Consider the following 121,896-nt stretch of genomic DNA (forward strand, 5'->3'; position numbering starts at 1 on the left):
TCTTTAAAGTAATATGTTATTTCTAATGATTTGTATTATAATCTCGACTAATATTCAAATATACAATCAGGAATGAAAAAGAATTATGTAATAGGGTTTTGGTGAATGATCACATCACATAAGTGGATGTGGGAGAGACATTGTTCTGGGAAAAGACATTTTCTATTTGCTTAGGGGGAGTCTGGAAGCAGCCTTTTATCAAAGACTTTCTAGCCATTGCCAGAATACCTTCTTGTTTAAATCTGGGTGATTGTGGCACTGTCATTCTATCTTTCTGGTGGTAACTAGGGATGAAGGTCTCATTCACCCACAATAGTAAAGTAAAAAAGGGGGAAGGATCAGCTTCCTTTCCCATTTGGTGCCATGGCCCTGAAAGAGATAAGCTTGGGGTGTTGTTTCTGTTTCATTTGTCCTTTGCAACCCTACATTTAGGCAATAGATTCCCTGATGTGGAAAAGCTTGATCATGGGAACATTGAAGTCCAGAATTCCAGGCCAGATATTCTAACTGGCTCAGGGTGAAAAGTCTTGACAAGTCAAGAGGGAGGGGGCAATTTTGATCTTGGAAATTGGAGGGGCTAATACTATATAGCAATTGAGTTTAGCTGTAAATCTAATACCCTTCTGCCTCTCAAAAATACTACAGGATGATGTGTAACTGGAGAATGATTATTAGCCCTGGATAGTGGGAGAAACATTTTGATGTAAGGAATTATTATACATTATAAGTAAATATTCTTGTGGAAAAGTTAATCCGATTGTTAAGTAGTTAAAAAAATCTAGGTACTTGGACCTCCTAAAATTAGGGTGGAAAAATTAATCAATAGTTAAGTGAACCAGGGCCTTGAACTCCTAAAATTAGGGAAATGTTATCAGAGAGGGCTTGAGTCAATGGCAGAGAGGCATGATTCTTATCTTCCCCAAGCTACTTAAGGGTACTGGAAATGTAACTGTTAATGTAACAAAGCCAGTCCTCAAGAAGAGGGATTCAGAGTATTCAGTGTAACAATTCAAAAGCCCCAAAGCTATAAATTTCTTTTATTTAAATACCATTATAAAATAGAGCATAAATGTTCTGTAATTCTGACTTTTCCCTCATTCAGAAGGCCTTCTCTCCCACTGAGAGCAAATTAATAAGTAGCTAGTTTGATCTCTATCCAGCCGTCAGAAAGAGCAATATTTATTAAGCTGAAGTATCTCAGTGAGACTATATACTTAGCCTAGCTAGAGGCCTTTTGGAATTGAGGGCCGCTGTGTGACAGCTATTTAAAAAACACCTGCCATTTATATAATGTTTGAAAGTGTGACTAGCACTTTGTACATATTCTTATTACCACCTCAACAACCCAATGAGGTGGCAATATAGGTTTTATTATTTTCATTTTTACAAATTAGGAAACCAAACCTCCAGAAAGCTAAGTGATCTGACCAGGGTCGCACTGGTATAGAAGGCAGAAAATTCAGCCCAGAATGTTGGGACTCCAGGTCCAATATTCTACCCATATTGTCTCTCCAATGTGGTCATTCATATTGGGAAAAGAAGGTCTTTAGGGAGTTGGTTTGATACAGTACCATCTATTACCACCTCCCCTGCCTGAAAAATCCTAGCTGAGAAAATTTGACAGCTTTGCTTGTTTTCCTAGGCACCTGTCCTTTAGGTTTTTACTCCATAGCAGAGATAAAGTAGAATCTGAAGAGGAATCCAACATTCATATTCAGTGTGTATGCCTAGGTGCTGGCAAGCAGATGTCTCTGGCTTCAGTAGCTGGGCAGCCTTTCTTCTATCATTTGTGTGAGAGCAGTGCTCCCAGCCTTTGTCCCTACAACCTGATAGCAGGGTTTCTTTCCCCAAGGTCTGAGATGGGAAATCCCATTCTTCCCCAGATTCCTGGGAGGAGCCCACCCAATCCATCATCATTCTCTTCTTCTTCCCTTCTCCCCTCCCTCTCCCCACCTCCCCCCATAGGGAGCAACCCTGGGGCTCCCAGAGAAAGCCAGCTGTGGAAGGAAGGTGTGGCCTTCTCACAGGATCTCATTATGGAGCTTGTTTTAAGTAGATACGAAATCAATAAGGCACAGAAAATGGAATCAATGGCCAGTGTTTTATCTTCTCATAGCCACAGGAATTCCCCTCCCAGAAGTGGGAAGTCTATCCAAGAAAGGGATGAAAAGCACACAGAACAGCCATTTCAAAGAGAAAGCCCCTAGCGTGCACAAAACCCTCGTTTGGGATAAAAGATGGCAGCTGCAGAGCTGGAATGGTAACCGGTTGTCATGGTTACCCTGTCTTGGATTCAGACACCACATGCCACCTGGCGGTTGTCATGCTAAATAGGTGGCCCCTCCGAGTCCTGGGGGGAGGGGGGGGTGGGCTTAATGTCCAGAGAGTTTCCAGTGGCTTTAGACCTGAAAACTGGTAGGTGTAGGAGGATGGAAGATTCCTGGACAGAGAAACAAAGCCTGGAGACCAAAGCAGATAGTGATGGAGAGCAAGATGGCTTCCCTTCTTTCCTTGTAAGGAACTTCCAATCCTGGGGAACATCATAGTAATGGAAGCTGGCATCTCTGCCTGGGGTAAATCTCTGTCATCTGGTTAAGATGGATTTCACATCCAGGCTAGGAACTTTGATAATCTAGATAATCTTACAATTAGTATAAGACACAGATTGCTAGCTAGAAAATGACTATAAGACACTAGCTCCATCCTCTTAAAGGAACATCCAGCCTGGAGGGGGTTAATGTTGTCATCTCATCTAAAAAAAGGGTCTTCTAGCAATTACTTATTTTTAAATGAAAATGAGTTAAAATAATCTCATTTGTAAAAAATAAATATTGAAAATTTCATGTGGGCTCTTAAAATAAATGTAAATGCCTTAGAATATATAAAAACCTATTCTGAGAATCACCATATTAATACACGAAATTACTTCCCCTAGTTTCTTATAAGCTCTACAAGATTTCTTCTAATTCAATGTAATTCAATTATCAATTGAGCAAGCATTTATTAATTTCCTATTGTGCTAAGAAGGACTAGGAAAGGGAAAAAAAACAACCCCAGAATTTGTTTTCAAGAAGGGTAAAACATCAATTTAGAATAATCTGTAGGAGGGTAAAAGGAAGATAGAAAGGTATAATAAAAGGAAGATAAAGATATAATAATTGAGGGTGGGAATGGGAGTGGTAGTGAGAAGATAGCTAATGGTAGAGAAGGAATTTGGCAGGAAAGATCTGGTATAGCCAGTAGAGGTGAGGAAGGAGAGAATTCCAGGCTTGGTGGATAGCCAGTGCAAATGAACAGATGGTGGAAATACTCAGGGGGAAGCAAGATGGCCAATTTGGCTGGAATGGAGATTCATGAAAGAGGAGTGATGTGAAATCACTCTGGAAAGAGAGACGGGAGCCCAGACTATGAAGGATTTTAAATGTCAAACAAAGGAACTGGCATATTATCTTAGATATCAAAGGGAGCCATAAAAACTTCTTGAGGTGGGGATTGACAAGGTCAGGTCTATATTTTATCAATATGACAACCGTGTAGAGGACTGACTGTTTAAAGGAGAGACCAGAGGTAGGGAGAGGTGCAGAGGACCTCAGTAGCCACTGAATTAACAAAACTGAATTTTTGTATGAGGTCTTATGGAAATAAATGTGACAAGATTTGGTGGCTGACTGAAAGAGGGAGTTGAAGGAGAGATGGTGAATTTGGGAGACTGGAAAGATGGTAGTTTAAACTGTAGAAGTAGGTAAATTAGGAAAAGGAGCAGGTTTAGGGAGAAAATAGGTTTGGGTATAAGTTTTGTTTTAGAATGTAAGTTTATCATCTCTTTGAGATTTATAAATTCAGCTTTCAAGAGTTTTATGTACTGCTCAGAATAGTCAGTCCTATAATCTTGGCATTGTTGTTCAATCATTTCAGTTGTGTACAATTCTCTGGATCCCATTTAGGGCTTTCTTGGCAGAGATGCTGGAGTAGTTTGCTATTTCCTTCTTTAGCTCATTTTATAGAGGAGGAAACTGAGGCAGACAGAGTTAAGTGACCAAGTTCATGCAATTAGTAAGTGTCTCAGCCTGGATTTGATCTCAGGAATATATACTGCCATAATGCAGAGGGAGTTTTCATAAATGAAGAGGCTTAAAATCATAGCATTTCAGTATCAGAAGTTAAGGTCTGAGATAACTTAGTCCATTTTACAGATGAGGATAATGAGACCTAGAGAACTGAAATGGCTTTATCAAGGTCAACTCCCTAGTCAGCGTCAGAATCAGGAATCAAACTTGTTCTCCTTGACTCCAAGGCCAGTGCCCATTCATTGACTTTATACTGCTTGTCTGGCAAATATGAGTCTATAAAGTATATAGGATGACACAATATGTCTCAACCCCATCCCCTGCAAAACTATAGTTAAAAAAATCATTACATGATAAATTCTTTTACGTTTAAATAACAGAGCCTTGGCATTCATAATTTTGTATACAGAGCAAGAACTGATTTCATGATTGGGTCATAGATTTAAAGCTGAAAGAGCCCTTTGAGACTGTCTAGTCCAATTCTCTCATTTTTCAGTTCAGAAAATGGAAGCCCAGAGATGTTCGTTAACAGTGATGTACGTGAAGAATTTAAAATGTGATGAACTGCTTCTCTTTCTCTAGGATAGGAAAATGAAGAAATATTAATCTGTTTGACAGCTCATTTGGTTAAATATGAAGGTTAGAAAAATTGAATGTGTCCTCATATAAGCCATTTATCATAATAGCAAAATCTTGATTTTTGTGTTTCAATTTTTTAAAAAGAAAAATGTCTCTGTTAATTTAAAAAGGTGTTTTAATTTCTTTAATTTTATGATTAAAAATAATATCCCTTATAAGTTGAGTAATAAATGTTTTTCTTTTCAGTTTATACCTTAATGAAATATGCTATGCGTACCTATCATACAGGCTTCTTCAGTCATCAATTTTTTAAGGAGAAAAGTAATTATATTTGGAATTTAGAATTGATAAGTTCCCTGTTTGAAAGGTAATAATCTATGATGCAAGCTTTTAAAGAAAATAAACATTTGTTATCTAATTAAACCTTAACTATTATTATAAGTTTGGGTTTTTTTTGACTGGGGTTAAGTGACAGCTAGGTAATTATTAAGTACTTGAGGCTGGATTTGAACTCAGGTCCTCCTGACTCCAGGGCCCGTGCTGTATCCACTGTACCACCTAGTTGTCCCTAAACCTTAACTATTATTAAGAAGGAAAAGACTGTAGTCAAATGTAGTCCTGTCATTTCCCCCTTTGTAACATCTCTATTATCAGCTCCCTTCTTTCAATGCCACCAGTCTAGTGAGGCCTCTCACCACTCTGTGCTTGAACTATTGTGGCAGCCAGCTGACTTGCTTCCCTGCCTCAAGTCTCTTCCCACTCCAACCCAAGCTTCTTTAACTCTCAAACAAATCTTCCTGAAACAGAATTTAGAAAAACTCATTTCTAGTTTTGATTCTGTCAACAATTGGCTTGTGATCTTTTGAGTGTCACTTGGAAATTTAGAGATCATAAGATTTATAGATAGAAGGAACTTTAGAAATTAAGCTTAACATTTCCCAGGTCCAGTTTTCTTACTTAACAAGTAATGAGGCTGCTCTGAGGTCCCTCCAGTTGTCTATATATTCAGATAAACCTCCAGGTTGATAAGGTAGGATCTGAGACTGCTGCTGTATCAAAGATATGGTTCATGCTATCTCAGGAAGGGCTTATTATCATAGATTTTTTTGTACTGGTAGGCTAATGACCAGTTGAGGAGGTACCATGTTTAGCCAAAGCAGGTGACATCCAGCAGAAAGAGAGACACAGACATCACTAAGTAGTTTCCTTAACCTCATTCCCAAAGGTTAGTATATTGAATGCCACTTTCAGAAAAATACCCACATCCATCCAGGCAGGGAATCCCAAATAAAGTAGCCATAACTTTCCTAGGCTTTCATTAGTCTGAGGCATTCTTTCTGAGCAACTTTGTCTTCCACAAAGCTCCACAGTCTTAATTACTAGTGGGTAGGTTCCATTTTTCCTCTTCCTTAAGACTTCCCATCACATAGTACCCCTTCACATGAGATGATGTTGTTGTTTAGTCATGTCCAACTTTTTGTGACCCCATTTGGGAGTTTTTTGGCTAAAATTCTGGAGTGGTTCGCCATTTCCTTCTCCAGCTCATTTGACAGAAGAAGAAACTGGGACAATCAGGATTAAGTGACTTGCCCAGGGTCACATAGCTAATAATTATCTGAGGGATTTGAACTAAGGTTAATACCTTTTAATTCTTTCCTACTTCCCCCTCCTCCCACCCACCTTCATCTAAACATTTTATCAACCAAAGTTGTAGTAGATGGGGTGGTCTGATAAATACACACACACACACACACACACACACACACACACCTATATCATATGCATGAAAGGGGAGATCAAAAACATTTTTCTCCAGCTGTTCTTCTCTCTTCTTCTCCCCCAGGAAAATGGTCCTCTGTGATTCTTGAACCCCAATCATTTTTCTCCAGGAGGGAATAATAATAGTTTATATTCATATAATTCTTTAAGTTTTGTAAGGAGCTTTACATAGATCATTTTTTTTTTTTGAGTGGGGAGGGAGAATGGGGGAAGGGTAGACTAGCCAGCCAGGCTCACAATCTACTTATTATTATCAATTTCTCATTCTCTCTTATCCTACCATATCCAATTAGCTATCTAGTTTTATCATTTCTCCATTTGTAACAACTCTATTATAGTCTCCCTTCTTTCAATGACACTTTCAATGTCACCAGCCTGGTTGCTAAGCTTGAACTATTGTGGAAGTCAAATGACTTGTCTCCCTGCCTCAAGTCTCTCCCCACTTCAATCCATTCTCCTCTAACTCTCAGATGGATCTTCCTGAAATAGAAATTAAAAAAACTCATTTATAGCCCTGATTCTGCCAATAATTCCTTTCTTGAAATGCAGATTGGACCTTATTCTCCCCTATTCAACGAAGTCTTACGTTTCTCTGTTGTCTCCAGGATTAAAAATAGAAATCCTTTGACTTTTAAATCCCTTCTTAGCCCGGACCCCTTTCTACCTTTCTAGTTTTCTTATACCTTATTTCCCTCCTGTTGCTGATGGGATTTGGGGTAACCAAATAAAGATAGAAATTGAGGGTTACTGAAAGTTGAAGAAATTCATGTGCTCCCTGGGATTTTAAAACTGCTCAGGATTTATTGTAAAATATTGCAAAGTAAACAGGTTAAAATTCCTAGAGAAGCAGTAAGCACTTAGGCTAGGTAAAGTCTGAGTGAGAGTGAGAGAGAAATGAGAGAGAGAGAGAGAGAGAGAGAGAGAGAGAGAGAGAGACAGAGACAGAGACAGAGACAGAGACAGAGACAGACAGAGACAGAGAGAGACAGAGACAGAGACAGAGAGACAGAGAGAGACAGAGACAGAGACAGAGACAGAGAGAGACAGAGACAGAGACAGAGACAACAGGATACAAACAGGGATCAATTTATATCTCTGGAGCAAATAGGCTTCCGCAATTAACAAACTTTAACAGCATTAAAGATTACAGAACTTATTTCTGATTATAAATTTTCTGCATTCATAATTCTTTGCATCACTCCTACTCCCATTCTCCTCCAACATTGATCTCCTTGCTTTTCTTCTCACTATACACCATCTCACCTTGGAACATTTTCCCTGGCTAGTCATAGTCCAAGAAAAGATCTTCCTCCTCTTCTCTGCCTACCAGCTTTCCTGACTGTCTTTAAGATTCAACTAAAGTCTCACCTAACATAAGATAACATAAGAGGCCTTTCCTACTCCTTAATCTTAGTACCTTCCTTCTGAGGGTACCCTCAATGTATCCTGTATATATCTTGTTTGTTCATAGTTGCTTGCAGACTCTTCCCCATGAGACTGAGTTTTTTTAGAATAAAGATTGTTTTCGCCTTTCGTTCTATTCCCAGCACTAAGCACTATGTCCTCTTTATAAATGATAACTGATTAACTGACTGATTTTTTGGATAATCTAGTGAAATCTATAGGCCCCTTCTAAGAATAATATCTTGTAAATGCATATGAAAAAATACATAAATTTATGCAAGAAATTGATTATACTGAAATAAAGATAAATTTTTTTCCCCATCTGTGCTTATGAATCACTAGGAAATCTATACATGAATCCTTCCATGAATCTCTAGTTAGGAACACCTCTATTGATGATTTTGAAAACCTTGTTAGGCAGATACTACAAATATTATATCCCCCATTTTGCAGATGCAGAAACTAGTCAGATCTCTTCATTCAATGACTTCATCATGTAGGATTGCATCTTGCAATGCATTGGATTGAGTGTTTGGACTTATTGTGACAGTCCAAATCCTGTCAGCTACATTCACTAGCTGTGTGACTCTGCACCAGCTTTCATATCTATAATAATCATAATAATAGCACCTAAGACAACATAGAAAGAGTATTATAAAACTTAGATAAATGCTAGCTATTATTAAACTAAAGGATCCTGGAGAGGGTGTGACTTTGCCTCAACTCTCATTGATCTCATTTAGGATTTTCTTGGCAACGATGCTGAAATGGTTTGCTATTTTTTTCTCCAGCTCAATTTACAAGTGAAGAAACTGAGGCAAACAGGGTTAAGTGCCACTTAGTTTCATTAACTTATGAAGAGTGTAACATATGAGGCAGTCTCTGGGGGAGCTGAGTTTTGAGATTGGGGTCAAGGAGAGCTATATAGGTAATTGCATCTTCTGTTGTCCAGGTAGTCCTCATGATAGCTCCAAAGAAAGTCTCCTATACTGGAGATATCAGTTTTCTAAATACTTTAGAATGGGGTTTTCTCTCTTATTAGTTGATAGGCAGTTTTCTCTAATCATAAGGAAATTGAGTCTGATTGGAAACCAACAACAAAAGGTTCCAGAAATGTTGAAAAGCACAAAGAAATCCAGGAGTGAAGATTCAAGGTAAGTTAGTTTTTCTAAAACCTGGGGGGTGGGGATAGGGTTAGATTAATCTATACTCCCCTAAAATATGTGATTCTAAAAGCTACACTTGAAAACTAAACCAAGGTATGGTTTGAGTTAGCATCTAACCAAAATCATAGGTCATAAGCCCCCACCAATGTTTCTCTTTTCTCAAACCAAGCCAAAGAACATATTAATTAAAATTAAAATGCCTTGCATTAAAATAAAGACAAAGGAAAAATCCTTTCAAACCTGTAGAAATATCCTTTTGTACCATCTCCCATGCTATCAGATGAGAAAAAGAGCCCATGAACATGAATGGGATAGGGAAACTCATGGATCTTGAAGAACTTATCATTTCAGGTTACATGCCTGATACAATAGTTCTCTGCATTTAAAGCAGCCTTTGCTGCTCCTTTATCTGCCAACCTAGTGACATCATCTGCTTTGTTGCTTTCTCTGCCCAGCTCTAAATTGTGAGCTATTGGGCCAGTTCCTCTATTCTATTGCCATCTACAGGGCTGCCCTGAATTGCAACTGCTGATGACATTTTCTGGGTTGATGTCTTTGCTAGGTTTTTAAATTCCTGCTGCTAAATTGAAGCTGCTATATAGTCTCTTTTCTCCTAGAGAGGGCTCACAGCTCTTTTGAAGAAATAGTTCATAGCATAGGACCATCTCAATGCTTTTGTGGTAAAAGACCTATAGAAGTAGCTTTAGATCAAGTCTCTTTTGAACCTCCTTGCTTTATCACTAGTGTTATCACTAGTGTTCACCAAGCCTTTAGATCTGTTTTGCTGCTGTACCATTCCGTTAGTCCCATGGCTGAAACCTTCCATGTGTGTTGTCTCCCTCATTAAAATATGAGGTCCTTGAGAGTAAGGATTGTATTATTTTGAGTTTGTATCTCTAAGCCCTAGCTCAAATCTTTGCATATAGTAAATGATTAAAAATGCTTCATTCATTCATTCATTCATTCATGCTCTCATCCAGGTCTTTGTCCTATTTGGGTTGAAGTAAGAATATTCCTTTTAACTGCTTTCATGCCTCTTTAGCCAACATTAGCTAGCTGGAGCTTGTGAGAAATGATTCATTTGGATTCCTACATCATTCCAATGAGTATTAATCAGTTCAGTGTGATTCCAAAAGGAGTAATGATTATTAGCAGAAATTAGTATTATTTAGTAATATACATTTAGTCAGTCATTTAACAATAGTAGAAGAATAAACATGTAGAATATATGTTTTACACAAATCACATAAGGATAATTAGATATAGTAGGTCTCAAGTTTTAATCCACCATTCACCCTTTGTTTACCAGTTATGAAGCTCACTTATACAATCACAAGAATGCTGATAAAGATTTCTCCATCCTATTTTGCTCAAATTCCATGTCTAAGCCTAATGTGGATGTATGATACAGAAAATTCTTCAATTTGTTTTTGTACCTCTGAACCCCTCTTTCTTATCCTTAGCATGAGTAGGTGTCCCCCTCATGACCACTTGCTTAGACACTGAAGATGACCCTTGCCTTGCCCACTTGTGACCACTCATGCTGATGCAACCTTTCTGATCCTCCCAGTCAGACACTCCTAGAGTGTCAAAATCAAGGTCTATCAACCAATGAAATTCTGTATTTTACCATTCCTTCTTTACAAATTTGGGTATCAAACTCTATATACTGAAGCCTTGGGAAAGGAAGAAGATCTGAGTTCAACTTCATTAGAGGGGGGCCATGGATATTTTAATAAAGTGCTATTGGTTTGGAGTTCTGCTTCAATGGTTTTTCTTGCAGATTGGACCATTTTGGACTCCATTTGTCTTGGATTCTTATAATTGCACCAGAATTGATGTGTTCCTAGAAAAGAATGGAAAACAGTTGGAGATTACAGAGCAGAAAAATACCTAATTATAACTAGTATTTTTAAAAATCTTACTCTAATAGAACATAATGATTAGTAATCGCTTATTCTTAGCTGTTTTTAATAGAATTCTTTGTAAACATAATTGAATGAAAAGCATGATGTAATAGCAAAAAAGCCCTCATGTTTATATAGTTTACACCTTATGAAACATTTTCATACTTTATCTCACAGACAAGAAACTATGTAGAAGTGGAAATTTAAAACATATTGAAAGAGAATTGAAGAAAGAGATGGAAAATGGCAGGTAGAAGTATTCAGCCCTCTCAGTCATAACCAGCTGTGCTTAGCTTCTGTTGGTACCAGCGTTTTGGCAGGAAACTGTTCATTTTTATTCAAAAGCAGACTAAACAGGCAGCTAAATGGTATAGTGGATAGAGCACAGGCCCTGGAGTCAGGAGGACCTGAGTCCAAATCCGGCCTCAGACACTTAATAATTACCTAGCTGTGTGGCCTTAGGCAAGCCACTTAACTCCATTGCCTTGCCAAAAAAAAAAAAAATCTTAAAAAAACTAGATAATTTTGGGGTGGCTAGGTGGCATAGTGGATAAAGCACTGGCCTTGGAGTCAGGAGTACCTGGGTTCAAATCTGGTCTCAGACACTTAATAATTACCTAGCTCTATGGCCTTGGGCAAGCCACTTAACCTCTTTGCCTTGCAAAAACCTAAAAAAAAAAAGCAAAAAAAAAAAAAAGCAGACTGAACTAGCCACATCTCTCAAGAAAAGGAGAGAAGACCTTAATCAACAAATAAATCCTCTCTTAGGAGAGTGACTAGTGAGGCTAATGGGTGTACCCAAACAATTTGCCATAGGAATTGGGCTACAAGAACTAAGTATTATTTTAAAAAAGGAGTGTGTGTGTGTGTGTATGTGTGTGTGTCGGGGGGTTGATGAGCTTGCTTCCAACAAATTTGAAGGGCAAAGGGAATTCTGTAGTTTGTGATATTTGTACTTTTTTTCCATTAACAATTAACTACTGTTTGCAAAGTACAAATTGACCTCTCTACTGAAAGAAAAAGGGATTGACTCAGAAAAATGATTTCACTCTAAATGTTATCCAAAAAAATGGAAGCAGTACTTCGAAGTAAAGACAAAGAAGAAAAAGGATTGCAAAAGTCAGAGAAGAATCTTGACCTCTGTCAAGACACTGAAGATATAGGGAAAAGTGAGTCATGGGTGATGGAGGAAAGAAGAAAGAATATTGAATACTCAGAATTAAGCAATGCATTTGAATTTCTTCCTGAAGAATAGGAATTGAAAAGGACACACATTGAAGAAACCTGTGAACAGGGAAACCAAGTATCTAGGAAAAACTTGTACTTTCAGTGCTGTAGAACCATAAAAGTACTCTGAGATGTCATCATACTGCTATTCTCTGCTGCCATTTGCAAGTTTTCAAATGTGTTTTCAAGTCTTCAAATGTGTTAGTTTCTTTCCTTTAGGAGGAGGTATTTACTAGCAATTTAGCTTAAAGTCCCAGGGATTCTATTAAACTCCTTTATGATGCATACCCTAGACAACTATATCCACTCAGCTAGACAGGGAAGCACTTGGCCTTTTTAAGCCTATCTTATGAATTTACACCTTTTCACCTGTTATCACTTGGGCTCTTTCTGTCTGAATTCTTGATTGACTTAGAATGAGAAAATTATTTCTCTTTTCCACTCCCATGATGCCAATCATGTAAATCATAGGAACTGAACGGAAAGGACTAAAAGGGGCATGCGATCTTTGTCCTATTTTTCTTTGGCTCTGCATTCTTGACAGAAATGCAATTACTGTCATCCCTTCATAAATATTGCTGCTAGGAATATTTTTGTACAGATAAATCTTCTTTTCCTGCCAATAATATCTTTAGGGAATAGTCATAGAAGTGGGTTCACTGGGTTAATAAGAACTATAAAATTGTTCAACTGAGAGCAGTCACAGTATTGTAGCTCTTATTGCATAATTTTAAATTGCATTTGAAAAAGATTGCCCAATTCAGAGCTCTACTAGAAGTCTAATAGCATTACTGTTTTCTACTGCAATATTGAATTTTATAATTCTAAGCTTTTTTTTGTTTCTTTGATAAGTACAAGGTAATACCTCAGAATTGTTTTAATTTGAATTTCTCTGATTGTTCATGATCAAACTCTTTCCCACCCTGATATTGATAATTTGTGATTCTTCTTATAGAAGAAGCTTGTTCATGTCCTTTGACTACTTATCACTTAGCTATTTACTATTTAAAATTTTTGTCAATTGTTTATGGATTTTTGGTTGTCAGACATATTGTTTACCATGATACTTTTTTCTTCGGTCTTTTTTTAAGAGTTAAAACAAAATTTATCATATTTCAGTTGACTAAAAATTATCAGACATTTCAGGTAAGCCAAAAAAAATTAAGTTGAGAGAAAAACAGGGAAGCTATAAGAAGAAACAACATCAGGAAATGTGTATACATCAAATGGCATAATGTCAAAGGTCTTTTTGTTTCACATTACTACAAAAGTCATGTTGTGAAGGTAAACACAATCCCCCCCCCAAAAAAAGATAGAGAAACCTCAAGAAAAATGAAGAGAAAAACATGTGCTTTAGTCTGTATTCAGATATCATCAGCTCCTTTGGGATGGATGGCATTCTTTATCATAAGTCCATAAGAGAAGTTGCTTCAATATTTTTCCCATAGTTTGCTATTGCTGGCTATATTTCCTTCCATCTATTCCTCCCCACCCCCATTTATTCTATTCTATCTCTTTTCACCCTTTGCCTCCTCAAAAGTGTGTTGTATTTGACTACCCTTTCCCATGATCTTCCCTCTCTTCTCTCATCTACAGAACCCCCCACCCCTCCCTGACTCCTTTCTCCCATCCCTTTCCTTTCCTTTTTTTCTTCTAAGGTAAGATAGATTTCTTACCCTATTTAATGTGTATGTTATTTCCTCTCTGAGTCACTTCCAATGAAAAGGAAGACTCACTCATTCCCCCTCACCTTCCCCCTTTTTCACTCCACTGCAAAAGATTTTTCTTGCCTATTTTATGTGAAATATCTTAGTCCATTCTACTTCTCCTTTCCCTTTCTCCCAGCGCCTTCCTTTCTCATTCATTAACTGTCTTTATATCATACCTTTATATTCAGTTACCTCCTATTCCTTTTCTATATATGCTCCTTCTAAATGTACTAAGAAATGAAATTCAAATGAGCTATCAGTATCAACTTCCCTTACAGGAATACAAACAGTTTAACATCATTAAATTCCCCATAATTTGCCCTTCTCAATCACCAGCAATCTATGCTTCACCTGAGTTCTGTACTTAAAGATCAAACTCTCTATTCAACTTTGGTCACTTCATCAGCAAAGTTTTAAAGTCCCCTCTTTCACTGCATAGCCATCTTTTCCCCTGAAAGAGGATGTTCACTTTTGCTGGGTAGTTGATTCTTGGTTGCAATCCAAGCTCTTTTACCTTCTGAGATATCATATTTGAAGTCCTACAAACCCTTAATATAGATAGATGCTGCTAAATTTTGTGTTACTCCAACTACAGCTCTGTGATATTTGAATTGTTTTTCTGGCTACTTGCTATATTTTTGTCCTTGACTTGGAAGTTCTGAAATTTGGCTATAATGTTTGTGGCAATTTAATTTTGGGATCTCTTTTTTTTTTTTGCAAGGCAAATGGGGTTAAGTGGCTTGCCCTAGGCCATACACCTAGGCAATCATTAAGTGTCTGAGGCCAGATCTAAACCCAGGTACTCCTGACTCCAGGGCCAGTGCTCTATCCACTGTGCCACCTAGCCACCCCTCGGGATTTCTTTCAGGAGGTAATCAGTGGATTCTTTCAATTTCTATTTTACCCTCTGTTTCTTTTTCTTTTCTTTTACTTTTTTTTTTTTTTAGTTTTTGCAAGGCAATGGGGTTTAAGTGACTTGCCCATGGCCACACAGATAGGTAATTATTAAGTGTTTGAGGCTGGATTTGAATGCAGGTACTCCTGACTCCAGGCCCAGTGCTCTATCCACTGTGCCCCTTACCCTCTGTTTCTTGGATATCAGGCAATTTTTCCTAGATTACTTCTTGAAAAACAAAGTCTAGACTTTTTTTTTTGGTCATGATATTCAGATAGTCCAAAAATTTTTATCTCTCCTGAGGGCAGTGAGGTGATGCAATGGATAGAGACTGGTCTTAGAGTCAGGAGGACCTGAATTCAAATTCAGCCTCAGAGACTTAATACTTGCTTAGCTGTATGACTTTGGGCAAATTACTTAATCCAGTGCCTTGCAAAAATCCAAAAAAAATTTATCTCTCCTGGATCTGTTTTCCAGGTCAGTTGTTTTTCCAATGAGATATTTCACATTTTCTTTTAGTTTTTCATGTTTTGGTCTTGTTTTATTATTTCTTGATTTCTCACAAAGTCATCAGCTTCCCTTAGCTCCATTCTACATTTGAAGGAAGTATTTTCTTCAGAGAGTCTTTGTATCTCCTTTTCCATTTGACCAGTTCTGCTTTCTAAAACATTCTTCTCTTTGTTGTACTTTTGGACTGCTTTTTCCATTTGACTTAAACTAGTTTTTTTTTTTCCTTCAGTAATTTTTTTTTGGTAATTCCCTTACCAAGTGCTGATTTATTTTTCATGATTTTTCCGCATTGTTCTCATTTGTCTTCCCAATTTTTCCTCTACTTCCCTTACTTGATTTTCAAAACATTTTTTTGAATTCTTCCATAGCCTGAGACCTTTTCATATTTTTCTTGGAGGTTTTGACTTTATTATCTTCTGAGTTTGTATTTTGTCTATAATTGTATTTTTCTCCTGTTGTTTGCTTATTTCCCCAGCCTATGACTTGTTTTTAAGTCTTTGTTAAGGTGGGACTTTGCTCCCAGGGTGGAAGATGTACTGTCTCAAACTTTTGAGGGTTTTTCCAGCTGTTTTCAGGGATACTCCCTAAGGACTTCAGTTCCTCCAAGGTCTTATGAAAGGCTCTGACTGCTCTTCTGGCCTATGAATGACCACAAGCACTCTTTTCTGCAGAGAGTCCCTGCTCCACAATGGCAGTAAAGTTCCTTTACCTGAGACTGGGGGCCCAGACTGTGACCTGGATCTGAGTATGGGTAAAGCCACAGTGTCCTGCTTCAGGGATAGCAAAAAAGACCTCTGAAATCTCCCCTGAACCCCTTACCATCCATGGGCTGAGCAATCTGGAAGCAGCAACTCCCTGCCAGGTTGCTTTCTAGGTCTGCTTCTGGTGCCTAGGGCTGGGTCTACACTGAGGCTTGTGCTGGATGGGGCTCCCCTCTCATTCTGGTGCAGCAGAGTTTTCCTTCTGAGCTTCCAAGTTGTCCTTGGCAATAGCTGAGAGGTCTGGAACTACCACTGCTTCCATGAACCTAGGTGCCCCTAGGAACCCTGGAGCTCCACCAACTGTTCATGGATGGCTGAAATCAGTTTTCTCTGGTCTGATCAAGGTTGTGCTAAAGGCCCTTTCTAATTCTGATGTAACAGACCTTTTCCAAGGATCTTCCATGTTGTCTTGGGTTGGAAAATTGTTTTACCCAGTCATTTGTGGGTTCTACCACTTTAGAATTTGGTTAGAATTAGAATTTAAAGGTATCTGGAATAGTCTGGGGGAGAGCTTGTGGGAGTTCCTGCCCCTACTCTATCATCTTGGTTCTGTCTTGAGAATCTAAATTCTTTATTTTTTGGCAAGGCAGTGGGGTAAGTGACTTGCCCAAGGTCACATATAGCTAGGTAATTATTAAGTGTTTGAGGCTGGATTTTGAACTTAGGTCTTCTTGACTCCAGTGCTGGTGCTCTATCCACTGCACCACCTAGCTATACCCTGAGTATCTAAATTCTATTTTTTTTTTTTTAGTTTTTTGCAAGGTAATGGGGTTAAATGATTTGCCCAAGATCACACAGCTGGGTAATTATTAAGCATCTGAGTGCTCTATCCACTGTGCCACCTAGCTGTACCTCCCCACCCCAAGTATCTAAATTCTTAAAGGAAAAGCTAACTGGAGCATGGAAAGACATTCATAGCAATGATTATTATATAGATATTAATATTTCTATTTTGGACATAGATAATTCTAACAAGAAGGAAATTAAAGAGTTTTAACAAAATATTAGAAAAACATTTGAAAGATCTGTGTTGATTTTTGAATTAAATAATGCAAGTATTCTCTTCTCACAAAAATGTCTTATTTGCAAAAATTAAATTTGAGTTAGAAATCATAAAAATGTGAAAAGATAGGAACAGGATGCATATTCTTTGTAGATAATGGACAGAACAATCTATAAAGGAAACTGTGCTAAATGGCACAGTGTAGAGAGTACTGGGCCTAGACACAGGAGGATCTGAGTTAACATCTAGCCTCAGATACATTCTAATGCTGTTACCCTGACCAAGTCACTTAACCCAGTTTGTCTCAGTTTCCTAATCTGTAAAATGAACTAGAGAAGAAAATAGCAAACCATTCCTGTGCCTTTGCTAAGAAAATCCTAAAAGGAATCATGAAAAATTAGACATGACTGAAAAATGTCTAAACAGAAATAAAGGAAACTTGAACAGAAATTCAAGACATACAAAAGACATAAATTATAGATTATTGACATAAAAAGTCCAAGCATTTGATGATAGATACTTCTGCCAATCATACTTATTAACATGCAGAAACATTTTAATAATGAGATTATTATATGCTCAGAGCATAGACTCATGATAGAACCAAAAAAACCCAGTGTGCCCCAAGTCTGTTTTCAATACTCTAATGTAGGTTTTAGTTTTGACCCCTTAAAATTTCATTCTTCTCCTTCATACTCAAAGAGAACAACAAGTGATAGCATGTTGTTAGGTTCAATGTACAACTATGATTATTCAGACAAATATGACCTCAGGAGATTCTACTGCAAGTATTGGATACCAAATCAGCAGAATGGATTAAAGGAATTTGATTTTTAAGGAACAAAGAGAAAGATAAATATTTATACATAAAAAATAAATAACACAAGGGAAAGATATGCATCAAGTAAAATTAACTGGTCAGTAAACACTAGGAATACACATAGAATTTTCAGACTAACCATTAACATTGGGGTTATACTTATTTACTTATTTTGCTTGTCTTAGTTAAATTGAGGTAATGAAGTTCAGTCAGAAATTCTCTTGTCACTAACAAGTTAACCACTGGAACCCTGCTCCAGATTCAGTTGTTCTCAAATTATTCTCTAAACAACTTTAAATTAATGCCTCAAAATGAATTTCTGGAGTGATAGAACTCAGGAAAGAGCGAGGAGAAACAATTTTGTAATCAAACATAACTTAGAAAGTTGGCAGGAAAATATGTCACAAAGAAGTAAGAGTGGAGTACAGTCAAGTGCAGGTAAGTCAACAGCAGACCTCAGGGGCAACTGAATCTACAGCAGTGGTTCTGGAGCTATCAGTACACAGATGATATTGGTATTAGACAAAAGGTCAGAAAGAGATTATAGGACCTCTTTCCTGACACTGAGTGCAGGACTTTGTTGCCTTGCCCATAGGAGATTCAGGTCACCGTCCCAGGGTGGGGAGGAGCATTAGCACACCAGAACTTGTGACCATGGGGAGCAGACAAACTGGTGCAAGTTCCAGGAAGCAGAAGAGTGCTCCTGGTTGTTCACATATCAGAATGCCATCAAGACCGTTATATGCAAAGATTCAAAGAAAAATGTGAATTGGTCTTAGGCCCCAAAGTAATTTCCAGAAGATCTCAAAAGAATTTTTTATTTTATGGTTTTTTTTGGTTGTTGTTTTTTGCTAGGCAAATGGGGTTAAGTGGCTTGCCCAAGGTCACACAGCTAGGTAATTATTAAATGTCTGAGACTGGATTTGAACCCAGGTACTCCTGACTCCAGGGCCAGTGCTTTATCCACTGCGCCGCCTAGCTGCCCTCAAAAGGATTTTAAAAATCAAATAAGAGAAGCAGAGTAAAATGGGGAAAGGAAATGACAATGATGCAAGAAAATAAAAAAGAGTCAATAATGAGGCAAAGAAGTCACAAAAAAATACTGAAGAAATAACACCTTAAAAATAGAATAGTCTAGGGCAGCTAGGTGGCGCAGTGGATAAAGCACCGGCCCTGGAGTCAGGAGTACCTGGGTTCAAAGCCAGTCTCAAACACTTAATAATTACCTAGCTGTGTGGCCTTGGGCAAGCCACTTAACCCCAGTTGCCTTGCAAAAAAAAAAAGAAAAATAGAATAGTCTAAATGATAAAAGAAGAACAAAAATTCACTGAAGAGAACTTAGAAAGAACTTAGAAACTTGGCCAAATGGAAAAACGTTGTACAAAAATTCATTGAAGAAAAGTCCTCAAAAAGTAGAATGGAGGGGTGGCTAGGTGGCACAGTGGATAGAGTACTGGCCCTGGAGTCAGGAGTACCTGAGTTCAAATTTGACCTCAGACATTTAATAAGTACCTAGGTGTGTGGTCTTGGGCAAGTCACTTAACCCCATTGCCTTCCAAAAACCTAAAATAAATAAATAAGTTAATAAGAAAATGATTTGTCCATTAAAAAAAAGTAGAATGGGGGGAGGGGATGAAGCCAAAATGGATGGAGAAAAGGCAAGGACTTGATTAAGCTCACCAAAACTTCTCTTAAAACAACTTTTAAAAATGTCTCAAAATGAATTGTAGAATGGCAGAACTCACAAAAAGGGTGGCATTTTCTAGTCCAAGACAACTTAAATGGTCAGTAAGAAAGGTTCTGTCTCATTAGAGTGAGAATGGAGCATAGTCCAGCACAGTCTGAGCCAGCACAGTCCAGTCCTGGCCCCAGCAAACTAACAGCAGGTCTACATGGCAACTAAAGCAATGTGATGTCTGCAGTTCTCAACCAACAGATGGTAAGGGGACTGGAAAACCACTCAAAATGAGCACTGGATGCAGGACTGTTTCATTGCCCATACCTAGATCAGGGCTGAAGTCCCAGGGTGAGGAGAAGCCTCATCACACCACAGCTTGTGTATGCACCAGGTTACAGGAATGTTTGCTGTCCCTCACAGACCAGATCACAGGCCAGGAGAATAGTAAACATCTCCCCTTAGATCATATTACCTTGGATGAATTAAAAATTTACAGACCCCAAAACTAGATCTGAAAGCAGCTCTATAAGTAACCTGAAACTTGGGACTTTGTATCCTCTACCCTAGGAGGATGATCCCAACTTTAACATTAAGTTAGAAGTCAAGAAATAGACTTGAAAATGAGCAAACAATATTGAAAACAAAAACCTTGACCATAAAAAAAAGCTACTCTGTGATAGGGAAGATCAAAACACAAATTCAGAAAACAACAAAGTCAAAACTACTACTTCTAAAGCCTCAAAGAAAAAAAAAAGTGGATTGGTTACAGACAAAAAAGTATTTTAAAAATCAAATTAGAGAGGTAGAGAAAAAATGGGAAAAGAAATGAGTGTGATAAAAGAAAATTGTGAAAAAAGAGCCAGCAATTTGGCAAAGGAAGAACAAAAACATTGAAGAAAAAATACCTTAAAAAACAGAATTGACCAATGGTAAAAGAGACTTAAAAATTCCCCAAAGAAAAGAATGCCTTAAATAACAGAGTTGTCCACTTAACAATTACATACAGTACAAGTATACTATAAAGGGATATAACACAAATACTTAGATACAATTAATTCCCACTGTGTTAGCAAAAGTTAATATTCCACAATTTTAACCAGGTACACAATTAAAGATGTTAATTTCAACCGGTTCAATGCATATAAAATCAACCATGTAAGTAATTCTTGTGCAAAAATTTATACATAGAACAAATAAAAACAAAAATATAATGTTTTAAAAACAGCAAAAGCTTTACCAATCTGTGTTTAAAATAACAGGGAAAAAAATGGGCTTACCCAGAGTGATCCTGGTAAGGAACAGGGACTCTGGAACATTCTTCACAATGAAAGACTGCTTGGGTCTGACCATGGAGTGGGAGTCAGAGCACTGAACTTTCCAGCTTGGGACTCTGGAACAAGGTTTCCAGTGAATTCAGTTTCAGTTCAGATACTGGAAACTCAAGGTATTCTCTTCCATGAACACTTCTTTAGAGAACCACTACTACAAATTAATAATAACAGAATTTTTACCCAACCAGTTTCTAACAGGTGAAACAGAACACAGCAAAGGTAGAATGCCAGTAATCAAGTAGCAGTTTAATTAATTGCTTTCACTGCAAGAACAGATTTGCAAATCTTGGGATTATTCCACTGATTGAAGCTACTTGCGTGTCCATAAAGGGAAAGGGAGATAGAAGGTAGGTTATAGAGCAATCAGTTTGGGGGTTTGAGTGATCCTCCTGGTACAAACCCACCAGCATAGGACAATACAACAATTGCAAGTTTTGGCCAGTGGGAATGATTAAGTCGATTGTTGTGTACAGAACAGGTTAGACATTATTCTGATTCACTTCATTTAATACAGGCAAATACAGTTTGGGGGGAAAATGCAAGCCTGTCAGGATTAAAACAATTTACTTTGGCTGCTTTGTTCTCTCTATTCTCAGGTCAGAGTCTGCCTATGAAAATGATCTCTAAAAATGAAATCATTATTATTAAATTCATTATACATATCATATTGATCTATATAAAAATTAAGGCCAAATAACAAAAGAAGCATAAAATACACCAAAGAATGCCTTAAAAAGCAGAACTGGTCAAATGGAAAAGGAAATACAAAAGTTCACTAAAGAAAATAATTCCTTAAAACTTAGAATTCAGCAAGTAGAAGTTATTGAATACATGAGAAATCAAGAAGCAATCAAATAAAAACAAAATGAAAAAAAAAGAAGAAAATGGAGAAACTGACCTGGAAAATAGGGAGATCATTTAAGAATTATTGAATTAGGGTTTGGCTAGGTGGCGTAGTGGATAAAGCACCGGCCTTGGAGTCAGGAGTACCTGGGTTCAAATCTGGTCTCAGACACTTAATAATTACCTAGCTGTGTGGCCTTGGGCAAGCCACTTAACCCCATTTGCCTTGCAAAAACCTAAAAAAAAAAAAAAAAGAATTATTGAATTAAACCATTTTTATTTAATATTGTGTGAGAAATGTTAGTTTTTAGCTATAAGCAAAAAAGAAAGTGAAGAAATTATAATAGGCAATGAAGAAACAAAACTTTTACTCTTTTCAGATGATATGATGGTCTACTTAGAGAACCCTAGAAAATCAATTAAAAAGTGACTTGAAACATTTTAGTAAAGTTTCTGGATATAAAATAAACCCATAGAAATCATCTGCATATCTATATATTACCAACAAAGGCCAACAGCAAGAGATAGAGAAAGAAATTTCGTTTAAAGTAATTGTAAACAACATAAAATACTTAGGAGTCTACCTGCCAATGCAAATCCAGGAAACCACATGAACACTATTACAAAACACTTTTCACATTAATAAAATCAGACCTAAATAACTGGAAAAATGTCAATTGCTCATGGTTAGGCTGAGCTAATATAATAAAAATGACAATTCAACCTAAATTAAATTAATCAGTGCCATACCAAACAACCAAAAATTCTTTTATAGAGCTAGAAAAAGAGGAACAAAATACATTTTCCTATGTTTTTTAGCTCTATAAAGTAGGAGCAAAAGGTAAAAACATCAAGGACATTACTGAAAAATACATATTTACATATATAAATATATAATTGTCTGGCATTGGTTAAGAAATAGAGAAATGGAATAGATTAGATACAAAATAAATAGCAAATAACTAAGGCAATATTCTATTTTACAAACCTAGAGAATCTAATTTTGGGATAAGATCTCACTATATGACAAAAACTGCTGAGAAAACTGGAAAATAGTATGGCAAAAACTAGGCATTGAAACCATGATAAGATTGAAGATGGGTACAGGACTTAGAAATAGAGGGTGATACCATAAGCCAATTAGGAGAACAAGGAATAGTCTATCTGTCAAATCTATGGAATGGAGAATTTATAATAAAAAAAGAGAGAACATAAAAAAATTTCAAAATGGATTAATTTTGACTACATTAAATAAAAAGATTTTGCACAAATAAAACCAATGCAAGATTAGAACCAAAACCAATATTAGAAAAAATGCAGAAAGATGGAAACAATTTTCACAACTAGTGTTTCTGATAAAGGACTCATTTCTAAAATATATAGAGTAACTGAGTCAAATTTATCAGAATACAAGTCATTCCTAATTTGATAAATGGTCTAGGGATAGGAACAGGCAGTTTTCAGATGAAAAAGTTAAAGCTATCTTATAGACATATTAAAAAAAATCTCCAAATCATTATTGATTAGAGAAATGCAAATTAAAACAACTCTGAGGCACCACTTTACATTTATCAGATTGGCTAAAATGCCAAAAAAGGAAAATAATCAATGTTGAAGAGGATATGGAAAGATTGGGTTATTAATGCATTGTTGGTGGAGTCCAACCATTCTGGAGAGCATTTTGAAACTAAGCTCAAAGGTCAATAAAATTGTATTTACTTTGATCCAGCAATTCCACTATTAAGTCTGTATCTCAAAGAGATCATAAAAAAGAAGAAAAGACCCACATGTACAAAAAATATTTATAGCATCTCTTTTGGTAGTGACAAAGACTTGGAAATTGAGGGGAATGGCAAGCTATGGTATATGAATATTCCACATTCATACAGTAAATAAGAAATCATGAACAACCTGACTTCAGAAAAGCATAAAAAGACTTGCATGAACTGATGCTGAATGAAGTGAACACAACCAGAAGAACACTATGCACACTAACAACAACATTGTGAGATGATCAACAATGATCAAAAAAACTCTTCTCAGCTGTTCAATGATCAAGGACAATCCTGAGAGATCCGTTAGCGAAAATGCCATCTAAATTCAGAGAATGGATTCTAAATGTTGAGTAAAGCATATTATATTCACTTTTTAAAACTTTTTTTGTTTTTTCTTTTTTTCTCATGTTCCTCCTACACACCTTAGTTCTAGTTCTTTCACAGTTTGACTAATATAGAAATATGTTTAATACAATTTGACATGTACACCTATAATATTGTTTACTGCCATGGAGAAGGGGTGGGAAGGAAGGGTGGTGGAAAAATTTGAAACTCAGAAGCTTGCAAAAGGATGAATGCTGAAGACTATCTTTGCATGTAATTGTAAAATAAATAAATGAGGGAAAGATAATTATTGGATTACTTGAAAATCACAATCAAAAGAAAACCCTGGATATCATCTTTCAAGAAATCAAGGAAAACTGCCATGTACTATAAAGTTAAATAGACATTGAAAGAATCCACTGATCGCCTCATTAAAGAAATCCCCAAAACACCCACAGATATAAATCCCAGAACTCCCAGGTCTAGAGTAAATACTGCAAGCCCCCAGAAAGAAACAATTCCAGGATTATGGAGCCACAGTCAGTATAAACATAAGATTTAACAGTTTCTAAATTAAAGGATCAGAGGACTTGGAATATGATATTCCAGAATGCAAAAGAGTTCTTTTAGTAGTGCCGAAGAATTGAAAATTGAGGGGAAATTGGGGAATGACTGAAGAAGTTGTGCTGGATGATTGTAATGGGGAAAACTATTGTGATATAGGAAATGACAAGGAGGATAATTTCAGAAAAACCTTGAAAGACTTACTTGGATTGATGCAAAATGAAATGAGGAGAACACCAAACACTGTAACAGCAATATTGTATTCTGAGCAACAGTGAATGATTTATCTATTCTCAGCAATACAATGATCAAAGACAGTTCTGAAGGACAAAAAATACTATCTATTTTCAGAGAAAGAACTGATGGAGTCTGAACACAGATCAAAGCATATTTTTTCCCCTTGCTTCGTGAATATGTTTGTATGTGTGTTTTTCTTTCTTAGCATGACTAATATGGAAATAAATTTTGTATGATTTCATATCTATAAACTATAGCAAATTTCTTGCTTTCTCAACGTGGAGGACATGAAGGGAGGGAGAGAATTTGGAATACAAATTTTTTTAAAAAGAAAGTTAATTGTTATTTCATAGTATTGGGGAAAATTAATTTTAAAAAGAGATCTTGCAAGCTGATTCTTTGCTTTTTTTCCTTAATGCATTTTTCTGATCAAAAATTATTCATTTTTATAATGATCAAATTATTTTATAATTTTTTCTATTTGTTAAAAATGCCAATTTTTTAAACCTTTTTAAAGCTATGAAAACTGTTATTTTTATCATCTTCTAATAGTTCGAGATTAAAAATGCTTGCTCTAGTTGGAATATATTATGGAAATATATCATCTGAAATTTGACTGAATTTCATTTTCCTGACATTCTGCTGTCTAAAGTTTTGTGAACTTCAATCTATGAAACAATAATATCTTGTTCATATGTGATTTTAGTTCAAAGTAATAGGCAGCTTGGTGGTGCAGTGGATAGAGCACCAGTTCTGGAGTCAGGAGTACCTGAGTTCAAATCCGACCTCAGACACTTAACAATTACCTAGCTGTGTGGCCTTGAGCAAGCCACTTAGCCCCATTGCCTTGCAAAAACTAAAAAAAAAAAAGATCCAAAGTAATCAAATTCCTTTTACTTTACTGATCTTTTTTGTTCTTTTAATCAAATAGTCAAATGGATTTGTGGTCTCAATGCTTTGGATAGTGATTGCTGCATATAGCCATTCATCCATATTTCCCTCCCTTCTTAATAATGTTGTCTGACTCTTGTCCAAGTTCTCCCACAAATTGACAAGAGATTAACCCAGTGTTCTTCATTTCCCCTGATATCACAAGACTAATAGTGGAAACTCTTTCATTCTTTGCCTTTGACAATGGCATCTTTTGAAACTATATAATTTTTCTTTATTATAAGCTTGATAGCCACCAACAAATAAGGAAAATAGAAGAGGGATAGAAGGGTAGAAACAATAGAAAAGAATCCGATGGATAGAAAAAGAAGATTGTATAAAAATGCAAAAGTTTCGTGTACATCTTGTTTTTGAAATAGTAATCCACTAACTTGGTAGTACCAATAGTGCTCTGTTTGCCTCTGTTCCCTTATGGACTTCCTTATGTTACCTTCTGTGAATCTTTTTTTTAAATTTTATTTATTTATTTCACATTACTACAATATTCTTATTGTAAAAGTAAACATAATCCCCCCCCTTCCCAACATAAAGAAACCTCAAGAAAAATAAAGTTAGAGAAAATAGAAGTGTGCTTCAGTCTGTATTCAGATGCCATCAGTTCTGTCTTTGGGATGAATCGCATTTTTTATTAAAAGTCTATCAGATAAGTGGCTTCAATATTTTTTCCCCACAGTTGCTATTGCTGACTATCTCCTCCCATGATCTTTCCTCTCTTCTATCATCCCCTCCTCCTCTCCCTGTCCCCTTTCTCCCATCCCTTTCCTTTCCTTTTTTCCTCTAGGGTAAGATAGATTTCTATACCTATTGAGTATGTATGCTGTTTCCTCTCTGAGCTACTTCCAATGATAATAAAGGCTCATTTATTCCCCCCTCACCTTCCCCCCTTCCACTCCATTGTAAAAGGTTTTTCTTGCCTCTTTTATGTAAAATATCTTAGTCCATTCTACCTCTCCTTTCCCTTTCTCCCAGTACATTCCTTTTCTTGCCCATTAGCTCCATCTTTATAATATATTATACCTTCATATTCAACTCTCTCCTATTCCTTGTCTATAAGTGTTCCTTCTAACTGCCCTAAGAAATGAGTAGGTTCATATGAGTTATCAGTATCATATTCTGATGCAGGGATACAAATGGTTCAACATCATTAAATGCCTCATAATTTGCCCTTTCCAACTACCCTCTCCATGCTTTATCTGAGTTCTGTATTTGAAGATCAAACTTTCTATTCAGTTCTAGTAGTTTCAACAAGAAAGTTTGAAAGTCCTCTATTTTATTGAATATTCATCTTTTCCCCTGAAAGAGGAAAATTTTTTCTGGGTAGTTGCATCTTAGCTGTAATCAAAACTCTCTGCTTTCTAGAACATCATATTCCAAGCCCTACAAGCCCTTAATATAGACACTGCTAAATCCTACTGATTGTAGTTTCATGATATTTAAATTGTTTCTTTCTGACTGCTTGTAAAATTTTCTTCTTGACTTGGGAGTTCTGGAACTTGGCTATAATATTCTTGGAGTTTTTATTTTGGGGTCTCTTTCAGGAGGTGATAGGTAGATTCCTTCAGTTTCTATTTTATCCTCTGCTTCTAGGATATCAGGGCAATTTTCCTAGAGAGTTTCTTGATGAAGTCTAAGCTCTTTTCCTGGTCATGAGTTTCAGGTAGCTCAATAATTTTTAATTATGTTTCTTGGATACGCTTTCCAGGTCAGTTGTTTTTCCATTGGAATAGTTCACATTTCCTTCTAGTTTTCATTCTTTTCATTTTGTTTTATTGTTTCTTGACCTCTCACAAAGTTATCAGATTCCCTTAGCTCCATTCTACATTTTAAATAATTATTTTCTTCAGAGAGCTTTTTTAATCTCCTTTTCCATCTGACAATTTCTGCTTTTTTTAAGGCATTCCCCTTATTGACTTTTCAGACTCCTTTTTTTCATTTGACCTAAAGTAGTTTGTAAGATATTATTTTCTTCAGTACTTTTTTGTATCTCCTTCATTAAGCTGCTGACATGGTTTCCATGATTTTCCTGCATTGCTCTCATTTCTCTTCCCAATTTTTCCTCTACCTCCCTTATTTGGTTTTCAAAGATAGTTTGATCTCTTCCATAGCCTGGAACCAATTCATATTTTTCTTGGAGGTTTTTCTTACAGAAGCTTTGACTTTGTTATCTTCTGGGTGTGTGTATTTTGATTCTTTATGGGACCAAAGTAATTGTCTTTGGTTAGATTCTTTTTCTTCTGTTTGTTCATTTTCTCACCTAAGACTTGATTTTAACTCTTTGTTAAGGGGGGTCTATTTCTAGAGTAGAGGAAACACTTTCACAATCTTTTAAGGGTTTTTGTAGCTGCTTTCAGGGACCTCCCCCCTCTTATCCCCCCCCCCCCCCCAGGACCTCAATTCCTTCAAGGTCTTATGACCTTATGACCATTAGCACTCCCCTCTGCCCTGGAGTGATGAGCAGGGTTCCAGTTCTATGGCAGTAAGGGGACCCAGACTATGACCTAGATCTGAGTATGGGCAAAGCAAAAGCACTCAGTTTTTCTATGGATTCCACCACTCCAGAATTTGATTAGTCATAATTTAAAGGCATTTGGAGTGGTTTGGTGGAGAGTTTCTGTAATTTTCTGCCTTTACTCGGCCATCTTGGCTCGGCCCCCTCAGTTGACCTTCTGTGAATCTTAAAATATGCTTCACTGACACTGTTCTTTTTTAAAAAATCACTATAACTATCTCTATTCCTCCTCCCACCTGATATTCTTCCAAATAAAAGTCTTGCTTTTAAAGAAGTAGATATAAACAGATTTGTGTTGTGTTGGTTGCAGCTCAAAATTTATATCTCATTCTACACATTTAACTTAACCAATTCTCTGCCAATAGGTGGGAAACTTCATATCAGTTTTTTTGAGTTGTGATTAGTTATGTTATTTATCAAAGGTTCAAAGTCTTTCAGAGTTGTCTTTTACAGTGCTGTACCCAATGTATAAAATGTCCTCTTGGTTCTGCTCAATTCACTTTGCATCAGTTCATGCAAGTATTTCTAGGTTTCTCTGAATCAATCTCTTTGATAATTTCTTATGACGAAATAATATCGCTGTTCATTTGCAAATAATAATTTATTTAGCATTCCCAGGTTGAAAGGTAACCCCTTACTTCACAGTTCTTCTTACAAAAACTCCTGAAACAATACAGATATCTGGGGTAGATTTTAAGACCCATATGATTTGAGAGGAGAACACAAACATCAAATGTTATCCCTCTGTGAGATTTTTGCTCTTTTAAGGAGTGGTTACAGGAGGATGTGAGTAATCCTCAGGGGGATACTTAGAGATCTTGTACATAGGAGCCATTAAAAAAATAACTTGTTGATTGATTGCTCAGGAGGGAGGCATGGTGCTTGGGTGCACAGTATTGGCTATGCATGACTATATGGAAAGAGAGATAGAATTCATGGTATATGTGTTTCATTTGAGAATGTTTAAGTGTAAAAGTGAAGTCTGAACCAATATATGTTAAGGATTGCCTTAGTTCTAGGCTGGTCCTGACTCAGGCTGGGCCCTGGTAGTTTAGGTTTGAAATTTGAACTAAATGAAATTTGATATTTGAACTAATAGTCATTCAACCATTAACAAAAGGGGATTTACTTAAGCATAGCATGAAAAGGATATTCAGTGAGGATAGACACATGTAGTATATAGCAATACAGAAGCAGCAATGATGAGGGCTTGCCTCTAGATTTCTAATATCGAAGGAGTTTGCTCAGAAAATTATCTAGAAATGGATGAGGTTCTTTTTATAGGGTGAGTTAAATCATCTAATTTGATTCACAAAAGAATTGTCAGTCAAAAATGCTCAAAATAATGGATCTTGTTTTAAGTGCATTTTGCCCTCATATAAGGAAAGGTGATTCATTTTAGGTAGCCAGGAGTTTGTGGAATCAAAGAAAGAACAGATAATGATATATAGGGATCACAGTCACCTAGGAGTCAGGGACATATGCATATAATACTGGTAGTGGGGGGTAGTGGTTAGGTCTTGAGTAATATAATCATGATATCACAGTGAGAAGAGAAAGGGTGTCTAAGTATGTAAGAGGCAGGTAATGATGCAAGGGCTCTGCCAATAAGGGTGGGTGTTGTAAGGCTCAAATGAGATAATGTTTGTATTTTGAGGTTTGCATTTTGAAGCTTTAAAACACTAGGTAAAGGGCAGTCATTCTTATCATTTCATTAGCCTACAGTCATCAAATCCCCAAACTGACAATGACTTTATTTCCTTAGGCTTCTGAACTTTTACTGAGCTCAGATAATGTTTATAGAATGATGTGGGAGTGTGCTGGCAAGTATTCAACTACCAATTCTCCCCCACTAATGTATGAACCTACACTCCAAAGTTTAAGTTCAATATGCTTTATTAACATTTATCCATTACATTCTTTAGTTCAGGTCACCAGCAAAGCAATCAAACAAAACCTAATTTGTAGTGTATGCTATTTTCCCAGTAAAAATTTTTCATTCTGAATATTTAACCATTGGTTCTTAGGAGCTGGTCACTAGCATCTCTGGTTTCTTTTCTTTTGTTTTCTTTTTTTAAATTGACATTTTATTTTTCCAATTACATACAACATTACAACCTTCATTCATTTGAAAATTTATAAGTTACACATTTTTCTACCCCCCCCCCCTTCCTCCTCTCTCCCCACCCCTTTGTGGTGAACAGTTAAAGTTCATACCTCTGGTCTTACTTCACATTCACAGAATAGGGAATGTCATATGTTAGGAACTTGGAAATTTCCTGGAATGAAGATTCTAAGTAGGTGGGTGAGAATAGCAGGAAAGAGAAGTCTATCTATAACAAAAGCAGGTTTGTCCCTAGGAATAGCTAGCTTCCTAGTACCAGAGGGTTTTTCAGGCTGCCACCAAAGGTCAGCAACTGGACACATGAAATGGGTCCAGAGTTTCAATAAAACTCTGGGGTAGAAAACTCTCATTACTAGATTAGGTTAACACCTTCTCCAAAACTTATAGCCCTGAAATATTTGCTCTGCAATTAAGTACTTAATTTAATTAAATAAATATAAAATTAAAATTAATTTAACTTAAGTATTTGTTCTGCACATAAGTGATGGCTGAGTGCCTCAGAATCTGTGATTTTACTGAGTCACACAGCCAGGACAAACTAGAAACAGATCTTGAATCTAGATTTTCCAGAGTTTACTGTCATCCACTCTATCCACTAAGCTAGTGATACAGGGGAAAGATGAAGAAAATTGTGAATGTAGAAAATGGATGGAAATGTAAATTGACTACCACCTACTTTTGAGATGTAAATTGTCTATCATGAAAAAGATATAGAGAATTATGATTGTAACAGAAACAAAATTTGTAATCTTAAAGGCTGCTAATCTTGTCAAATTGGGTGGAGATCCCCATTCTTGATGTAAAATTTGTATCCTGTTTTCCTTAGGCTTCACTTTCTACCTAATTCCAGGTCTGCCCAGTAAGGGAAAGGGAGTTCACCTTTTGCCCTCTGGATGAGAGGTAAGACATAAAAACTTGGGTTGGACTCCCACTCATGGCCACAGTCTTTTTTGACCTGCTGGCCCAGCAAACACTGCTTGGTTGTTCTGGTTGTTCTTTTATCTCTCTCTCTCTCTCTCTCTCTCTCTCTCTCTCCCCCCCCCCCCATCCCTTCTTATGTGTTGCAACTTCTTCTAATAAATTTTTGTTTTATTTCCACCCTTGCTTTCCCAAGTCTGAATAATGATTCCTCATAGGCAGAATTGAACTTAAGTAGCCAGTGGCTACATGACTAGGTGAGTGTTCCTGGCTCTCTCTCATCTTCAACAGAGTTTGGGGCTAAGGATTATATCTCTGTTTTACACATCAGCTATTTGAAGTCTTAGGATATGGATATTTATGGGGAAGAGAGGGAAGTTTGGGTGAAATTACTTTTTCTGATTACTCCAAGGAGGAAGTAGCTCTGCCCTATCTGGGAAGTTACCTTCCCTGGAGGGTAAGAGCTTAATCTTGGCTGGTTCAACTTCCTCTCCCCAGCATACACATATTACAAAAAAGGATAATCATGAATACTAAATAAACATATTTATCAAAGTAAGCTAGAAAGTTGAGTTGATAGAATACTTAAGAGTTAGGGAATTCTGTGATCTGGAAATAAGATGATTCTTTTAGCTCAATCAAAGGAATCACACCCAATGAATTTTCTCTGTTCTTTGGGGATATAAGAGCTGAGAATCAAGACACATGGGGAGGTGCTGACTTTTTTCACCCACTTTAGAAGCTCTCCCATTCTCTATTCAGAGTCTGTGACCTACTTTCTCCTAATCTCTCTTCTCCCCACCTCCACCCTCCCCCTCCCCTCTCTTGATCTCTCTCTCTCTCTCTCTCTCTCCATCTCATCTCTCCACCTCTATTTTTGTCTTTGTTTAAGTCTCTCTCTCTCTGTCTCTGTCTCTCTGTCTCTCTGTCTCTCTGTCTCTCTGTCTCTCTGTCTCTCTGTCTCTCTCTCTCTGTCTCTCTCTCTTATTTCTAAGTCAAAAAAGGGGCCATGCCTCCTAGTCTATACATAGCATGACTGGTGTCCTTCAGAAGACAGTTAAACCTATCATAGTTATACTACTGTATTAATCATGTATTGTCTTATGATTTTGACAAATTCAAATATGAGTCTCCAATTAACAGTAAAAAAAAATCAGAACATGTGAAAGAGAAGTACAGTGTTATTGTTTTTTTCATTCAAACTGGAAAAAAATTATATTAGGTGTCTTCAGGTATCAATATTCATCATGAAAAGGGTATTCAGGATGATCAGCCCACCTGTCAAAATAATTTTCCCAATGAAAATTCTTATTTAATGAAAATTATACCAACATAACCTCCCATGGTAACTATTAACTACCACCCCTTTATCCTACACATACTTTTCTCTCTTGGCTACCTGCTTACTCACTCTCCTCAAGAACCATTCATCTCTCCATTTACTTACCCATGGCCTCCCAACCAGCTCATGAACTCTCTTAGCTTTTATTTCCATCTACAGGATTTTGGCTAGTCATTTAAAAAATGACATTCAGTAGTGGTAAAAGCAACTAGATGACACAGTGGGTAGACTGACACTGGAATCAGGAAGATCCGAGTTCAAATCCAATTTCAGACATTTACTAGCTGTGTGACCCTGGGTGAGTAATTTAAATCCAATAGACTTGAAAAAAATCACTACAACAAAAACTCCCACACAATACTGGTAATAGATAATAGCCTCTTAAATGTATATTGTCTGACTTTCTGCCTATTTCCCTTTTCCCAAATACTCTAAGGTTCTCAAGTACTCAGACATTACTTGGTCAGAGTTCAATTTTCCTCCTGGTCCAGTATTTTTCTCAAGTATTAACCTCCTTCAACCTTGTTTTGTACAGCTACAACTCCCTGAGCAAAACTTTTTCTTCCTAAAACTTCCTATTCTCCCATTTCAATCCATTATAGTCACTTCTCCTATTTCCTTTAGTTTACTTTCATGAATTCTCTTGAGGTTTACTATTTTTAGTATGACAATCCCAAAACCCAGATCACCTCCATCCCTTGCTTTCTCTACTCCTATAGAACAAAGAAAATTCCTTTGGAAAGATACAGCATTGGGGAGGCTCAGTCTTTTAATTACAAATGAATTCTGAAATCTTATTGTTAATCTTTTCTAGCTTCCTTGTTGTTCTCACATTGGCTATTTCAAATCTTAATTTTCTTATGTAAAATAAGAGTTGAAACCATTTGCTGAAAGTTATGCAAGTGTGGCATCGAAGTCTTAAAGAGAATGGAAAAAATCTAGATCAGTTTCTATGGGCAATTTAACTGCATCAATAAAGGATGAATAATGGTAATAAGGACTTAGTTAAGCTGTAATGAGGTAAATTTATCTTTGACCCAATGAGGATGATTTGGTCACTTTCTCCAGCAACACTAGGCAACTTAGATATGGGAATGGAGAAAGTAGATAAAGGGGATCACACAATCACAGATCTGGCAAAATGGTAATGGTGGAAAGTTGGGCAGGCAAAGGGATGTTAGAATATGAACAAGGACATTACTGAAACGTCCAACTATCGGGGTCAGTCCACATAGAGATATAGAGACAGAATGAAGTAGTGATGAATGAGAGGCAAGGAAAGAATCATGCAAAGTAAAACAACTGATGAAAGAATGGACTCTCATTTTAATTTTTTAAAGGTTATAGGTAGCAGCAAAGAAATCAGATTGATTAATTAGGATAGTTATATGCAAACTAAAATAAATTTAAATGAATTATACGGAAAAATAAATAGTAAAACTATTACTGGATGAATTAACCAAAAAATAAGATGTTAAAAACCTAAATATAATTTTTAAAAAATAGATAAGATAAACCTCTAATGATTACTGAATAGAAATAGAAAGAAATTTAGTTATTTCTCAGCTGTGCATAGTAGTTATGAAGGTTGATGAAGTATCCAGGCATAAAAACCTAAAAACAATTACAGAATAGCAAAAATATTCAATATATTGTATGTATGTAATATATGTAGCTAAAAAAACAAAACAAAGGCCAACAACTAGAAAAAACAACCAAATTACAAAACAGAAATCAGGAAAATTGAGGAAAATTGAAAGCAAGAACCTTTTTGAATTAATAAATGAAGTTAGGAATTATTTTGGGGGGCAATAAAATAGAAAAACATAAGTCAGTTTGACTTAAAAGAAGAAAGAAGATAACCAAATTACTGCTGTTAAAAATTTTAAAAAGAAAATGACAACATTAGAAGAAGAAGAAATATTATTAGAAAACTAAATTTTTTGTTTTTTTAAAAGGCAATGGGGTTAAGTGACTTGCCCAAGGTCACACAGCTAGGTAATTTAGAAAGTGTCTGTGGCAGGATTTGAACTCAGGTCCTCCTGACTCCAGGGTCAGTCTATCTACTGTGCAATCTATGTGAGGAATGTAGGGTGTTGGTCTTCACAGGGTGGAGGGGAGCCCTTAGGGCATCCATAGGGGGAATGGCCCAGTCAATCACAAAACTGGGAGAGTTTTCCTGATTCCATTCCTGAAATGTCAAACCCTAAACTAGCTCTCAACCAGTCAAGAGTGACCTAGATGGGCAGCTAGGTGGCACAGTGGCTAGAGTACTGGCCCTGGAGTCAGGAGTACCTGGGTTCAAATCCAGTCTCAGACACTTAATAATTACCTAGCTGTGTGGCCTTGGGCAAGCCACTTAACCCCATTTGCCTTGCAAAAACCTAAAAAAAAAAATAAGAGTAACCTAGAGATCTTGACCTAATGCAACTGAGTTTGCACAATTAGGTAATTGAATATTAACCCACACACCCCCTGTGACGATTGGGGTTCATTAGCAAATCATGTGTCCTATGATGTGGGAGGGGATCACATTAGGGGCAAGTCATGGAATGGGTGGACCTCTTAGATTGCAACTGGAACTCTGAGAGCCAATGAAAATCCAAGAGGGAGGGGAAAGAGTTTCTGAAGACTATAAATTACGTGAGTTCCAAGGCCATTGTATGCCTCATGCCAGGTGAGGTACCCCTGTCTTGAAAGGTTTGTGAATAAAATCTACAATTTTCTCTCACTCGAGAAGGTTTTTCTTTCATTCATTTATAACAATTTGGGGGCTCATTACCGGGATCCACAGAACCCACTTGAGGAAGTCCCACAAGAGACGGGAGGAAGGAACACTCATAGCTTGATTTCAAGCCAGATCCCTGTTTCTTTTCAGGAGTTCCCTCGGGTGGATCTCTGAATGGACCTGAACCCCTTCCATTGACATGGAGAGTGATGGAAAATTGTGGAAACGACCCAGAAAGGTAAGGAACCTTTCAGGGCTTAGAAGTCCTCATTCTAGATAATTCCAGAGAAGGAAAAACCTTGATGGGAGGCCAAGGGTCAAAAAAGGTGCCTAGGGAGGGAAGGAAGAGACCCCTCCCTATCAAATACCCAAGGAGAGGTTCTTTGAGTAGAAAATTAGCTAGCTGGTATGGCAAGGATGCTGTCTGGAGGTACCTTTAAACAAAGAGGAGGTAGGATTTGCAGCATGCTGAATAATTGGGTATACTAAATTATTTCTTACTTATTACTTCTTATTAAACTTAAATTATTTCTAAGTAACTTAGAAGGACATAAGAAACATAGCTGGGATCCTCTGGCAATATTGCCTCTGCCCCATACCCCATCCCCTGATTCTCAGTGTAGTCCAAGTTCTACAACTGCTCCCAGAGAGGAGGAGGCTAACAGTAAAGTCCAAGAGAAAAGGGTAAGTTCGGAAAAAGGAGAAAAAGTCAACAGGAGGACAGGGAGGAGAATAGGTTTTGTGAATGAAATCAGGGCATTCAAAAAGGAGATGAAATCCTTAGTAGAGGATCCAATAGAACTATCTGACCAACTGGAACAATTCTTAGGGCCCAACCTCTTTCACATGAGGAGAATTAATGTCGATCTTAAATGTTCTCTTCACAAGGGAAAGAAAGGGAAATGAAGTGGAAAGAATGAGTGTTTTAAATGTGGAAAAGCTGGATACTTTAAAAGAAGATGCCATGAGTTGGAGAAGGAGGCACAAGATTGTGCCCCTCATGACCTTTAAGGAAGAGGACTAGGAAACTCAAACTCAGGGGCTCTTGTTCCTCAAGCCCAACCAAGAGTTCCTGGGAAACCAGGGGGTTGGGGACTCCAAAGAAATGTATGTTTGTTCTATGTCCTGCCTGGTGTAAATGTCCCTGTTGAGTAATTTCTGGGTCTGAGGACCCAGCTTGTTTTAAAAGAGGGATAGCTGGGAGTTGGGCCCAGGAGTTTCAGAAAGTGGGGGAGAAGGAAGTAGATGTGAAGCAGCCCTCACGTGGAAATCAGACCCTACCTCACTGAGTCAGTGGTAGCTGGGCTAGGTATGTAGAGTTAAAAGAGAAAAGGGGAGGGAGATTCTTAAGAGAAAAGGCTGTGGTTTGGGGAGAGTTCAGAAGAATTTAAGAGAAGAAAGAACCGTTAAGGAAAAGATTGAGAAGTTAGAGGAGGGAAGATTTTTTTATCCTTATGAATGTCTGGGAAAGGTCCCATGCTTTTTCTCTGGGGTGGGGGAAGGGGTGATGAGTTGACACGTGGGGTAGTCTTGATCCCATCCACCATCTTGTTAAGACTTGAACCCTAGACTGAGTCTACCAAAGTGCCCCACCTGCCCAAGGAGGGAGGGAGTGGGGAGAGAAAGGAGAACTCAAGCACTTAAGCCTTAAAGAGAAAGAGACCCCTCCACAGGTGGGATAGGTGATTGGGAAAAAAAAAATCAGGAGTTGCCCAAGGTCACACAGCTAGGTAATTATTAAGGGTCTGAGACCAGATTTGAACCCAGGTACTCCTGACTCCAGGGCCAGTGCTTTATCCACTGTGCCACCTAGCTGCTCCTCAGGAGACACCTTTATTGAAAGGAAATCATGTTTAATGAATCTGCTGGCCACGTGGCCTAAGTGATGACTCTCACTGTTTTTAAAGTTTCTGAATTTTGGGAAGCAAGCTGAGGGTTTTAAAAGAGGGATACTAGTGTTGTAACATTCTGACAAAATTTGTACAGAATGGGAGGAATTAAATAACCTGGACTGTTAAATTAATTTGGGATTATAAACTATTTTAACACTATTGTAACTATTGCAAGGAATTATGTGGTTTGGGATTTTAAACTCTAGTGTAACAACTTTGGGTTAAAGAAAAGTGGTATTATGTTACTAAGAAGAAAAATACCTATGTTGCCAGGGATGTTTACTGATTTGTTTTGGGAAAATTGGTTTTAATGTTAAGCCTGATAATGCTAACAACTGTATTTTTATTTTGTTTGGGTTTTTTAGGTTTTTTTTTTTTTTTTTTTTTTTTTGGCAAATCAATGGGGTTAAGTGGCTTGCCCAAGTCCACACAGCTAGGTAATTATTAAGTGTCTGAGGTCAGATTTGAACCCAGGTACTCCTGACTCCAAGGCCGGCGCTTTATCCACTGTGCCACTTAGCTGCCCCGTATTTTTATTTTAAATAGAGAGTTTGGAATATGAGTGCTGGATTCTCTGTGTAAGGCACTCTAAAGTTTTTACCAAACCAAAAGGTTGGGAAGTTTAGTTGTAATTGCATTGGTTTTAAATGTATCATGTATAGGATTGGATTCTGAGAATTTGGGTAAAGAGACAAAAGTGTAAAGATCATGAGATATTCATTTTGCTCTTGTTCTAAGGGAAACGAGATGTTTAAGAATCTTGTGATTCATGTATATTAATAATGTATGTTTAATTTTAAAGAAGTCAAGAATGTGTACTTCTCTCTTGGTAACTGCAGACAGCTGGGGGTCTCTGAACAAATTATGATTGTGGGCCCTATTTTAAGGTAACTTATTGATGAATAAGATGTTTTTATCAGTTATGTGATATTCTTTTGTAACAGCAAAGAGATTATATTTGCAATATTTAGTTATCTCTTGTGAATGTTATTTAAATACTGTATTATTAAAGCCTAGGATTAATGTGTGATTGCTTTGAAGGACAATAAGTAAAATATGAAAAAGCATGAGATCTGTGGGTTCATGAATATTGTAATAATGGAAGGATTGTTTTGTGCAATCTAATAATTTGTGTGTTACTGTTACTCTTATTGCTGTTCTGTTATTTATTTTATTTTATTTTATTTTAGGTTTTTGCAAGGCAATGGGGTTAAGGGGCTTTCCCACTTAAGTATTTGAGGTCACATTTGAACTCAGGAGGGTCGGTGCTCTATCCACTTTGACACCTAGCCACCCACGAATGATGTTCTGTTGAATTGAAATTAATAATGCATGTTGGAAATTTAAAGCTACCTAAGTTGTTCTAATGGTTTTAAAGAATTCTGAAAAGTAATTTGTATGTTAGGGGGCAGCTAGGTGGCACAGTGGCTAGAGCACCCGCCCTGGAGCCAGGAGACTTGAGTTCAAATTAGGCCTCAGACACTTAATGATTATCTAACTGTGTGATCTTAGGCAAGTCACTTAACCTCAATTGCCTTGAAAAACAAAAATAACCATTTATATGTTGAGGATGGCTAATAGGTAAACAAGTTTATGTATAGACATTTCTAACTATATGTGAATTGGGAATATTTATATATATATATATATATGTATATTCCAAAGAGGTGGTTGTTTGATTTTGAAGCAAAAGCATGTAACAAGATAATTTGAGATTTTTCTGTGCAATCTCCTAGACAAAGGAGGTATTTGTTGTAAGATACAACAGGCTAGAAGGTTTCTCTAGCCAAGGGGACTCTGATATACCATCTTTATATACAGATAGAGTAGATATGATTTCATACAAATGGATGTCTCTAGTAAGAGGTAGGAGATGAGACCCCTAGGGCCAGGCATAGTTAGAATACTGGGTTTTAGGCAAAGACCCAGGAAGGATAATCTGAGCTTTAAGTAGGGGTTTCATTAATTGGGATTCCATTAAGATTATAATTGGAATTTAGTGAATTGTATTCACTGGAAGTTCTAACTAGGTAAAATAACCATTTTAGATCACAGGACTTTTAATCAATTTTTTTCTTATGTCAGATACCAGGATGGTCAACAAAAGAAAATGCTACTGGGTAAATGTCATGTTCTTGGAGTCAAGGAAGCCAAAGGGCTAAAGATGTCAGATGACAGGGATGGGCAGCTGAAGGGGTGGCTTCTCAGTATTACTGAGGTTGGACCCCTTTGACTTGATTTCCCCAAAATGATATTTGGATTCCATTGTCTAAAGCAGAGATAGGACACTCCCTAGATAGGATATACAGACCTATGTGATATAATCATGCCACCCAATAATCTCCCTTTCTCTCAATGGAGAACATTTTTACCCTGCTTCCCCTCCTCCTTTCCACAAGGAGAAGGGCATAACTAGGGGTGTCACACATTTACAGAGTCAAAGAGAAGTTACAGATAAACCATGTACAAATAGGTGAAAGATGGTAGAGGTGATGTTCTAATGGGGTTTTTTTAGGTTTTTTTTTTTTGCAAGGCAAATGGGGTTAAGTGGCTTGCCCAAGGCCACACAGCTAGGTAATTATTAAGTGTCTGAGACCAGATTTGAACCCAGGTACTCCTGGCTCCAGGGATGGTGCTTTATCCATTATGCCACCTAGCCACCCTTGTTCTAATGGTTTTAAAGAATAAATCTGGCCTAAGACATTTGACTTACCCATGTGACCTACCTGAACATTCAATACTTGTATCTATAAATAAATTTTCTTTTAATGTCCTGGATCTTTATAGTTAGTTACTAAGCAAACTAGTAAAAGAAGTTTTAGGTGAATTGGATCTAAAAGCCAGAGATAGGTTAGGTGTCTGGCTCTGATATCTGCTATCAGTTACATGCTAAGATAGGAATTAAGTTTCCTTAGTTTTTGTGTTAGAGTGGATAGTTAGGTAAGAAAAAGAATGGGAAATTCTTAGAATAATTACAGTTTCAAGTTCTAATTTAAGGAAAGGAATGCAAGTTAGATAAATACACCAGGAAAAGGAAAATATGGCAATATTTTGGGAAAAAATTCATTTTGGCTAAGAATGTTGGAGTCATTAAAGTAAGGAAAGCAAAGGTTAAGATTGTTTTAAACCAGATACTGGTATATTGTTACAAGCTTGAGTCAATGTGATAATTCTCATTGGGAGTTTGCTCATGTAGTAAAACACTAATGGAAGTTTATTGTGTTAAGAGTAAAGTATGTGTCAGTATGGCAATAAGGTGAAATGATAAATTGTAATAAGCTCCAGAATGTCATTGTTTTGTGATGGAAACATGTTCTGATCTGAATAGGATGTTAAACAGTCTCTTTACCAGAAGACAAGGTCTCAACTAGTCACCAGAACTGGAGAGGACTTTTTGGAACAGACTCAGAAGATGTAGAAGGACATGGGATGTTTCCGGGGAAAAGGGAAGAGAAAAAAGAAGAGAGACACCTCCACCATCTTTTGCCTATGTGTACATGGTTTATCTGTAACTTCTCCTTGACTCTGTAAATGTGTGACACCCCTACTTATGCCCTTCTCCTTGTGGAAAGGAGGAAGGGAGGCAGGGTGAAAATGTTCTCCATTGAGAGAAAGGGAGATCATTGGGTGGCATTATTATATCATATGAGTCTGTATATCCTATCTAGGGCGAGTCCTATCTCTGCTTTAGACAATGGGGTATTAGTAAAGGTGGGAGGAGAGTCTAGCTGACAGAAGTCAATGCCCAGTCTTTTGATGTGGCTAACTTTTGGACTTGTAGTAGTTCACAGCAGTTTGAGAATTGGCCTTGGGTGACAGTACCCCTGGTTCTGGCCTAGATTTTCAGTTCCTGGTCAGAGGTGCACTGTGGCACAGGATTGTGATCCAGAGGAGAGAAACACCAGTGGCAAATGACTGATCCAGTTCAGAGTGACTATTGTTTATAACTGACTGGCCAGGATATTTGCCTGGGGAGTAGCAAATGTTTGGACATGTTCAGAAGAAGGGTACATATATTCTGGACTGTACAACTTAAAAATAGGTGGTCTCAGACTCATGTGAGATTAATGATGGTACCTGGATCCCTTGTAAAGATGCACAAACTGGGACATTTGTCCAGGGCAACTGATTATGAGTTAGTATGGACTTGCAAGGAAAGTGTTGAAATGGTCATTTGCAAGAAAAATAATTTAAGGAACATCACTAGGTATAGTAACTATTCTTGGGGTTGGTCCAATGGCACAAAATCAGGAATTTATTTTGATTGATTTTGGAACCAAGAAGACATTTCTAAAGACACTGGTATAAAAACTTGCCAGTGGAAGGAGGTGCAGCAACTTTGGAAATGTACCTATTATCATGATGATTATATGATTATATGGCCTATTTAAGAGGGCCCCTTGGAAGTAAGGAGGAACAGTTTTGTTCAAATGTTGGAAACTATATTCCTGAAAGACTAACTAGCACTGGAAGGACATTGGATTTATAGGATTATTGCCTACCCAGTTGTCCAAAGACTTGGTTCAGGGAGTCATTATCTAGACTTAAGAGTCTGCTGCCTGGGCACAGTATGGGAGTTGTGGCCATGGAAGCCTAGTTCATATCCTGAATAGAATAATATGACTCCAAGCTGTAGTGGAATAATTACCAACCAAACAGCTAAGGCCTTGGACTTACTGGCTGACCAAGCCATGCTAACAAGAGAGGCGATTATTCAATATAGATTGGTATTAGAGTACCTTTGGCTAAAGCAGTCTGTGGTACACAGAACTTATCAAATTGTTGTCTAAAGATAGATGACAATGGGCAGGTAAAGGAGATAACCAGGGATATCAGAAAGTTGGCACTTGTTCCAGTCCAGACCTGGACAAACCCATTTAGTATTTCTTGGATGAGTTATTTTACTGGTGCAGGGTGAAAACAGTTGCTAGGTATCTTACTATTGGCCCTTAAGTGGGATAATCCTATTACCCGGGTGTGTTCCCCATGTACATCCAGTTAATAAATTCTATCAGTAAATTAGTACCGGTGTACAACTCTAATAAAGAAGAAGTAAAGATATTGACAGGGAAAGTCAGTAGTCCTATCAAGGATGAGGATTATGAATTAATTTGAGGAAGACACTGCTGGTAAAGTGTGAAGACCAAGTTGTTATTAAAAAGAAAAGGGGGAAGTTGTAAGGAATGGTAGGGTGTTGGTCTTCACAGGGGGAAGGGGAGTCTTAGGGAATTCATTAGAAAGGGGGAATGGCCCAGCCAAAATACAAAACTGGGAGGGTTTTCCTAATCCCATCCAGAGATGGCAAATCCCAAACTGGTTTTCAACCAGTCAAGAGTAACCTAGAGGGCCAGCTAGGTGGGGCAGTGGATAGAGCACTAGCCCTGGAGTCAGAAGTACCTGAGTTCAAATCTGACCTCAGACACTTAATAATTACCTAGCTGTGTGGCCTTGGGCAAGCCACTTAACCCCATTGCCTTGCAAAAAACCCTAAAAAAACTCTTTAAACAACCTCATCTTAGAGGGAAAAATTAACAAGTCATATATGAATTTCTGAAAGGGGGTAGGGAGAGAACCCAGGACCAGATAGATTCAAGTGAATTCTTTCAAACACTGAAAGAAGAATTAAATCCAACATTATCTTAACTATTTTCAGAATTGCAAAAGCAAAAATCTTATCAAGTTCCTTCTATGATAGAAATATTGAATTACCTCCAATTGGGAAAGTTAAGAAAAGGAAAGAGCAAAAAATTGACCTTAATGAACCTTGATACAAAAATTTTATATAAAATCATAGTTTAAAGTAAAACAATATATTACAAAAATTATACAGTGATCAGGTAGGGTTTATACTAGCAATGTAGAGCTATTTTAATATTAATAAAATTATAATTTTAACTATATTAATATAAAAATGACATAATTATATCTATTGAAGTTAAAAACTGTTACTATATCACACATTCATTCCCATTAAACATACCAGGAAAAGAGGAATAATGCAATTATATATTTATATATATATATATATATATATGTATGTATTTCTTTGTGTATCATTTCATTCAAGTCTTTCCTTATCTTTTTAAAATCAACTTTTTTTCTTTCTTTCTTTTAAGGTTTTGGAAGGCAAATGGGATTAACTGGCTTGCCCAAGGCCACACAGATAGGTAATTATTAAGTGTCTGAGGCTGGATTTGAACTCAGGTACTCTTGACTCCAGGCCCAGGTGCTCTATCCACTATGCCACCTAACTGTCTCAAATCAACTTTTTTTTCTCATCTTTTCCAACACAATAGTTTTATTCCACTACTTTCCTCTAATAAAATGTTCAATTGTTCGCCAGTTGATAGGTATTTATTTACTTTGTTTCTAACTCTTTGTCAAACACAAAAAGTGGCCTTAGATATTTTTGTTCACATAAGAACTTTGTTTTAATTAAGTCTAACAACAACATAGTTGAATTACTTCCCAGAATGGTTGCAACCCATTCTTAGTTCTAGCAATTGCTCATAAATGCACCTTTTATCTTGAAGCTTCTACCAAAATTTGTAAGTTTTTTTTATTTTTTTCATTCTGATGGTTATGTGATAGGATCTCAGAGTTCTCTTATTAATTATTAGTGATTTGGAACATTTTTTTTTGTATGGCCAAGGATAGCTTAGGTTTCTTCCCTTGAGATCTATTTGCTCCTTTCCTTAGACCATTTATCAATGGTTAATCTTAGGAATTTGAATCAGTTTCTTATATATACATAAACAAAAATTTTATCAGAACTTACTGTAAAGATTTTTTCCCCAGTTAACTTATTCAATTCTAACTTCAACTATATTCAGTGAAATTATGTTAAATAAAAGAATTTTAAATTATTAAAATCAACTGTTGAATAAATAAATTAGCCCTAAAGAATTGATGGGCTAAAGTACAAATCATAGAAAGGAGAATTCTTTTCATTAAAAAGTGACAATAATGAGACTATATAGAATACCAATGTACAATAAATCAACATACCAAATGATCAATTATGATTACCAAAATTTGAAAAGAAATACCATCCACGTTTTTTTTTTGCCCAAGGTCACACAGCTAGGTAGTTAGTAAGTGTCTGAGGTCAAATATGAACTGAGGTCCTCCTGACTTCAGGGCTGGTGCTCTATCCACTATACCACCTAGCTTCCCCCTACTGTCCACTTTCTGAAAAATTTAATGAACCAATATGAAAATTCTTTGCTTTACTATAATTAATTTCATTTTACATATGAGTAAACTGAAGCTAAGAGAGTTTAAGGACTTCTTCAAGGCCAAATATCTGATTTATATCCGACTTAGACTCAAAGGCTAAATTTCCTAAATCAATGGAACTTGGAACTTGTTAGAAGAGCCCCCAGAACTTACATAAGTAATTGCACAAAGCGAATATTTTTATTCAAGTCTTCTAGGTTCTTCATTTCTTCATCAGTGAGTGAGAAGTCAAAGATCTAATAGATGGAAAATAAGAGTGTGATAATTTCAGGAGCATCATAATACACACTGAAGTTTTTAAGCAGGATGGCAATTCATAGTAATAAAACAATGAGTGGCTAATCCCATAAATTTCCATAGAATCAAAAGTTCCCCGGAAAGTCAAATATAATCATTATGTCAGTTTCTAAAGAATCAATGTTTTGGCGTGCCAATGGGGAAACTTTTGGAAGTTCTAGTCCTTTCCTATGATCCCTTTCAAGTCTTAGTGCTTTTCCCTACTTTTTTGGCAGCTGAAAAGTATAGGAAGTCATAATTTTGCATATTGTTGTGTTGGTAAATGCTTAACAATCAACTCTTCCCTCTACCCCAATGGCAAACTTTTAAGTTTATTTGCATTATTAATATTTTCTCCCTCACTTTCTTAAGTCTAGATAATTATCAAAAAGAGAAATTCAGTACTGGATTTTAGTATTTATTATTTCTCACTGAAAATTTAACAATTAATTCTTGAAAACAGTGAGCTGGCTTTAACACACCCTTGAACTCTATTTATATCCAGTCAAGCATTTGAATAGCAGTCTCCAAGATTGGTGAAAATGTTGAAGGAGAAATATTTGTCTAGACTTTCCAAGAGTATTGGGGTATTGTTATCTGTGCTGGTCTGACATTTTCTATGGGCTATTGACTCCCTCTCTGTTGTTCAGTTTAACCCTCTTCTCAAATGTAAATTCAATAAGATATTAAAGAACAACCTCAGCCCCTTCTTCTTACCCCTCTCTCCACTTGTTTGGCTCCTAGCCTTCCAAGTCACATCCAGGTGGGTCACTCCTTGATCCCCTCTCCCTGACTCCTCCCTCAAAGGAGGTGGGCTAAGCTCCCTATAAAGACTTAGCCAAACCCCTACTCCAGGCTGGATCCATGTGATCTCACTTCAGGTGCTTGTGGACCCATATGGTCCCAGCTCTACAGATTGAATTGGTTGAATCTTTATTGATTTAAGCCCAACCACTGTTTGGTGGCTGTTTCCTTTTTTTTTTCTTTAACTGTTTCTTTTGGTTTAACCTTACAACCTTTTTAGAAACTCAGTTTTTAAAATCACAGCCTCCCTTTTAGTCTCTCTATCCCTTTAGCTCACATTAATACTAAAACTCAACTATTTTGCTGCTTCTCCAAAGAGTAACCTGTGAATTACAACCTATATCTTTCTTACCCTCCAGAGTCTGGTGATTTCTTCACTCAAAACAAACAGACCATAGTGTTCTTGTTCTCTCTCTCTCTCTCTCTCACTCTCATCTCCCTACTCCCCATCTCAGATACTCTAGCAACATAAGAGTGATTCAGTTATTGGTCCAGTTTTCACATTCTGAAGTCATAGCATAGTCATTTAATTTGGCTAATTCTTTCATTTTTGTTTTTACTGCAGAAAAAGAAATTGTCATTATAAGTGGTTATCGGTTGCCTATATTGAAGCAGACACAGGTGGCTGAAATCTGGATAATCTCCAAACCTCATTGATATCTATCTGCCTCTGCCTGCACTAAACTTTTTTTTAAATCCACAAGTTCTAACAATTAGAAAAATTGAATAGTAAGTTTCATGTTTTTCCCCAATCTCATTATCCAGTGAGAATTTTCCACTTCTTGCTTAACAAGCATTGGCAAGCAATGACTGAACAAGAAAGCAAGAAAAACAATGAAACTGGATAATTCCATTGAAATTTTGTCCCTGAATAATTGATCATTGGCTATTTTCAATTAGATTAAATTCAGACACAGAAGTAACTCTAGCTAAGGGGTCCCTAAGAAAATAAAGACGTCACTGCCAGTTGAATATTGAAGATTCACTTCATTGCCATCATTATTTGTAATCTCCAGATAGCATTTTATGCAGTTACACAAACTACTTTCTTACCTGGAAGTTTTCTTTTATCCTTTCAGCATTAAAACTTTTGGGAATGACAACAATCCCTCGTTGGATATTGAAACGTAGACAGATTTGGGCTGGTGTCTTAATGTATTTCTGACTCAAAGAAATTAGCAAAGACTCTTCCAATAAGGGAGGACAATCTATGTTTACCCTTTAAACAAGAATGGAACATATGTGATATTTGGATTAGGATCATAAAATCAATTGAGGAATTTACTATCTTCTCTCTTCCCACTTGATCACCTACAAAGAGAATCCACATTAACTAAAACTGGATTTTCCTAAATTTATGGTAAGTTCTTGATAAATACCTATTTATCCACTGACCATTTTTTTGTGAGGGAGGTCAAGTTCATGGAACTATCTGGGTCTCTTCTAGTTTTTCTTCCATACTGCGGGATGATGATTCTTGTATGGTTTTCTTCTATATCCTTGATAGATGAAGCATCCAGCTTTTGGAGTTTTTGGACACAGTACTGAAATTCTTTGTTATTTGTTTTAGCTCAGTAACTCATATAGATTTCTGTTATTAAAATTAATGTTCAAGTTCTCAAAACATTTATGAGGTATCAAATCAAAAGATGAATTTGTAAAGTTCCTGGCATAGTAGGCACTTAAAAATGTTCCTTTTCTTCCTTCTTTTCAATATAGTATAATGGATACAATGGATACCCTTACCTGTGTGCTCTGACCAAAGGAAAATAAATGTTGATTGCTGAAACCTGGTGAAATATCTTGGGTTTACCAGTCCCCAATCACTCTGGTTGCTTAGCCAATAATAGGTCCCAGGTAAACCCCATATAGTCATTGTTTGGGCCCTGACTGATTCAGAGTGAATGCAAATAGCCATCATTTTTGTTTTGGTCCAAAACCTTGAGGGTCTTCCCCTCCCAGATAGATTTTTTTTAACTACACAAAAAAAGGTCATCCTTTGCCTCTTTTCTTTCTTATCTAACCCTAATCACTGAATGATGCTGTCTCAGCCAAACTGAGTACGGCTAAAGACCTTTGCTTAAAAAAAGGCCAACGTCTCCCCCTGCATCCAGGGCCATCTCCAGTCATCCTGATCCTTATCTGGCCAGTGGCCCCAGATGGTTCCAGAAGAGAAAGGGAGAATGTTGAAAAGCATTTCAGTCCCCTCCTCTCCTTAGATCCAATTTACTTGCATGCCATAGCATTACCTCCATGACATCAGGGTCCTCTTCCAGAATGAAGGAAAAACAACAGGAATGGGCACAATAATGAGTTTGAAAGTGTATTCAAATCCTTTATCTGTACTTATTGGCTGTGTGGTCTTATACAAATTACTTAACTTTTATGTCCCTCAGGCAACCATTTAGGACTGAGCTACCAAGTCATAGATGGTTTGTCATCTTGTATTGGTAATAAAGGAATTTCCTACACAGTGAGTTTTCCATCTTCAAATCTCAGTATGTATGTTCAAATTGAGTATGCATCTCATCTCTATTGATCTCTAGTCATCTACAGATTGCTATTTATTATCATTACTAATTGTATAGTTTTCTATACTATAATAAAAGGACCTGGGTTGACATTCCAGCTCTGACACAGAATTGTCAGTGTTACCTTAGACAAATCACTTAACCCTCCCTAGACCTCAGTTTTCTATTAGTTAAATAAAGATGAATTAGATGAGTGTTAAAGTCCCTTCAGGGACTGTTAGATGGTGCAGTAGATAGAGTACTGGGACTGGAGTTAGAAAGACCTAGTTTCAAATCTGTCCTTAGATACTTACTAGCTGGGTTACCCTGGGCAAGTCTCTTAACCCTGTTTGCCTCAGTTTACTCAGGAGAAGGAAATGGAAAATCACTTCAGTATCTTTGCCAAAGAGTCACAAAGAGATGGACATAACTAAACAACAAGAATGCCCCTTATGGATACACAAACAACAGTTATGTCCCTTATGGTTTTTGAGATCTGTGTTGCTGTGATTCTTAACATTTAGCACAAATTTCCTGATCAAGAATGCATAATTAGTAGGCAGCGAGGTGATAGACCACCGGCCCTGGAGTCAGGAGGACCTGAGCTCAAATCTGGCCTCAGATATTTAATAATTGCCTAGCTGTGTGACCTTGGACAAGTTGCTTAACTCCACCACCTTGCAACACCCTCCCCCCAAAGGATGTATAATGGGCTTACAGTAAAACAAAAAAGATATTGCCCATCTTGTACTAAGAAGCCATTAGTGATAATAATGCTTTAAAATGAACATCATTAACTTCATGCAAGAGTTCCTCCTTATTCCAAACTGCAAACAACAGTTGCTGGTTGTTGACCCTTCATTTTCTTGTGAATGGTAACATGGTTGTTTTCTGACCACACTGATGGTCATGGTACCTGAGCTCAGTCTTTTTCTTTTCTCTGTGTCCTTCCTGCCTTTGAGGATGTGATCAACCTAGGATATATAGAAATTCAGCCCCAGATATTACAAAAGCCAGAGATGAATAAGATGTAATCTTAGGTCTCAAAGAATAGTTAAAATGATACAACAATTTGACACTTCCAGCCAAGATGGCGGAGAGAAGACAGGCACAGTTCTAAAGTCTCCTGATCTCTACCCCATCTATCACATGAAACAAACCTCTTAAAAGAAACCAGACCCACAAAACCCAAAAAGAAAAGCCAGGAGAAAGAACATCTACCTTGGGATTTGTCTCCCACAGCAGCTTTGGTCGAATTCAGGTGGGTGAGTCTGGGCTCAGAGGGAGGGTCAGCCCAGGATCAACCAGATTAACAGGTGAATTTGAACCAGGAGTCTGAGGGCCTGAGAGTTGGACCTGCTGGATCAGAGGTGGAGTTGGACCGCAGGGGCGTGAGTCTGTGGGGGAGCAGAGGCACTGGTGTTGGACCTGGAGGGAGAGTTCTGGAGCAGGAGAGCTGCGGACACCATCCCTGGGCTCCTTGGGTCTGAGTCCCATTACACCTCAGACTTCTTCCCTAACAAACAAATGCAAACTACTTCTCCCTCAGGCCCAGGTGTGTGAGCAGAAGAACCACCCAGCTGAGGAATGACCTCAGGCCAGGGTAAAGCCCAACACTGATTGAAGGCAAAAGGATTCAATAGCTCCAACCCCTCCCTTCAAGGAAAGGGAGAAGACCTCAACCAAGGTCACAGACACTCCAGAGAAAGCAACCAGTACCTGCTACTGGCCAGCCAGAGAAACTGCACTCAGTGAATTTAGCAATCCCAAGCTCCTGTGAACCAGCCCCTCCCTAACTCAGGTCTTAGCACAATGAAGAAGGGTCAGTGGAAAGGTGGAACCATAGAAAAATTCTTGGAAGAGAAAGACCCTAACTCAGAGAGACCTGGAACCTCTGAGGAGAATACAATCTGGTCTTCAGAACAGAAAGACTTCCTTGAAGAAATAAGGAAGGAGTTTAAAAATCAACTGGAAAATTTGGGGGGAGACAATTAATACCTTGCAACAAGAAAACAAAAACTTAGAAAGTACAATTGGACAAATACAAAATGAGAATAAATGGCTCAGATCTTCAAATGGGCAAATGCAAAAAGAAATTAATTCTCTCAAAACCTCAAATGGTCAAATGGAAAGCTCTTTCAAAAGTAGAATTGACCAATTGGAAAAGGAGTTGCAAAAGGTTGATGAAGAAAACTCCCCCCCCCCCAAAAAAAAGAATGGAGTCTACAGAAACTAATGACTCCATGAGACAGCAAGAGTCAGTTAAACAAAATAAAAAAAATAGAAAAAATAGAAGCAAATGTAAAATATCTCATCAACAAAACCACTGACCTCGAGAATAGATTGAGGAGGGGCAACCTGAAAATTATAGGACTTCCTGAAAACATTGAAGAGAAAAAAAGCCTGGACTTAATATTACAGGATCTAGTGATGGAAAACTGCCCTGATATCATGGAATTGGAGGGCAAAGTAGTTATTGAAAGAGTACATCGATCCCCACAAGAAAAAGATCCTAAAATGAAAACACCAAGGAATGTTGTGGCCAAACTCCAGAACTATCAGATAAAAGAGAAAATCCTGCAAGCAGCCAGAAAGAAACAATTTAAATATCAAGGAGCCACAGTAAGGATTACACAGGACCTGGCTGCATCAACATTAAGGGATTGAAGGGCCTGGAATGAGATATTTTGAAGAGCAAGGGAGCTTGGAATGCAGCCAAGAATCTACCTTCCCGCAAAGCTGAGCCTTCTCTTCCAGGGAAAAAGATGGACATTTAATGAAATGGAAGAATTCCAAAAATTTCTGATGAAAAGACCAGAGCTAAGCAGAAAATTTGGACATCAAACAGGAGGTTCAAGAGACACATGAAAAGGTAAAAAAAAATAGTGGCAGTAAAAGAAAAAATAAATGCAATCCAGTAAGTTGAAACTGGCTATATCCTAGCATGGGGGAAAAAAAGATTCTCATAAATCTTGAGAATTGTAACTCTAACAGAGAGAATATACCTAGCCAGAAATGATGGACATTCATGACCTATCCATGAGACTTCTATCTAAAGGGATGTAACTGGCTTTAACCTCACTTGGGAGAAAGACCCTAATAATTCTCAGGAATTTTGACTCTATTCGATAGAATATACTGAATTAGAAGGGACAGACACTCAGAATTTTCTATGACTTAGATAGAATGATCTAAAAAACACTACCTCTCTAAAAAGGGGGACAGGGAAGAGCCTGGAAGAGGGAGGGGAGTGAATGGGGTAAATTTCATTACACTAAGAGGTACCAAAAACCTATGGTAATAGAGGGGAAGAAGGGAGCATAGCATAAACTCCTGAATCTTCTTCTCATCAAACTTGGCTTAAAGTCAACCTACACATACTCAGTTAACTTATAAAACATCTAACCTTTCAAGTATTAAAAGGGGAAAAGGGGAGGGAGGGACGGAGAAAGGGAAGGGGAGTGGGGGAAAAGGGGGTAATAACAAAAGGAAGGGAAGGGAAAAGGGAAAAAGGGAAAGGGGAAAGGGGAAAGAAAGGGGAAGGTGTAATATAGGAGGGCAAACACACTGAAGGGGGTGGTATTCAGAAACAAAATACTGGGGGAATATGGATAAAGGGGGGAGAAAGGGGGAAAATACAAATGGAGGGAAGATAGCATGGAGGGCAATAAAGAATTAGTAATCATAACCTTGAAGGTGAAGGGGATGAACTCTCCCTTAAAACGTAAGCGAATAGCAGAGTGGATTAAAAACCAGAATCCTACAATATGCTGCTTACAAGAAACTCATTTGAAGCAGAGAGATACATATAGAGTAAAGGTAAAAGGTTGGAGAAAAATATATTTTGCTTCAGCTGAAGTAAAAAAAGCAGGGGTAGCAATCATTATCTCAGACAAAGCAGCAGCAAAAATAGATAGCATTAAAAGAGATAAGGAAGGAAACTATATCCTCCTAAAAGGTACCATAGACAATAAAGTCATTTCAATATTGAATATATATGCACCCAGTGGGACAGCACCCAAATTCTTAAAGGAGAAGCTGAAAGAACTACAGGAAGACATAGACAGCAAAACTCTACTAGTGGGAGACCTCAACCTCCTGCTATCAGATCTAGATAAATTGAATCATAAAATAAACAAGAAAGAAGTTAAGGAGGTAAATAGATTGTTAGAAAAATTAGATATGGTAGACTTATGGAGGAAACTGAATGGGATAGAAAGGAATATACCTTTTTCTCTGCAGTACATGGAACTTATACAAAAATTGACCATGTACTAGGACATAAAAGCCTAATGATCAACTGCAAAAAGGCAGAAATAGTGAATACATCTTTCTCAGATCACAATGCAATAAAAGTCATATGCAATACTAGGCCAAGGAGATATAGACCCAGAACAAATTGGAAACTGAATAACCTCATTTTAAAAAAATGAGTGGACCAAAAAACAAATTATAGAAAGAATTAACCATTTTATCCTAGATAATGATAATAATGAAACAACATACCAAACCTATGGGATTCATTCAAAGTGACTCTCAGGGGATATATTATAGCTCTAAATGCTTACATGAATAAATTGGAGAAAGAGGAAATCAATGAACTAAACATGCAACTAAAAAAATTAGAGAAAGGACAAATCAAAAATCCCCAATTAAATACTAAATTAGAAATTCTAAAAATTAAAGGAGAAATTGATAAAAGCAAAAGCAAAAAATCTATTGAATTAATAAATAAAACCAAAAGTTGGTATTATGAAAAAACCAATAAAATTGATAAAAATAAACCCTCATAAATCCTCAAATAATAAAATTGATAAAAGAAAGAAGAAAACCAAATTGCTAGTATCATAAATGAAAAAGGTGAACTCACCACCAATGAGGAGGAAATTAAAGTAATAATTCAAAATTATTTTGCCCAACTCTATGCCAATAAATTTGATAATCTAAGTGAAATGGATGAATATTTACAAAAATATAAGTTGCCCAGGTTAAATGAAGAAGAGATTAAATACCTAAACAACCCTATCTCAGAAAAAGAAATTTAACAAGCCATTGTTGAACTCCCTAAAAAAAATATCTCCAGGGCCTGATGGATTCACAAGTGAATTCTACCAAACATTTAAGGAACAATTGGTTCCAATTCTATATAAACTCTTTGGAAAAATAGGGAAAGATGGAACTCTGCCTAACTCTTTCTATGAAACAAATATGGTACTGTTACCTAAACCAGGAAGAAGTTAAAACAGAGAAAAAAAATTATAGAGCTATTTCCCTGATGAATATAGATGCAAAAATCCTAAATAAAATCTTAGCAAAACAATTACAACAAGTTATCACTAGGATAATACATTATGATCATGTAGGATTTATTCCAGGAATGTAGGGTTGGTTCAATATTAAGAAAACTGTTAGTATACTCAATTATATCAACAACAAACCCATCAGAAATCATATGATCATATCAATAGATGCTGAAAAAGCTTGTGACAAAATATAGCATCCATTCCTATTAAAAACACTCTCTAGTGTAGGAATAAATGGACTGTTCCTTAGAATAATTAGGAGTATCTATCTGAAACCATTAACAAGCATTATATTCAATGGGGAGAGGCTAGAGGCATTCCCAATAAGATCAGGGGTGAAACAAGGGTGCCCATTATCACCACTACTATTCAATATTGTATTAGAAATGTTAGCATCAGCAATTAGAGAAGAAAAAGAAATGGAAGGAATTAGAATTGGGAAGGAAGAGACAAAACTCTCACTCCTTGCAGATGACATGATGGTCTACCTAGAGAATCCCAAGAAATCATCCAAAAAACTACTGGAAACAATTAGCAATTCTAGCAAAGTAGCAGGTTATAAAATAAACCCTCATAAATCCTCAACTTTTCTTTATATGTCTAGCAAGATACAGCAGGAAGAGCTAGAAAGAGAAATCCCATTCAAAGTAACCTCAGACAATATAAAATACTTGGGAGTCTATTTGCCAAGACAGACTCAGAATCTTTTTGAAAACAATTATAAAACACTTCTCACACAAATTAAATTAGATTTAAATAACTGGGCAAATATCAACTGCTCATGGATCGGTAGAGCTAATAAAATAAAAGTGACAATTCTATAAAAACTAAACTATCTGTTTAGTGCCCTACCAATCAAAATTCCAAAAAATTACTTTAATGAGTTAGAAAAAATTGTAAGTAAATTCATATGGAGAAATAAAAAGTCAAGAATTGCCAGGAGCTTAATGAAAAAAGTGTAAAAGAAGGTGGTTTAGCCCTACCTGATCTAAAATTATATTATAAAGCATCAGTCATCAAAACTGTTTGGTATTGGCTAAGAAATAGAGTGGTGGACTAGTTGAATAGACTAGGTGTAAAAGCAGGAAATGATTACAGTAATCTGCTGTTTGATAAACCCAAAGAATCCAGCCATTGGGATAAAAACTCCCTCTTTGATAAAAACTGCTGGGATAATTGGAAGTTAGTATGGAAGAAACTTAGATTAGACCAACACCTCACACCCTTTATCAAGATAAGATCCAAATGGTTACAGGACTTAGACATAAAAAACAATACTATAAGCAAATTAGAAGATCAAGGATTAGTTTACCTGTCAGATCTATGGAAAGAGGAGCAGTTTATGACTAAGGAAGAGTTGGAGAACATCACCAAAAACCAATTAGATGATTTCGATTACATTAAATTAAAAAGCTTTTGCACAGATAAAACCAATGTAACCAAGATCAAAAGAAATGTAGTAAATTGGGAAATAGTCTTTACAACTAATGATTCTGATAAAGGACTTATTTCTAAAATATACAGAGAACTGAGTCATATTTTTAAAACAAAAAGCCATTCCCCAATTGACAAATGGTCAAAGGATATGCAAAGGCAATTTACAGATGAGGAGATGAAAGCAATCCATAGCCATATGAAAAAAATGCTCTAAATCATTAATTATTAGAGAAATGCAAATTAGAGCTTCTCTGAGGTACCACCTCACACCTCTCAGACTGGTCAATATGACCAGGAAGGATAATGATCATTGTTGGAAGAGTTGTGGGAAATCTGGGACACTATTACACTGTTGGTGGAGCTGTGAACTCATCCAACCCTTCTGGAGAACTATTTGGAACTATGCCCAAAGGGCAACAAAAATGTGCATACCCTTTGACCCAGCAATACCACTACTGGGTCTATACCCTGAAGAGATGATGAAAAAGGGTAAAAACATTACTTGTACAAAAATATTTATAGCAGCCCTGTTTGTGGTGGCAAAGAATTGGAAATCAAGTAAATGTCCTTCAATTGGGGAATGGCTTAGCAAACTGTGGTATATGTATGTCATGGAACACTATTGTTCTATTGGAAACCAGGAGGGACAGGATTTCAGGGAAGCCTGGAGGAATTTGCATGATCTGATGCTGAGTGAGATGAGCAGAACCAGAAAAACACTGTACACCCTAACAGCAACATGGGAGTGATGTTCAACCTTGAAGGACTCGCTCATTCCATCAGTGCAACAATCAGGAACAATTTTGGGCTGTTTGCAAAGGAGAGTGCCATCTGTATCCAGTTAAGGAGCTGTGGAGTTTGAACAAAGTTCAAGGACTATTCCCTTTAATTTAGAAAAAAAAACAGATATCTTATTGTCTGATCTTGTCACCTCTTAGACTTCTCTTCTTTAAGGATATGATTTCTCTCTCATCACACCCAATTTGGATCAAGGTACGACATGGAAACAAAGTAAAGACTGACAGAATGCTTTCTGTAGGGGGGGGGGAAGCAAGATGGGGGGGAAATTGTAAAACTCAAATAATATCTTTAATAAAAATTAATTTAAAATAAATAAATAAATAAAAGAATTATATGCAGAAAAAATGATGCAACAATTTGACAAGGTTAAGTATATTGAATTTCTTTTCAAGCATGAATAAAATGCTATGGAAGTTTGGAATGGGATTCCAATTGGTTGGGTAAATTGAAAAAAGACTTCTTATAAGAGGTGTCTAATGAATGAGGTCATATTTAATAAACCAAGATGGGATGTCAGGAATTGGGGATGTTATGAACAAAGCTATGAATGGAGAAATGTATATCATATCTTTGAAGAAGGCCAAGTCATCTAATTTAGCTGTATTATAGTGGAAAGGAGGAGGCAACATGGCAGAATGGAGAGAGTGCTATGCTTGGAGCAAGGAAGATCCCAATTCAAATTCTGTCTCTAACTGTTTCTAGTTATGTTGACCCTCAGTAAATCACAAACTCCAGAGCCTCAGGAAATGAAGATTTATCTGCTAATTTATAGATGGTTGGTGATAATGCTTCATCATAGATTTCTCATTCTGATGGAAACAGAAATGATCATTGCATGTATGTTGGGGTCATTTTTATAGAAGATTCTTATGTCTACTTTCTAGATCCTACAATGGTGTCTCCTTTGGGTCCTTTAAGACCTCAAAGCTAGAAGTTGGAGAGATTCTCTAGCTCCTGCTAAAAGATGATGAATAGGAACAACTTGTCATCATGCATCAGCCCAAATAGTGCCATTAAGTTATTTTAATATGTTTTTCCCTGCAATAACTTAATTGTGTGGCATTCTTTTTTTTTTTTTGCAAGACAGTGGGGTTAAGTGGCTTGCCCAAGGCCACACAGCTACGTAATTATTAAGTGTCTGAGGAAGGATTTGAACTCAGATACTCCTGACTCCAGGGCTGGCACTCTACCCACTGCACCACCTTACTGCCCCTGTAGCATTCTTGTTGGTGGCTAACTTTATCTTCTGGTGAATGATTTGACACCCTGAATGCCAAACTGCCTCTAGAACTTATGCTTGTGACAACAGGTAATAATTTTAGGCTTCTACTGTTGTTTTATCAAAGGAATGATTTTATCAGACTTCTTTGTCAATAGAATTGAATAGGGAAAAGAGATTATAGAAGCGATAACATGGATTTTAAGTTTAAATCAGGCTCTTTTTTAATGTAAAATAGTCAATGTTTTTTAGATCAAAATAGTAAAAGTAAGTTTTGGGAAATATTGATATAAAATAGATATTAGAAAACTAGAGTTATATTTGATTAATTTTGGGAATGATTATCCATGCATTTTACTTTCCTTCTTTCCTTGCCTTTTGGTTCAAAACTGGCCATCACAAAGCAAAGGTGAATTTTCCCATTTCTTGCAGCTCAAATTTAAGGTTCCTTTTCTTTGTCATCTCAGGTTCTGACTTAACATAGCTACTTAAAATTGGTTATTGCTTTTGTTCAATTATATCATTGGCTAAATCTTTCAAAGAGGAGGAATCATTTAAATTCCTTGAAAATGTCTATAATCTTTAATATGTCTGACTCTTCAACTGTCTGACTCTTTGTGACCCCATTTGAGATTATTTTGGCAAAGATACTGGAGTGGTGGTCCCACAGCTAATAAGTGTCTGAGGCTAGATTTGAACTCAGGAAGAGGAGTTTTTTCTCCCTCCAGGTCCAGTACTCTGTTTACTTCTCCACTTGGCTATCATCAAGAATTGACTTGAGAGAAGCAAATTAATTTAAAATTTGAATCCCTAGAAGCAACAGGATATGACATTACATGTTATTTTTTCATCATATAAATCTCCAGTCATCCTGGTCTAGATCTTGTCACTGACCTAATTCAACTCCAGAGGAGAGAGTGAGGCTGATGACTTTGCACAGCCCTCCCCCACTTAAATCCAATTCATTTACAAGTCATAGCATGACTTTCCTGATGTCACAATCTTCTTCAAGGAAGAAGGATAAAGAATAACAAATATGACACACTATTTTCTTTTTTTGTATAGATATTGTTAAAGTGGGATACAAAGATTGAAAAACATTCTGTCTTATATCATTTAAGATGAGCAACATATGTTAATTAAAAAATGAGTTTCAATATAAAAATGCTTAAAAACTTCTAAAAATCAATTTTCTCCTCTTTATTGACATTGGAAGACCTTTTGGAGAAATATATTATTTCTGGAAGTTTTTAAAAAAAATTTGATCTATTTCAGTTCATGACCACATTTTTTTTAGGTTTTTGCAAGGCAAATGGGGTTAAGTGACTTGCCCAAGACCACACAGCTAGGTAATTATTAAGTGTCTGAGATTGGATTTGAACCCAGGTACTCCTGACTCCAGGGCTGGTGCTTTATCCACTGTGCCACCTAGCCACCCCTCATGACCACATTTACTTCAATTTCTGGTCAATTCATGGTTAAATTTCAAAAGGTATGATGTCAGGATATTGTCTCTGTTTCAAGCTCTGAAATATTGAAGAATATTATAAACTTTTTCAAGGAATTTAAATGATTCCTCCTCTTTGAAATATTTATCCAATGGCATCAATTCAAGCTGTTTTTTCTTATTTCTATGATCTTTCCAATTTGTGGAAAATATTCTTCAATAGTAATAGCCAATCAGGTAAGGCATGTGGAAAATTATTTTGTCTGAAATATAACATTAAATATATAATTAAGCTTCTTAAAATAATGGAGGACATTTTATCACTTTGCAAGAAATCATTTTACTCAAATCACTTATCCCTTTGTTCTTGTACTTATCACTTGCATTAAATCACTTATGACTTTCCTCAAAATGAGATTTCTGTTCCTCTAATTTTTCAATAAATATATATCTGAAAATGATTGTCAGAAAATTGCTCAAGCAATATTTTGAGAAATATATTTTTTAGCTTAATACCCTAAAAGATATCCATGGGATAACCTTCATCTATAGCATGCTAGGTCAATGATCAAACTAATTTTTGGTCTAATAGTAAACATTTAATGACTGTCTGTAGTCTTCAGCATAGATGGCAATATCTGCTGGTATTTTTTGATAATTGCTCTAAGAATAAAATTGATAGGTAAACCTTCAATAGCAGGTAGGGGTGTTATGACAGTGATACTGTGATTAAACTGCTTATGTGTAATTCTTATGAGTTTCTATTTATAAAAGTTACAAGGTCCATGAAGAACATTTTGTAGATAATTTCTGCAAAATGTGTTGGAACATGTTAGTAGTCAACAGAATGTATTCAGTATTCTATATTCGATATACTAGAACAAATGTAATATTCATCCTCAAAGTTATATATTTACTGAACTTTAGAAATTTCACTTTGGCAGTTAAGAGGATGGATTGTAGTGAGGAGAGACAGGAAAACCAACCAGCAGGCTATTTCCACAGTGTAGTCTAGGTTAGCTTTCAGCCTTCACTTAGCTCTCTTCCTTCTCAGTTTTCCCATAAGGATATTGGTAGGTCTTTGACTATTTCAGTTCAAAACTAATATATGTGCCTTATCTCTGCCCTTGTCATCTTTCTATTCCCATCTCCAGTCTGGTATCAGGGTGACTCAGTTTCATAAGACTGTTCTCACTGGTAGAGAGATTAATGTCTTGATACTGCATATCTGCATGAGGGGGCAGAATTAACAAAAGAATTTTGGAAAGGAGAGCTGTCTTTCTTAATTCTTGTTCAAGCATCGACAGATAAAGTTCTAGAATTCCTTTGGGGAGAGATTCTGGTGGAAGGAAAACAAACTTTGGAAGGAAGACTCATAAGATAAAATTGACTCAATAGGTTCCTGAATTCTAAGTTGCATCCTTAGAAAATGAGGAATTTCCACTTGGGTATGATCTAGGTCTCTTTGCTTAAACTAAGATGGGTCATTTTCATCTAGAGAGTGTATTTTCTGGAATACTATAATCTGTACAATTTCTCTGGTTTCTGTTTTCCGTCTGCTTGGATAAATGGATTTACTTACTACTCACTATCCGTGATGGTTGTGAAAGTAACACTTGATAGGAAGGATTGAAACCTAAGTTTTGATTACTTTTCTTCCTTTAAGGGATTTTCTTTAAGAATCAGGAAAGAGACTTGAACCCAAAATATCATTCCACTCGATGGCAAATATCTAGGAAGCAAACATAATCCTAGTCCAATTTTGGTTTTTTTCGGAGGAAAACAACAAGGTTAGCCTTGTATAGCTTTCTTCTTTTTCCTCCCCAAATAGGACAAAACTTTCCTTGGAGAGGGGTGGGCAAGATTCTTCACATATTTATTCATTCCCTTCTGTAAACCGAATTTAGACAACCTATGTGGATATCCTACACAGACTACAAATCTACCCTATAGAACATAGACTAATTAGGAGGTTATGACAGTTTTTAGATCATCTATTAACATGAATTTACCCATTAGAATTCTAAATGTGAGAATTTTGTCCAATTCCTAATATATTAGCATATTTAAATAACTGAACCATATCCATGACAAGAACCTTCTAATAATTGATAATTGAAGACAGTGGAGTTATAGGACAAGTCACAGAGTCTCTTTGGAGAGACAAATGAAGGAATATGTAAAATTGGTTTTATAATATACCCAGAGACAGTCTGTAGCATCATTTTATGGGACAATTAATCTTCATATCTTAAGGTAATAACAATGAGACAGTTTGGTGATATAATGCATAGGGTACTGGACTTTAATGTAAAAAATAGCTGATTTCAAATCTTGCCTAAGATACTTTCTAGCTGAAATTTGTTTGTGTAATTGTAAGATGATGGAATTAGGCTTTATGGCCTCTAAACTCTAGGTTTATGATCCTATGAGAACAAACAGAAAGACTATCATGAAGATATTTACCTTCTTCTGTACCATATATTTTAAAAAATCACTGGATTTCCTGAAAGTCATGACCAAAAAAAAAAATGATCCAGGATATCTTATTTCCCAAAATCAGGGAAAAAAAACCACTTATCAAAACATAATAGAATAAGAGTATGAAGTGATAGAGAGAATACCTTAGTCACTTCCTGAAAGAAACCCCTAAATGAAAACTCCCAGGAAGATAATAGTCAAAATCTAGAACTTCCAGGGCAAAAAAAAAAATTAAAGTCCATCAGAAATAAAAAATTCAAATATAGGATTATACAAGATTTAATTGTTATCAATTTAAAGGAGCAGAGAACATGGTATGATATATTCTAAAAGAAGACTTAAGTTTATATAAAAAATAACTTATCCAGAGAATATAATTATATCTTTCTATTATATAACATATATAAATACATGTTATACACTTATATTTTTCTATTATATAACATATATAGATATATGTTATATAATTATATCTTTCTATTATATAACATATATAAATATGCATAAAAATAAACAAAGGCAATCAGGTGGATTCAGAAAGGGACCCAGAAAGCATCTGTTAATTTTTTGGATGGTATTATGGATAGTTTTTACTCTTCAATTTTTACTCTTCAATTTAACTGGATGTGTTTTGGTTGATGGTTTCAGTAATAATGCACAAGTAGATTATGTTATCTCATAGTGAAATTTATACTATGAAAAAAGGACTATAACTAGCCTGAAAATTCTCAGTAGCTTTTATATTAAACATTTTATATAGGTGAGTGAGACCTTTTTTTCTTGATTTGAATATAGAGGTATATTTGCAGGGGTCCAGCCTCTATGGAGTCCTTGGAACCTGACAGGAGGGATAGAGTCAGTGAAACGAGTTGAGTCAACAAAGGGGTAAAGGCAGGAGCAGGTTGACTGACTGTCAGCTGCTTAGATTTATTTTTATAGTCTCAGAATCATATCAAACAAGCAAACTAAAATCATTTCCTTGGTTACAAAAGTGTACAATTTTCATCATTAATCATATAGTTCATATGGTTTTGAGTCTTATCATGTAGTGGTTACAAGTGTGATTATCAATCAGATAGTTAATTTTCTTGTCCCTGCTCAGACCGTGATGACCTCAACCTGCCTGTTGCCTAGTTTGTTGCTGCATAGTAAAGTTATTAATTAAGCAGAACTTTCCTGATAATAATCTTTGATATAATTTGTTACATGGAATGCTTTTATGTTTTTGTGCTGCATATGTAATGGTTTTTGAAATGCTCCCTTGACAACCTATAGTGAGGGTGGTTATGTTTGTCCACCCATCCTTTAACTCCTTCAATAACCAAATTTCCTTTCAGCCCTTGTTGGTAGATGCTACGGTTTCTATGACTTTTTATTCTTTCCCAATAAACTAAGGTTGTTAGAGTTCACATATTAGTCACCTATACTAACTATTCTCCCACCGTCTTTATCATATATTCCTGTATATGATAAGGGGGGCAAAACTGTTAATTTCCCTGGAATTCTATCTGACCCATATTGTATCTGTTTTCCCTGTATATATATTCTGACGTCTCTCTGGAACTCCCAGTGCTGTATTTTCCAAAGATTTCATAATGTTGAAGCCTTTTGTATATCTCAGGGAGAGGCAATCCTGTTAAATTTGGACAGAGTTCACAATCTGTTTTATTCAAGGAATTTCTCTGAAATCCTTTATAGTCAAGCTGATAATGACACCATCCTTGACTGGTAGATGACTGACTAATCCTAGCCTCCATTTGAAAACTTGGCAAAATACATCTAATAATTATGCCAATGACTGAGCCCAAAGGGTTGTGACTATAACCTCCACTCTCTCTACTAAGGGGCCCCTCATAGACACATCTGTTCAGAGGGAGCATGGCTTCTAATGAGATAGGTTAGGTTCATTTTCTCTTTTTTCTTTGGCATTTTACACTCTGAACCAAGGGGAAAATTACTCGAAGTTTAGATTTGGATTCATCTTTAGTAGCATTACAAAGCAGGGACTAGAAAGATACTCAATGGACAACATGAATGAGATATGAGACAACTATTTACTTTACCTAAGGAAATATTAAACAGAAAAACTCACATAAGTCTTGACAGGGGAAACTTGAAGAAATGACAGTAATCATTTATATCACTTAAAAAGCAAGAGTAATTACTGTTATAATCAGTGGCATGGATAACTGGCTTGCAATGGTGAACCAGTGATGATTGTTAAATAAATTTTCAGGATGTTTTTGAGCCAGTTCAATATTCTCCTGCACTAGTAATGTTATCTGCTGCTTAAAAAAATTGGTGTAGATTGTATTTCCAATACATTACATTTGTATTTCCAATACAACACAATACTCTAACTCTAACCATAAATTTTAACCCTATACCTGATATGAAAAATTTTACTTACCAGGTTGGATCTCTACTGGTCCCTAAAGGGCTATATGCCACAATGACAATGTCATGACTTTGACAAAACTTCAAGAGCTTTTTCTGGGTGAAGTATGGGTGGCACTCAACCTGGGTGGACAAAGTATAAAGTTGAATGAATGATTGAAATCTATACTATTGAAATAATTGGTATTCTTTATCAGCAGAACAAAAAAAAAAGAGATACTGTTGACCAAATTGATAATCTGAATGACTTCTGAGGCAATTGTTAGTAGTCTTCTCTTTACTTCTTTCCATCTTATGTTAGTCTTTACCTTCTACAAAGTTAGAAAGGAAGCTTTGATTCTAGACTTAGAAAAGCCTGAGATTTCAAAACCTTCCAGCTCATATCTCCCCACCCATGGTGAATTCTCATAGATTTCAGTTCACATGTCTTTCTACTGGACCCATAGATATTGGTTTCTTCCCACCAAAAACATTTCTGTTGTTGCAGTACATAGCTGTACCTGGTTACAGACTGGCTTATACTTTAGTCCTGGTTTATTCAGGATGCGCTCCAGCTGTTTATGGTTGAAATTAGACACTCCAAGAGACTTCACTAAGCCAGCATCTTTGCATGCTTCCAAAGCCTGGGATAAAAAAACATCATAGTATCAAAGATTTAGATTTGTAAGGGTCCTTAGATATCATTTGGTCCAAACCTTTCATTTTGCAAATGGGGAACCTGATGCCCAAAGCATTTGACCTAAGGCAAATGGTGGAAGAGAAAGGGGTTGGAAAAATGGTAGGGTTGACTCCCCTAGAATACTGCTGAAAACAGAACTGGTTATGAGATGAGGATGCTGCTGCTGCTGCTGCTGTTGCTACTACAGAAATAGGATTGTCAGGGGAGGAAATGTCTTAAAGGTGGTTTTACTTGGCAATCTATGAATTCCCCAACCAGAGGCAAAACCCTGGGTGTATCACCTAGCTGTGCTTCCCAAAGAGCAGTAGTGACTTTAATGTCACAGAGGTAACAGGTTGAAAAGGGAAGCTAGGTGATGCCACAGTGGATTGAATGTTGGGCCTGGATTCAGGAAGACTCATCTTCCTAAGTTCAAATTCAATCTCAGACATTAGTTGTGTGACCCTGGGCAAATCACGTAACCCTGTTTGCCTCAGTTTTTTCTTCAGTAAAATGAGTTGGAGAAGAAAATGACAAATCACTCAAATATTTTTGCCAAGAAAACTCCAAATGAAGTCATAAAGAGTCAGATATGGCTGTAAATCATCCCTTCTCTTCACCTATTCCAGTCCCTTTCTTCCTTACCATATCTCTAAATCTCATTCTCTATCGAATGAAAGGGATCTTAATTGCTGTCACCAAATTTATTTTCCCAAAGAAAGCAATTTAAGGAGCAGCTACGTGGCACAGTGGATAAAGCACCGACCCTAGAGTAGGGAGTACCTGGGTTCAAATCCAGTCTCAGACACTTAATAATTACCTAGCCATGTGGCCTTGGGCAAGTCACTTAACTCCATTTGCCTTGCAAAAAAAAAGAAAAAAAAAGAAAGCAATTTTAGAGAGGAAAAGAAAAAATTCTTCTTTAGGAGTTAAAAAATGGAAGAAAGAATTTCTTTATAGAAAAATTTGGAGAATAGACTTTCAGGAAATCTATGATCTTTCATGTAACAAATATTTTTTTCTTTGAACTGAAATCCTGCTTTGTACTTCAGAAAACTATTTTATTTTATTTCATTTTATTTATTTTGCAGAAAACTTATAAACAAAATTTGAATCTCTGAAATTTATTTTCAGCAAGATGATATGAAGACCATTTTAACACAGATCAGTCTGTAATAATTGTATTTTCAGGATGACTTACAAAGGAGTCACTAATTACTGAAATAAAACATAAAAGGTCTTGTGATAGAATTGAGAACAACTCTAGCCTGATGGTACCAAATGATTTAGCAAATGCTTTGAAGCAGAAATTCCATTCTTTCTCCTCCTTTTTGTCCATGGACAATCATTAACATACAATTAATCACTACTCAATCTTCATTTTTCCTGACTTGAACTAACTATAACTGCTCCTCTGCCCTCTCTCAAAAAAAATGAGGAAAACAAATATTTAGCATTTTTGTTCTACTATGCAACTTCTAGAGTGTCTGAGATAGATATTCACTAAAGGTGAGAAAACAAATGAGATGGCTGTGACTAAGTGGTGAGAATGTGTGTGTGTGTGTGTGTGTGTGTGTGTGTGTTTACTTTAGCTTATCCACTTGGTAGCCTCCCACAATTACAAGTTTGAGGCCCTTACAGATTTTTTTTTTAAAGAATCTAACTCTCTTTTACCTGAATATCTTTAAATATTTCATTTGTGTTTTCCCCCTTCAATTCTTTCTTTTCTTAGATTTTTGCAAGGCAAATGGGGTTAAGTGGCTTGCCTAAGACCACACGGCTAGGTAATTATTAAGTGTCTGAGGCCAGATTTGAACTTAGGTACTCCTGACTCCAGGGCTGGTACTCTTATCCAGTGCTGCACCACTTAGCCACCCCACGCTTCAATTCTTGACCACTTATGTCAATATCTCTGCAAGTCAGTCTATTTTATCCAAATTAATATATGATAGATCCTTTGCATTTTTGGAAGAAGACAAAAGTGAAAAATCAGAGTACAGAGTACAAAAAAGCCTGTTTACATAAAGCAAATAGGTATTACATATCCCCAATGGTAGTTGCTCCACACTATTCTGTCAGTATCAATCAGAACACCATCACATCTTGCTTCCCACTAATAATCCCCCAGATCCAAAGAGAAAAGCAAAGAGGGACTTAGGCAATGAGGAGAAGTATTTAGTCTTACCTCCCAGGTCTGACACAGGTTTACCTCATGGAACAACCATTTACCATTTTCATCCTTAGGATAAAAGCCATTTCCAGGCTGGAGGTGGAGAAAGAAGTTGAGTTTTTTGTTATTCACTTCTTTATGTTGTAATCGGACAATTTAAATTAATATATCATAAGATTTTAGAATTGAAAACTGGATAGATGAGATTTAGGAAAAAAACTTAACACACCTAAATCAGTGTTCTGGCTCCTGATCTGTCTCTTTAATCTATCAAATCATCTTCAAAGTTCTGACCTTATCATTCTACTTCTCTCCACTCTCAGACACTTCAGTAGCTCCCTGATGTCTTGAGGGAAAAAAAAAGTCTCTATCACTCCTACTTCTCTTCCCACCCCCTAGTAATTTGGATACAATTTATCTGTCTCTTTTAAAAAACTGGACCTAGGATTTCTTTGATAAAAAGATATTTCAGTGAAGAACTCCTTCTAACCAATGCAGGTTGGCACCAGTCATGCAATTTATAGTCTCAGAGTATTGTCTGTAGGCACCAAGTAACTTGCCCAGTATCCATTATGGACAGTATTTGAATGTAGATCTTCCTTATTCTAAAGCCAACTCTCTTCAAGGCTGCCTCTCTCTCTAACCTATCTTTTCAGCCTTATTTCATATTATTCCTCCTTCTCACACTCTTAAGTTCCCTTCATCATGGCCTAGTTGTTTTTCTTTCTTAATATGCCATCTCCTGTTTCTGTGCAATTTTACATGATGTTTCCCATGAAAGCACTCCACTCCTTCCTTATCTCTTTTAGAAAATAAGGATAGAGATTTGGATAATGCAAGATGATAGAGTAAGGGGAACATTTGTAGCCTAGTTACCCCCATATCTGCTCCAGCAATGATTATAAGATGTCAGATTGAGAAATCAAAAGTGAAGCTACAAAGAGTCATTTTTTTCTTGTCTAAGATAACAAATTTGAATCAATGAATTATCTGAATGTCCATTCTCACTGAAAGAGCAAGGAGAGAAGGAGGAGGGAAAGAGAGGAGAGATGAGAAAGGAGAAAGACTGGGTGTCATATTTCATGAAATCATGAGAGGAAACTGTCTAGACAAGAAGGCAAAATGAAACAAAGAATTCACCAATTATTTCCTGAATGAATGATCAAAGTGAAAACTCCTAGGAATGTCATAGCCAAAATCCTGAGCTTCTAGATCAGATGAGAAAAAAATACTGAAAACAGACAAAAAAAGAATTAAAATACCAAGGAATCAGTCAGGATCACATAAGATTCACAATCACCACTCTAAAGAAGTAGAGAGGCACAAAAAGTGCCATATGTTCTAATAGTCAAAATTCTAGACTTATAATCAAGAATAACATAATTAGAAAAAGCTGAGTATAAGCCTGTGAGAAAAAATGGGTCTTTAATGAAATAGAGAACTCATAAGCATTATTGATGAAAAGATCAAAATTGAATAGAAACTTTGAAATACAAATATGGGAGTTAAAGAGAAACATATAAGTGAGCAATTGGAAAAGACTTGATAAGGATGAATTATTTATATTCTAATGGGGATGTGTGGGATACAAGTATTTCCTAAGAATTATAATGCCATTGTGGATTTTAAGAGCAATAAAATCATATACATGGCCCAGAAGTGATTTCTGTCATGTTTTTGATTATTTTAAAAAAAGGAAGGGAAAAAAAAGGGAAGAAAAGAAGTATGGGGGGAATTTATCAAGTGTGTAAGTAAAAATCTGTATGAAAGTGGAAGCAGTGAGGAAGGCAGGCAGGCATCACTTGAACCTTATTGAGTCAAAGGAGGGTTCCTCCCACATACACAGACCTTGGTGTAAAAACAAATTCATCTCAGCAGGAAGTTAAATGGGAGAAAGGAAAAAGTAAGTAAGGAGGGCAGATTTAGCGGGAGATTAGTCATTAGAACAAACAACTCCTAAGCATAGGTAATGGATCATAAAGAGAAGTTTAAAACAAGAAAGAGTAAAGACCCATGTTAGGGGTCTGGATAAGGAGGAAGAGAATAGTTGATTATGTGTGTATCAAGTGGTTTTCTATGTCCCTCTTTTTATATGTAAAAAGGGATTGGGACAAAGAAAAGGAAAAAAGTATAAGAAAATAATATGATTAATAATCATAACAGTGAATGTGTTTGGATTGAAATAGTACTTAAAGTAGGAAAGGTCTATAGAAGCTGACAATATGTTGATCACGAGAAAAACACTTGTATATAAAAGATTTATGTAGAACTAAATTAGGAATTGTAGCAAAATCTATAATACTTCAGATGAAAAGGGCAGGACAATCAATTATGATCACAGGAAACAGCAAAAATATAACAGAGAATTTTAAATTTTGAACCATGAACAATGAATGAACTTCTTAACACACACATACATACACACACACATACAACACACACACACATATATAATAAATGGCATAATATCTAAATTCTTAAAGGAAAAGCTAGATAAGCTGTAGGAAGAAATAGTAAAATTATAATAGTAAGAGATCTTAATGTACTTCTCTCAGAGGTACACAAATTTCACCAAAAATAAGCAAGAAAGAAGTTGAAGAACTGAATAGAATTTTAGAAAAGTTAGATATAAAAAGACCTTTTAGCATTATTGAATGAGGATTGAAAGGAGTATTCTTATCCTCACCAGTGCATAATACTTTTACCCCCCAAAATCACATGTATTAGGGCATAAAAATTCAAAAATATTCAACACATGGTTTATTTTTCATAATGTAAGGAAATAATCTAAAACAAAGGCCCAGAAAGATGAAGCCAAGATGATGGAATTGTAGAACCAGTGTAAGAGCTTTCCTTGGGGTGGCTAGGTGGTGTAGTAGATAAAGCACCAGCCCTGGAGTCAGGAGTACGTGGGTTCAAATCCGGTCTTAGACACTTAATAATTACCTAGCTGTGTGGCCTTGGGCAAGCCACTTAACCCCATTTGCCTGGCAAAAACCTTAAAAAAAAAGAGCTTTCCTTGCATAAACTCCTCTAAATAGATCAAGAAAATGTACCAGACCAAATCCTGAGAAAAGTCATAGTAACTCATTTGATCAGCCCATTTAGGTACATAAAGACACATAGGGAGGTTTATAGACTCTGAGGTCAGGGTTAGGGCAAGAGCATACTATTACCAGAATTCTTTAGTGCCCAGGGAGAAATAGGGGCGCTATAGGGCAAGAAGAGGGAACAGATCATATTCTCTAGTTTTGCCAGATCATATTGGAACACTATGACAGAGATAGATTGGAGTTTTACCAGGAAGGATAATGTAAAATAAGAAATATATCAAATAGAATTGATCATATTAATAACAAAAACACAAAAATAATGTGATTAAATCAATAGATGAAGGACAAGTTCTTGAAAAAGTATATTACTTTAAAAAGTAAAAGAAAACAAAGGAATACATACATACATACATACACACACACACACACACACACATATATATATATATATATATATATATATGTATATTCCTTTCTTATCATGGTAAGTAGCATATTTAAAATCAAGAGTTGGCATTATATATAATGGAAAAAAACCAGAGTCCTTTCCAGTAAGATCAAACATAAAATAAAGATGCCTTTAAATATGGTCAGATATGCTAATGATAGCATTAATTTTAAAAAAGGTAATTAAAATAATGAATATAGTCAAAGATGCAACAAAAGTATAATTTTTTTGTACTTAAAAATTTTATTTATTTTGAGTTTTATGATTTTCCCCCTAATCTTATTTCCCTCCCCCACTCCCACAGAAGGCAATTTGCCAGTCTTTACATTGTTTCCATGTTATACATTAATCCAGATTGAATGTGATGAGAGAGAAATCATATCCTTAAGGAAGAAACATAAAGTATAAGAGATAGCAAGATCAGACAACAAGATATCGGTTTTTTTTCTAAATTAAAGTTAACAGTCCTTGGGCTTTGTTCAAACACCACAGTTCTTTCTCTGGATACAGATGGCATTCTCCATTGCAGACAGCCCAAAATTGTCCCTGATTGTTGCGCTGATAGAATGAGCGAGTCCATCAAGGTTTATCATCACCCCGATGTTCCTGTTAGGGTGCACAGTGTTTTTCTGGTTCTGTTAATCTCAAAAAGTATAATTTTTGATATGATAGCATATGAAGAAAATTTCAGGACCAAGTAGAATTCTTTAAATAAATAATGCAAGAGTTTTAAAAATGCTTTATAGAAGAAAAACAAGTGCTATAAAGGAGAGAATTAGAAAATGATCAGCAGCTTAACAGAAGAGTTATAATACTTATCCTAGTAACAAATTTCATACTCAAAATGAACTCAAAGTGGTTACTCAAGGAGACAAAACTCTTAGAAACAAACTTAAAAGAATGAGAAGACAGAAGAAAATATAAACTACCTCACCTCAAATATAACTGACCTAGAAAACAAAAAAAGAGATAATTTAGAAATCATAAGATTTTCTGAAATCTATTACAAAAAAGAAAATTGTCACAAAATATCAGATGGCAATGTGAAAATAAAAAGAATTTATGAATCACTTTCTTTTTTTAGAAAGATTTTATTTGAGTTTTACAATTTTACCCCCATTCTTGCTCCCCCCCCGAAGAAGGCATTCTCTTAGTCTTTACATTGTTTCCATAGTATACATTGATCTCAATTGAATGTGATAAGAGAAAAATTATATTTTGAATCACTTTCTGAAAGAAATCACCAAAAGAAAACTCCCAGGAATGTCATTGCCAAAATCCAGAACTTTCAGACAATAGAAAAAATGCTACAAGCAGACATAAAGAAAGAAAGAATTAAAAATCAAGGATTTGCAGCCTGGATTATACAGAATTTAACAGTTATTATTGTAAGCTATCATATTGGAGAAGATGCAAAGAGATATTCCTAAAGGAAAAAGATAAAGACCTACAAGTGGAATAACATGCCCAACAAAAAAATGAGTATAATCCTGCAAGGAAAAAATGGATCTTCAGTGAAATAATCTTTTTAAAAATCATAGCTGAAAATGAATTTTGAAGCAAAAATATAGGAATCAAAAGTGAAATAAAAATGAATAATTATAAAGGGACTTCATAAGGATGAACTATCTACTTTCTAATGGAAGGGAGCTATGTTAAAAAGGTTTATTTAGAATCTTAAAATCATAGGTCATAGAGGGAGATAACTGAACAGAAGACCAATACATAGTGTTTCTCTGATTAAAGATATTAGAAATAAAAAGATAATGGAAAGGAAATAGAGGAAAATAGGAAAAATAATGAGATAATTTTTCAATAAATAATCAGATTACATAGAAGGAGGTGAGGAGTGGGCAACACTTTGGCTTTTTCCCCCCTAAAGAAGTCAAAAGAGGGTAGAATATACACATAGAGTTAGGTGTAGCATTCTATTTAATTCAGTAGAGAAGCAGATCAGAATGGGAAAAGGGGGAAGGAAAATATAAGAAGGAGAAAAGATGTAGGAAGAAATTTGTCATAAGAAAAACAAAGTCCAAGTTTAGACAAAAGATAGGGAAGACAAAGTTAAAAAGGAAAAAATTAAGGATAATAACTTGATAAAAAGGGATTGAGGAGTATAAAGAAGAAAAACTTATGAGAATAAATGAAGGGAAATAAACAATTAACTCATAACTATGAATGTGAATGAAATGAACATACCCATAAAAGTAAAGAGTTTAGCAGAATGGATTAGAAAGCAAAACTACTTTTATTTATTTAGTTTTTGCATGGCAATGGGGTTAAGTGACTTAACCAAGGTCACACAGCTATTAATTATTAAACGTCTGAGACTGGATTTGAACTGAGGTCCTCCTAACTCCAGGGCAGGTGCTCTATTCACTGTGCTACTTAGCTGCCCAAGAAACACATTCAAATAAAATCCCACACAGAATTAAATGAAGCGATTAGAACAAAATTTTTTAAGTCTCAAAAAAAGATATTGCAATTAATATTTTATATAAGTAACAACAAAAAATTTAATTAAAAGAGAGATATTACATTTTACTGAAAAACAATATAGACAATGAATTGATGCATTGACTGTTACAGCTTCTAAATACTTAAAGAAAAGCTAAATGAATTATTAAGAGAAATAGATAATAAAACTATCAGTGAAAAAAACTTCAATTTACTCCCATCAATTCCAGATAAATATAAAATAGACAAAATATTAATAACCTGAACAGAATTTTAGAAAAATTAAATATGATAGATCTTTGGTGATTACTGGATGGAAATCAAAAGGAGTATGCATGGTACCTATAAAAGATTGATCATATTTAACAGCATAATGCAATGTATAAAAGCAGAAATGTTATAGACAGTCTTAACTAAGTCAACTGTAGACTAAATTCTAAATTAGAAAAACAATAGATAATTCCCATTAAAGAAAACATTGATATGAGACAATATTCCAAAGTTTTTGGAATGTAGCCAAATAAATCATTAGGGTAAAATTTATATCTTTAAACATGGTTATTAACAAAATGGAGAAAGAGTAAATTAATGAATTGGCTGGTTGTCATGTTTTGTTCTTGAAGAGAACCAAAATAATATTATTATGTTAGAGTTAAGTTATAATTTATCTAGTTGTGGTTGATCATGCCAATATGAGCTCAGAATGCTCTATCTCAGGTTTAGGTGCAAATTGGTCATGTGAAAAGTTGGGGTAGATACTCTAAATTTCTACATTTTGCATTTCATTTGAGCTATTTCAATTCTGCTTTGGTCATAGAGCATAGAACTTTTTCTGAGAAGGTATTCCATGCTTGGTGGTCCTGTGCCAATGTATGTATATATATATATATATATATATATATATATATATATATATATATATATATATATATATACACATATACATATAGATATAGATATAGATATAGATATAGATATAGATATAGATATATAGATATATATGCATTTGAACAATGTGGCCAGCCCATTGGAGTTAAACTCTCTGTAGTTAGATATTGAATGCTTTGCAGTTTATTTAGAGAAAAGACCTCAATGTCTGGTATCTTATCCTACCAGGTGATCTTCAGAATCAAATTGAAGTGATTCAATTTTCTGCCATGGCACTAGTAGACTGTCCAGATTTCATAGGCATACAACAATGAGGCCAACACATGGCTCTGTAGACATTGTTTGATAGTCAGTCTAATACTTCTTCTCTCCCACACGTTCCTTCATAGGCTCCCAAACACTGAACTAGCTCTGGCAATGCATTCATCATCCTCATTATCAATGTGTACCTCTCTGGAAAGTTTACTGACAGGTAAGTGAACTCACCCACAATATTCAAAACTTCTTTATTTGTTTTATTCAATGGTTCCTCATATGGATGATGTAGTGTTGGCTAATGGAACACCTGTGTCTTCTTGGTGCTAATTGGTAGGCTAAAATTAGTTCAAGCAGCAGAGAATGGGGCCATACTTTGTTGTATCTCAGCTTCAGAGGCTGCTCTGCATGCACAAACATCTGCAAACTAAAAACCATGCACTACCATCCTTCTACTTTAATCTGGGCTTAGAACCTTTTCATGTTGAAGAATTTACTATCAATGCAGTAGCTGACCTTGATACCAATGTTCCTTCTCACTGAAGGCATTTGACAACATGACTGAAAAGTGCTTAGGAACAAGGACACAGCCTTGTACACCATTAGTGATTGAGAAGGAACAAGAGTAATATCCATTATTCAAAACATGGGCAAACTTGCTATAATATAGAAGAATTTCTCTGGGCAAACAAATTTGGACATTAAGCCTTCACAACTGACAGTTTCAAAGGTCCTAGTCAGATCTACAAACCTGTACAAACTTCTGTTTTGCTCCTGGTATTTCTCTTATAGTTATCAGGCTACAAACACCATATTAACCATTTCTCAGTCCTCTCTGAAGCCACACTGATTCTCAGGTAGATGACTATCTTCCAGGTGAAAGATCAGCCTATTAAAGAGGAATCTGGCAAGAATTTTGCCAGTAATGATCCTGTGATTTTTAAAAGACAATCTATTCCATTTACCTTTATAGAGATGGACAACAGAGGTGTCTTTAAACTCCCGTGGAATAACCTCCTCTTGCCATATAATGTGGAAAAACTTCAGTCAACTTTTACTTGAGCAATGGACCTCCCCATTTGGTAAATCTTAGCAAGAATAAAATCAATACCAGGTGCTTTGCCATGTGACATTCAAAACCTTTTCTTGTTAGAATTTCAGCTAGGAAAGGATTGACTTCAACTTAAATGATCAATGGCTTTAGCATTGATAGTCTATTGAGAACCATAGAGTTAAAACAGAAAAAAGAAAACTACATATCTAATGAACAGATGAAAATAATTTAAATAACATACTAGCAAAGACTCTGAAGCAGCATATCACAAAGATTATATACTATGACCAAGTTAGATTTATATTAAGAATGGGGGTGGTGGCTAGGTCCCTTGGGGGGCAGCTAGGTGGTGCAGTGGATAGAGCACTGGCCCTGGAGTCAGGAGTACCTGAGTTCCAATCTGGTTTCAGACATTTAATAATTACCTATCTGTGTGGTCTTGGGCAAGCCACTTAACCACATTGCCTTGCAAAAACCTAAAAATATGAATAGAGGATTTTTAAGTATTAGAAAAATAATAAACTTAATTAACTATATTAACAACAAAACAAAAAACATGTGATTATGTCACTAGGTACTGTTAAAAAAAAACTTTTTAACAAAATACAACCCCCATTTCGGTTTTTTAAGAAAACCTAGAAAACACAATTAATATATATTTTCTTATCATGATAAACTTTATAAATTATGTTTGTTTTTATATTTATATATATATATTTATACACACACATATATAAAATGGAGATAAACTAGAATTTTTCCAATAAATTCAGGAATAAAACAAGTATATCCACTTCTACTTAATAAATTTCTAAAAATGTTGACTGGCAAGAAATATGACAGAAAAAAGAAATTAAAGAAATAAACAGAAGTAAAGAACAACTAAAATGATTACTTTTTTGCAACTGATTGGATGTGCATTTTATAAATTCTTAAATTCATATAAATAACTTCAGCTAAGTTGTGGGTTATAAAATAAATCTACACAAATCATCATCATTCCCACAATAATACCTACTAACCAGTAGAAGGAGATCAAAAGACAAATTCCATTTAAAATTATTTTAGAATATAAAAATTACTTCAGAGTCTACCTTTCAAGATACACACAAAATCTAGGTAGAAGCAACTACAAACTATTATAGAAATAAGGACATATTTAAATAATTAGAGAAAATATTAATTGCTCATGAGTAGAATAAGCCTATATGATAAAAATGACAATACTATCCAAATTAATTTGCTTTTCAATGGTAGTAGGCCAGCCAAACTATAAAAGAAAATACAGTAGGCCTAGAACTATTGACCATCACACACAAAAATGAGAATGAATTCTCTATAGATTTATGTCTATCTTCATAAAGATAGAAAAAGATATCCATATCTATCTTTATCCATAATTATAGAAGTGAAAGAAATAATAATAATAAAATAGAAATAATAAAAGAAATAAAATAATGGAGGTGTGGGCTTATTAGGGAATCTGGGTGCTTTCCAACTCACAGTATTTTTCCTATTCTTCATCTTAATTCTGGTTCTAGGTGTAGGTCTCAAAATTATATAGGAGCAAATTGATTATAAATTCCTTACTTAATACTTTTCTATCCATGGTTCTCTAAACCAGCAAATGCAACAGCTGATAAAACATAACTAAGCCCAGTTTCCTGATTTTGTCCAGTAGTTTGGGAAAATGTTTACAGACATCCTGGCACTATTACTACATGTATCCTTTTTTTCTCCAAAGTCTGAGATTGTCCCACGTCATTTCTGACCTGGGTTGATCCCAACTATTTGGTTCTTTCTTTTTATTTTTTTTTAACTTTTTACCATGTCTACATTCAAAAGTATGTTTTGCTTTTAACCATTGCCTCCATTAATTTGCCTGCTTTTAAAAATTATTCCTGTACCTTTTCCCTTAATCTTTTCATTTTCTACTTCCTTGTTACATACGAGAGATTATTATTCCCATTTGAGTGTTTGCACACACACATACACACACACACACAACACACACTCACTCACGCACATACACACATTTCCCTCTTTGAACAAATTCTGAGAGGTTCAAGCAATGTCCTTTAACCCTCCCTCCCCATTTTCTCTCTTTTATAGAAGATCATTCCCCCCATTCTTCATGTCCCCTTCTCTTTCTTCCCTCTTTCTTACTCCTTCAGTTTTTTTGAGATCATTCCAAGAAAATCAACTACCCATGTCTTCTCTCTAAGTATATTCCTGACTGTCTTAATAATGATAAAGTTCTTAGGAGTCATTTTTCCAAATAGAAATGTAAACATTTCAACCTTATTGAGTTCCTTATGATTTCTCTTTCATGTTTACATTTGTATGCTTCTACTGAGTTATGTTTGAACATCAACTTTTCTATTACTCTCTGGCTTTCACATTGGAATACTTGAAATTCCTCTATTTTATTAAATGTCTATTTTGCCCCTGAAGGATAATGTTTAGTTTTGTTGGATAGGTTATTCTAGATTATAATCAGTGGTAGGATCCAGTTGGTTTGCACTGGTTTGGCATAACCAATATCTAATTTAATGTTGAGTTTGGCAAATCAGTTGGTAAAATGGCACTTGTAATTAGTGATCTCTCTAAGGTGGGCACCTGGGCAGTTGCTTAATGTGGAAATCACAAATTTACATTCCTTACTCTTTTTAAACCTTGATCTACCCAACAGTGTTTTCCAAGTTCCCATAATAATGTTCTTTCCAGCCATAGGTGAAAAAAATTGATGGAACTATGCAAGTAATATTTATTTATTCATTTATTAAAACTTATTGTAACTTTGATGAAATACTACATTTAATTTTCTCATTTTTGTTACTTAAGTAAGCATATATATAATGAAAAGAGAAAAAGTGCCAAACAGTCAGGAGGTGACAAGTTGTCATTTGTTTCTGCTTTGTGTTATGCCCCAAATTCTTCCCAAGATATTATGAGTATGCTGGTGTTCCCTGAACAGTGAAATCATTAAAAAGTTGGGAAACAATGGTCCAATAGAAATATAGGTCTCAAGGGTTATCTTATCATCCATTTTGGAAGCCATGGAAGTAGAAGAAAAAAAACTTAGAATGAGTTTTGGTTCTGCACATGTTCCAACAATGGCTGCTGTGGTCATGTGGTTGTTTTTGTTCCATAACGATATGTCTGCTTACTGTAAGTAATATAGCATTATCTAGTTTTGTGTGCCGCTTTTATTGTTATTTGAGTATTAAATGCATGAAAAGTACCTTTCGGTATATCTTTTAATACATTTAAAATGGTCATTAGGAGCAGAGACCTGTTGTTAACTTATTTGAATCCTATCACTGGTTATAATCCTAGCTCTTTGGTGTTTTGGACTATTGTATTCCAAGTTTTCCACTCTTTTTATGTAGAAGCTGCTAAATTTGTGAGATCCTGACCATGGCTCCACAAAATCTGAATGATTGGTGGACACCTGTGCATTACAGAATTTTGCTCCCTAGCTTGCTTCTGAATGAAGACTCTTCCTTTCCTGCTCAGTCTAATAGATTTCAGTTGACCAGCAAGATGGTTATGGAAAAACTAAGTCCCCTGCTGGTTAGGCAGGAATTTGTGAGACAATATTATATTCTGCTGAACTAGGAATTAGACATGTAGAATGTGTTTTATGGAAATAACTCATCTTATGTCCATCAAGGTTTGAATTCTAAAGGAAAACCAAGTGATACTATCTATAGACAAAAAGAAATTCATTGGAAAGTGGTATTCCAAAACTTTACAAATTATCACACTAAGATTCATCACATGGATGCTCATGGAATTCTCAAAGATGGTGTTGTAGTCTATATGATAGGACTCTGTCCAATACTTACAAAACATTTTAGCGATATATGCATAGTCATTTGTATTTGCACCAGAGGATTCTGTTGCTAAAAATATTCTATGTTCATAATGACATCTTCCTATACCAAGAAGAGGTTTTTGATGGGTTTGTCACTGAACTTCAAGAAGAATTGAGGAAGTAGTCAAATAACAAGAGGAAAGACAGTAGACTTCTGTGGTAGTTTGGGAAGACTGGAACTTTTTATGACTAGGCCAGCAGCAATGACCTGGAAGAGCAACTAGAGAAGATTATTGCGGAGCTGGAGTCAAAATCAAAACTGAAATCCAAGTAAGAAAATGTACCTCGGGGCAGCTAGGTGGCTCAGTAGATAAAGCACCAGCCCTGGAGTCAGGAGTACCTGGGTTCAAATCAGGTCTCAGACATTTCATAATGACCTAGCTGTTTGGCCTTGGGTAAGCCAGTTAACCCCAATTGCCTTGCAAAAAAAAAAAAAAAACCCTAAAAAAAAAAAGAAAATGAACCTGAAATTCATGAAGAAAAGTCTAAATCAGCTTCAGAAGAGCTTGTTTCTGAGGAAAGTCAAAGAGCTCACCAGTTAGAATTTTCCATCTAATGAAGCTGTTTTAGTGTCTGGAACACCACCTCAGATTGTTAAAGAACCACTTCACAGATTCACCCAGAATCAAAACTGAAATCTCAGACACTACCAGAGGTCCCAGAGGGATCAGAGAGTGAGAGAAAATGAACTAATTTCCTATCCCAAAGGAGACTCAGACCAATTAGTGAAGGTGATGAAAGGGTGTTATGGATACAAGGAGAATTTTGAGATGTTCAGATAGTCACCAGCTTTTTGTGGAAATCTTTCACATGATTTAGACAAAGCAGAACTAAAAGATTTCATCCCATGTTTCTGGGTTTCCTTAAAAAGTTACGGGAATGTTGTGTAACTTCAAATTAATAGAGGTGGGAAGCTACCCAGTTTTGTTTTTGTGGTGTTTGATGACCTAGAGTCAGTTCAGAACATCCTTGGCAGTAGTCCCATCATGTTCAGAGGTAAGGTATATTCAAATATTGAGGAAAAGAAGACACAAGCTGCCAGAAAAAGTGATCAATGAGATGACAAAATATATGGATCAGGACATCCATACAGTGGACTTAGTGGAGGAGTGAAAGAGCCTCCCCGTGGAGAAATGTCCTACAAATCAGGATTTGGGAACCAGACTAGGAGATTGGTCAAAGTCAATGAATTTGGTGTATAAATCTTCACTTAATGAGATCCAAATGGTTACAGGATTTGGACATAAAAAACAATACTATAAGAAAATTAGAAGATCAAGGACTAGTTTACCTGAGAGATCTATGGAAAGGGAAGCAGTTTATGACTAAGGAAGAGATGGAGAACTTCACTAAAAACAAACTAGATGATTTTGATTACATTAAATTAAAAACTCTTTTGCACAGGCAAAATCACTGTAACCAAGATCAAAAGAAATGTAGTAAACTGGGAAACAACTGTTACAACTAATGTTTCTGACAAAGGACTCATTTCTAAAATATACAGAGAACTGAGTCCTATTTTTTTAAAAGCCATTCCCCAACTGACAAATGGTCAAATGATATGCAAAGACATTTTACAGATGAGGAGATCAAGGCAATCCATAGTCATATGAAAAATTGCTCCATATTATTACTTATTGGAGAAATGCAAATTAAAACTTCTCTGAGGTACCACCTCATACCTCTCAGACTGGCCAAAATGACCAGAAAGGATAATGATCATTGTTGGAAGGGTTGTGGGAAATCTGGGACACTATTATATTGTTGGTGGAGCTGTGAACTCATCCACCCTTTCTGGAGAAATTTGGAACTATGCCCAAAGGGCAACAAAAATGTGCATACCCTTAGATCCAGCAATACCACTACTGGGCCTATACCCTGAAGAGATGATGAAAAAGGGTAAAAATATCACCTGTACAAAAATATTCATAGCAGCCCTGTTTGTGGTGGCAAAATATTAGAAATCAAGTAAATGTCCTTCAATTGGGGAATGGCTTAGCAAACTGTGGTAAAGGTATGCCATGGAACACTATTGTTCTATTAGAAACCAAGAGGAATGGAAATTCAGGGAAGCCTGGAGAGATTTGCATGAACTGATGTTGAGTGAGATGAGCAGAACCAGAAAAACACTGTACACCCTAACAGCAACATAGGGGCAATGATCAACCTTGATGGACTCACTCATTCCATCAGTGCAATAAATCAGGGACAATTTGGGGCTCTCTGCAATGAAGAATGCCATCTGTATCCAGAGAAACAACTGTGGAGTTGGACCAAGCACTATTACCCTAAATTTAGGAAAAACAACTGATATCTTATTGTCTGATCTTGCTATCTCTTATCCTTTATGTTTCTTCCTTAAGGATATGATTTCTCTCTCATCACACTCAATTTGGATCAATGTACACCATGGCTATGGGGGGTGGGGGGAGGGAAGTAAGATTAGGGGAAAAATTGTAAAACTCAAAATAAATATTTTCTTCTAAAAAAAGAAAAGAAAAAATACATAAAAAATAAATCTTCACTTAATGGCACAAATTTTTACTCTCACTGCATTCAGCTTTGGGTATCTTGAATAATGACCCTGACCTGTTATATGTTTGATATCATTTTTGGCTCTTTCTCGATTGCATTAATGATTCTTTTTTGGTATGTTCTGTTTTCCTTCCTGTTCCCTAAGTCCTTGTTCCCAATTCCAGTTTTGTGGAACAATGTTTAAGAAAAATTAATTTTAAAAGTAGAAAAAACCCTGAAATTTCTTTCTCACCTCAAATATATGAATGAGATTTCTTCCTTCCTTTCACATCCTTCCTTTCTTCTTTTCATCTTTCTTTTGAATGAGATTTCTTCCTTCGTTCTTTTCCCTCCCTCCATTCCTTCCTTCCTTCCTTCCTTCCTTCCTTCCTTCCTTCCTTCCTTCCTTCCTTCCTTCCTTCCTTCCTTCCTTCCTTCCTTCCTTCTTTCCTTCCTTCCTTCCTTCCTGGTTTTATCTCAAAGGACTATATCTTCTGCTTATAATTGAAATTGGAATCATCTTCTTTTTCCTTTTTAATATGTTCCAAGAACATGTAAGAAACCCAGGATTTTGGCTAACATTTTGAGGGCAGAACAAATCCCCAGTTGTTCATTAAAGACCAGGACTACTCACTGGTTTGGAGTTGTTGACGCTGGAAAAATCAAGAGTCACAATTTTCTCTGAGGCATAGAATAAAGAGTATTCTTAAATTTTTTTTTGCTTTTGATGTATAATTACAGAAAAATGAATTCTAAACTACTGTTTTTACTACTTGGAAAATTGGATTGTGGGATAAAATTTTAAAGTCTCTAAATTTGTGGGAATTTTTTTTTATTGAAGTAGGGAGGTATTCTTATTTTTTATGTTATATTTGTAAAAAATGAAATGAAACAAAATAAAAAGAAAGGTTTCTTTCTGGTTATTTGCCATATTTTGCCTGTGACCTTGAAGTTCCAGAAATCAACTTCAATATTACTGGGATTTTTCATTTTGGGATTTCTTTCAGGATCAATAGATGCTTCCAACTCCTATTTTTTCCTGTGGATTTAAATTGGGGTTGTTTTCCTTGATAGTTTCTTGAAATTTGATGTCTAGCCTTTTTTTTTATTCTTGGCTTTCAGTCAATTAATTCAGATCAATCAAAAATTGTTCTTTTCTTGATATATTTTCCAGGTCAGTATTTTTCCCCCCAATGAAATATTTTACATTTTCTTCTTTTCTTCCCCCTTCTTTTTACTTTGATTCTTTCTTGATGTCTTATGGAGTCATTAGCTTTTACTTGTCCATTTCTCTATTTTTTTAGGTGGTTATTTTTGCAAGGCAATGTGGTTAAGTGGCTTGTCCAAGACCACACAGCTAGTTAATTATTAAGTGTCTGAGGCCAGATTTGAACTCAAGTACTCCTGACTCCAGGGCTGGTGCTCTATCCACTGCACCATCTAGCTGCCCCTCTCTACTTTTTTTTAAAGAAAGATTTTATTTTGAGTTTTACAATTTTCCCTCATTCTTGCTTCCTTCCCCCCACCCCCCACAGAAGGCATTCTGTTAGACTTTACATTGGTTCTATGTTATACATTGATCTCAGTTGAGTGTGATGACAGAGAAATCATATCCTTAAGGAAGAAAAATAAAATATTCAATTCTTTACTTTTTAAGGAATTATTTTGTTTAATAAGCTTTTGTATCTCTTTTTCCCTTTTATCAACTCTGCTTTTTAGGGAGTTCTTTGATTTTCTTTGATAGTCTTTATTATATTATTTCTCTCATATAATTTTTGTTTATAATGTGTTATATAGCCCACTCAAACCCACCATGCATTTCTTCACTTTTAATTTTTTAGAGTTTGTAGTGTTCCATAACTTGGAGTCATGCAATACTAGAAGAATCTTTGAATTAAAAGGGCAAATCATTGATCCAGGAAGAAAGTTGGAGTCATTAAGAAGAGCCTTTCTATACTTAATAAGGCTGTGCCTCAGACAGTAGATGTAGCCTATTACTTTGATTATGGTCAAAATCATTCCAACACATCAGTATTTGTGCTTTGCACATCTTTGGGAATCCAGGACACCTGTATGTTAGAATGAGACTTTGGAATAGCATTATAAGGAGCTCAAGAAAAACATGATGCAGTTACTCAAATACAACCTAGTCTGTTCTTTTTTTCCCATTCTATCCTACACCCAGTTCATTGTTCACTTGCGTGGTCTAAGAGGTATGTATTTATGGATTAGCTCTTCTGGTCATCCCTACAAGTGTATATATTAATCAAGAAAATAGGTATTCTTCATTCATTTTTTCCTGGCTATACAATTTCTTTTGAATAATTATACCCTCATTTAGAATCCATAAGTCCAAATTTTTAGTCAAAAATTAAAAAAATTAAGTAGAACTAAAATTCTTTAATTCATCTTTCTAGGAAATGATAATGTCCTTCCCTTTTTAATTCTGGAAATGTCCTACTTTAATTGATTCCATATGAAAAACAAATTCATAATGAAATCAAAACTTATAAAGGATATTAAATATTAACATACAAAATATGAAGGTTACTATGGGTGTCTATGTAGGGTTAATGAATCACCAAAGAAGCACATAAAGTACCTTACTACAGTGTAGGAATGTGCTAGCATTGGGGACAAAGATAAAACAATCAAACAATCCCAACTCTTAAGCAATACATTCTAGGGAGAAACAACATGTACAAATATATACAGAATAAATACAAGGCATAGTTAGGGAGAGGAGCACTAGAAGTTGGAGTGATTAGGAAATGCTTCATGTAAAAGGTGGTACTTGAGCAGCATCTTGAAAGAAGAGGGGGAGAGTTTCCCTGATGTGGAGCTTGGGAATGTCTAATACAAAGAAACAGAAATGGGAGATGGAGCACCCTATTTGAAGAAAAAAGACAGGTTCAGTTTGGCTAGACTATAGAATTCAGAAAGGATAGGAATATATGATAAGTCTAGAAAGTTAGAGAAAGACCATGACCTAAGAGGTTCAGAAACCAACTGAGGAACTTGTGTTTTATCCTAGAGGAAATAAGAATCCACTGAAGTATTATTGAGAAGGAGGGATGATATGGTCACATTTTTGCTTCAGGAAAATGATTTTGGGAGCTGTATAAAGAATGGATTGGAGTGAGGAAGAAAGAAGCAGAAAGACTAATTAGGAGATCATTGCCATAATCTAGGTGAGAGGTGGTAAGGACCTCTCTAAACTAAGATAGTGGCCATGAGAAAATGGATCAGATGGAAGAAACATTGTGGAGCTTTAAATGTCAAGATTTGATGAAGTGATTGGATATGTGGGGTGGGGGAAGATAGTATTGAAACCTGGGAGACTAGAGGAATTATAGTTCCTATCCTATATGAAAATTCTATAGGGAGGTAGGGTCTGAGAAAAGATAATGAATTTTGCTTTGAACAAGTTGAGTTGAGATGTCTCTCCAGCAACTCAATTATAAGATTACACAGGACCAAAGCAGAGATGGATGTGATTATGTATGTATGTATGTATGTATGCATCTATCTATCTATATATCTATCTATATATAAAATACATTTATGTAAATCATCTAAAAATCATGATAATTAAACCCTTGTTTGCTGTTGAGATTCATGAGAAAGAGTATAGAAAAGGAAAAGAACTGAATCTTGGAGAACACCTACAACCAGAAGAGCTAATTCATAACAGATGAAGCTGAGGTGGGGTCAGGAATTCAAGAATAGAAGAAAATATACAGTTAAACTGATTAACATTAGTAGCAAGACAAGCAACTATGATGGGCTAACACACACACATATATTTTGTTAAATAAGCAAGCAAAGCAGACTGAGAAAAAGTGGTAAGACAGGTAGGAACAGCATCAGAAGAGTCATTAAAAAGTTGGCAGGAGAATATCTATGATTTGCAGTTTGAAACAAGGCAGCAAACTCAAGAAAGATAAGGTCTGAGAAAGAACATCAGATCCTACAGTGAAGAGAAAATTGATCACCTTGAAGAAAGCAATTTCAGTTGAATGATGTGGTTGGAAGCCAGACTGCAAAGATTTTAAGAAGTGAACCAGGAAAACATAAGTGAAGGCTGTGTAAATAATTAGCTTTTTTTACTGAGAGGGAAAAAAGAACATGACAGCCTTAGGTGATATTATGATCTAGAGAAATTCTTTTTTTAATTGTGTGAGAGGCTTGGGCATATTTGGAGACAGTATTGAAAGAAAAAGTATATGGGGAGATAGTGAAGATCAGAGAAAGGGGGGATGAATGAGGGGACCATCAATTAGTGAAGAAGGGAAGGGATGAAATCAAGGGCATATGTAAAGAGGTTGACTTTTTTCCAAGGAGAAAAGTCACTTCATTAGAGATTGGAGGAAAAGAGCAGAGATTAGAAGATGATGTTGATAGGGTTTTTGAGATGAAGAAAAGAGGAGATGAGAGAACAAATGACTTCAATTTTCTTAGTAAGGTAAGAGGATGTTATTTTGAAAGGACAGAGGGACAAGTTTGGGAACTTTCAGGAGAGAAGTGTTGGAATGGTTTCTGTGGGGAATTAAATAGGGAATTATTTAGAAAAGGATAAGAGAGCCTAGATGAGAGTCTCCAGTCATCCTAGGTGTGTGTCTTCCTTCAATTCCATTCAGGAATCCATAAGTAAGAGGGGAAGAGACAGATCATGGGAGTAAAATAGAAGTGGGTTTTGGTAAGGGATGAGTGGTAAGAAGATGAAGCTGAGGTGGGGTCAGGAATTCAAGAATAGAAGACAGCCTACAGTTAAATTGATTAACATTAGTATCAAGATGATCAACTATGATGGACTAAGCTTCTCTAAGCAGTTCAATGATTAAGACCAATTGTACAAGACTTGTGATAGAAAATGTCATCCACATCCAGAGGAAAAAACTATGGAGTCTGAAGGCAGACCAAAGCATACTATTTTTCTTTAAAACACTGGGTAATTGGTGGTACAGTGGATAAAGCATCAACACTGGAATTAGGAGGACCTGAGTTCAAATCTGGTCTCAGACACTTGATATTTACTAGCTGTGCAATCTTGGTTAAGTCACATAACCCCATTGCCTCACTAAAAAAACAAACAAACTAGTTTTATGATTTTTTTCTATCTTATGCATTTTTCCCTTTAGTTTTGATTCTTCTTTCACAACATGACTAATATGGAAATATGTTAAACATGATTGTACATGTATAACCTATCTCAGATTACTTGCTTTTGTGGGGGGGGGAGAAAGAGAGGTAGAAAATCTTACAAAAAGATGAATATTAAAAACTATTCCTTGCATGTAATTGAAAAAGTAAAATAAAATAACTTAAAAATTAGCATCAGTATTGGGAAAGGAAGAAATTTAAATTAAAGCAAGAACAATGACCTGAGAAAAGTACTGAGGGATATAAGTATTGGAAGTCATGATGATGATGAATAGGAAGGGAGAGACACAAAGAGAAATGGAATGGGAGAAGGTTGTTATTAGGCTTTCTTAAAAATACTGAATTCAACCTACATATTTTTTGGTTTCTATTCAGGTTGACTCCCATGATCTGTCTCTTCCTTTCTTACTTATGGACTCCTGAATGGAACTGGAGGAAGTCACACACTTGGCAGACCAGGTGACCTTTTGGGATTTCTATTTACCTTGAAAGCCATTGGTATCTCAATGATGTAAAGATCAATATAATCTAGCTGAAGATTTTTGAGTGTCTTCTCCAAGCTTGGTTGTACCATCTCTGGGTCCAAGAAAGTACCCCATAACTGAAAGAGAAAAAGGAAAATTGTAAAAACTAAGGCATCTGATATAAAAAAATTCATTTCATGGTACCTAGGTAAAGATAAACTAAAATATTATTCATTTATTAGAGAGCAAATGTATTTAAAGGGTTCAAATGAATCATTGAAGAATTATTTGACTAAATCTGTCCTTGCCCTCTCCTGGTTGGTGTCAATGTCCTTACTGTACTGGCAAAATTTTCACTTTCCATGATGTTATTGCTGAAAAAAAAAGTTTGATTCAATTCAACAAACTTTTGCTAATTGCCTACTAGATAAAAGATGTGGCACTAGTTCTTGGAGTTAAATTAAAACAAAAATAGTCACTGTCCTCAAGATATTTCTTTTCTTCTGCAGGGTAAGTAGGCTATAGATACAGAGATAAAAATATGCAATGTCATTTAGGTGGGAAAAGTACTAACAACTAGGGGAAGCAGGAAGTCTTTGTGTAGTTAATGGCATCTGTAATATTCATTGAAAAAAGTTATGATTTCCTGGGCGTGTGAATGAAGAGGGAGAATATTCTAGACATGGGAGACATAGAGGTAGGAGACAGGTTGTCATAAACAAATACATCAAAGGACTAGACAAACCCAATAGCTGCTTGCCTGATGAAATCCTCATATTGGACTCAGAGAAGCCACAGTTAAATTTGGCTAACCACGTGGGAAGAAATGAACTTTTATGAAAGAAAAAGTATGTGGGGAGATAGTAAAGATTAGAGAAAGGGGGGGATGAATGAGGGGACCATCATTTAGTGAAGAAGGGAAGGTGAGTATTTGAAAAGCACTGACCATAGCAATCTTCTTTCCTTCTCACTGACTACAACTGAGAGAAGACATACTGTAAGCCTTTGGCAGGAGAAGAGGAGGGAAAGACCTGGGGTTTTAATTCAACTTTATCTATAAATATAGTTCTCTTTTCTTTGTTTCTTTGAATTTGTGTTTTCCTGCTATTGCGTGAGGTTTAAAGTTTTGCCAGATCAAGTCACCAGAGGTTTGTGAGTTGGAGTCCATGCCAAAATTTTAAGTCAGCTGAACCCAGTAAGAAGTAAAGTCCTAAGAGATCTAAATTCATCCAGTAGAATATTGGATAGAAAGTAGTCAAGAGAATAGTGATCTTTCCATTGCCTACATTACATTTGGAAGTGACATCCCTGAGTTGAAAACTTTTATATATGAATCTTCCTTCCTCTGGGTAAAGGTGGTAAAGGAATGTTAGAGGGAAGGTTTGTACTTATGTTATTTTTATCTTTTAGCAAATATTTCTTTGTAAAATCTAAGTTATGCTAATTGGTTAAATGATATTTGGATGCTAATCACTAGTGACTGACATTAAGCAGACCATAATGGAATGGAGATCTAAGGGCATAGCCTTAGAAAAAAGCCACCCCCTCAGTTTGGTTCCCCATCTTTCAGGCGCCTCAGGTAAAGATGGGGGAGTCAATCTCTAGTCCATTTAGGAAATCCTTAGTCTTTATAAATGTTTCATAAATGATAACTGGATCAAGGTTATATCATCTGACCTTCTATACCATGTACTGATGATTTTAAATTGAGAGAATAAAATTGAGAGAATAATTGAGAGAATTGAGAGAGTAAAAGAACCTTGCAAGGATGAAATAATCTAGGAAATAAATCAGAAATAAAAGCATTTCAAGGATATATAGAGGAATTCAAACGTTATGAAGCTGTCAGACTAAAGACAATGACACAGAAAAGTTCTCTAAGAAATTCTACATGACTAGAGGTAAACCTAGAGGTATATTCAAAAATTTTTCCCATAGAGGGAGAATTTGAATTTCCTGAAGAAAAAATATCCCATGCTAGATGAGAAAATAAGGAAAACTTAAACACTGTTATGTTCTTGGAAATTTATTGCAAAATACAGAGGAAGATACCCTACTTGTAAGAAGTCTGGAGGCAAAGTTCTGTGGGGAAGAGAAGGCAACAAACATTTATTAAGTGTCTAATCTGTAGCAGGCACTATGTTAAATCCTTTACAAATATTGTCATATCTGATCTTCAGAAAAACCCTGAGAATTAGATGTTATTATTATCCCAAGTTTACAGTTGAGGGAACTGAGGGAGACAGATGTAAAGTGAGTTGCCCAAGAATTACAGCCATTAAGTTAAGTCTTCCTGATGCCATGTCCTGAGTTTTATCTAAAGTGCCACTGCGTAACTAGAAAGAGTAGGTAATCATCAGAGACAACTGGTACAAGTGGATATCTACCACTGTGGAGTGGTAGCTGTAGCAAAAAATATTTGGGAGTACCTGTCAAAATGCCTTAAAGCTTCTGATCTCTACTCACATCTACTGATTGTTGTGGAAATGAAAGCTATAAATCAGAAGAAGTCATATTCCTTGCATGTATCTAATGATTTTGCTACCTAGGGTTGAAAATGGAAGACTGGAGTCCAGGTGGTATTTTCAACTATTCCAGCTGAAGGCTATGTTTTGGTAAGCCATGCAAGATGTATTTATCAGATATACATATGTCACATAACTGGGATGGATAAATAAAGAATTCTTGGGATTTTGAGTAATTTCAAGAACTCACTCTCTTCTCTTTGTCCTATCAGATAAAGCACTAATTAAAGCTCTATGATAGGCTGAAATATCTTAGTGAGTTTTGGAGAGACTATTCTGTAGAATTTGTTTTGAAAAATAAGAATCAAATTCTATACAAGTTTTAGGAGTAAATAGCTCTTAGATAATTCTCGCCCCCCCTCCCCCAATTGATAGAACTTTTATTTTAATTCAATGAAGGAAGGATTGAAAATAATCCAAAGGAAAGAAAAAATAGGCATATAGTTTGTTTAAATCAGGAAGAATCTTAAAAATGATCAAAATTTCCTTAATAAACAGAAAGGATGATTTAGACCAATTCAGAGTTTCCCCTTTCTAATTCTTATCCCAGATCAGAGACCCCTTGACCTCCCCATGCCAGCTCAGTTGACCCCCCATCCCAAATTTGGGAGCCCCTGAGTTCTTTATTCCAGCTTGAAAATTTCTCTGTTTCCCACCCTAATTCAGAGACCCTATGTGGAACCAATTTTGAGTGAGATGAGCAGAACCACAAAAACATTGTACACCCTAATAGCAATGTGGGGGTGATGAACAACCTTGATGGACTTGCTGATTCCATCAGTGAAACAATCAGGGACAATTTGGGGCTGTGTGCGATAGAGAATACCATCTGTATCCAGAGAAAGAACTGTGGAGTTTGAACAAAGCCCAAGGACTATTACCTTTAATTTAGGGAAAAAAAACCCAATATCTTATTGTCTGATCTTGCTATCTCTTATACTTTATGTTTCTTCCTTAAGCATATGATATATCTCTCATCACATTCAATTTGGATCAATGTATACGATGGAAACAATGTAAAGACTGGCAAATTGCCTTCTGTGGGGGGGGGGAGGGAAGTAAGATTAGGGGGAAAATTGTAAAACTAAAAATAAATAAAATCTTTATAATTCAGAGACCCCCATGTGAGTCCCCAAGTTCAGAGATCTCCCCCAACTCCGTTAATCTCTCTTATCTCAGATCAGGTTCCCAAATAAAGGTGCTAAAAAACAAAAACAACTTAATATGGGAAAAATTCAGGGAAACTTGAGTTATACTTCAGTCTCAGAAATTTATTAGCTGTGTAATCTTAAGCAAATTACCTCATATCTATTTACCTCAGTTTTCTGATCTGTAAAGAGGAAAATGATAATAGTACCTACCTGCTAGGGTTAATGTGAAGACAAAGTGAGAGTGATTATGAAGTGCTTAACACAAGATTGATATATAATATGAACAATTTAAATGTTGACAATTGTTACTTTTATTTCTTTAATTAAAAATAATTGTACATTGAATTTTAGATATGATGAGTATTAAAATGCTAAAGATAATAAGATTAATGACTTTTTTATATAAGTTAATTTGGAAATTCAATCTGCTGAACTGACACCATCTGACTCATAATTTTTGTTTCATGTTTTAAATTCATGATACTGGTATGCTATTATATTTCTAAATTCATTTATATTGTGAAATTTGGGAAACCATTAATTCAGAAATGCCATTGGAAGAATAACTTCTTTTTTTTACTTGGATGCTATTAGATTATAAATCGTGTTATGAAAATGTGCTTTTAAAAAAACAGATATTTGAAAACAAATATTTAGTGGGATATATATAGTTTAAAAACAAATAATAATAATAATAATAATAATAATAATGTTTACTATAATAATGAGTTTTTGTTTGAAATTTTTATGCTCTTATAAAAATTATGAAAATGTATATTGTGGTCTAAATATGCAGCTTCGGGACATTAACGTGAGTCAACAGTTAGATATTTGCTGTATATGTGAAACCCTAGAATTTGGTTAGCTTTGATTCATAAATTAAGGATAAATGAAATTAACTGTAGGGAAAGATGAGAAATTAGTCATATTCATATGTAAGTTGCAGCTAGTGAAATTTTTCTATTTGTGGAAAAATTTCTTGGGATAGTAGTTTTATTTTGAGTTTTGATTACAGAGATAGTTGTTTGAATTGTCTAAAATCAATAGTAGAAAATGGCATGTACTTCAGTCTGAGAATTACTACAGATGGATGTCTGTCTTTGAGGAAAGTTGAGGGAATGACCTTGATGTGATCTAAAGTAAATTTAAAATGCTCATTTTATTTTTTTCCCATTTACATGTAAAAGGTAGTTTTCAACATACATTTTTGGTAACATTTTTGAGTTCCATCTTTTTATCCCTCTCTCTGTTATTCCTCCCCCATGACAGCCAGTATTTTGATATAGGCTATATACATATACTATCATGTTTAGCTTATTTCCATATTAGTCATGTTATGAAAAAAGAATTAGAACAAAAGGGAAAAAATCCATGAGAAAGAAAAAAACAAAAAAATTTTAAAGTGAAAATAGCATGCTTTGGTCTTCATTCAGACTCTATAGTTGCTGTTTTTTTCTAAATGTGGATGGTATTTTCCATCTTTCAGAATTTTCCTTCATCACTGAACTGATAAAAGGAATGTTTCATGGTTGATCATCACACAGCATTGCTATTAATGTGTACTATGTTCTCCTCATAAAGATCTTCTTGATTCATTTTCTTTTCTTAACAGGAAATTTCCCCAGTTTCCTGAGTCTTGCTTTTGATTTCCTATAACCACATGATTGATTGTAAGATTTGACTCATGCCTAGAATCAAACAGAGCTAAAGGAGTTTTTCTCCATTAGGGTATATGTCAAGTTGTCTGTGCCTTTGAGGGAATGAAGCTTGACACTGTTATAACTATGTCTCTTTTTTTCTTTTCACAGAAAATTTTTATAATAAGCAGGTGAGCCTGCAAGTATAATACTAAATCTATTGATTAATAGATTGATGCTGGAACATCTCTAACTTGACAAGGCATTAAGACAAAAATGAAATGTAAAAGTTTTCTAATTTAAGCAAATAGTAAATATGAGAAAGGAACTAGGTTAGAATGTTTTATCTAATGTTTTATTAACAACTTTGCCTTCATGACCAGGTGATCTTGACATGAACCAGGTCCACAAAACTTGTCGACACCCTTCCTTCCCTAGGAAGTAAAGTCTTCTGAGGAGCAGGAACCTCAAAAGAATTAAATGTTTAGCTTTGTCTAATTTCATCTTCCTCCCCTAGGGAGAAGATTCCACCACTCATGTGATCATTAATAAATGTCACTGCTTGGTTTTAGAAAGGGCTTGTCTTAATTCTTTAGAGATGACTGTGAAATACTCTCAAATCTCATCATTTTCAAACCGTATCAAATTATTTTCCCATTTTAAAGTATCTGTCCGATAATCGGCACTCATGAATATTTTTAAAGATTCTAATATTAGTTTAGGTAAAGATGAAAACAACTATTGATATAAGAAAGCTAAAACTCTCTAAAGGTTTCTAATTTGATGTTCATCTTATAGTTCTATTGTTATCAGGATCTGAGCTATAGGCTTGAAAAGGTTTTCACATGAATTAATTATTGGAAATATAGTAGGTTGTACTAAACTGTATTATTTTGTTATAGCAGATTCTTAGCAGAATTATCTAGGAAATGTCTACAAGTGATTTAGAACAGAGAAGAAGAGTGCCCCTTCAGAACTTTCCTGAGAATGAAACTTATTCCAGAATGCCCTAGAGAAATCATACAGGGATCAGATGACTACATGAGACATTTGGGACTCAAGACAAAATGTGATAATTAAATGGACATTGGGAGTGGGTTACTGGGATATGTAGAGACAGATGTTAGTTAACATTGATGATTGTTATTGTATTGCTTTGACCTTTTGTTTCATGGTGTTTATGTCTAGTTACCTTGGTGACATGTAAATCTCCCTTCTCAAAATTGTGAGTTCTTTAAGAAGTTTGATCCAGAACCTGCCATATAATTCTGATTAGGAGTATATGAAAAACCTTATTTATTTGGCTTGTAGATAAGTGATCATGGGAGGAGATCCAAGGATTAGGAAAGGTGAAAATTTCCCATTCTTCCCTTCACAAACTCCCCCATCCACCCATCTTCTATTTTCTGCCTGCCCCCACTCAACTTACCTAGCTTTACAAATTTAGACTTTTCTATTATATTTTTTAAAAACAAAATCATCTATGTGAATGATTAATCAATGAAACTCTTCTACGTCACTAGTATGAGCTAAACAAAAATAGTAGAGTCAGTTAATGAAACACTTGTAGTGAAATATTCACATAATTGGAAATCTAGCCAGTCTCTGATATGGAGGGGATGTTTACTGGGAACTTGGCCAGTCCTGTAAATGCACTCCCTTTTCCCTCAGTTACCTGGAGCACAAACATTCATCCTGAATTCTGGCTAGTAGATACTTGGCACCATGCCTTCTTTGTTCAGAATCCTATAATTACACAAGCCTTTCTTGGATCCCTTTAGAATCTCACTTATGGAGAGGATGTTCTGTCTTGAGGCCCTTCTGATAGAGATTTGTGAAATGACTGAGTTCCTGAGATTACCCAGCCTGAGGTTTCACAAGTTCCCCCAGCATTTGATTGATTATCTTTTGGTAAAACTTTCTCTTTTGATTATTTTTGATAATGTTTCCTATTTTTTCATTATTTTAATTGTAATTGTTATACTTAAGAAGGGGAAAAACATGGAGGTGTGAATCTGAACTAAAATCATTAATCAGATAATTTGACTTCACGAATAGGATTCATAGTACCATATGCTGTTACCAAAAAGGAATTCAGGAATTAAGCCCATGAACAAGATATCCCAGGATGAGAAGATTTGCCTTTCCCCTCTATAGCAAAGGAGTGAGCTAAAGGGACTAGTGCTTGCTAAGATTGGGGTGGCAGATTTAAGACAGTTGAACCTTTACAATTTGTTTACAAAACATTCAGGTAGAGAGAAAGGGAAGGAAATGACAGGATTTTGGAGAAGAGGGTGGGTGCTATTAACAGCTTATCCTAAAATGCATAACCAGAGAGATAAGGCTGTGGAAGAAAAGGTGAATTTGTAAAATGAATTAACTGAATTGCCAAGTAAAATGTTTCTGCTACAATGTCAGAACTTTATATTAGGAAATCAGGTGAAAATTTATCAGAGTGTAGCTGAAGAAGCTGCCAAAGTGACATAGGTTAAAAAAGGGAAGGTTAATAAAAAAGAAAGCACATGCTATTATTGCTATAGCCATGACTAATTGGGACCCAGACCTGTGGGATGGAGTCATTTGGGATGATACTGAGGAGAAAAGTACTTTAGATGATGAAGCATGGAAAGATCATGAGAAAAAGTACCCTGATGATGAGGTAGATGCCCATCCAATTACTCAAGGAAACTGAACAGCTACTGGGAGAAAATCAAGTGTTTAAGGAAGTTACTGAGGATTTTACTCCACAAGAAATTACTGATATAATAAATAGATTTACACAAAGACCTGGCAAACCCATGATCTCATGGGTGGTAAGGATATGTGATAATGGGACAGGTAGAATATGGTTAGATTCAAAAGACTGTATAAAGTTTAATGGAGTTAGTAGTAATCCATTTGTACAGCTAATTATAAGAAAACAAGGCTTGATCCTTGCCCCACTCCACTAATTTGTTGGGCCTGGTTGCAGAAGGATATACAAAAAAATACCCAACCATCTCTATGTGGCCTAGAGTAGACCATGGTACTCCCTTAAGGATGGAATACAAAAACTGAAGGAAGAAGTTATGAAAACTGCCATTATGATAGGAGAGGCTAATTCATATCATTTTGGCTCCAGTAGGAGCTCATCATAGAAATATGTTGGTGAAAACTGGTCCTCCTGCCTACAAACATTTAATTATGACTTTATTTTTAAGTGATGGAGGAAAGCCTTCAGCTGAAGTATTAGATAAGATATCCCAATTAAGTGATCTGGGAAAATGGGAAACTGGATAGAAAGTCTGAGTAGCATAGGAATAACCTCCAAACAAAAAGTGGCACCCGAAATGGCAATAGTAATAATAACAAGATGTCTAGGAGTGATCTATTTATTGCTCTTTTAAAGGCTGGGATAAGCAAGGACAAAATTGATGGAATGCCTACACAGGAACTATATCAAATGTATAAGGAACAATGTGGAAGAGATAGCAAAAGTAGAGAAGTGAAAATGGCTTTCTTTGATCCTTCTGCTCCCCCTTCTCTATACCCATTTTTGGAACATTTTAAGGGAGGCTAGTATGCTGGCCAAGCTCTGCTGCAAATTCAGGAAGTAAGGAGATTTGATTATAGACCTCATGTTGGTCTTGTTCCATATTGGGAAAAATAGCTCACCCACCACTACTAGGGCTTTGATTGACACCAGGGCAGAGGCCTCTCTGATATATGGGAATCCCATCAAGTTTAAGAAAGGAACCCAATACCTGCCAAACAGGGGAGACTGATAATGAAGATTGGACAAATACCTATTATTCTGTAATATTATAAGGTTATTCTGTAATCATTGTTCCTATTCCTGAGTACATAATTGGTGTAGATATATTGTGGGGGATGATTCTACATTTACCTGAAGGAAAAAACCAGTTTGCAGTTAAGAAATTTGATGTGAAGGCAGTATTAGTAGGTAAAGTTCATGCCCCTGTTACCTTACCCCAACCATCTAAGGTTACACCCTGAAACAATATAAGACATGGTGGTGAGGGGGGGCAGGAGGAAATCATTGTTACCACTAAGAATATTTTGAAGCAACAGTTTTAATTTCAACTACCACAGAATGGAATAACCCAGTGTGACCAGTTAAGAAATTTGATGGCATCTGGAGAATGACACTAGACTATAGATAATAAAATACTTGTTGCTATTCCAGATACTATTACCCTGATAGAAAAGAAACAGACTTATGTGGGTCAGTGGTATGCAGTCATAGATTTGGCTAATGCATTCTTTACCATCCCCATTAACCCCTCACAGTGAGATCAATTTACATTTACTTGGCAGGGGAAGCAATATACTTTTACTAGGCTGCCTTAGGGATATTAGCATAGTCACACTATTTGTCACCAAATAGTGGTAGAATGTTTGGATGAATTGAAGTTTACATTATATTGATGATATGATGATACCGGGAATAGAACAAAAAGATGTAGAACCAAGCACAACAGAAATTGCCAGAACATATGAGAATGAAAGGTTGGGATATTAATCCCAAGAAGATACAAGGGCTTTCACAATCTGTAAAATATGGAACAAAGATCTCAGAGAAATTTCACCTACAGCAAAGCAAAAGATTTTGGATTTTGTTACATCTTCCAGCACAAAGGAAACCCAACAGTTCTTTGGATTTTGAGGGTAGTGGAGGGCTCATATTCACATTTAGGTCAAATTTTGAGACTGCCCCCCCCATACAAGGTCACTAGGAAAAAATATGATTTCTCCCAGGCAGAAGAAGATAATAAAGCCTTTGAAGAGACTAAGGCTGCCATCCAAACTGATTTGGATTTATGACCAATGCAAAATGACCCTGTAAAAGTACAAATATCTGCTCAGGATAGATATGCTAGCTGGAACCCCAGGTACTCAATTAACAGAGAAAAATTATATCAGTCTAGCCTAGAGGAATTCAACTAGACTATGCACACAAGACAGCTATACCTGTCCTGAGAATATGCCATGTCCAATGGTGAATATCACTTCCCAAAAGGTGTGCAATAGTGGACCCAGAGGCCATACTCCAATACGAAGTGTTGGAGTGAAGCATATAGTTTCTGTAAGATACATTTTCTCCGGGGAACTGGGTCAAACTTGACCCTTTTTGTACAAGCTAATATTATCAGCTGTCTGTACAATTACTGTATAATCACTCCAAGTACAACAATTAAGACAATGTTTTTTCCTTAAGGGATAGATGTGTGAGTAACCATGATGCTAGTGGAAACCATTTCCCATTGATTTATGTCAAAGATATTATATCCATTTTTGTACCAATAGTATAACAATAGCCAATAGGATATGGTGTTGGGGGAGGGACTAAGGGATGTGGCTAGCTTGGCTGTATGAAGTACCTTATAAGGAGATTTTCAGAAGACTTATGTATTATTGGGTTAGAGGGTGGGAGGAGGTGTGGCCTCAGGTATATAGATTGTGGCACGACCGGGGGGGGGGGGAGAGAGAGAGATGTGATCACTCTTGAATAAACACCACTTCGATACCTCGGGTGCTCTGTCTGGTTATTCCTCTTTGGAGGCCGGTGACGACCGAAGACTTACCATGGATAAAGGTAAGTGAGAGGGCAGGGATTTACCCAACCAACCTTGGTCGGTGGCCCCCAACAATATGGTAGGGGGAATACTTTAGATTTATGCCACCACCAAGTTCACCAGTACACTCACCTATTGTGAGGATACCTAAGAATTGTGTCAATCTGACCCAAAATGATCAGAAGTATATATTATATTACAATGTTAGTGTTTCACTTCTTAAACAATGCAACACCAACCAAAGATAAAGAGTTTGATTTGACATCCTTGGTGAAGCTGGAACTGGTTCAAGTACAGTAATTCAGTAAGTAGGTCTTGAGACCTTGGATAGCAGACTGTGCAGTGCTGGTCTAGATGTTGCTCAAGGTCTACCCATGATGATCCTATTTCACCAATGACCTTTAGACTACCAAAAGCAACTTCTTAAATTGCTTAATGTTTCAACTTTGGTCAACTTACATATTACTAATAGCCTATCCACATTGTTTAATTGGACCCAATGTTCATTGCAGAATATCTATAGCCTTGTACAAAAGGAAAACCTGCAATGATTATGGACACAGGGAAGCATGCGATTGTGGCAAGTATCTTCTCAGCATACATAACAAAGGATCATTGAGTTTCATGCATAAAACCCTATATGAACTAGTAATTCATATAATGGCAATTAATTAATTATGATGTAAAATATGGTACAGCAATGTATAATTTCCATGTTTTAATATTTGCTTTGTATTCTTAAATCATCTGATAAGATATGGCAACTATTAGAAAATAACCAGAAAGCTCTCAATGAACATTGAATATAAGCACACATAGCTTCTGGTAAATTATTAGATGTATCTCATTTACTGATATCTGATACTAATTATCAATGGTATGATTTGGTATTTAGATATTCTACTCAAAAATACTTTTTCAGTATTAGCTAATCCTGTGTTAATCTTTGCCATTATTTTACTTGTTATGTATATGTAACTAAAACCATTAATCAGACACTATGAAGTCCTAGAGTTTACCTTATATTCAGTGGGATGGACATTTCCCATTTCAGCAATACCATGTGAGGAAAAGGGAGATCAAGAGAAGTGATAAATTATCCTCTCTCATTTAGGCCCAAACTCTCATATAAAAGAAAAGTGATATTGTTGGGAAATGATGACTCTTTTTCCTTTCTCAGTGGGACTGGAACCTATTCCTCTCTGAGGTTTCCCTTCTTTGTATCTGTGATGGCCCAAATACTGATTTAGCATAGTGCCTTACACAGATTGTATTAAATATCATATAATTGTTGATAGTAACTATTTTCTTAATATTCTTAACCTTTTCCTATTCTATTATATAAGGTAGAGTGACAGAGTAAGTTTTCACCTTGCCACAGTAGAAGATGTCTTCTCGTTTCACTTTTCCTTCAGCAATTTTCTCTTGGATTGCTTTTCCCACTTCATGTTCATTACAGTAAAGAAGGGCACCATCAAAGTGGCGGTATCCAACATCAATGGCAATCTTCACAGACTGTGTGCATAAGTCTTCAACTGACTGGAATAATAAGAAGGGAAAAAAAAAAGATGAACTGGACTTGACTCTAGATTGGTTATTTCTAAAAGCATTTCTTTCCTTATATCAACTGAAATTGCTAATTTGATAACTTCATTTCCTCCCTGCTCTTTTCTGACAATTTATGTTCATTATTGCCTTTAAAAGCTACTCCATGATTCTCAATTAGGAAGTACCATTTAAACTTTACAACTACCAGTAGAATGTGGTAGCCTCTTCACAAAGAAGATGTTTTAGAGTTCCAGAAAAACAAAGTTATGGAATCATATAATCAATCAGCTTTGCTATTTGGCTCAAATGTGGTCATGTCCACCAATAAATTAGAGTATGAATGGCGCTAGGTGAAGCTATGTGACTACAGTCTAATCGCTGAACCCCTTCAAGTTTCAGTTTCCTCATCTACATAATAATACTTAGCATGTCTACTTCACAGAGTTAAAAGGATTTGCAGAGGTAACATCTAAAATGCTTTATAAAGTTTTAAAAATTATATGTAAGTCAGATATTTTTAATAATTATTAGTATTAGCATTATTTAATAATGGATATTAAAAATACTAAATATCTCAAAATGTCAACCTAAAAACAGGAAACTCATCCACTGCCATGCCAATCAGAAGTGGTCAACTTAGAAATACAACCTCTAGTGTTGAGGAGTTATCTGTTGCTGAAAATCTGAACATCTCACTTTCCTGGACTCCTGGGAATGATTATTACAGAATAGGGACCCCACTATTCTATTGCTAGTATAATTGCACAGAACTTTGTGCCTCTCAGAGTTTCAGCTTATAATGTTTGAGGATCCTTCTGAAATTTGTCCTTCATATGAGGTCATATATCTCTCTTTGGATTAGAGTCTTGGGCATCTAGAGACACTGTCTCACCTAGACCTTTGGTTGTTATGAAAATAGGGATCCCTAGGTAAGGGCATGGTGACAGAAAAAAGTCAGGGAACTTTCTAATGTCCATAGATTTTGTTAACTAGGTTTTTGTTTGATATTGACATTATGCAGCTTCTCCCCTGTAAATCACTTTCTTATTCCCTTGATCTGTCTCCCTTTAGCATGTGGTTAAAATGAAGATATTTTTGGTGGTATAGAAGAGGTAATCCAGAAGCAAACAAGAAAAAAATCTTCTAAGGAAGAGGAAAGAAATTGAAACCAGTGTCAGGAAGCTGGGAAATGGAAGAATGGATTACAGTGGAGGCAGAAAGAAAGAAGAGAAGAAAAACTGAACTATTGGAGTTAAACAACATTGATAGTTGATTCCAAGTTCTACTTGGTCTCTAATATTCACATTTTCCTTGCAAAAAACAATCTAGAATTTTCCACTCTCCTGAAAATGGGATATGTGACTCATGAGAGGGAGGTGTGTGAAGCAACTGTCAAATCATTGACCATTTTCAACTATAACTCCTGTGCAAATATACTTACCTTTTTTAATGAAGCAATATTTAAATCAAAGTCAATGAAAAAATGAGACACTATGATGAATTCATTCTAACTATCAGTAAATTTGACAGTTTTTATTTACTACAGTATAAACAAAAAGGGCCAAATTGTAACTATGTCTTCAAAACTGACAGGAGAACAATCTGTCAGTTGTCATCAATTAATACAGACTCATGACACAGATAAATTGTGTTGCTGAACTGGTTGCTGTATTTAAATTTGAAGAGTATTAAAAAGTAAAATAGGCAGTTAATGATGATCTGTGTTGGGCATTCTGCTGTAAAACAATAAATACACAGAAGACTCTAAGACTCCTGACATAAAAAAGTAAAATAATTGTTGCATGAAAATTAAGAACATACTATCCATTATATTTCTCAATATTATTAATTTTGGTAAATATAAAACAAGAAGCTGTTTTTAAAACTGCCAAATTAGGAGCAGCTAGTTGGTGCAGTGGATAAAGCACTGGCCCTGGAGTCAGGAGTACTTGAGTTTAAATCCAACCTTAGACACTTGCCTAGCTGTGTGACCTTGGGCAAATCACTTAACTCCATTACCTTGCAAAAACCTAAAAAAAAACCCTGCCAAATTAAAAACTGAAGCAATAAGAATGATTATGGATAATTGCTTGAAATTTTCCAACAATGACATTTAAATTATCTAAATTTATTATCCCTAATTTTTTACAAAGTGAAATGCTGCCCCTTGTGATAGATATATACATAACCAGTTTGAAGAAAAAAGTCTCCTGCAACTGCTAAAACTATTCCCAGTAAAGACAGTGGAGTCATATTAACTAGCCAATGTTGTCATCATTGTCTTCTTTCTCTTCCTGTCTTTTTTCTTCTCTTTTGCAACTTTTTGAATAACTCTGAGTTCCCTAACTTCTCTCTAAATGAGGCTTGAACTGGCAGTTTTCTCTCTTAAGAATTTGGGAAGAACTACAACTCCTAGGATCTTTGTGATCAACCAATGCCTTTCTAGAGGTTGTTAAATTCACAAGGTGGGTATTATATAAATTGTTCTCTAGGTTTCAAATCAATCCATTAAAATATTTCTGAGTTTGTCTGACACTGTACTGTCCCTTTGGTCATTTATTATAGGGTAATAATATTTTCTTATATTCCCATACCACATCATGTTTAGTCATTCTCCAAATTATGGGTAAGCTATTACTTTCAAGTTCTTTGCTATAATGTAAGTTGCTGCTATAAACATTCTTATTCACATGGGCCCCTTTCTTATTGAGCTCTTGCAGAATTGGTCTAGTGGTGATATCAAAGTCAAAGAGTATATAAAGTTTATTAATTTAAAGGGCATAGCTTCAAATTGTCTTCCAGAATTGTTAGAACAATTCATAGCTCTAACAGAACTCAGCAATAAACTTTAAAACTGAATGGACAAGTGAACTGGATTTGAGTGAGGGGTTCCTGCGCTAAGTCACCAGTCTCACTTTCTCCTCCAAAGTCATTTTGGCCAGATATGAATCAAGATGACTGGAGATGGCCCTGGATGTGAGGCAATCAGGGTTAAGGGACTTGCCCAAGATCACACAGCTGACAAGTGTCAAGTATCTGAGATCACATTTGAATTTAGAACCTCCTGACTTCAGGGTCAATGCTCTATCCATTGTGTCATTGGATTTTTGAAGCAAACAGGGACAAAAATGTCAATTGAGTTTGAAAGACTGGACCTTTGGTCAATGTAAATATTTAGAATGAAAAAATCTCTAAGGACCTGTGATAAATTACTTTGTGATTAATTAGACTTGTTAAAGGTGAACTGAACTTGCCTAATATTGACCCCAAATTCCATTTCTTCACCCTTTTCTTACCTCTCTCCACCTTTCAGCTGACTGGTAGCTTTCTGTTTTCTAATACCACCTCCTTTCCATCTCTGTCAATACAGGAACAAATCTAGTAACTAATAGATATGTTGAGTGACCAACACTCTACTAGAGCCAACCTTGGCGCAAGATTGTGGCATGATGTTGCAAACCTGAAGGTCATTGTCAGTGGAAAATGACTTCTGATTGATTCTAGTTAATATTTTGAGTATGACTATTGGGACAGGCTATATAAACATTTATTTAGTCCTGGTAAATTGCCAGTACCCAGGATCCAAAGTTTCCCCTCTCCCCCCAATAGTTTTTGTTTTCCTAGAGGAATCATATTCACACAGATACAGAAGGGAAAGAGAGGAAAAAGAAATAAGAATTTATTCATTGTATTCTGCATGTCATATATTTTGATAAGCATTGTATCAAATTTTATTTGATATTCACAAAAACTTTGTGAAGTAGCTGTTATCCCCATTTTTTATAGTTGAGGAAATTGAGGCAGACAAGAGTTTAAGTGACGTGACTAAGGCTGGTTTTGAATTGGGATCTTCCTGACTCTAGACCTAGGTTATCCAACTGCCTATGAAAAAAAATTGGCATAAATGTAAAATATATGCTGATAAATTTTTGTTACAGCACTTCATGGAGATAACCTATCAAAATATGGCAAAATTGTAACCTATTGGCACAGAGAAGACCTGTATTGAGGAAATAACGAATGTTCTCAAGTATTGACATTTAAGACTGAGTCATAAATACTAAATATACATATAGCACAGTAATACATAGAAATAAACAATTATTGACTATTATTTATGTGACTTCCATGTTTAAATTCCTCAAGACATTTGTATTTGGCACTTAAAAAAATATTGACTTTTGGAATAAATCTTTAATAGATTATTTAAGTGTGGAATTAGGAAGAACCATTGAAATCATTTACCCCATTCCTTTATTTGACAAAGTAGGGGAAAAAAAGGAAAGGTCCAGAGAGGTAGCTACAAGCATAAGGTCACACAACAGAACCAGTGTATTCTGCTCTAGGATACTCCCTCTGCCTGGTTTCCCAAAAGACTCACTCAACTACCACAAGTTGACCTCATTGCAATCTCAAAAAGTAGTTTCCAGTCATCAATAAATTTATGGGAAGAAATTTTTGATAGCCAGGGACCTGCTACTAAGTCTCTCCCCCCTTAAATTAAATTTGTTTTAATCATTTGGGTGATAAAAGGAGTATATTAAAAGTCTTTGGGCTCTTTCCTTCCTTCTTCAGGCTTCTCCTAGGCCACTCTCTTGAGGGAGAATTTGTGACTGCCTGGATTGTGATTTCTGAAAGTCTGTTCCTAGGAGTTGTTAAGGTAGAGGAATGTGGGGTCTGTTGCTGTCTTCCTCCAGGATGGAAGCTGGAGGCATCCTAGCATGTCAGTTTGTTGGGACTCTCATATTCTTCCTATTCTCCTTTCTTTTCTTTCCTTCCAACATAAACACAGACTGGGGCTCCTTCTTCCAGGCTAAATTGTCTCCAAACTTACAAGTAATCAACATGATTTGATATAGTTTTTGTTGTTATTTTCTTTAAAGGAAAGCCTCCTTTTCTCAATATCCCAGAATGAACCATTTACTTCCTGTTGTTTCTACTTTTGTTGACCATTTCTAAAAGCAAAGAGTGGTGTTGAAATGCATTTTCTTCATCAATAAATTATACAGTAAGTTTTTATAATCCTTTTATGACTTCTTAATTAGAATGCCAATCCCTTATAAGTTAGAATCCTGAACTTTTTTTATATCTCTATTCTCTACCGAGAGAGTTTTTTAAAAAAATATTTTGTTTTCTAATTATATAAAATAGTAGTTTCTACCTATCATTTTTGTAAGGTTTTGAATTTCACAATTCCCCCCACCCCTCTTTTCCTCCCCCCAACCCCCCACAGAGGGCAGTCTGATAATCTTTACATTGTTTCCATGCTATACATTGATCAAAATTGAATGTGTTGAGAAAAAAAATCCTTGAGGAAAAAATAAAATAATATAGAAAAATTATGTAGTACATAAAACAACTTCCTTTTTTTTTTTTAAATGAAGGTAGTAATCTTTGGTCTTTGTTTTAACTCCACAGTTCTTTCTCTGGATACAGATGATATTCTCCTTCACAGATACCCTAAAATTGTCCCTGAATATTGCACTGATGGAATGGACAAGTCCATTAGGGTTGATCATCACCCCCATGTAGCTGTTAGGGTATACAATATTCTTCTGGTTCTGCTCATCTCACTCAGCATCAGTTCATGTAAATCCTTCCTGGCTTCTCTGAATTCCCATCCCTTCTGGTTTCTAATAGAACAATAGTGTTCCATGACATACATATACCACAATTTGTTCTGCCATTCCCCAATTGATAGACATTCACTCAGTTTCTAACTCTTTGCTACCACAAACAGAGCTGTTATGAATATTTTTGTACAAGTGATATTTTTACCCTTTTTCATGATCTCTTCAGGGTATAGACCCAGTAGTGGTATTGCTGGTTCAAAGGATTTGCACATTTTTATTGCCCTTTTATTGCCCTTTGAGCATAATTCCAAATTGCTCTCCAGAAAGGTTGGATGTATTAGTGTCCCAGATTTCCCACAACCCTTCCAACATTGATCATTGTCCTTTCTGGTCTATTGACCAACCTGAGAGGTGTGAGGTGGTCCCTCAGAGATGCTTTAATTTGTATTTCTCTAACCAGTAATGATTTGGAACAAATTTTCATATGACTAAGGATAGCTTTGATTTCCTCATCTGTAAATTGCCTTTGCATATCCTTTGAGCATTTGTCAATTGGGGAATGGCTTTTTTTTATAAATTTGACTTACTTCTCTATATATTTTAGAAATGATCCTTTGTCAGAAATACTAGTTGTAAAAATTGCTTCCAATTTACTACTTTTCTTTTGATTTTAGTTACAGTGGTTTTGTCTGTGCAAAATTTTTTTAATTTAATGTATCAAAATTATCTAGGTTTTTTTTTAGGTTTTTGCAAGGCAAATGGGGTTAAGTGGCTTGCCCAAGGCCACACAGCTAGGTAATTATTAAGTGTCTGAGACTGGATTTGAAACCAGGTACTCCTGACTCCAGGGCTGGTGCTTTATCCACTGCACCACCTAGCCACCCACCCCATCTAGTTTTTTTAAATGTTGTTCTCCATCTGATAGGTAAATTATTACTTGATATCCTAGTTTGCTTATAATACTGTCTTTTATGTCTAAATCCTGCACCTATTTTGATCTTATATACGGTGTGCAATGTTGGTCTAATCCAAGTTTCTGCCATGCTAACTTCCAATCTTCCCAACAGTTTTTATGAAAGAAAGTTCTTATCCCAGAAGTTGGGCTCTTTGGGCTTATCAAACAGCAGATTACTATTATCCTTTCCTGCTGTCTCTTTTGCACCTAATCTATTCTACTGATCTACCACTCTATTTCTTAGCCAGTACCAGACCCAAGAGGGTTTTAATTGGGTGATGGATATTTGATTTCAGACAGAGAATTTCCCTGTACTCTTCCACAGGCAAATAGCAATTACTTCTGTCTAGAGAAGACCTAGGAAGTTACCTGAAACGGGATGAGATTATGATTTATTTAGAGTAAGGAGCTTATCAGAAGTCACAGAACTAAAAAACTCAGAATCTAAGTAATATGATCAGAGATCTAGGTCGGAGGTCATCAAATCTTCCCTCTCCTCGGTTTGTAGATGAGGCTATGAAAGCAAAGAAAGTGGATAGTTTGCTTAAGGTAACACAGGTGGCTAAATCCAAGAGAAATACCTAAATTATAGAAGCAGAATTCTTCCACCGTACAAGGTTCCCCTATTTCCAAGATTAGTTCTGTGTCTCCTACACTATGATGCCTCTATTGGAAATATGCTGAAAAATTTTAAGTAGCTCAGTAAATAGAGAACTGAGCCTTGAGTCAGGAAGACTTTAGTTCTAATCTGGCTTCAGACATTTACAGGTGAATGACCCTAAGCCAGTCACTTTTTGCCTAATTTTCCTCATCTGTAAATTGGGATAATAGCATCTTCCTCTCAAGGTGGTTGTGAGGATCAAATGATTAATATGGATCTATGTTTAGCATGGTTATACTATAATGTATAGTTTATATTAGATTGCTTTCTCTAAGGGAAGGGGGAGGGGAAGGAAGGAGGGAGAAAAATGTAAAATTCAAAACAAAAACATGAAAATCATCATTGCATGTAGTTGGAAAAATAAATTAAAATATTTAAAATTTCTTTTAAAATGAGATATTGTTAAGTCACTTGGTACAAAGTAGACATCAAATAAGTGCAATTTTCTTTCTTCCTAAGTTTCAAAGAATTGACATTCACAGAGTTCAGATGTACTCTTTCTCACATTGTTCATATACAGTCATGCTTGTGAATGTAACATCAATGCCCAAATCCATTGGCATTGAAGTGTCTCCTTATTGATGGAGATTGTTGCCCCTTGCCTGCATGAGAAGCAGAAAAGAATTGGTGAGAGCAGGAAATGGGAGAATCTTTTTATTCTGCTTTCCTGTGAATTTTCTTCAAGTGTTCTTCCAGTTCTTCAGTCTTTTGAGGTTCTACAGTCACTAGGAGTTTCTAGCTTCCAGCTTTGAGAGAGAAGATGGATGATGCCAATCTTCCTTTAGGTTGCTGAAGGAAAAGATTGTAGGAAGAAGCTGATGGTCTCCATCCTGCCCTTCTTCCCAACTTGTTATACTGGAGCTGAATTTCTGAAGAAATTCCCCTTGAGAGATACCTAGGATTCTCTTAATTGAACAGTTATCTCACTTCCACTAGGAGAGCTCCTTCACTCTGTATATCTTCTTGTTTATTTTCTCTGAATTCTGTTTTGCTACTGAATTGGATAAATGTATTTCTTTGGTAATTATGTGTGTTCATTGCAGAATTGCCCAGCCCTCCTCACTTAAATCCAATTTAATTGCACATTATGGCATCACTTCCCTGATTTCATGGTCATCTTCAAGAACAAAGGACAAACAATAGCCTAGGCTGTACATTAGGTGACTAATTCAGCAGAGCAGCAGTCACATATTCAATCATTCTCATATATACAGACAAATATAAATGATCTCTGCCTCTGTCTTTGTATCTCTCTAGTTCCCTCTGTTTCTTTTTCTGTCTCTCTCCTTACACACACACACACACACACACACACACACACACACACACACACAAACACATTGTTTCATATAGTCTCCTAAGATTCATTAGTCTCTAAAACTGAAACGTAGAATACCTAGAGCAGTAAATAACAAATGAAAAATGAAGTCTCTGCAGATAGTTAAACATTCTTGAACTATTTATTAACTCATTCTAAGTTCAAAAATAATTCATACAAGAGAACAAGAGAAAGAGCACTGAATTTGGAATCAAAGTCCTTGAGTTCAAATCTCAGTTCTTCCACTTACTATCTAAGTGTGGTTGGGAAGTCAATTAACTTCTTTGGGACTTAGTTTCCTCATTTGTAAAATAAAAGGATTAGACTAGATGATCCAAGTTTCCTTTAGCCCTAAATCTATGACATGATTTATAAATCCAAACAACATTTCTATATTGACCTACTGTAACACTTCTCAAATATTTTGATCTTATACCTCTTAAAAATGATGGAAGAGATCAAAAAAGCTTTTATTTATGGGTTATAGCTATCAGTTTTATCAAATTAGAAATTTAAACTGAGAAATTTAAAAAGATATTTATTAATTCATTTAAAATTACATACCCATTGAATATTAATATAATAGTATTTTAAAATAGAAAATACCTATATTTTCAAAATGAAAAATTAGTAAGAATAGCATTGCTTTATTATGTTGATATTAGTTTTGAAGATACATTTAATGTCTCACTCAATAGAAGACAGTGGAATTATAATTTGTTTTTGTATTCAATTTGTTTCAATATGTTATTTTGGTTGAAATATAGGAAGATATGTAGTTGGAAAAAGGAGATTTGAACCCAGGTACTTCTGACTCCAGGGACCGTGCTTATCCACTGTACCACCTAGCCACTCTGGAAAAAGGAGTATGTTAATAGTAAAATAATGGAGTGTTATCATAAAAATAGTTTTGACCTCATGGAACCCCCTGAAAGATTTTTTAGATTTCTCATACTCTTACTTTCTGGCACATTAGATCAACAAAAGGAAATCAACAGAAAGATAAATTTTGTAAAATATATATATTTTGTAAAATATTCATTAGCATTTAAAGGAATATCAGTGATATTTACTAGGGTAAATACTCAAATTTTTTTTCTTAGTACCCACAGAAAAGAATAATACTTCTTTGAAACTATGTTTATGCAAAGCAAACTACAATTCTATTCACTCTATTCAAAAATAAAGTTTAACCAAGTATGCTATAATAACACAGGAGGAAAAAACATGAAATCATCTTACTTTCTCTGAAAAAGTACCAAGCCCAATAATAGGAATGCTATTTCCATCATTCAAAGGTATTCGGTGATTATTAGCAGTCAGGTTCATGGTGCAGAAGGGAAGAGTCAAGGTTTTGATTTCCAAGTTGTTACTAGTATCTCTGAGATTTGTATAAAATTCTCTGGGGAGTTGGGGTGGTGTTCATGGGGTGGAGTTACAAGTAGAGGGAGTTCCAAATAGAGTAGAGGTTAATTATCAATTGCTTAACCTTTTTTATCCCAGGGAAATAGAAACTATTGTTATTCTTTAACTTGACCTGCTGCTTTTTTTCAAGGGAAATGCCAAAAATAACAGTAAAACATATTTTATCCTTAAAAATGACTGCGACATACACCCAAAGGGCAATAAAACTGTGCATTCCCTTTGATCCAGCAATACCTCTATTAGTCAAGTTAGTATCCCCAAGAGATCAAAAAAAAGGAGTAAAAAACTCACAAGTACAAAAATATTTATAGCAGCTCTTTTCATAGTGGCAAAGAATTGAAAATTGAGGGGATGCCCTTCAGTTGGGAAATGGCTGAACAAATTATGGTATATGAATATGATGAAGCACTATTGTTCTATAAGAAATCATGAAGGACAGAACTTCAGAATAGACTGGAAAGACTTGCAAAAACTAATGCTGAGTGAAGTGAGCAGAATCAGAAGAACATACACACTAATAGCAGCATTGTATGAAGATATACTTGCTCATCTCATAATACAGTAATCAAAGATAATTCTAAAGGAATTGTGAAGGAAAATGCCATCCACATCCAAAGAAGAAACTATGGAGTCTGAAAACAACCCAAAGCTTACTATTCTCATTCTTTTAATTCTCAATTTTAAGAATTTGTTTTATGTATTATGATTTTCCTTCTCATATTTTTTTAAATTTTATTTGATTCTTTTTTCACAACTTGTTTAATATGGATATGTTTAACATAGTTATACAAGTTATAGAAGACAGTGGAATTATCATGTTTTTTTGCATTCAATTTGTTGAAACAAATATGTTATTTTGGTTGAAATATAGAATTATATGTAGTTGGAAAAAAGGAGGTTTTTTTTTTTGGTTTTTGCAAGGCAATGGGGTTAAGTGGCTTGCCCAAGGCCACACAGCTAGGTAATTATTAAGTGTCTGAGGATGCATTTGAACTCAGGTACTCCTGACTCCAGGGCCAGTGCTCTATCCACTGCACCACCTAGCCACTCTGGAAAAAGCAGTATCTTAATAGTAAAATAATGGAGTGTTATCATAAAAATAGTTTTGATCTCATGGAACCCCCTGAAAGAATTTTAAGATTTCTCATACTCTTAATTTTTATAAAAATTGTTTTTTGTCAGGAGAGAGGAGAGAGAAAGGAGGGAAGGAGAAAAATGTGAAATTCAAAACCTTACAAAAATAATTTTTGTAAACTATCTTTACCTGTAGTTGGAAAAATAAATTAAAAAATTTTAAATGACTGACACAATAAAAGGTTAATTTAGATCAGCATATACTCCCTTTCTTTTATTCCTCAGACTACAAAAACCCTTTTATCACCCCCCCCCACAAGGACTGAGGCTGTGGTGGTCAACAAAACAGACCACAGAAAATGGGTAAGAAGTGCTGCTTAAAATCAATTTTTAATTTTTAATTTGATTTAAATTTAAAATTTATAAAATTAAAAATTCATAAAAGTCAGTTTTTAAAATTCTGATATTAGACATTAAAAAAACATTTTCAAAGGTACAAAGAAAGATTGTATGTGAAATTCAATCTCCATTTGAAGTCACTTGCTTTAAAAAAAAAAGTAGCCTACAACAACATCTATTAAGCATTTACTTCATGCTAGCATTCTCTTTAACCACAGGCATAAAAAGGAAGATAAAAACTGCTCCCTGCCTTTGAGTTTCTCACATTCCAATAGTCAATAAATACAGTCAATAAACATTAAGATTCACTAAGTGTGGGGATATAAATGCAGGAAAAAAACGAAAGACAGTCTTTGCCCACAAGGAATTTGCAGTACTCAAAAGGTAACTGAGGGAGGTGATGAGGTGGAATTATCCAGGCTGAAGAGATTTTATAGGATGAAGACAATAGAGGAAGTGAGTGATAATTTTAAATACAAATTTTGCACAGTGTAAAAAGAAAGCAATCTTAGAGGGAAGGAACTAATAGCTTAAGGGAAGTAGTAGGTGGGAGGGTGATGTCTCCTGTAGAAAGTGACATTTGAACTAGAGAGAAAGACAGGAAGCCAGTAGGTGAAGAAAGGTAGAAAGAGCATTACAGGCATGGGGACAGTTAGTAAAAGGGTGCTGAGTCAGGAGATAAATGTCAGCCATGAGGAAGAATAACTAGTTCATCAACTATAGATTTACATGGATGAAATAAACTGCAAAAACACCCGAAGGGGATCAGATTGTGAAAGACTTTAAAAGTTCTATAGAGGATTTTATATTTGATCCGAGGAATAATAGGTGTAGGGAGTAGGGAGTTGGCATGGAAGAAAGATCACTTTAGCAGCTAAGTGAATATAGGAAGATATTTTGGAGGAGGGAGAGACTTGAGGTAAGGAGACCAATCAGAAAGGTACTGCAAGCAACCAGTCATGAAGAGGAGTGCCTAGGTGTATCAGAGCAGCAAGTGAATGAGAAGAGAGACAGGATATGTAAGAGATATTGTGGAGGTTAAAAAAAAAATCCACCACCAATGGCAAGATTTGACAATATAATATTGTTGTGGATCAGGGCATGACATCAAGAATGAAGGATGACACCAAGATTTCTAGTCTGAGGGATGACAGTAATAAAGTTGAGAAGGTAAAGTTTCTAGGGGAAAGATAATAATTGCTATTTTGGGGCTTGTTGAGTTTGATATTTGACAGATCGAAGATGTCTAAGAGGTAAGTGGAGGTACGAGATGGGAATATCAAAGTTAGGTCTAGATATTTGGATCTGAGAATTATGTTCCTAGGGATAATTAAAACCATGGGAGCAAATGAGATCATCAATTGAGATAGAATAGAGGGAGAAGAAAAGAAGGTTCAGGATTGAATGTTATGGGTCACTCCTGTCTATTAGACATGACTTGGATGAAGGTCCAGCAAAGAAATTTGAAAGGAGAGTATTAGCAGAAAGCAGTATCATGAAAAACTAGAGTGTAGAGAGTATCTAGGAGAAGCGTGTGATTAACTACTATGGAGTTAATAATACAAATACTACAGAGAGGTCAAGGAAGATCAGGATTGAGAAAGGTCATTGTCATTGTTGTTCTGTCCTGCCCAATTCTTCCTAACTCCATTTGAGCTTTCCTGGCAAAGACACTGGAATGGTTTGTTATTTCCTTCTCTGCTCATCTTGTTTTAAAAAAAAACTCATCCAAAAGGATGGTGTAAGAGAAGTGTATTTGTAGGCAGTAAAGAGGGTGCCAAGATATTACATGAGAATGAAGATTAGCAGGAGAGTGGATATCCCCTAGGGTCAATTTGTAGAAGATAGAATGAAATCTAGGGTACATGGAAAGAGATTTTCCTTAGCAAAGAGAAGATTTATGTGATGGCGTGAAGGAGGAGTTAGTGGTAGAAGACATCTGGATGATTTGAGATGAGGGGAAAAGAAGGAACTCTTAACAAACCTCAATTTTTTAGTGAATTATATAGGAGTCAGTGATCTCAGCTGAAAGAGTCAGGGAAGGGAATGTCATGATAGTATTGAGAAAGGGTAAAAAGGTTTGGAATAACTGCTATGGTAAATGGCATAGAGAACCAATTGGGATTGTGCAAAAGAATTGTCTTGTGAAACCAACTGAAATTTTATAAGCATAAATTTGGGGTGAACCCTGTCAAATTAAATTTTCTCCAGCATGTGAATAGGAATGAACATGGTAGATAGTGGATATAATGCAAGGTTGGAGTTAGGCAAGGGATAATTGGTGACAGGACAAGGGGGCAAGAGAATTGAGAGAAAAGGACAATTTTTTTTATTTTCAAGGCAATGGAATTAAAATGATTTGCCTAAGGCCACATAGCTAGGTAATTATTAAGTGTCTGAGGCCAGATTTGAACTCAGATACTCCTGATTCCAGAGCCAGTGCTCTATCCACTGTGCCACCTAGCTGCCCCCAACTGACTTGATTTATGAGCAGTCAAAATATAGGAAGATAAATCACTTTAGCCTCATTTAGACTCAGTTTCCTCATTTACAAAATAGATATAAAAATTACATCTACACCATAGCATTTTTCTGAGGGAAAATGAAGTAAAATATGCTTTGAAAACCATGAATTGCTATATAAATGAAGGTAATTTTATTTACTTGACAGTATATTCAATTCAGTGACTCAATATTGAAAGACATTCCCTCTATTGAATGTTCCGGTGACATTGGAGTATTACAGAAAAGTTGTCTCATATTTAGTCATACCTAAATTTATTAACATTGTTTATGGCATTATCACATAGGAAATAGAAAGTCCTACTGAGACCTAAGTTCCCACACATGAAATTAATGGTAAAAGTGGAACTAGAACCTAGATCTTCTTTCAAATGAATGATCTCAATACCATTATCAGTATCATTATTAACATTTAGTTCAATCCCTTTTATTTAACATATGTAATAATTGAGGTGTGATGTTCCTTAAAGTTTAAATTTAAAGTTCCTTAAAGGCAGGGACTTTTTGTTATTAACTGTCTTTTTATCTCCAATGCTTGCAATGCACTTAATAGATACTTGTTAATGACATGTTGACTTTTAAAATGCAAATGAATGTCATAGTTAGATCTTTCATAACTTAGCCCAACACCTTGAAAATATGCTGGAGTGGCAGTTCAAGCATGCAAATACTTTAAAAGAAATGATAAAATAAAAACATAGATGCCAAGGCTTTATTTAGGAAGATGGGAAAAACATGTTATCAGTTGCCCTTGAATCTTTTAAACTAGTTTTTTTTTGTTTCTTTTACTTTTAAATCATTATGAGGATTTAACTTTGACCAGATTATACACACTGTTAAATTTGCTAACACAGACAGGAGTCAAGAAATAACCAAGGGGTTTTTTGTGTGTTTTTGATCCTGGCCAAGGTTTAGGTATTAGATATTTTACTCTGAGGGAAAAGTTATATTTTTTTTATTTATAAAATAGCTCAGAAACATTATTTATAAAGTTTTTAGTTAACAGAACAAACTAAAACACCCCCCCAAAAACAAAAAAAAATTCATGTAAGAAAAGTGTGGTCACATTTTAGTTTTGGATAAAAACAAATGTTTTATTATGTGTTATTTTAAGTGAAATAAGTTGGTTTAAAAATTAAAAGGGTAATCATTAGTATAATATTAGATTCTAAGTGAAAAGAAAGAATTTTATATTTGACCTCTTATTTCCACTTATATTACAGGGAAGTTTCTAAGTGTCCAATAATTAGGTTAGCAAATGCAAAATTCTTCTGATAATAATGTCCTTGTGGACAGTAAGGAGTATGCCTTACATCCAGGCATAGAATCTACCCAGAAAAAGCAATTAGATATAAGAACATAGGGATTCAGAGGTCTGGGCTCTAAACTAGGGTTCACATTCCACTGTATTTTTTGCATAATGAACCCAAGCTTCCCTAATGACTGGGAAAGAGCACATTTGCATGACAGAAATCAATAAACTTCCCCCCCCTTTTAAATAGTATTTAATTTTTTCTAATTACAAGGAAATATTGATTTTAAATAAAATTCTGAGTTCCAAATTTTCTTCCTCCTTCCCCTCTTCCCTCAATAAGATATCAATATGTGTGTGTGTATGAAATCATGTAAAATATAAGTAATAAACTTCTTGATGTAATCCTTGAGTGCATATGTTCCTCCTTGGTGCCTCATTCACAATCTTCTCATAATAAATTTTATTGATATCATTTGTTTTTGTATTCCTATTATTTTTTGATTTCTCTTCTCTGCCTGATTTCCTAAATAAAACCCTCCTGTGTAAGAGAGAGAGAACAAACCCCCCAAACAAGAAATTTATCAGACTATTATACAAGGTAGCTTGACCTCTTTGTAGAGAGAAGCAAGTATTAACTTTCATTGATTATTCAAATAAATCTTCAAATAAATATTTCCTTTTAATGTTCTTATATGTTTATATCAAACAATATTGTATAATGTTTTTCTAATGCTTCTTATTTCACTTTGTATAATTTCAGTAGATCTGGCACATAATAAGTGCTTAATCAGTGTTTATTGATGAACATTTTTCTGAATTTCTCTTATTCATTATTTTTAACTCAAAATAATACATTAATATCAATCAATTAATCATATGATATAGTTCTTTTTCAGTCATTCCTCAATCAAAGGCACCCATTTTATTTCTAATTATTTGCTACCACAAAGAATGCTGTAATATATATATATATATATATATATATATATATATATATATATATATATATATATATATAGAAATTTTGCTTCTATCTTCGACTTTTTTGGAAGAACACTTAAAAGTGGAATGGCTAGGTCAAGAGAAATAAGACATTTTTCTACTTTTCTTGAATGATTTCAACTTGAAATTCAAAATGATGAGATTTTTCACATTTGTCTTCAATGTTACATCAGTGTTTTCACAGCCCCTTCAACATTGATTATTCCCATTTGTTGTCATCTGTGTTGGATGGCAGGGTGTGAGGTAAAACATTCTTATTTTGATTTGCATTATTCTTACTATTAGGCACTACTGCTGATTGTCTGGACTTTCTCTACCATAACCCTTTACAGATATCTTTGAAAGCCATATAATTTACATTTTCCACACAATTGAAATACTGAAATCCATTGTCTAGACTTCTAAAATGCTTTCTTTCCTTCAGTGATGACTTCAGTAACCACCTCACAATCTTTCTCTCTTCTCTAGCTCACAATCTTTCTCTCCTCTCCAACTCAAGCTCTAACACTATATACTGACACACTTGAAAGAGATAAACCATTTGACTCCTCAACTCACTCTCTTCTCATGATCCTACATCAGTCACATACAAGTCCTTCATAACCCCCTATTTTTCCAATCTTCTTAAACCCTCCCACCCCTTAACCTCCAATTTACTATAGACAGTGATTGCAGACATAAAATTAAAACACTTCTTCCTTAGAAGGAGAACTGTGGCAATTCTATAGTTAAAAAGCAGAGGCATCACCTTGTCAATTAAGGTTCATGTCATCCAAGCAATGGTTTTTCTAGGAATAAAATAAGGCTTTGAGAGTTGGATTATATGGAAAGCTGAAAATCACAGAATCAACGTTTTTGTATTGTAGTTCTAGAAAAGACTTTTGAGTCCCTTAAACAGCAGAGAGATCAAATCAGTTAATACTTAAAGAATTTTAATTCAGACTATTCACTAGAGAGTTAAATATTGAAATGTAAGCTTACATGCTTTAGCTGCATAATGAAAAGATGAGACTCATTGGAAAAGACCCCCATATTGGGAAAGATGGAAGATAAAAGGAAAAGGGTAAGGCAGAGAATCAGATGAATACGTCATGGAAGCAATGAACATGAGCTTGAACAGACTTTGAGAGATACTGGAGGATAATTATGGTCCATGGGTGCAAAAAAAGTTGCTCATGATTGAACAAGTGAAAAACAATAATCCCATGTACTCTTTGATCCAGTGAAACTGGCCTTCTTGCTGTTCCATGAACAAGAAATAGCATTTCTTAACCTTGGACATATTCTCTGTGTCCCTCATGACTAGAATGCTCACCTCATTTTGCTCCTTCGAGTCCCATTTAAAATCCCACCTTTTACAGAAAACCTTTCCCAAGCCCTCTTAATTTCAGTGCTTTTTCTCTGTTAATTATTTTCTAATTATCCCATATATGGTTTATTTGTAAATATTTATCACTTGATATCTCTTTCTCATTAAATTATTAACTTCTTGAGGATAAAGAATTTTTTTTGTCTCTTTTTGTATCTCCAGCACTTAGTTAACCTGATTATTGGGGTATAGGTACCAGCATAGCTGGATAAAATGGTACATATATATTTCTATAATGGTTGCTCCAAATTACAGCTTTACTAACAGTAAAAAGTGTGCCTGTTTTTCTATAACCCATTCAACATTTGTCATTTTCCACTTTTGTCATTTTTACCAATTCAATGAATATGAGATCAAATCTCAAAGTTGCTTTTATGTGTACTATAATTATTGATAATGGAGTATTTTTATATGGTTGTTAATGACTTGAATTTCTTTCCTTGAAAACTGTGAATTTATATCCTTTGACCAATTAACTATTGGAAAATTGCTCAGTTTTATAAATTTGTATCAGTTCTTTTATGTCTTGGATATGAAACTTTTATTTATTAGAGAAACTTCTTGCAAAGACTATCCCCCCTCAGTTTAACATTAGATTTTTGCTCTATTTTATTACTTCTAAGCATTTAGAAATATAAATTTTCCTCTGATTATTGCTTCTGCTGTATATCATTAGTTTTGTTCTTTTGTTTTATGGTTGTGAATCTCTTTAATAAAATTCAAGATTGTTCCTATGATTTGTTCTTTAACCCATTTATTCTTTTATAATAGGATGTTTAGCCTCCAATTAATTTTTATTTTATGTTACAATGGTCCCTTATCAAATATCAAATTTTATTGCATTGTGATCTCACAAGTATATGTTTAACATTTTTGCTTTTAATTATAAAATTTTTATGCCCAAATGTATGATAAATTTTTGTAAAATTATCATATACTACTGAGAAAAAATTGTATTCCTTTATGTTCCCATTCATTTTTTCCAGATATCTAGCATATCTAGTTTATCTAAAATTCTATTTACATGGGGATGACTCAGTGAATAGAGCACTGGCTCTGGAGTCAAGGACTTGAGTTCAAATGTGACCTCAGACACAATGCTTACTTGGCTGTGTGACCTTGGGCAAGTCACTTAACCACATTGCCTTGCAAAAAAGCCAAAAACAAAAACCAAACCAAATTCTATGCACATCTTTTTTTTTTTTTTAGGTTTTTTTTTGCAAGGTAAAAGGGGTTAAGTGGCTTGCCCAAGGCCACACAGCTAGGTAATTATTAAGTGTCTGAGCCAGATTTGAACTCAGGAACGACCTGACTCCAGGCCCAGTGCTCTATCCACTACACCACCTAACCGCCCTGTGCATATTCTTGACTTCTTATTTATTTTTTAGTTATGTTTATCTAGTTCTGAGAGGGGAAGATTAAAGTCCCTCAACAATTATAATAGTATCAACTATTTTTTCCTGTAATTCACTTAACTTTCAAAAATTTAGATGCTCTAATATTTGGTACACATGAATTCATTATATTGTTTTATGTGGTACCTTTTTATCCCTCTTAAATCTTAATCTACACACCCTTCTAAAAGTTCCTCCCTTATCCTGTTGTCTCAACCTTTTATTTCTTATGCAATCCTGATTTTAGCATTCTGTTTAATTTTTTTTTTCCTTTTCATTTGCAATATTTTTTTCCTTAACTTGGGAGCCTTGAAATTTGGCTATGATATTCCTATAAATTTTCATCCTGGGATCTCTTTCAGATAGCTGGTGTCTGGTAGGTTTTTTCTATTTCTACTTTAGCCTCTTGTTCTAGAGGCAATCTGTCTTAATATTTTCTTGTAATATTGTATCAAGATTCTTTTTTATCATAACTTTCAGATAGTCCAACAATTCTTATGTTGTCTCCTCTCAATCTGTTCTCAGATGGAGCTGTTTTTCTAATGAGAACTTTCACATTCTCTTCTGTTTTTTTTATTCTTGTAATATTGTTTCATTATATTTTAGTTTCTTATAATGTCATTAACTTTCCTTTGTCCAGTTCTAGCTTTCAAGGAGTTATTTTCTTTCTTAAGTTCTTAGATCTCTTTTTATAATTGTTTGGCTCTTTTTTTTCATAATTTTCATGATCTCCTTGAATTGCTCCTATTTCTTCTTAATTTTTGATCTCTTTTATTTGATTCTTGAAGTCTTTTAGAGTTCTTCAAGAACTCCTTTTGGGCTTATGACCATTTTCTATTTCTCTTTGAGGCAGACTGATTTTTTTTATTTCACTTTCCTTCTCTGAGTAAGAACCCAGATCTTCACCCTTTGGGCTCTTTGGGTTTATTAAGCACTCTGCTAATATTTTTATTTTTGTATATTGTACACCTAATGAGTTTCACTGAGGGACCTCAATTTTTTTTAACTAATATGAAATGATTTTAATGATTACTGTTTTGTAGTACAGTTTACATATTGGTAGATCTTCTTGCTGCTCATTTTTTTTTCATTGCTGTTCTAAATATTTTTCATGGGAGAGTTCAAGAATTATTGATATATAAAAGTGTGATAATCCTAGATTCAAAACTGCACAGGAATAAAGGAAATAAGCATTTGTTTAATGTTTACTCTATTCCAGAACCTATGCTAAGCACTTTACAAACATCCACTTTGATTCTTACAATGCTGGGAGTTGGTGCTGTTCTTATTATACCCATTTTATAGTAGAGGTAGGTTAAATGACTTTCACAGGTGTCAGAGACTAGACAAGTCTCTTATCTTTATTTGCCTAATTTTTCCCAACTATAAATGAATTGGAAAAGGAAGTGGCAAACCACTCCACTATCTTTGCCAAGAAAACCCCAAATGGGATTATGAAGAGTCAGACATGACTAAACAACAGGAAAAGTAGGCTGTACTCTTGGCTCTGCTGGTTTTCCTCTACAATGCCCCAGACATCTCTTAACCTTGACAGCTCACTATACTTTATACTTCAAATATTGAAAATGCCCTTTTTTCCCCCTGTGACCTTTTTCTGTGATTAGCAGATTCCTCCCAGAATGTCCTTTTTACTGAAGTAGGCAATTGTGTTATCATTCCTCTCCAGCTTGCATTCCTGACTTTCCTGGTCTTTTCTCTATAATGCCCATGCACTACATCTTCCCTCTTTTATGTCTTATCTTCCCCCCATTAGAATGTAAGCTTCTTGAGGACAAAACTTGGCTTTCTATTTTTATTTGCATTCCCAGTGTTTATCAAGGTGAGAAGTTGAAGAGAAAGAAGACAGGTAGGCGGGAAATGCAAGAGAGAAATCCATTTATTTTTCTGAGGGTAAGAATATTTAAATGTAGAAACCACAATGACATGTAAGCAAAGAGGCAGGCCTGTGTGAATTTTCCTTCTGGTTGGTCACATGCATCTTGTGCATTCTTTCCCATGTCCTGGGTCTACAGGAGTTGCTTTGACTAACTCAGTTCTGGTCTCTGTACCTGTATGATAATTTCAAGCATTGAGTGCTGGTAAATGTTTAACAACAACTTTCTCTAATTGGTTCCACAATACTTCTGATTGTAACCCACCCCAGGGCTGGATTTGCTATTGTATAAATTCTGCCTGTAGAAATAAGGCAAAGTGAACCAAACCTTTGCATGGGATTTGATCTATGCATACTTAAAGCCTACTCTATAGTGGGATTATATAATCCCAATCTTGGGAAATTCTTGAACACCTATTTAGATCAAATATGATACCTAATCTTTAGTCAAGTAAAACAAGTCTAATTTTTCTCACAACAATCTTTTAAATAAGTGAAGACTTTTTAAAATAAGACTTCATTTTAAAAAAGTGAATGTAGTGTTCATCAGAAGTTCCAGAGTTCTTAAAATAGAGTGGCCTTTTATCTCTTTTTCTGACTAATTCAGTGAGTTCTTGCCTTGTATGAATTCTCTATAAAATAGTCTTTTCTGGCAGGTTTGTGTTTGATACTCTAACAATGTGGCAAGCCCATCAGAGTTGCACTCTCTGTGGTAAACATTGGAATGCTTGGCAGTTTAGCTCGAGAAAGGACCTCAGTGTCTAGTATCTTATCTTGCCAGATGATCTTCAGAATTTTCCTAGGACAATTTAAATGGAAGCAATTACAATTCCTGACATGGCACTGGTAGACTTGGCTTCATAGGCATACAGGAATGAAGTCAATGGCTCTGTAGACCTTCAGTTTGATAGTCAGTGTAATACCTCTTCTCTCTCACACTTTCTTTTGGAATCCACCAAACACTGAGCCAACTTTGGAAGTGCATGTGTCAATACTGCATCATCCATGTGTACTGTACCTCCCTGGAAAGTATACTGCCAATGTAAGTGAACCTTTCCACAGTATTCAAAACTTCTCCATTTGAATGGTTCCACCCATGGATGGTATGGTATTGGCTGATGGTTTTTTCCTTGGTGTTAATTGTCAGTCAGAATTAGCATATAAGCAGACTTGATCCATATTTTCTCACACCTCATCTTCAGAGGCTGCATTGAGCACATGAAAACCATGTAGCAAAACTCCCTCCATTTTGGTTTTTGGCTCATAGCCTTTTCAAGTTGAATTTATTGGTAGGGTGGTAGCTGACTTTGCTACTGTGTTCATCCTCAGTGAAGGCATTTGATAACAAGCTGAAAACATCATAGGAGCAAGATCACAGTCATGTTTCACAAAGTCAAGGTCATAAGAGCATGTTTACCCAGAACCTGGGTAAACACTCAATCATGAGATTGATGTACAATACTGATAAATTCTGGGCAACCAAATTTTGACATAATTTTCCACAAATCTCACAAATGATGGTATCAAAGACCTTGATCAGATATACAAACATTGCACAAAGACTTCTCTTCTGTTCTTGGCATTCTTTCTTGGAGTTGTTGGGCAGCAAACATCTTATCAACTGTTCTACTCTTTCTGAAAATACACTCACTCTTTGTGATTGTCATGGGACAATCTAGTCTCTTTACCTTTATAGAGTTCGACAATGGAGACATCCTTGAATTCTTCAGGAATAACCTCTTCATGTCAAATAACTGGAATATTTCAGTCAGCTTTTTTTTATGAGCAATGGATCCCCACTTTGTAGATCTCACTGGAAGAAAATCAGCACCAGATGCTTTGCCACACAAAAGGAACCTAATGGAATTGAAAAAGCTCTTCTTCAATAAGAACTTCAGCCAGGGATGGATTGACTTCAACTTGTGGTAAATACTCAATGACTTCTGCATTGATTGATGACTATTAAGTCATTAAGCATATTATTGAAGTGTTTAGCCCATCTTTCTAGGATCATGTACCTATCATGAATCACTGTGACTCTGTGACTCTATAAACTGAGTAGCTGAAATGCATCCTATGTCTTTGACTCATAAATTGCTTTCAGGGCATCATAAAAGTACTTTGGATTGTTACACTCAACATAAGAATGAATTTCATCTGCATTCTTACTGAGCCAATAACCTTGCATCTCTCTAAATTTCACTTGGACTTTACTTTTGATGAAAATAAATATTGCCCTCTTAAAAATTACACAAACTATCTTACTGGTATGCCAGGGGCCAAGAAGCCCCATAAGAAAAGAGCAAACAAAATTCCAGGCATACCAAGGGCCAAAATAAAGGAAAGAGGCCTCACCCTCCATTATCAAGAACAAACAGACCACAGACTATCCCTTCTCTCAGGCCAAGGCATACCAACTCCACCCCTAAGCTAATCCCCTTGTTCCTTCTCTACAATATATAAGCATGTACTTTTTTCAAATAAACTCAGACCTTATCCACCATCCTTGGGTCTCACTCTCCTTATTCTCACCCATTGCATTTCAGGCTGGGTCCTCCTCGACACCCCACTTTTCTGTCCCGCGGGTCGGGGCACGTGGTGCCCAACGTGCGGCTCGAGGCACGGACTCTCGCCAGGCAGACCCCGTGAAGAAGA

At 35.6% G+C, this 121,896-nt stretch overlaps 1 protein-coding gene and 1 pseudogene across 2 annotated transcripts; one reads left to right on the forward strand and one right to left on the reverse strand.

Annotated features, from left to right (window-relative positions):
- Window positions 1-29,917: 29,917 nt before the first annotated feature.
- Window positions 29,918-108,297, reverse strand: AKR1D1 (aldo-keto reductase family 1 member D1). Of its 2 annotated transcripts, XM_074193594.1 has the most exons (9): window positions 108,149-108,297; window positions 98,223-98,390; window positions 85,983-86,099; window positions 65,802-65,879; window positions 63,459-63,581; window positions 62,972-63,081; window positions 46,417-46,582; window positions 44,437-44,519; window positions 29,918-32,360 (listed from the first exon to the last, which is right to left on the reverse strand). In XM_074193594.1, exons 1-9 carry the CDS (start codon window positions 108,233-108,235, stop codon window positions 32,318-32,320), a joined length of 975 nt encoding a protein of 324 aa, XP_074049695.1. In that variant the 5' UTR covers window positions 108,236-108,297; the 3' UTR covers window positions 29,918-32,317. The 2 variants fall into 2 exon arrangements, with proteins under 2 accessions (XP_074049695.1, XP_074049696.1); XM_074193595.1 differs by lacking the exons at window positions 29,918-32,360; window positions 44,437-44,519; window positions 46,417-46,582 and adding an exon at window positions 61,068-61,399.
- Window positions 77,488-79,031, forward strand: LOC141492889 (ras GTPase-activating protein-binding protein 1-like; annotated as a pseudogene).
- Window positions 108,298-121,896: the final 13,599 nt, after the last annotated feature.

Source organism: Macrotis lagotis, chromosome 7 (genome assembly GCF_037893015.1).
Source record: "Macrotis lagotis isolate mMagLag1 chromosome 7, bilby.v1.9.chrom.fasta, whole genome shotgun sequence".
Lineage (NCBI taxonomy): Eukaryota > Metazoa > Chordata > Mammalia > Peramelemorphia > Peramelidae > Macrotis > Macrotis lagotis.

Excerpts from the sequence above, each read along its gene's own strand:
- AKR1D1 (XM_074193594.1), bottom strand. The coding sequence starts at position 108,235 with ATGAACCTGACTGCTAATAATCACCGAATACCTTTGAATGATGGAAAT. Across the intron at positions 86,100-98,222 it reads ACATCTTCTACTGTGGCAAG|TTATGGGGTACTTTCTTGGA; the intron begins GTGAAAACTTAC and ends TTTCTCTTTCAG. Across the intron at positions 46,583-62,971 it reads ACCAGTAGAGATCCAACCTG|GGTAAACATAGATTGTCCTC; the intron begins GTAAGTAAAATT and ends TCTTGTTTAAAG.